Below are 121,896 nucleotides of genomic sequence, written 5' to 3' on the forward strand. Positions count from 1 at the left end.
CTCAAAGCTCCCTAATATCACATCATGATCACGTCAAAAGTCGGCAGTCTGCCAATTACAAGCCAAGCATGTGGAGTTACGATTTTGTGCAGTCCTTGAAGACTAGTCATAAATTCATAATCCCCTACAAGTTTTATCAAGCTGTATTACTTACACTTAATGACTTTTGTTGGATAATGCATACAAGGATGGGTGGAAGTTCTTGGAGGAGAAAGTGAAGCTTATGATTGATTACGATGATGATGATATCAACACGTTGACTATGTTTGAGTTCATTGATGACATCCCACGGTTAAGTTTGGGATATCACTTTGAGGAGCACATAACAAGAGCTCTTTATAAAATATTGAACAACACTGATGGCCAAGGAATAGACCAGAGTCTCCCCTCACTGCTCTCAGACCATCTCCAACTGAAGGGGCTAAAAATAGCCAGAAAACTGTCTTCAATTGAGGGTTAGGTCAAATGGCTCATGGGCCCCACTGGACAAAAAAGGGCCAAAGGGCCAACAGACTGGGCCAAATGAGCCAGCCAGCCAGCCATAAGCTGGCCAGAATTTTCATTATTCCTGTCGGATATAACCGATAGCATTGTACTTATTCCTGTTGATTATATCCGACAAGAATGGTAGGCCTTTTTTTTTTTTTTTTTAAACAAATTTTTTTAATTTTTTTTTTCCTATAACTTCCCAAGCCATTATACAACATTAAATTAAATTAATTAACATTAAACAACATCAAACAATATGAAACAACATTAAATAATATTAAATTTAAATAATAAATTATGTTTGGCCTTTTGGCTCTCGGTTGGAGATGGAGGCAAATATAACCCTGTACAGTTCATTAAAATATTAATATCTTGGAGGGCCAGATGGCTAAAACGAGCCATCTAGCCAGCCTGCGGTTGGAGATGGCATCAGCTTCATGCTCCTTAGACATATGTGTTTGAGATCTCCCAAGGTATATATACGTGAACTTTTTGTTAGTTATGGTTACTAACGATAGATAATTTACACTAAACTCATCTCAATGATGGAATATGATTTTAACCCAAAAAGTACTTGATTTGTGTACTAACACCTACCTTAAATCTACAAAATACACCTATAGTACATTTTATTGTTGCCACTTAATACTACGATCTAGTAGCATTCTCTCCACTTGTAAGTGTGAAAATGGATAGTTTGCAAATTTATTCTCTCACCCCTTAATATAAATATATCGTTATATAAAACATTACATTTTATCGTCTACAGTTGATACCACATATATAGTTTCATTCGGTATAATTGCATAAAAACTACACTTAGTTGGCTTCTAGCTAGTATTGCCATACGTGGGAACTAAGGGGCAAGGCATCTAGAAATAGTGTTGGAGATGTAGGCTTCTCTAACATCAGTGTTTCTTATTAGTACTATACCATGTATGAACTCACTTATGCTATGTTTTAATCAGCGACTTTTAAGTTACAACGAAAGTGGACTTGATGCTATAAAATGCACTTGAAGAGAACACTAGCAATGAACTGCTCAAGCAGTTGAAAAGTGATTTTGAAGCACGACAAAATTACGAATGCGCTACAAATCAAGACATTAAACATAGAAATTTCAAATGTACTTCTAGTCATTTTCAAATTAAGACATTAAAGTTTCTCCGTCTTATTTACTAGATATGCATATAATAACTTATATGAAACTCAAATGAATTTAGTAGATTCGCAGATGGTAATGGAAGTTTCAAGGCATGGCTTTGCAAGGATGTAAAAGGAATGATTAGTCTGTGCGAAGTTTCATATTTTTATTTCGAATACTAACACTGAGGGTGCAGGTTATGAGCTCTCTATGCATCTCAAATCACTACTGAACATAAACATAAATCATAACTCACCTGGCACTTACTTGTGCGTCCACAGCACCAATACATATATATATATATATATATATATATGCAACTAATAATGCGTAAATAGATGGCAACAATAAGCATGGCATATCAACGAATAAATGTTTCATTTCACTTTCTGGGAAAAGTATAAATATATAGGTATATACGGAAAACCAAAAGCCCACTCACTGGTATGTAGAAGAGCCGTAACCCCCCTGCCTCGAGTGACCGCGCTCGTCCTCGGGATAGGCCTCACCTATATGCGAAACAACTATAAAAATGTTAATTTTAAAGCACATAACCAACATCACAAAATAACTTCTCATACAATGCTCAAATGGGGTGTATGAATACACCAACGTGATCTACTCAACCTCAGGAACATCCCTATATTTTTAGAAAAATTTTCCACCGCCGCACGCGCCCTCACGCGCCAGCCAAGGCACGTGCCTGGCACACTGACGGCGTCAGTTAACGCCGTCAGGAATATTCCGTTAACTTTAACAGATTTCGTTAACGCCATTAGAAATATTCCGTCCAAACTGACGGAATATTCCGTCGTCTTATCTGGCGAGGCTCCGGTGCCGTTGCCGGTGCCGGAAAATCAGGTAATTTTCAAAACCTTGTAACTTCTTCGTTTTTCAACCAAATTTCACAAAACTGGTACCAAAATGAAGCTTACAACGAGAGGAACAAATCCATACCACTTTCAAGTGCTAAAACACACGGAATCACGCCGGGAAAACACCACCAACTCCGGCTTACCTTGTAACTCACGATCCCGACATCCAAAACCTTCAAACGAACCACCCCGAGCCTCCTAAGGACCTCACCAAGCTTCCTACAAGCTTGAAATTCCCAAAAACACAAGAATTAACGTGTGCATGAACAGTGACCAAATCGGGGTATCCCGAGTTCAACGTGAAAACGAAGGTATCCTTACCTGAAATGGGTATGGTTGAACTCCTACGAACCTCACGAGCACGAATATGTAATTTGTTTCCTCGATCTGTGAAGGTTTGGTGTGTCTTTGGGTGTGTCCGTACGTGTGGGAATGGAAATGGGAGAGAAAGAGAGGGAAAGGGACAGGGCACGGGACAGGGAAAGGGTGAGGGGGTGTGGGGAAGTGTGTGTGGTCCACAACCAGCCAAACCCAGCTCAAAAACAACCACACAACGAAACAAACATACTAGGGGCAAAACCGTCATTTCACCCCTACGGTTCGAAAATCTGGACCGGGCTGTCACAATTAATACTAGGGACTTTGATCAAAATTTGAAAACTAATAAGGTTTCAGTCAATGAACATTAGTAACTAAGGACTGGATACTAATTTTTTCTTGATGTGTTTGTAATTTCCATTATTGTATACATACGAGCATAAGCATTAATTTGAGTTTAATCAGTTTGTGGTAACTAAGAAAGGGCATGAATGTAAATTGACGTAATAAAAATAATAATGACAGAAATATATTTATCATTCAATTGACACTTACCCTTGCCTCATCCTTTCCATCAATTTTATACCACATATGTCTGCTACTAATAGTACTATATATCAATTCTGATTCATCAGAAACTGTACATACACTATACACTACAATCATTTTATCATATAACAACAATGCAGATATTTTTCGTTGTTTTCTAGGATATCCACACCTTTGGTCGGCTATCATTCAAGCGTGAAGATAATTTACAGTGCAAGAAGTAATGCAAGTAAAAAAGAACTATAGCACAGTACACTGACAACGTCTTATAATAATGAAATAAAGACGTGTGAGTTTAATTATATTCACAGAAATTTCACATAACAGTGTATTCATGCCTTAAAAATTATTCTGCAAATATAGACAAAACATATAATTGGCTTAAACTTTACCAATCTACCTCCGTTGAAAAATATCTAGTATATGTCAATATCCATCCCTTCCTATATATGTGGCTCAACCGCCATCTATTGGTAGCAAATTCACAACCATTAATTGTTCTAGTAGCTTCAGCTTGCTGCAATACCAAATTAAGCATGCAAATGTTGCTCCAACATTGCTTCTTGTTGCCACATTGCTCCTTGCTCCATAATAATGTGGCTCTTCGAATCCCTTGCGCCATCAGATTTGGGCATGCCAAATGCTCAATGACCACAAACAATACGACCCAAAGCTCCCAAATATCGCATCATGATCACCTCACAAGTCGACAGTCTACCAATTACAAGCCAAGCATGTGGAGTTACGATTTTGTTCAGTCCTTGAAGACCGATCATAATCCCCTACAGGTGATTGATCGATTCGAGAGTACAATTTTTAATTAGGACAGCATTTTTTTCTCTCTTATGTGTCCATTTGCACTTTCTGTTTACTATTTAAAAGATCTAAAAAAGTTCATGCCTTTAGAAGGTGTCTTACATCATAAACCTCATGACGTTACATTTTCTTTTATGTTGAATGAGTTTAAAATAATTGAATTGAGGCATTTTGCCAATACATATTGAATTGGACATGCATGTAGTTAAAGGATATAGCATCAACCTAACTAGTCACAGACCGCTAGATCGACTTTGAAAATGTAGTACGTATGACAAAAGTTATATCAAGCCGTATTACTTACACTCAATTACTTTTGTAGGATAAAGCATACAAGGATGGGTGGAAGTTTCTTGAGGAGAAAGTGAAGCATATGATTGATTACAATGATGATGATATCAACATGCTGACTATGCTCTTGAGTTCATTGATGACATCCAACGGTTAGGTTTGGGATATCATTTTAAGGAGGAGATAACAAGAGCCCTTTATAAAATATTGAACAACATTGATGGCCAACGAACATATCAAAGTCTCCATTTCACTGCTCTCAGCTTTAGGCTCCTTAGACAATATGGGTTTGAGATCTCCCAAGCTATATAATACGTCAACTTTTTGTTAGTTACTGTTACTGAGGATAGATAACTTACACATAATTCATGTAAATTATGGAGTAGGGTTTTATCCTGGAGAGTATTTAATTTGTGTACTAAAACGTAACTTCAATAAATGGGGTTTTTGAACTTTAATCCTTGAATAAGATTAAAATTCAATAAAGACCTGGTGTTAGATTGGATAATGATTTTAGTCCTCTAATGTGTATTTAATTCAAATTTATATTATATTTTTTATTTTAATATTTAATAGATATCTTATTTAATGTCATTACATTAAAATTGAAATTATTTATTATTATACACATTTTAATTCATTATATTTATTTTACTTCCTCTAGTTAGTGTACCTAAACGTTCGTATTATAATATATTTTACTAAATTAGTGTACTGAAATGTCTATACCTGAATATGTTGTAGTGAATTAGTAGCACATAAGAAAATATGCAAAAACATAAGTGTATCGAAAAATTCTGTACCTAAATATATGATACTAAACTAGTGTACCGAAATGTCAGTACCTAAATATATTATAATAAACTAGTGTACTGAAATGTTCATACCTAAACATATTATGCTAACCTATTGTACCAAAATGTTCGTGCCTAAATATATTGTAATGAATTAGTCGCACATAAGAAAATATGCAAAAACATGTGTACCGAATTTTTACGAAAATATTTTCTTATATAAGATACTTACCATAATGAGAATTAAAATTTATAATATTTTCATAAAATTTAATTTATGAACAGTATAAAATTATAAATAAAAAAGAGAGACATTTAATATGTTGACATTAAATAGGGTCTAGGGACTGAAATTAATTTTTAATCTTGTATAAGACATTTTTTAAATTTCATTTTATTTAAGGATTAAATTCTAGTTTTCTATAAATATAAACAAAAAACACCTAAAGTACTTTTTATTATTACCACTTAATACTACGATCTAGTAGTATTCCTCTCCACTTGTAATTCGAAAATTGAGGGTCTGCAATCAATTTATTCTCTCACCCCTTTAGTGTCAATATATTGCTATATAAAGCATTACATCTTATCGTTTACAGTTGATACCACATATTTTCATTCGGTATAATTCCATCAAAACTATATTTAGTAGGATTCTAGCTAGTATATACATATGCGAGAATTAAGGAACAAGGCATCTACAAATAGTTTTGGAGATGTAGGTTTCTCTTGGTTATTAGTACTATACCTTGTATGAATCCACTTATGCTATGTTTGAACGAGTGACTTTTAGGTTACAATGCTTTAAAATGAACTTGAAGATAATACTAGCAATGAGCTGCTCAAGCAGTTGAAGGGTGATTCTGAAACACACAAAATTACGAATGCCCTACAAATTAAGACATTAAACATAGAACTTTCAAATGTACTTCTAGGCATTTTCAAATTAGGAAATTAAAGTTTCTCCCTTTTATTTACTAGATATGTATATAATAATTTGTATATATGATACTCAGATGTATTTAGTAGATTCACGGATGGTAATGGAAGTTTCAAGGCATGGCTTTGCGAGGATGTAAAGGGAATGCTTAGTCTATACGAAGCTTCATATTTTTCTTTTGAAGGAGAGAGCCTCTTGGATGAGGGCCTTGCATTCTCAACCATTTATCTCAAGAACCTCAGTGGAGCCAATGTTACAAAAGGACTAGCAGAACAAGTGAGTCATGCACTGGAACTTCCACTGCACCATAGAATGCAAAGATTAGAAGCTAGATGGTACATTGAGGCATACAGTAAAAGGCCAGATGCAAATCACGTACTACTTGAAATTGCGAAGCGAGATTTTAACAAGGTGCAATCTACACTCCAAAGGGATCTTAAAGAAGTATCAAGGTAACTATTTTTTTCCCTTTTATACATGTAATATTTGGGAAGAGAGAATCAAACACAGGATAAGGAGTACAAGGTATAAGTTATACCCATCAACGTATTACATGTAATATTTGGGAAGAGAGAATCAAACACAGGACGAGGAGTACAAGGTACCCTCTTTATTTTTATACATCAGATGAAATTAATTGGACAAAAACAACAAACACAATTAAAATAAGTGTGTAGGAGGACAAAAATGGTGTGTTTATAATTTTTATTATTATATACATACGAGTGTAAGCATTAATATGAACTTAATCAGTTTGTGGTAACTAAGAAATGGAAAAAATGTAGTCATTTAGTACTACGTCTAGTGATATTCCCTTTCAGTTGTGAATGACAAATTCAATACTAATTTAATCTCCCACCTTTTAGTGTAAATATATCATTGCATCAAAAATAAATGGACAGAAATGCATTTATCATTCAACTTCATACCTACCCTTGCCTCATCCTTTCCATCAATTTTATACAACAAATTTCTACTACTACTTGTACTATATCAATTCTGATTCTCATTCAACTATTTTGATATCAGACTTCTACTAATGACATAGTAACTTTGCTTCATTAATTTTGCAATTAGGTGGTGGGTGGATATGGGGTTAGCAAAAAAGTTGAGCTTCATCAGAGACAGATTGATGGAGTGCTTTTTTTGGTCGGTTGGAATCGTCTTTGAACCTCAACACAGTCATGTCAGGAAAGAGTTGACCAAAGTGGCTGCTCTAGTAACCACCATTGATGATGTCTATGATGTTTGTGGTACTTTGGATGAACTAGAGCTTTTTACTTCTGCTGTTGAAAGGTTAGAAATTAAAAAGACATAGTCAATATACAATCACTCTTCAATATTCATTTAATTAAGAGTTACTTATGGCATTCCATTACGTACTTATGCTACTCAGATGGGATATCAAAGCTGTAGAAAATCTCCCAGATTACATGAGGCTTTGTTTTCTAGCTCTTTATAACACAGTGAATGAGATGGTTTACGACACTCTAAAGGAGCAAGGAGAAAACGCCCTCCCTTATGTCACAAAAACTGTACGTACACTACATTCTTATTATCATATATCAATAATGTTTCTTAGGCATATAAAATTAACCACCGTTTTGACGTACAACATAACCATTGTACTAGAGAATGTGTGCAATGTAGTCAATTTTTTGTTTCTACATTAATAATACCATTTTATTCTCCAATTAATTATAACTTCACTTTACACTATTAATTAACTGCAATCTTATGATTCTATATATCACAGTGGGCTGATTTGTGCAAAGCATTTCTTAAGGAGACAACGTGGCTCTATAACAAGCACATACCCACATCTGAAGAATATATCGACACTGCATGGATATCAGCCTCAGGAGTGGTGGTGTTAGTTCATACATATTTTCTCCTCACCCCAAAGATCACAAAGCAAGCACTTGAATGCTTAGAAAATCACCACAATCTCTTGCGTTGGCCATCTCTTATTTTCCGGCTTTGCAATGATTTGAGTACTTTCGAAGTATGCATTTAATTCAAAGTCCTTTTAATGACTATTTTAATTTTTTGTTTTCAAACAAAAGATTGAAAAATTGTACTTTGGTTACTCTTTAGAGCTTTTAGGTTTTTAAATAATAAAAAATTGAAAATTAAAATCAAACCAAATTTTGAAAGGGAAATAAATATCGAAAGACCCCTTAATGTTCTTTTAATTTTTACCTTAATGCATTATGCATGCACAAATTTATCTTCACTTGAATATTCTGTATGTATATCAATTTGTTGTCACATTGCAGGCAGAAGTGCAGAGAGGAGAAACTGCGAACTCAATCTCATGCATGACGCGTGGCGGTATGAATGTTTCTGAGGAATTTGCTCGCGAATATATAAGTAATTTGGTTCAAAACAGTTGGAAGAAGCTGAACAAAGATGGAGCTTCTGGTTCTCCATTTACAGAGCAATTTGTACAAGCAGCAAGAAACCTTGCTCGGATTTCCCAATGCGTATACCAATATGGTGATGGGCATGGAGCTCCGGACACAAGAGCAAAGAATCGAATCCTATCAGTTATTATCGATCCCATTAAAGGACCATAACACGCACATATATATGTTGGATGGTTGTTAGCCACTAACATGGTGGCATTTAATTAGTTTCTTGTTCGATTGTTCAGTATGTACCTAGACTAAAAAGCTTGTATTTAATATAAAAGTCATGTGATATTTGATATTTAATCTCTCAAAGCTCCAAATATTTTTTGGTGTTAAAAACTTAAAAGCCATTAGCTCGTTTTACTAATATGCACAAAAACTGTGATTGGATGATACTGCATATCAATACAAAATTGACAAAAATTTGACGAATCATTGCCAAGTGTCATAGATTAATATTGATTACCCAAATCATACGGCGCCTTAAGGAGACGTTTAGTTTGAGTACTGGATATTTCAAACAGAAAGTTTATTTGAAATTTTTTTCGAAGAGGAATGGTTTTGGTTATAGACAAAGTCAATAACAAGTGAAAACGATAATTAAAAATATCAACAAGCATGCACTAAGACGAATGATTCTGGTTATAGACAAAGTCAAGGAAGGTAAAGTACCATTGTCTATTTAGGAGTTCTAATCTTTTTGTGGCAAGTCTCGGATCATTTTTAGGCGTTGGAAGATAAAGCTAAGGCTAAGTTAACAAGTTGGAAGGGAAAACTTTTAATTCATTCAATCAGTTTTTAAAAGTATGCCGTTACTGTTTAGCGGAATATTCTCTTTTTTTAATAAAAAATTTAATAACAAGTTTACCCTATTTGTGAAATGACATAAAGACCTAAACAAAAAAGAAGCCCCAAATTTTGAAGGCAGCACCGACCAAGAGGAGAAGAAACACACCACCGACGATTATCTGGCAAATATCTTCCTCTTGAAGTCACAACAAAAGTATGTTTTGACTTTGTGTTGGATTCATAGCATTGTGATGGAGCATTCAATAAGACTATTTATATTTAGTACAAAATTACAAATAAAGATAGATAGCTAACTCATTCACTTCTCTTCATAAGATTACAATCTCTCTTTATCAGGGAAAGGGGGCGGCTGAGGGAAGAGGATTTCAGCACGGCAGCATTGGTGAATCAAGGAATTGAGTGCTGGAGCCGTGGAGGTGGACAATGGCAGAGTCAAAAAATCTTCTCAGAGGGGCCTTTAAGACATATAAAAGAAATTAGACCAAATATAGCAAATGAATTAATTGGAGAAAATTCTAAGGTTTTTTTTTTTTTTTTTTTTTTTTTGGGCATGGAAAATTTATGAAACAATAGCGATGGAGCTTCAAAATTTTTACAAAAAGTATTGATGATTATATCATACGGACATAATTTTTTTTTTTTTTTGAGCTTTAAAAAAAAAAAGCAAGATTCAAACAATAATGTAATGTCATAATTTAAAACTTGAATAAATTAGGTTGTCATCCCTCATTTCTCCTTTTCATTAATTGAAACATTATTCATTTTTCATTTTTTATCAAGGTCCCTTGACTTTTCTTGATGTCATTATTTGAATATTAAATTATTTATGTCACATCCCCGCCCGGGCGGACCACTTCCCGGGCCCGACTCCACCACCGTAGCACAATATTGTCCGCTTTGGACTTACCATTCCCTCACGGTTTTGTTTTTGGGAACTCACGAGCAACTTCCCAGTGGGTCACCCATCATGGGATTGCTCTAGCCCCATTCTCGCTTAACTTCAGAGTTCCTATGGAACCCGAAGCCAGTGAGCTCCCAAAAGGCCTCGTGCTAAGTAGAGATGGGAATATACATTTAAGGATCACTCCCTTGGATGATGTGAGATGTTACAATCCACCCCCCTTAGGGGCCCAACGTCCTCGTCGGCACACACGCGACCAGGGTTAGGCTCTGATACCAATTGTCACATCCCGGCCCGAGGCGGACCACTTCCCGGGCCCGACTCTACCACCGTAGCACGATATTGTCCATTTTGGGCTTACCATTCCTTCACAGTTTTGTTTTTGGGAACTCATGAGCAACTTCCCAGTGGGTCACCCATCATGGGATTACTCTAGCCCCCTTCTCACTTAACTTCAGAGTTCCTACGGAACTTGAAGCCAGTGAGCTCTCAAAAGGCCTCGTGCTAAGTAGAGATGGGAATATACATTTAAGGATCACAATCCTGGGCGATGTGGGATGTTACAATTTACAAGTCATTATGTGTCAATTTAAAATTGAAAAATTATTAATCATTTTCAAATATAATATTTTTAGTATTTTTTTTTCATATATTTCTATTTATAATTTGTATCTTTTTTTTTTTTTAATTTATACCAATATTCTTTTAGATCTAGCTTGTACCCATAATTTTGACTTTTAATATGTACCCATATTTTCAATTTAATTTGTACCCATAGTTTTGAATTTTAATATGTACCCTTATTTTAAATATAATTTGTACCAATATTATTTATGAACGTACCCATGCTAATTATATGTTTTTATTTTATATTTTAAAATATATTAATAGTTATTATTTACACTATATTAATAATTTCGTGGGCAAACTTTTTTTTTTTTTTTGAACTATGTGAAGAACAAATTATTCTATTATTGATTTTTAAGTGATTGTAATATTTGTAACAATATTATTTTGATTTGTTTAAATTTTATAATTTGTTGGATATTGAATGCATGAGTTAAATTTCTTAAATGATGCTAGGGACCTTGATCAAACTATTTAAACAAATAAGGTTTCATTCTAACAACTAGATTAATTAGGGACATGAACTAAAATGACCCTTAAAACTATTACCATGAAACAAAAGGTTAATTATAAGGTTAATAATTTAAAAACTGTTGTGAATAATATGTGGATGGCCCACATGAATAATTTGTTACTATTTATGAACAGAATTTTCACTATTCATTTGTGGAAAATTTGTAAAGTGAATAGTGTTCTCTTTGCTTACAAAACGAATGAGGGTATAGAAGCCATAAGGCTCACGGTAAAGGAAGAGAGAAAAAAGAGGAAGAAGATAGGAGATAGTAGAGAGAGTTACTTTTGTACTCCTATTATTTCATATTATATAATGAAAACATCACCGCTGCCCCGAGAACGTACTCCAGTCACATTGACTGTAGAGGAATCTCGGAAATTTTGTGTCTTGTTTTATTTATTCCACTACACACACCATTGATTTTACAACACGTTATCAACAAAATGGTAATTGGTTTCCAAAGATCCAGAAGAATCTCATCAAACTTGAAAACCCAGATCGTGTCGTTCTAGACGGGCCTTGAAGACTCAAGATAATTCTAGTTTTGAGTCTTACGTTGCTCGGCCTGGTGCCCATGGCTGCTGTCTTTTGATGGTGTTGCAATCCTCTGGTAAATGCCAACATTTTCTTCGTCACCAGTTTTGTGACTCCCTGTCTAATATCCAACGCCTGAAGCGTTATCACCATTTTTTGGTGAAGAGATTGACAACGACAAAGGTTTATTGGTTTTGCTCCGCTGGCAAATTCCTATATCCCAGTTGCGAGCTCCAATTGAGATTACCTTTGCTGAACAAAGGGCTTCAAATCCATTACCATAATTAAATAAATAAATAGAATAAAAATAGGAGCCAATGAAAAAGGTGTGGTTCTGGTTGTGCACAGGAAAAAAAAAAAGTGAGTGATCAATCATTCACGTGTAAAAGAATAAAAAAAAGGGGAAATGGGACCATTTTGGAATGGTGTGTAGCACCATGTGAAAAAGAAATAAAAGAAAAAGTTATGGGATGGTGCACGGCACCGTGTGAATGAATAAAATAAAAGGTTCTAATACTCAAAATGGTTTAGCAGAAGTATTTATTTAGTAGATGAAATTGATTACCCACGCTCTGCTCATGAAAACAAAATTGTCAAGTTTTCTACATGGTGCCATGTCATGATGCATTATTAGTTTGGTTGAGACATGTCTCCAACCATCAATATTTCTCAATACAACTCGTGTTTATGAACCAGCCAAACATTACACATTTATGATTTTTTGGTTGTGTTATACATGTGCCTGTTGTACTGCCACAACGTACTAAAATAAGGCATCATACAAACTGGGAATTTATGTTGAATTTGATTCACCAGCTATCATTCAACATTTGGAACCCTTGATTGGGGATCTGTTTACCGCGTGGTTTGCAGACTATCAATTTGATAAGACAATTTTCCTGCCGTTAGGGGGAGAAAATAACTTCGTTCCAGAAGAACGATGAGAAAATATCATTCCAGAAGAATGATGAGAAAAGACCGTTCCAGAAGAATGAAGAGAATTTGTCTTATTTTGATTCATAAAGCAATCAATATAAAAACGAAGTGAGAATAATTGAATAATGCAATGATATGCAAATCAAATGCCAGATGCATTTAATGATGCAACAAAAGTGATGGAATCACATATACTTGTTGCAAATGTGTTTACAAGAATTAATGTCCCTATTGGACAATATAATAAGGCAGTAAATGATTTATCTGTTGCACGCCTGAAGCGTGGCAGACCTTCAGACTCAAAAGGTTTAGTCATTTGAAAGAAGAAGAATATGGCACTACTGAACTATTGCATTCTCGAAGCATAAATGTTGCATGCCAGAAGCATGACAGTCGCTGCATGGATATATGTCCCATAAAGGATAATCCACGGACATGGGAATGTTGATGTCTCATGCATGAAGCATGATAAACGTATAGGTTCCAATGACTCAACTCCCAGAAGTGGAGATTAAAATCCAAGCTTTATAATGCTCAAGAGGAAGTTATGATCCGCATTCTCTAAATTATAACTATCCTGGAAGAGATAGTGTAATGCCCTTGAAGAGGCAATGGATATCCAAAAAGAAATGAAAAGCTTTTATGCATGCACATGCACATGAGAATATGGGATCACAAATTGATGATAACTAATGGTAATTTTGGTTTCTACAAGTAGCTACTAAATTCATCAATGAGCTGTGTTGATATTGAGTCCCGTTCTTTTTCCGTCAACAAAATTATTGGCCAAAAATAGAGAATTATATACGAAGGGTTGTGAGTCGCCCACATTATATCTCCATAAGTAAATCCCTTAAATATACATGGAAGCAAATTGCTTTGTATAAATTCCAAAGGAAAATGTGTCATGAAGTGTAGAAAATTCTTGAAGGATTCAAATTGCTTGAAGTAAGCCCCCAAAGGGTAAAGCATAAAATATGTACTCAATACTAATGGATGGTATAAATTGCATTAGTGAGTACTTTCATTATGATATTGTTGCAACATACTAAAATCTTTTGCAAGAGTCGATGGCATTAGATTAGGACTCTTGAAGAGTCTAAAAAGATTATAAAATGTTGAGAGAAATACTGACTCGAACTGCAGATCAAACAATATGGCAATGTGAATCTTATCCATGATGTTTATGATATTAAAGAATCATATGGATTAAAGATTATGAGTTGAATACTCAAATGATGTAGACATTAAGAATGATCATTTATCTTCATAAGGGTAAAGATAAATTGACATTTGGTCTAGAAGTACCACATCTTAGTGAAGTATATGTTTTATTGTATTTGGCACAATACATTGAATGAAATAAAGCTTATCTATTAATATCTCTGAGAAATTACAGATATGTACATGCACATGAGTTAAAACAAACAAACAGGATGGAACATTCACAAAGGTTGCTTATGTGAAGCCTCAGTACTCAGCAATACCCCAGAAGGGGGAGGCACTGGAAATTGATCATGTGGCACCCCTTTACTTGACAAAACACCAGAAGGGGAAGGCATCAATTAACTTCAGAATCTAGCCACGAATCTTTAGTGATCATTTTGAATCCGACTTTCGGATTCTTGAAGCTGGTCAAGCTTTCTTTTCATGCTCGTCGAGTAATTATTTGCAAGCATGTGTAACACTCTATTCTCGTGCTTGAGCCTTCTGATATCTTGTTTAAGACTTGCCACCTCAGCCATCAATGATTCAACTTGGTGTGTTCAAGCAAGTAGGCGTTGACCCATATTGGATACAAAGCCTGTACATTGAACACTAAGAGCCAAGGAGTCTTGAACGGCCAACTCATCAGACCGTTTTGAAATGATTCTGTTATCTTTTGGAGTGAGAAGATTCCTAACTACCACATTAGCAGTTATTTTATTCTTCATCACAGAGTCCCCAACCATAAGAGGACCATTAGAAGATAAGAAGGACGGGCGCCATATATTATCCTGACGCTGCTCGTCTGTATCATTCCTAAGACTCAAATCTAAACAAATGTTAGATGGGAAAGCCATTTTCAGAAATGATATAGGAAAAAAGAGGTTAAATAGAATCTTAGAAGTACAAGAAGGGGAAAATTTTTACAGGCAACAACTTTATGAGCATACTCTTGAACACAATTGATTTCTCTATAAAAAGAAGAGGCAACAGAGCCACTTCTTCAAAAATCGAAGAGACACCGCTCTTCGAATTTCAAAAGCCAGATTTTCAAGATAAAGTTCGTCAACATTTCTCAGACGCAATCTCAGCTTTTGCAAATCACGTGCAACTTTGTCAAAGATCTCTGATAAAGTTGAAAACATGTAAATCTTATTGTTCTAATTACACCACAGTTGCTGACAAGAGTAAAGGCACATCACCACTACTTGCTATTGAAAAATCTCTATATATGTCGACCTTCGTTCTCCATAACAAGGAAGACTTGCAAGAATACCTAACTCTTCCTCATCTTCGAGAATGCATCTTCAACAAAGCATCTCGAAATACTCAGTTTTCTTCCTTTCCGAGAATACCTCTTTAAAACCAGTCACACCAGAGCAAGATTCTCTCATATCATCAGGGACGAGAGTAAGAGTATGTCATATCATGTAATCTCCCTGTCATTTCCTTTGTCTTTGTTCTTACTTACAAAAACAAGGATAAAGAAAGCAATATGTTGGAACCTCCACTCAAACTTTCGATAAGGAACCAGCTGCTTGGAACCTTTCTTGATTGCTTACATAGAATGACTTTCGAGTATTTATCTTCAACTGTTGATGGAGTTGGGTCTTAAGTCATCAACACCGCAGAATAATTGGCATGTTGTTGGCTTTTTACACTGAAGCTGCCACACATGGATGAGTCACCAAGAAGTTAAGGACCATTCAAATGCAAGGTTTGCATTCCACTCCTGCATTAGTGAGCAAATACTATAAGAGAAGATGTCGAACCTGCATAGGGAAAAACCAGGAAAGATACCATTTCTGCAAGGGGAACAGATAAGGCAAGTGAAAATGATACATTAAAGCATGTGGAGACAAACGCAACAAACACGTGCTAATTCATCCCTGAGAAAACCGAAGATCACTTGCCAAGTGAAGCTCCTCATAATCCAATGTCATTCAAGATCAAGCCTCGAAGATCCTTGAAGAAATCACAAGTTTGATTCAAGATCAAGTGTCCACCACCCTTGAATCAAATTTAGCTCCAAATAAATGAAGTAAATTCAAACTTTTGGAGGAAATCAGAAGACCCCCCAGCCCAGTTCAAGAACAAGCCTATGGAAAGTTAACAACAAGTAAAGCACCTTTTTTTTCGGCAACTCTTCTCGCTAAAAGACTGAAGCATAATGATTAACGATCAGCCTAAATGATTTGAAATCAAGGGGAGATACTTATCAGGGGGAGCATCTAAAATAGATCAAGATTTTAATGAGTCAATCGAATACTTGTGGCCATCCAAGGGGAAGTGTTATGAATAATATGTGGATGGCCCATATGAATAGTTTGTTACTATTTATGAACAGTATTTTCACTATTCATTTGTAGAAAATTTGTAAAGTGAATAATGTTTTCTTTGCTTATAAAATGAACGAGGGTATAGAAGCTATAAGGCTCACGGTAGAAGAAGAGAGAAAAGAGAGGAAATGGAGAGGAGATAGTAGATAGAGTTACTTTTGTACTCCTATTATTTCATATTATATAATGAAAACACCACCACTGCACCGAGGACGTACTCCAATCACACTGACTATAGAGGAACCTCGTAAATTTTGTGTCTTGTTTTATTTATTCCACTGCACACACCATCGATTTTACAACAAAAACAAAACAAAAAGTTGTTGACAACAACTTTAGAACCTATGAGATGGTGGAATTGTCAAACTATTACCCTGAGATATTAATTCATGTTGTAGGCCTATTAACCGAACTGTATTTAGGACAGAGAGGGAGAAAGGCCGGCAACAACAGAGAGAGAAGAGAGAGATGTAATTCTGAGGTGTGTGTTGTATCACCCCATTGTACATTTATTTATAGTAGTAGGGAAGGTTAAATCCTTACCCTAATAGGATTACAACTCTAATAGGAATTAGACTACTAAAGGGAATATACAAAGATACTCCTAGATACACTACACTAGAATTTACACCATCATATTCCTAATCCAATAGGACTGCGACACTCCCCTTTGAGTGTGTAAATACTCAAACAAAGCATCGCATCAGATCTTCAGCAGATAAGGTAGAGTACATTAAGATCAAGTGAGTATGCTTCAAGATACTCCTCCTGAGTTAGACATAACTTCTAAATAAGAGAACTACAAGCAATTCAACTCAGATAATTTAAGCATACCGATTCCTTGGATGAGCTTTTGAAAAGTAAACTTGGGCAATGACTTGGTGAATAAATTGGCCAAGTTGTCTTGGGAACAAATTTGCTTAACTTCAATGTTCTAAGAATGTTGTTGCTGGTGAGAATAAAAGAACTTCGGCATTATGTTTGAGGTGTTGTCTCCCTTGATGTATCACTTCTTAACTTCTCGATACATGTTGCATTGTCTTCAAAGATCATCGTAGGAAAGTCAACAACGGAAGAAAGACCACTAGTGCTTCAAATATGTTTCATGACTACTCTCAACCATAAGCACTCACGCAATGCTTCATGCAGGGTGAGAATCTTAGCATGGTTCGAATAAGTCATAACTAGCGTTTACTTGGTAGACCTCTAAGATATAATGATGTCTCCAATAGTAAAGATATAATCCATTTGAGAACGTGCCCTATGTAGGTCAAACAGACAACCAGCATATGTGTAACCAATGAGGCAGGAATCAGATTGAGGATTGAAGGGGTGGCAGCTCATCACAAGGATTCATGGTTGTAGAACAAGCCTAAATCTGTCGTACCCTTGAGATAGCGGAAAATGTCTTCAACACTATTCCAGTGTCTGCGTGTAGGCATATTGTTGTATCTAGCCAAAAGATTAATAGCGACGAAGATATCAGGTCTAGTGCATTAAGCCAAGTACAATAAAGCACCAATTGCACTGAGGTATGGAACTTTAAGCTCCAAATTCTCTTCCTCAACCTTCTTTGGATGGAAGGAATCTTGTTTAGCATCTAAAGTCCGAACGACCATAAGAGAACTCGAAGGCTTCACTTTATCCTCATTAAAACGTCGCAACATCTTCTTGTGTAGTCCAATTGATGTACTAGGATTCCATCCAAACAATGCTCGATCTCCAGGCCAAGACAACATCGAGTTTTCCTAAGATCTTTCATCTCAAATTCTGATTTCAAGAAAGCAGTAATTTCCTCAAGCTCTGCGGGAGTTCCAATGAGGTTCATGTCGTCAACATAAACTGCAATGATCGTAAATCTAGAATATGACTTCTTGATGAACACGCATAGGCATAGTTTGTATTCACATAACTATGACTTGTCAAATATTCACTCAGATGGTTATACCACATCCGCCAGATTGCTTCAATCTGTAGAGTGATTTCCTCAATCTAATTGAGAGGGTGTTTCGTGGTCTAAAATGATTTGAACCAGTCAATGGAAATCCTTCTGAAACTTTCATGTACATTTTCGTATCTAGATCCCCATAAAGATACGAAGTTACCATGTCCATAAGCTACATATTCAGTTTTTTGGAAATTGCCAAACTGATAAGGTAGCGGAACGTTATGACGTCCATTTCAGGGCAATACATCTCTTCGTAATCAATCCCAGGGTGTTGAAGAAACCTTGCGCTATGATGCGTGCTTTGTATCGCATTATTTCATTCTTCTCATTACGCTTCCTCACAAAAATCCACTTGTAGTCCATGGGCTTCACATGTGGTGGAGCAGGAGCTACAAGCCCAAACACCTTACGTTTCGTGAGTGAATCAAGTTCGACCTGGATTGCTTATATCTATTTTGACCAATCCATTCTACGTCAACATTCATTAACGGAACATGGCTCAATGTCATCGCCAAGCATGATGTCAGAAGCAACGGTATACGTGAATGCATCTTCAACAATCATCTCATTTTGATTCTAAACCTCATCAAATACTGCGTAATGGACCAAAATCTCACAATTCTCAAGAAGCCGGTATGTCTCATCTAAGACATCACAGCAATCTAGAATATGCCGTTTTCCTCTTCTGGGGTTGTAAATCCTTTAAACCAGGGAGCCTGCCACGTTTCAGGGTAAGAGCATGTGATTGGCTAGTCGCCAATGTAACTTGCCGTGTGGAAGATGTGGCCGCCCCACCCTCGAGGATGGTCCGGCCTTCCCAGGTGATGTTACGGCGTATGACCATCCTTGCAAGTGTGTTTGCAGTGGGTATATGAGATATCGTCACTTTTGCTAGATCAGTAAAAGCATCTGGCATGCTTTGAGCGATGTTTTGAAGATCTAGAATATGTTGCATTTCAGTTTCAGACTGAGAGGTGCGGGGATCTAAATAAGACATAGTGGGAGTAATCCACTACAATTAAGGTGGTAAACCTTAAGCTTAATAATTTATGCTCGGAGTTTTACAAATACAGCATTGCGTGTGGACAATAAGCAAACATGTGACCATTGCGTCAATGCATTAAGCAACACCATAAAGTATCTAAATGGCCCGCATGTTGGTTGGATAAGTCCAAAAATATCCTCTTGAATTCTCTAAAGAAACTTAGGGGGGTCATGAATAATCTTTATAAGTGACGGTTGAATGGTCAACTTCCCAAGGGAGCATGCTTTGTAAAGCAAATGGTCGGGATAAGATTTTAAGTGATGCCCATGTGATGTTTTAAGGATACGGTGCATTTATCTCGTCCGGGATGTCCCATTCAATCATGCCAAATCAGCAAAGTGTTCTAGAATTTGTCCATAGGGTCGGTTATGTGATGGGTCTCAACGACGCAAGTAGTTGTTATGTACAACCCACTCAGGAGACATTCTAGCTTCTCGTGAATACGCTTCTAGCAATATTCGTAAGATTTGATATAAAGAAATTCAGAACCATTCTCTTCAGTTGTTTCAACATGATATTGATTATCTCGAATATCTCTAAAACTCAACAACATTCTTTCGGAATGTGGAGAATAGAGTGCCTCTTTAATGGTTAATTCAGTATCATTGGACAAAATAATACGGGCCTTTCCGTATCCTTTTATCAGGTTGGATGGGCCTAAGAAGGTTGTCAGAGAGGTGCTTTTTTAGGTACAAAGTTAGTAAAATAGTGTTTCTCACGCAATAGGGTGTGCATGGTGGCACTATCAGCTAGATAACTAACTTCTCCATTGGTCATACCTAGAAATAAATTAATTGAATCGGTCACATGCATAAATATAATGTCATTCATTCAATTAATCAATTTGAGAAATAATATCCATAATTCAAAGCAAACCAAAACCAAACAAATAATTCCAAATACTTAGAAAAATTGTCCAAAAATTAAACCATAAACCTAAAATTTAAAGGGGGTTCGGCCACTAGGGGTGTAAAAACACCCTAACATGTCTTAGAAAAATAAAACTTTATTCTTTCATAAGAGCAGATGTAACCTGAAAATCTAAAACATCCAGAGTTGTAGTATTATATTCAAGAAGTTCTACAAGCGCAAAGTTAGACTCACAACGGGAATGATACTTGGCAATAGCCTCGGGGGTAGTTCGGCATACGTGTGACCAATGATCCTTTGATCCACATCGATAACACATGTCCAGTTCAGTGGAAGTCGATTGAATAGTAGCTTTTCCTTTGTTCTTGAAGTTTGAGGCCTTAGGGGCAAAGGATTGGGGTTTCTGGGTCAAATTTCCTCTCTTAGGTGGCCTCTATTTTGTTGATCTTGGGCCCGTGGTGGGGCTTGCTGCCCTTTTCCATGGTCGCGACGGGATGTTCATTGGTTGTGGCTACTAGAATTAGTTGCATGCGCTTTAGGCGTAGCATTCAAACCAGTGGGTCGAGCTTGATGAATCTGCATCAAAAGCCAGTTCTACTTTTTAGCGAAAAGGAAAAAAGATATCAAATCCGAAAATTTGGTGAACTTCAATGCCTTATATTGTTGTTACAGGACAATATTTGTGACATTGAAGGTCGAATAGGTCTTTTATAAGAGATCATGTTCCGTTAAGTCTTCGTTACAGAACTTAAGTAGTTGTCGGATTCTACAAATTTCAGAGTTATATTCATTCACAGACTTAAAGTCTTGGAAGCGTAAATGCTGCCAGTCGTGTCTTGCTTCAACCAAGTAAATGTTTTTCTAGTGATCGAAAGGATTGGCCAAAGTGAGCCAGAGGGTACATGGATCCTTCTTTGTAAGGTATTCAATCTACAGTGCATCATGAATGTGTCTGCGGATGAAGATTATAGCAGTAGCTTTTTAAGCTTCGTCAATGGGTGCATCGTCTGTAGATTCCTCGATAGTAGCTCTAAGACTATTTGTAGTAAGATGGAGCTTCACGTCTTGAACCCACTTCAGGTAGTTTCTTCTAGAGACTTCTAGAGTAATGAAATCGAGCTTGTTCAAGTTCAACATGTCCCTAAACAGAGGGTACAACAAAATATGGTTAGTTATATGGAAAGCCATAGACATATATCATAGAACATTCGGGTTCTATAGATATGTATTGGTTTAGTTTAAGCATGAAAGCTACGGGTTTCATGTGTGGTAAGTTTTGAATGAAAACTTCAAAGGCACTAAATTTGAAATTACATGTTCGATTTAGTTATGAACGTTCAGTTCATATATAAAGGTACCTGCAAGAACACATAATACAATATATGATAAAGTGTAGTGGATTTGTGGATTGCTTCAGAAACCCAAGTGTGAGTGCTTCGGAACTACGAAAGATAGTCAACGGTTCAAAGAAACGAAATAATTTGTTGAATCGTTAGTTGCCAAAAGTGAGCTTCAGGCCAATAATTTTGGATTAATTGTCAGATTAATAGACTGTTAGTCACTTTAATTAATCCAATAGATCGGGACTATTCGGGGTTGATTATAGAAATAAAAATAATTGCAACATTCAGGTTAATATTACAGAGAATGCCAAAAAATAGTATTGGATTCGAAAAACCATAACCCAATTACGGTGGACATGGGTGTTATGAGTAGGGCAAAACCGTAAAGGGCATATTGGGCCTCGGGTGGCTATGAAGCAACCCAAACATGGCTGCAAGCCACATGCTATGTGGCTGGGATAAGCCCAGCAACAAAATTGCTGGATTTTGGGCCAAAAATGGCGTGGGTGCAGGGGCCCAGCATGGGGCTGGCCTGAAGCCTAGGCCTAGCCTGAGGTATGGGTGCGCGCAAAACCCAACAAAGCTAGCTTTGGTTTTGGGCTAGTCTAGGCAAGCCCAGCCACATGGGTCGAGTCAATGGAACGCGCCTAGCAGGCTTCAAGCATGTTGGTGTGGGCCAAGTCTTCAAGCCCGTTTATAATTCAACCCAAGCCTAGGCTTGGTTGCAGTTTAATGGCAGTAAACCTAAAAGGTTGCTGCGATCGGTCCAAGGTGTCAAAAACAACACCATTCCAAAGGTTTTCTCCACGTAGCTAGGCTGCAGGCCAGTGCAGTGGTCTGGCGGTGGCGCCACGTGATTCGGTCGTGGTGCCGCATAAATCCCTTCTTTTTTTCTTTTTTTTTTTTCAAATTCTAGGGGTTGAAAACCCTAATTGTTTCTAAATTGATTTCGATGCTTTGACTCACAAATTTCACATAGTATAATTGCGTATTGCATGAACAAGTATATATATTGACAAAATATATGAACATATATACAATATATATAATTGGAAGGAAAATATAAATATAGGGGGTTCATGCATGATGGGGAATGTTTTCATGCTTCAAGGTGTTTCCAAATATCTTAATTTATTGTAGAAGAACCTGATTGGTACAAAATAATTGAAAGTCTTTGATGTTGTAGAAGAAAGCCTCTTCCACGATCCTTCAATTTCTTAGCTTCTGGCAAGAGTGTGCTGATAACATGTTGTAGGCCTATTTGACTTAACTGTATTTAGGACAGAGAAGGAGAGAGGCTGACAGCAACAAAGAGAGAAAAGAGATATGTAATTCCGAGGTGTGTGTTGTATCATCTCATTGTGCCTTTATTTATAGTAGTAGGGAAGGTTAAATCATTAGCCTAATAGGATTACAACTATAATATCAATTAAACTACTAAAGAGAATATACAAAGATACTTCTAGATACACTAGGTTTTACACAATCAGATTTCTAATCCAATAGAACTGCAATAATTCAAACATAATTAATTGAATTCTAATTTAACTTGTATAGAACTTGTCTTATATGATGTGACTAAAAAAGGAATTAGATTTTATATGGTGAAACAAAAGGTTAATAATAAATATAAAGTTTAGTTTTAAAAAACAAAACAAAACAAAAGTTGTTGATAACGACTTTCAAACCCATGGGACAGTGGAACTGTCAAACTGCACAGACCAATGCACTACAAGCTCTTTATTACCAAATTTGGATTGGGATCCTAGCTAGATCCTCTTTGTAAGGATATGAAGGATTAATTTATTGTGTCCGTTTATCGTACATCGTGCGGTAATAAATTATTTTAAATTTTTTATTTAAAATTAAATATAAACAATATCTAATGAAAACTGATCGCACAATGTATGATAAATGAACACGATGAATTAATCCTCCAAATCTCCACAACGAGGATCTAAAGATGATCCTCATCCGCCAAACTTAGTAGGCAATAACCATATATTAGTAAATTTCAAGATAGGCCTAGGCCTCACATGGCCTCTATGTGGCTCCACCTTGGAGGTGGACGGGTGAAGAAGCTGTTATGTTTTAAAAATAGAAATACGATGGATGGTGATATAAAGTGAATAAGAAAATAAAACAAATGGGTGGGTCTAGCCGCTCTCAAAGTATATAAGACTGTAACATAACTAAAACTAAAAATAAAACATAACCACAAAACACGTGAAATTGAAAAATCATTAGCTGAGGACTACTCACATTTTTAATTTTCACCTTTAAAAGCATGCAACCTCTTTTTCTTCGACGACATACGGGCCTAGCCCTTCACGAGGTTAGAAGTCCTAGAAACTGGGACATGTTGGACCACAAAACAAAGCAACAAGGACATGCTGACCAGAAGCATGAGCTTGATCGAAAATAATTTGAAACAAGAGAGCACGAGAAACATGCAGTAACAAAGACATGCTGACGAGAAGCATGAGCTTGATCGAAAATAATATGAACCAAGACAGCACGAGAAACACGCATACCATGCATCACTGCCTATATATATGTACATCTTTTGATATTCACATACATACTCCTAGTAGCTTCAGCTTCTTGCATTCAGCCACATTGCTCCTCGATGCATAATAATACGCCTCTTCGAAGCCATAGAGCTTACAAGCCAAGCATATGGAGTTACGATTTTATTCAGTCCTTGAAGATTGATCATAATACCCTACAGGTGATTGATCGATTTTAATTACGACATTTTTTTTTCTTTCTCTCTTATGTGTCCATTTGCACTTTTTGTTTAGTATTTAAAAGACCCAAAAAAGTTCATGCCATTGGAACGTGACATACATAAAAAACCTGGTGATATTAAATTTTGTTTTGAAGCCCTTTGCTCATACACATTGAATTGTACATGCATGTAGTTAAATTGGATATAGTATCAATGTAATTAGTCGTAATTAGTCGTAGACCATTGGACCGAATTTGAAAATGCAATATATGATACAAGTTTTATCTAGACGTATTACTTACACTTAATTACTATTGTAGGATAAAGTATACAAGGATGGGTGGAAGTTCATTGAAGAGAAAGTTAAGCATATGATTGATTACGATGATGATGATACCAACACGCTGACTGCGCTTGAGCTCATTGATGACATCCAACGGTTAGGTTTGGGATATCACTTTGAAGAGGACATAACGAGAGCCCTTGATAAAATATTGAACAGCATTGATGGCCAGGGAACTGACCAGAGTCTCCACCTTACTGCTCTCAGCTTTAGGCTCCTTAGACAACATGGATTTGAGGTCTCCCAAGGTATGTAATACGCAAATATTTTGTTATTTATTGTTATAAACGATAGATAATCTACATTAAATTTATCTAAATTTTAGAATAGGATTTTAACCCAGAAAGTACGTGCCTTAAATCTAAACAAAGTACACCTAAATTTAACATTTAATCGGTTGCAACTCAACATTACGATTTAGTGATATTCATCTTCACTTGTAAGTGCAAAAATAGAGAGTTTGCAACCAATTTATTCTCTTATCCTTTTAGTGTAAATATATCGATGGATAGAAAAATATATTTATCATTTACAGTTGATACCACATACTTTAATTCGGTATAATTACATCAAAACTATATTTAGTAGGATTCTAGCTCGTATTTATACATATGCGAGACTTAAGGTGCAAGGCTTCTACAAAATAGAAATAGTTTTGGAGATGCGGGCTTCCCTACTATCAGTTTTGGTTATTAGCGCTATACCATGCATGAACTCACTTATACTATGTTTCAATGAGAGAATTGTGAGTTACAAATTATCTTAATGCTTAAAAATGCACTTGAAGAAAACGCTATAACAACGAACTACTCAAGCACTTGAAAGGTGATTTTGAACACGGCAAAATTACAAAATGCCCTACAAATTAAGACATTGAACAAGGAACTTTCAAATTTTCTTCTTGTCATTTTCAAGTCACTCTTTCTAAATGCACCATTAACGTTTTTCCATCTAAAATACTAGATACGTATATAATAAACTTGTATGAAACTCAGATGTATTCAGTAAGTTCACGGACGGTAATGGAAGTTTCAAGGCATGGCTTTGCAAGGATGTAAAAGGAATGTTGAGTCTATACGAAGCTTCATATTTTGCTTTCGAAGGAGAGAGCCTGTTGGATGAGGGCCTTGCATTCTCAACCATTTGTCTCAAGAACCTCAGTGGAGCTAATGTTACCAAGGGACTAGCAGAACAAGTGAGTCATGCACTGGAACTTCCACTGCACCATAGAATGCAAAGATTAGAAGCTAGACGGTATATTGAGGCATACAATGAAAGGCCCGATGCAAATCAGGTGCTACTTGAAATTGCCAAGCGAGATTTTAACTGGGTGCAATGCACACTCCAAAGGGATCTTCAAGAAGTATCGAGGTAACTATATTTGGGAAGAAAGAATCAAACACAGGATTAGGAGCACAACTGTATATATGTTTTAAACCATCAAGGGAATTATATACTTGCGACCATAAGCATTAACCTAATTCAATCAGTGTATTTGCTTCATTGATATTGCATTTAGGTGGTGGGTGGATATAGGCTTGGCAAAAAAGTTGAGCTTCACCAGAGACAGATTGATGGAGTGCTTTTTTTGGTCGGTTGGAATCGTCTTTGAACCTCAACAGAGTCATGCCAGGAAAGGGCTGGCAAAAGTGGCTGCTCTAGTGACCACAATTGATGATGTCTATGATGTTTATGGTACTTTGGATGAACTAGAGCTTTTTACATCTGCAGTTGAAAGGTTAGAAATTTTCTTTTGTGTTTATATATATAAATTTAGATTGCGCGGGATGATTTCTTCTTGGCGTTTCATTAATTAACAACTCTCTTAATTAATCCTTAATTGCGTACTTATGCTACGCAGATGGGATATCAAAGCTATACAAACTCTCCCAAATTACATGAAGCTTTGTTTTCTAGCTCTTTATAACACAGTGAATGAGATGGTTTATGACACTTTAAAGGAGCAAGGAGAAAACATTCTCCCTTATGTCACAAAAGCTGTACGTACACTACATTCATATTATCATATATCAACAATGCTACTTAGACATATAAAATTAACTAGATTAATAATATCATATTATTCTCCAATTAAATTATAACTTCAGTTTCCAATAGTAATTAACTGCAATTTTTTGAATTATATATTTCTCAGTGGGCTGATTTGTGCAAAGCATTTCTAAAGGAGACAACATGGTGCTATAACAAGAACACACCCACATTTGAAGAATATATTGACAATGCATGGATATCAGTCTCTGGGGTGGTGTTCTTGGTTCATACATATTTTCTCCTCAACCCAAAGGTCACAAAGCAAGCACTTGAATGCTTAGAGAATCATCACAGCCTCTTGCGTTGGCCATCTCTTATTTTCCGGCTTTCCAATGATTTGAGTACTTCAACAGTACGTATTTAATTCAAAGTCTGTTCAACAACTATTTTAGTTTTCCATTTTTTAGATCGAAGATTAAAAATTTGTTTAGTAACTTTGTACAGCTCTTAGGTTTTTAAATAAATAAAAAAATCTAACCAAAATCAAACTAAATTTTGAAAGGAAAATGATAAAAACACACTATTTTTCCCTCCTACACGTTTGTTTCACTATTTCATTTAATTTATTCAATCTAATGTTTGAAATAAAAAGAGGCGTGCGAGGCTAAAAACAGTGTAAAAATCAACTCCTATATTGAAAACTATATTGAAAACTCACAACGTTTACAAGTTTTTAATTTAAAAAAAAAACAAAATAATCATCAAACGACCTTTTTATTTCTTTTTAATCAGTACTTTAATGCATCATGCATGCATCAGTTTATCTTCACATTAATATTCTATATATTAATTTGTTTCCACACTGCAGGCAGAAGTGGAGAGAGGAGAAACTGCGAACTCAATCTCATGTATGATGCGTGGCAGTCTAAATGTTTCTGAGGAATCTGCTCGTCAATATATAAGTAATTTGGTTGAAAATAGTTGGAAGAAGCTGAACAAAGATGGAGCTTCTGCATCTCCATTTACAAAGCAATTTGTAAAAGCAGCAATAAACCTTGCTCGGATTTCCCAGTGCGTATACCAGTATGGTGATGGGCACGGAGCTCCAGACACAAGAGCAAAGAATCGAATCATATCAGTGATTGTCGATCCCATTTAAAGACCATAACACATACACTTATATATGTTGGATGGTTTTCCCTTAAAAAAAATAATATGTTGAATGGTTATTAGCCAACGAACATAGTGGCATTTATTTTAGTTTCTTGTTCGATTTTTCAATATGTATTAGAATAAAATGTTTGTATTTAATTTAAATGTCATGTGATATTTGATATTTAATTTCTCAAAGCTCCAAATAGTTTTTGGTGTTTAAAAATTAAAAGCCATTTGACTGGTTAATACTAATATGTATAAAAAAGTGTGATTGGATGGTACTGCATATCAATACAAAATTGACAAAAAATGGACAAATCATTATCAAGTGTTGTGTCCTTGTAGATTAATATCTATTACCAAAACTATATACATCTTCTTATATAAGGAGATGTATAATTTGGATAATAGATAATTATATAATTCCAACAGAAAGTTTATATGAATTTTTTACTTCTCACACACCCCTTGTTAATTTCGATCATTTGATCTTCTTTAATTTATCCGATCCGACAGACGAAAATCAAAATGGTGTTTGAGAAGTAAAAAGGAGTGTATGGATAGCACACCCCTTTCTTTAGTATCACATATGAAATGGATAGAAGAACAACCATTCCATGCAAGGTATGAATCAATACAAAGCCTTTTTCATGAAATCGTTAATGGATATTAAAAAAAGAAAACAAAATTTACCAGATAATCACTTGATTTGATAATCAATTTTTTGTGGGTTTGATTTAGGGGTGGGCAAAAGGGTTTAGGAACCGCAGGTCGGGGCGGGTACGGGCCGGTTCCATTTTTTTCATAAGAGAGACAGGACGAGGTAGGGCAAGTCTTTGAAATTTTAGGGGAGGGCCAGGTCCAAATGTATAGAAAAATGAGGCCACCATGCACAGCAGCCTTGTGGCATCCTTGCCACGTCAGACTTACCTCTTCGGCCCCCGCCGAGCCAATTTTTCAAGTCCTAAGACTCCCAAAAAATTAAGGAGAAGAAAATTCAAAATTTTCTTACCTTGGTGCCGCACGAAGAAGAACAGCGAGAGACAACTCTTTGCAAGGGAAAGAGAAGAAGAAAGGTAGGGGAAGGGAAAAATTTTCCTCTGGCTTCTCTCTTCCTTGTTGGAATGATGATTGTTCTCCAAATTTATTTAATCCCCTGCTTAAGGTAAAATTAAATAGGTATTGGGGGCAATTGGTTTCCTTTTCCTAGAAGAAGTCTATCTCCATATCAAGAGAGGAGTGCAAGTTCAAATTGGGAAATAACCCTACAAACCTATGCAGCTTGGGATTTCTACACCTACTGCCTTTTTTCTATGCGTAGCCCAGCAGGTGCGGGGGCATTTGTAGAGCCTAAAATAATCCCAAAAATTCTAAAGGCGACACGTAGACTTTTGCTCAAGAAATACAAGATTGCCCCCAATAAATGGGCAGGCTCCTTTGATACTCCCATGCACAGTTCATACCCTTGAAGGTCCGAACAGCTGAATACGACTGCCCACAGCTCACCTGCCCTTGGCAAGGAAAAGTCAAAGCATTAAAGATAAGGATTAATTACCCAAATCCTATCTTTAATACATTTCCAATTGAAGATTGACTCCAATCAAGTAAGTAATCCCAATTTAAATCAATTAGGGATAATTACTCCATTATCGCAAGATACTATTTCCTATTTAATATCTTGAGAATATTTCTCCATAAACATAGGCCAATAGGATGCCGCCATGTGTAGGGTAAAACCCTAATACTATGGCCGGCCCTCTCCCCTATATATACCTCATATTCTACCAAATTTTAGAAGTTTTTGCTACCCTAAAAAAGCCCTAAACACTTTACTGTCCTCAGAGAAACTGACTTAGGCATCGGAGATCCATTGGCTTAACCCCCCCCCCCCACCTCGCAAGTGTGTGAGGCTTAGGTCTTTGATCAAAGGTGTTGATTGTTTTGCAGGTGCACTTTCGTCAAGATTGAAGACAGCGGAAATTTGCATCGACACCATTCAATAGTTGCATGGTGGCAATTGATAGTTGCAACCCAAGTCAGTGCCTATTCTTCCTAATTCACACCAATGGGAATGGTGTTCACTAGCTAGAATTGTAGTAGTGTAAATTTTCTCTATCTTAATTACTAGATTAATAATATCATATTTCCTAAAATTTTGGTTATTAATTTCATTTTTTTCACATAAGTTTATTTTGTTTAGAATTTTAGTTTTTCACGACTTTTCCTAGACATTTCGCTTTTTTTTTTTTCTTTTCCTCTTATCCCTATATTTATGCATTTATTATCCATCTCTATGCATTTTTTTATTGTTTGTTATAATTTTACTTCTTTTTTTTTTATGAATATATTAGAATATTTATAAATAAAAAAAATTGTCAGATTTTATTATTTAGAAGACCCAACACATAATAAAGATTTGTTTGATTATATAGCTACATCTAGTTACCTATAATATGGACACATTTAGTTTATAATGGATTTGATTTTTTGTATTTCTTGGTACATTTGGAATGTAAATGTACCAAAAGGGTTATCAGATAGAGACATTTGGTTTTGTGGTACATTTGTGATTTTTTGTTCATTTGGTCTTTTGGTACATTTGGAATCTAAACGTACCAAAAGGGTTACCTGACAATGGGCACATTTGGTTTATCTGTACATTTGAAATCTAAATGTACCAAAAGGGTTACATAACAATGGGTACATTTGGTTTTATGGTACATTTGAATTTTTGGTACATTTGGTTTCTCAGTACATTTGAAATCTAAACATACCAAAAGTCGATACTTTTGTTCTCGAATGTACCATAAGTTTTAAGTATATTTTTTTTATATATCTATACGTGAAAAAATATATATTGAAGACTTTTTATTGAGACATTTTGAATAGAAAGAGAATTATTTTTTTAAAATACTGATAATAAGGTAATGATGAATTAGTTAATTAATTTTTTATTTTATTTTATTAAAAAAATGTCATTTAATGTGTAGAAGGGGATTGATGAAATTAAATTTCTATATTGTAGGTAATTAGTTGCTAAGTTACCTTATGCCTCTATATAAATGCATTTAAATTAATGACATGGAAATTAAATAAATAAAAAATTATTGAGGTGCCAATTGATCAAAGCACCTTAATCAAATCTTTAAAAGGGATAAATGTTTAATCTAACAACTATAAAAAAATGTAGAGCATTCTAATTTTTCCCTGTAAAAAAATGGGCCAAAATAGTATGGCATTAATCTATTCAACAACATGACAGCTTAGTAGCTTGGAAAGCTTGGCATAGGTTATTGTACTGATGATTTATTGCAACGTCAGAGAGTAGCTTTAGCTTCATTTTGCGTTCTTTTTTTTTTTTTTTTTTTTTTTTGCACTTTGCTTGGGAATTTAGTGACCATCTTCTTCTACATTGTACTCGCACTGTTTCCTTATGAAAATGGATTTTCATTCTTTTTGGCAAGCTTTATGCTCCTTGGCAGTCCATTTAAGATGTTTTTATGGTTCTTTGGTCTCATAATTTTCCAAGTCTGTTCGAAAACATTGGTCTTTTGTTCCTCGCCATTTATTTTGGTGGCTTTGGCAAGACAGGGACCTGCAGATCAGGTTTGATAGCAAAAGTTATAGCATTAACTCATCCCAACTTCATCTTTTTAAGGGATTTGAGGGAATCAGTTTCTATTACTTATTCTTCTTTCACTGGTTGTGCATCGTTCCTATATTCTCTTTGTTAGGAATTTCATCTCTTTCTTTGGATGCTCTTAGTTTTGTGCCTGTGTTTTGGCATCTGCCTCCTTTTGCAGTAGCGAAGCCACTTGAGGACTAGAAAAGGTCCGGGACTATTCTGAAGTTTCTTCACTTTGTAGCTTCTGTTTGTGTGCCTTTAGTTGGATATTCTGCATTCTTTGACTTATGTGCTTTTCCTTCCAGTTAGCCTTATTTGAACTAGCCTTCCTTAGTTAGTCATCATTTTGCATGATTTATTTTACAATGAAACTACACATGTATGGAATACACAAATAATTTATTTTGAAAGACAATTTTCATAGCTGCAGTTTTGAACCATGATTATTAATTTTTGTTCAACTTCGATGTAAGAACTTACGATATAATTGTCTCAATCTTGTTTTTTTATTTAATGGCTCCATTACTCTTTTTTTATTAAATTTTATATTCCACTACAAAAAATGAACCTTTTTTTCCCACTAATTATATTATTTTTTATCCAATATTTCTTTTATACGACTTAGAGCCCCTCCTAACTTCTATTTCTAGATCCGCCTCTGTCCTTTTGGATGGATTAAGATTAACACATATGGATCTTGTAAACTGAATAGTCCTGTGGCGGGTAGTGATGGTTTTATTGGTTTTTTTTTTTTTTTTTTTTTTGTTGATTCCAATGGTCTTTTCTTAGGAGCATTTGTTTTATCATTTTCTTATTCAAGTGCAATTGTTGCTCAGATATTTGTGGGATAAACAGTGGCATCAAATTTGGTTAGAGACAAATTCTATGTATTCCCTGAATCCTTTTTATGTCGCCCATCCTTCTTATGAGCTTGCTCTATGAATGTCCCATAGTTTCTCAAAGTTTATTGGGGAAATTGCTTATGGTATACTGCTCGCTTGCGTTTTCGTTTTTCACATTTTTAGGGATGGAAATTGTATTGTGGATTCTTTTGTTAATTGGTGTAATAAATATACGTGGTGGGACTTGGCACTTGATTTCCGAGTTGGTCTTTTTTTTGTTCATTTGAGGTTATCTTTTTTGAATATGGTTTGTAGATTGTCACTTAGTTATATAGAGTGACTTCTAAGTTTTGTTTTAGAGAGGATTTGGTTCTTTGTACCCCCTTTTTCTTGTATTCATCTTCGAGTTTCAGGAGTGGACAAATTTTTTATCCCTCCTAGTTTCTTGTGTTATGAAGGGTAACGTTTTTGTCCCTCTTAATTAAGTGTAACTTTTCTTATAAGATTTTTGTCCCCCTTATTAATTTTGACTTTTGATCTTTTTCAATTCATTCAATCTGACAGGATTTAGGGATTTTTACCCATTACGGTGGTATCCTTTCCATGTACTTCCTAGACCTCCGCCCACAATAGCCATGCCTTTGTTACTAGTGTTTTTCATGACCTTGTGCAAAGTGATGAAATGGTAAGGTTGGGTAGTGGGAATAATGGGCCTTGAACGAAAGAAGAATGGGAGAAGAGAGAAAGATGAATAGGAAGGCACGAAGTTGAAAGAGGAAAATAAAGGTATGGAGGAGAAAAAGGAAGAGGAACGCACAAATTACTTATAAACTAATGACCATGTATTTGCCTGACGAACACATCCATCAGGCATATATAAAGCAAACGTCAATCAAAATATATGGCGGTGGACATTTATTACCCGTCATACTTTTGACCAACGAAAACTCTTCGTTGAGCAACAATTTCCTAAATGACGAATAAGGTATTCATTGGGCAAATGCTTTCCATCTTCGTGCCAAAACTTTACGACGACCTGAATTTTGCCCTACCGATAATTTGCCTTCGCGTAAATTTGTTCAGTCAACCCAATTGTTGAACAATTTCACCCTACCAACTACAATTTCCATCGGGTAAGTATATTTCGCCTAACGAAATTTGATCCATCCCGTGAAATTCTGTAGGACAAGCTGTATTTTCTGTAGTGCAAGTAGCAGCTAGACTCTGATTATACCATTAAACAACATATTCAGATAAACCGTACTTAACATTGTCAGGTGTCATCCAAGAGATGTAATAGACCCTTATAGAACTCATTAGTCACGTGATCAATTGATGGGGGAAACTCATGGGTGAGGATGCTTAATGACAGGTGTATCGATTATTGATATGTTGGTTATATTAATGGGAAATGTTATTAGCATTCCAAACATTTCATTCTACACTCCTCACAAATGTATTTTTCTTTCTAAATATAGAAAGTTTGAAGTGTAGAATGAAGAATTTAGAATGCGAATAACAATTCTTATATTAATTATCAGCACATCAATTAAGTAGTTAGTGATATTTAAAAAAAATTAAGGGGAAAGCAACTGATAACGTCATCTCTCTCCTAGTTCATGCGCAAAATAAGTGAGAAAAGTATGAAATGAAAGATCAAAACAAAGTATGAAATGAAATATTTGACTGAAATAGTATGTTCATACAGAATATATGTTTGTCAGCTTGCATTCTAGAACTATGACAGTGACTGAAAGAAAATGACTTAACCTTGTATTTTTTCCAATCTATCCAGAGCACCAGCTAGAGGAATTAGCACAGGAACATTCATTAAAAAATGTCTCCACAAGTTATCTTTCTGTAACTGTACAACCAAAGACTTTACAATCTCTCTAATAGAAGTGGAATATCACCATACCAGATTACAAAGTATTCAATTTCTTACCATTCATTGTAAATAATATCTTTCTATTAAAAAAAAAGTTTTTTTTTTCTCATCATTTGTTACTTTAAGAGCATTTCTATTCATTTGTAAATGAAAAAGCTAAACTCAACTCTCATGAATGACAAGTTCAACAATACTTAATTATGGCTAACCTATTGTTTGACTTAATCCAAATCCCCTCATGTGAATATTTCTGTGTAAATTAAAAAAGAAAAGTGATATTCGCAATACACATTTAACTTCTTAAAAAAAAACTAAAAGAAAATCACTTAACAAAAAACAAAGAGAATAATGCATAACGAGAAAACAGAAGGTGAAAATTACTACCATGACTAAAATATCAATATGCATACTATAATTATATACACCAAGTTTCTGAAGGAAGATTTGTGAAAAACAAGTTCATTTGAGCAGCATTAACAACATGCAATTAACAATTAAAAGGCGGAATCATGTTTATATGCACTCAAAAACAAAACTTAACCCATGAACTTCAAAGCCTAGTAGATAGGTGAACCAAGACTCAACTCAAAACAAAGTGAGTTGAGAAATCAATACCTTTGTAGATTCCTCTTTGCATAAGCAAAGGCTAATCACCTAAAGAGAGGGCCTTCATTCCTTGCATCTTAGATCCATGGATTTGGATGGATGAAAAGGTTTCTCCAAGTTCCCAAAATTGAGAACCTCTAAGTCTCCACACCAAGGCATATTGTAGAAGAAATGAGTGACCTTGGAGGAGTTTGATTGCTAGATGATCCCTCCAAGGTGGCCGGCCTCTTTGAGAGCAAAGGGAGGTTTGTGTTCTCATCTTTACTCCTAAGAAAACCATTAGGATGAAATGGGTATAAAGATGTCTTTATACCACCTCACAATGGAGTGGCAAACTTGCAATTAAGCCAAGTTCACCACCCTCCTCTAAATGGCCGGCCTAAGGGGATTTATTGGGCTATTTGGGTCTTTGTGAATCATTATTCATTAAGTTGTCATACAACTTAAGTCAATGGACTTGACGTTCGAAGCCCATTGGGCCTTAAGGTCCAAAACTATCCCGAGGTCTTTAACGAACTTAATCGTTTGATTAATTAACATATTAATTAATCATTGCCATAAATAATTAAACCATTTAATTATTCTTACTCATCTCCGTTGAATCTTCAATCTCTACCTTACACGGTGTACGATCCATTAGGTTCCTTTTAGCGAGGCAGTGGGCGATTCAAACTCTTTCAAATCGATTGTGAATTGAAACTTACTTTCAATTCTCCCGTTAGTGATAATACACTTTTAGGGCTTCCACAAACCATGGTTGACGCCTAGCAGCATGTCATGGTTACCCAAGCTAATCAGAAGAGGTGGAGAACCTATTCAGTTTTAGGATTACAAATGCAATACGGTCTTTCTCTAATACAATACTCTTGACCACATTGTTTGGTTTGATAGTTTATTCATGTCTACTATCCAATGTGAGTCTTGTGCTTATATGATTACCTTGAATGTGATTTGGAACATATTCCTAAATCTCATTCATACTTTGGCCAAAGATTCTTAATCATATCATAGAGTATTCTCCCTCAAACAGTTTGAAGGTTAGAGATCCCTTGTTGCGCATTCACTTGCCTCCATGGCTAAGTGGCTTAACCCCAACGATGCCGTGGACACCCTCCTGATGGAGTGACTTTGACATAATCAAAGATTAAGGACCTAACCACAAGACAACTGTGATGCCTCAGGTCAAAAGACTAATTTGCATTATCCCAACCATGAGTTCTCATGTGACATGAATATGAGAACTCTTCGTTGATCGTGTTCAGTGAACTCATTCTCTATTGAGCACCTACGTACTTGTCTTGATGTCACACACACCAATGACTCGAGACTAGTCACTCTCCCTGAGAGAAGACATAGCACGTACTGATCTTAACGGACTGTCAATGCCCAATTGACAATCCTATGATCAGGAACGTTTAGGATGTGTCAACGAAAGAATGGTCTCATGAATCTAACTTCTTTAGATCGCATTCTTCCAATCACATATTCCTTGGACTTATCGTTTAAGCATATAACATTTATATGAGACGGCTCAAACAATAATCTTTGCCCTTTACATTTAAACTACATTAGTTTAACTTTGTGAAATGTCCGTAAAGTATCATCATATGATTGGTTTTAGGGCACATTTCCAACAGTTTCTTGATCTCACATGAAAGGGGCAGAACAACAACAATGTAAGTGGCAAAACAATCACCACACCATTCCTTACAAGCTCTCGATTAATACAGAGACCAAGTTCATATTATTTTTTTCTTTGAGTACTCCTTTCTTTGTTTATAACCTTAATGTTGTTTTTGAGGGAAAAAGGCTTGAGAATGGAAACCTATTGCATTTCCATGTTTGGAAAATAGAGGGAAAAGTGATGCCCTCCATTGGATATCGATCATGTGGATGGAAATTTCTTTCTTCTTGTTCTTAGATGAAAATGCAGTTATAAAAACAATTAACACCTTAGGTCAAGGCCAAAAACCTCAAGCGCCCATGATGAATGGGGGGGCTTTGGCCGAAGAACCTCTGATGCCAAAGTTAGAATTTTGAGAGAAAAGTGTTTAAGGAATTTAGAGAATTTTGCAAGAAGCTTGGAATTCAACTTAGGTTTTTAGAGAAAATTGAGTGGTATTTATAGGGGTGTGGCCGGCCCCCTTTGGAGAGGTGGGAACCAGCCACCTTCGATATTTTTTGGGTGTTAATCACCATCAATTAGCTAATTAATGAATTAATTGAGTAATAAATCAATTAATTAGCTAATTAATATAATTTGAAAGAAATAATTTGGGAGTTACCTTGTGGGGGAGATTTGATGAGGTTTGATGAAATAGGTTTTGAATAAATACCTATTTTGATCACTTTTGACCTTGATTGAGGGATGATTGTCTACTGCTTGTGTGTAGAAATCCCGGTATGCCTTAAGGGTAATCTTGTCTTTTTTGCCCAAAAATCCACGTGTCGCTTCTATATTTTTCTTGATTATTTTAATTTGGCTCCACAAATGTCCCTACACATGTTGGGCTGCGCACAGGAAAGGGCAGTAGGTGTAGAGATCTTCTTGCTTTAGGAAACATAGGATTGTTTCCTATTTGATGTTGATTCCCTCTTTAATTGGAAATTAGATCCTTCTAGGAAAAGGAAATAAATTTCTCCCAAAACTTATTTAAGTCCACCTTAAGTGGATTATTAAATCAACTTTGGAGAGCAATTTATTTTCCCTACAAGAGAGAGAAAGCTTAGAGGATATTTGTTCCCCCTCCCCTAGCAATCTTCTACATCTTGCCGGTGCAAAGAATCATCTTTTGTTGCTTGCTTCATCTTCAAACCGCTTCAAGGTAAGAAAAATTTAATTTTTCTTGTCTTCTTAATTTTTTGGGAGCCTCGGGGCTTGAAATTTGGCTCGACGGGGGTCGAGGATGCATGAAAAGTTGGCTAGGAAGCCACGACAAGGTGGTTGTTGTGTGTGGCTTGGCACGGCTTCGACACGGGCTAGGGTGCATGCCGCTAGTGATGGCCAAGGGAGGCACGGGCCTCCCTTCTTTCTTTTTTTTTTTTTTTTTTTTTTTTTTTTTTTTTTTTTTTTTTTTTTTGTAAGGCTGGTGACGCTTGCCGTTCCAAAGGTGGCTAGTTCGATTGCTGATAGGATTGTTTAGCATAGAAGTTCCTCCATGCCTTCAGTGCCGAAATTTGTGCCAAAACATTTGTCTAGGGCTAAGTCTGGTTCACCTTTGGAGAGGCTTGCTACTATGAAGAGTGACAAGGTGCCTTCGCCTGCTAAAGTGGCGCTAAAACCCGTTCCTTTTGCTGCTGAGATCGACTTGTCTGCTAAGAAGAAGAAGACTACTCATGCGGGCAGCTGTGAGAAATCCACCAAATCTGTTTCCAGGAAAGCTGCTAAAATTTGTATGCTAAAAATAAATAATTAAAGTAGGATTTGAGAATCGTGAAATTGTAAAAAAGAAATTATATTGGCCACAAACCCTTTATTTTCATTTTTAACTCAAACAAAGTGAATCCCAAGGGCCGAGACCCACATAAATATAGGTAAATCTTTAAAAACACGTGGGGGAAAATAAATGATATGACTCGGAATCATAGTCCAACAAGCCCTAATCATATATTCAGGTGTCATTAATTAAAAAGCCTTATCAACATAGGCGTCATCCAAGATGTGTCATCATATTCATATGTCCTTATGGAACTCCTTCGTCACCGGACCAACATTATAAAATAACGTGAGATATTTCTGATGGGGCAACTCGTGGGCAAGGCTGCTTGATGACAAGTGTACCGATTATTTATTACTTCAATTAAGTAGGTATTGATATTTTAAAATATTAAGTGGAAGGCAACTTATAACGTCCTGTGCAAAATATGGTAGCTCAATGAGAAAAGTAAGTGTGAAATGAAAGATCAAAACAAAGTACGAAATATAAATGACTGAATGAAAAAGACTTAACCTTTATTTATTCCTATCTATCTAGAGCACTAGAGGAATTAGCAGAGGACCATCCATTAAAAAATGACTCCACAGAAGTTATCCTTCCGTAACTGTACAACCAAATATTTTACAAAAGAATTGTTATTAACATTTCAAAAATTTCATTTGTTATTTCAAATTTTTTATAATTAAAAGAAAAAATACACTTGTGAGGAGTGTAGAATGAGATTTTTAAGGTGCTAATAATAATTCTCTTTTACAATCTCGATAATAATAAAAAATATAAATAAAACATATTATTAAGTGGCAGTTCTCTTACTTTTTATACTTATGAGCATTTCTATTCATTTGTAAGTAAGAGGACTTAACTCAACCCTCATGAATGACGAGTTCATCAATACTTAATTCTGGCTAGCTCACTTAGTCCAAAATTCCTAATGTAAAGATCGTTCTATAAATTCAAAAAGAAAAGTGATATTCGCATACTCATTTAACCTATTGAATGAACAAAAAGAAAATTAATGAATAAGGAGAAAACGGCGTGAAAAAATCACTACCATGACTAAAATATCAATATGCATACCACAATTATACACCAAGTTTTTTTTTTTTTTTTTTTGGGTGAATAATACACCAAATTTCTTGATCTCACAGCAAGTTTTTTTATTTTTGCTTTCAGTACTCTTTTCTTTGTTTATAACCTTAATGTTGTTTTGATTTATTACTCAATTGTAAAGCTAACAAAAAGAAGGCAAGAGGCAAGAAATAGAATGTGAAAATAATTTGAAATAAAATCCATATATTTCTTGTAAAAATGAACTTGTTTCAATAAAAATGCTTTTCCTTTAGGGGTGTGTTTGTTTTGTGGGAAAATGGGCTTGAGAATGGGAAATTGTTGCATCTCCATATTTGGAAAGTTCATGCTTGCGAAATGACTGCCTTGGCCGTGTGAAAATAGAGGGAAAAGTGATGCCCTCCATCCACCTTGGAAAATCATTTTCTCACTCAAGGGAAACCAATACAAACCATTGATAACTTTTTCATATGACAGACCCACCCTCATTAATAATTGAAAATACCTATTATATCTCAAAAGGTGGTAGTTCCTTGTTTCATTCCCATTACTTCCAAATATAAAAAATAAATAAAAATGATTAAATTACATTTTACCCCCTCAGGTTTGGGATCAATTTCAATTTCTTACAATATTTTTAAAACATTTCAATTTCATACATTTACTTATCATTTTATTTCAATTTCATACATCTGTTAGAAAATCTGTTAAGTACACCGTTAAGTGTGATGATGTGGCAAATATGGGATCCACATTTGTGTTGACGTGACTGCCACATTTGTGCCACATGGCAAAAAAAATAATTTTTTATACATTTAAAATATAATAATATTTACCCTTTAAAAAAAAAATATCAAACTCTGAAACCTAGAAACCCCCCCCAACCCACTTCTCCATCTCCTCCCTCTTCACCTCCCATTCCTTCTCTCTCATCTCTCCCCAGACCCACTCCTCCCTATTCACCCCCGACCCCTTCCCTACTCTCCCTCAAACCCATCTGCAACACTTTCACCATAAATCCCAAACCCTAATCTCTCAAAATCCATCTCATCCCCGATCACCCTTAACCCACCTCCCAACTCGCACCTTCACCACCCTTTTCGTTCTCGAATTTTGAATTTGATTGCAGAGAGAAAATTGATTATATAATAGTTAGAGAATTAGGCTTAATTTTTTATTTTTTATTAAGCTCAAGAGGAAGCTTAACCTTGTGGAAATGGAAGAAATTTGATGAAGCTCACGAACGTGTTGAAAGGCTCGGCAGCAATGGAGAAGCCCAACGGTGGAATCGAAATTGAAGAGCCGCATTTCAACAAAGATAGCGGGGGCGGAAGACTGACCGAGTTCAAGCCGAGCTCCATGTTCTTGATGAAGATGGGTCAGAATTTCATCGAGGAGAGCAACGAGAAGCAAGCTGAAGGTGGGTCGGGGGGTGAAGAGGGAGGAGTGGGTCTTGGGAGATAGAAGAGATAGGAGGTGAAGAGGTAGGAGATAGAGAAGTCGGTCGGGGGTTTCTGGGTTTGTTTGGGTTTTTTCTTTTTTTAATAGGTAAATATTATTATATTTAAAATACATAAAAAATTATTTTTCTTGCCACATGGCACAAATGTGTCAGCCACACCAACATAAATGTGGATCCCATATTTGTCACGTCATCGTTTAACGGTTTACTTAACAGATTTTCTAACGGATGTATGAAATTGAAATAAAATGATAAGTAAATGTATGAAATTGAAATGTTTTAAAGATATTGTAAGAAATTAAAATTGATCCCAAATCTGAGGGGGTAAAATCTAATTTACCCAATAAAAATTCATATCTCGTCCTTATGATAAGGCATGAGAATTTATCTGTCATGAATCTATTTCTACATATCAACTGTAATATTTGAGTAATGTTATATTTGTTAAATTTGTATCATCTCTACAATAAAGGTAAGACTCATCAATAATAAAGAGGTAATTTAAATGTAGTATAAAAATGTGAAGAGTAGATTTCTGTCATTTTATTATATTATTTTTTCTTTGTTCTCTATGTCAATCATGTAATTAGGCTATACTCTACTTTGAAGATATTATTTCTTGTCAATATTTTATCATAATCACATGGATATCAGTATATACTACTAACAAGAAAAACTCCACAATTAGGGTTGGTAAAGTACCTAACCGAGTAGGTTGTTCTAGAGCCTCTGTGGATTAATATATTATCTTTACTATTGTAGAAATATTAAATGTCACGTGGGACAAAGTGAAGATGTATAATACATAAACAATTGAAATATCATATAATCTGACATTAAAAGCTAAACCTTGAGAAGATGCATGGAACCTGCAGTAGCATATATACGCGGTATCACTGCCTATATATAGGTCCACACTTTTGATAGATATCAAATCATTCACAGGCATATACATTCAAGTAGCTTCTGTGATGCATAATAACACGCCTCTTCGATGCCCTGGCACCTACAAGCCAAGCATATGGAGTTACGATTTTGTTCAGTCCTTGAAGATTGATGACAACCCCCTGCATGTGATTGATCGATTAGGGGTTATATATGATTTTAATTCGGACAACATTTGTTTCCCTCTTAGGTGTTCATTTTCGCCTTTTGTTCAGTCCTTGAAGATTAATCACAATCCTCATAACGTAAAATTTTGTTCCATGTTGAATGGCTCTATAATGATTGAAATGAGGCCTTTTGCCTATACATATTGAATTGCACATGCATATAGTTAAATTGAATACAGGATCAAAGTAATTAGTCGTAGGCCATTAGACCGACTCTGGAATTGTAATATACATGATACAAGTTTTATTAAGATGTATTACTTATACTGAACTACTTTTGTAGGACAAACTATACAAAGATGGGTGGAAGCTCCTAGAGGAGCAAGTGAAGCGTACGATTGATTACGATGATGATGATGATAATGATATCAACATGCTGACTGCACTTGAGTTCATTGATGATATCCAACGGTTAGGTTTGGGATATCACTTTGAAAATGACATAAGAAGAGCCCTTACTAAAATATTGAACAATATTGATGGCCAAGGAACATACCAGAGTCTCCACCTCACTGCTCTCAGCTTCAGGCTCCTTAGACAACATGGGTTTCAGGTCTCCCAAGGTATGTAATATGTGAGTTTTTTGTTATTTATTGTTATAAATGATAGACAATCTACAAATAAAGACATTAGACATAAAACTTTCAAATGTACTTCTAGTCATAACTTGAATGTAACTCAGATGTATTCAGGAGATTCACGGATGATAATGGAAGTTTCAAGGCATGGCTTTGCAAGGATGTAAAAGGAATTTTGAGTCTGTATGAAGCTTCATATTTTGCTTTCGAAAGAGAGAGGCTCTTGGATGAGGGCCTTGCATTCTCAACAAATTATCTCAAGAACCTCAGTGGACTTAATGTTAGCAATGGACTAGCAGAACAAGTGAGTCATGCACTGGAACTTCCACTGCACCATAGAATGCAAAGATTAGAAGCTACATGGTATATTGAGGCATACAGTAAAAGGCCAGATGCAAATAAGGTGCTACTTGAAATTGCCAAGCGAGATTTTAACAGGGTGCAATGCACACTCCAGAGGGATCTTCAAGAAGTATCAAGGTGATTATTTTTCCTTTTATACGTGCAATATTTGGGAATAGAGAATCAAACACAGCACTTAGAGGACAACTGTATACATGTTTTAAACCATCAAGGTAATTATATATTTACGAGCATAAGCATTATCCTAATTCAATTAGTGTTTGCTTCATTAATCTTGCATTTAGGTGGTGGGTGGATATGGGCTTAGCCGAAAAGTTGAGCTTCACCAGAGACAGATTGATGGAGTGCTTTTTTTGGTCGGTTGGAATCATCTTTGAACCTCAGCACAGTCATGTCAGGAAAGAGCTGACAAAAGTGGCTGCTCTAGTAACCACCATTGATGATGTCTATGATGTTTATGGTACTCTGGATGAACTAGAGCTTTTTACTTCTGCTGTTGAAAGGTTAGAAATTAAAAAGACAGTCGATACACAATCATTTACTTTTGAATATGCATTTAATTCAGAGTTACTTATGGCATTCCATTGCGTACTTGTGCTACTCAGATGGGATATCAAAGCTGTAGAAAATCTTCCAGATTACATGAAGCTTTGTTTTCTAGCTCTTTATAACACAGTGAATAAGATGGTTTATGACACTCTAAAGAAGCAAGGAGAAAATGTCCTCCCTTATGTCACAAAAGTGGTCTGTACATTACATTCATATATCATATATCAATATATATATATGTGTGTGTGTGTGTGTGTGTAATGCTACTTAGACATATAAAATTAACCACCTTATTGACACACAATCTAACTATTACTGTACTGGAGAATATGTACAAAGTAGTCCATTTTTTTTCTTTCTACATTAGTAATATCATTTTGTTCTCCAATTAAATTATAACTTCAGTTTTCAATATTAATTAAGTGCAATCTTTTGAATTCTATATATCTCAGTGGGCTGATTTGTGCAAAGCATTTCTAAAGGAGACAACGTGATGCTATAACAAGCACACACCCACATTTGAAGAATTTATTGACAATGCATGGATATCAGTCTCAGGGGTGGTATTCTTAGTTCATACATACTTTCTCCTCAACCCAAAGATCACAAAGCAAGCACTTGAATGCTTAGAGAATCACCACAGTCTCTTGCGTTGGCCATCTCTTATTTTCCGGCTTTCCAATGATTTGAGTACTTCGGCAGTATGTACTTTTTTTAAATTTTATTATTATTAAGGGGAGGGTTGAAAACTATTAATATTCTATATATTAATTTGTTTCCACACTGCAGGCAGAAGTGGAGAGAGGAGAAACTGCGAACTCAATCTCATGCATGATGCGTGGCAGTCTGCATATTTCTGAGGAATCTGCTCGTCAATATATAAGTAATTTGGTTGAAAATAGTTGGAAGAAGCTGAACAAAGATGGAGCTTCTGCTACTCCATTTACTAAGCAATTTGTAAAAGCAGCAAGAAACCTTGCTCGGATTTCCCAATGCATATACCAATATGGTGATGGGCATGGAGCTCCAGACACAAGAGCAAAGAATCGAATCCTATCAGTGATTATCGATCCCATTTAAAGACATAACACAGACATCCATACATGCTGGATGTTTATTAGCCACTAACACAGTGGAATTTATAATAGTTTCTTGTTTGATTTTTCAATATGTATTAGAATAAAATGCTTGTTTTTAATCTAAAAGTCATGTGATATTTAATATTTAAGCTTTCACGCTCCAATATTTTTTGGTGTTAAATTCTTAAAAAAGCCATTTGACTGGCTTGACTAATATATACCAAAAAATGTGATTGGACGATGTTAAATACATAAAATCCATTTACTGGTTATACAAATATATACAAAAGATGTGGGATTGGGTGGTACTGCATATCAATAAAAATTTGACAAATCATTAGCAAGATCACTAGATTAATATCCATTACCTAAGTTATAGGTCTCCTTGTATATAAGTAAGGTTAGGTTTATAAGTTAAGAAGTTAAGTGTCCAAAAAAGTTAAAAGAAGTTACGAGTATTCTTTTCTTTTCTTTTTTTTCTTTTCTTTTTAAAAGTTTAGAAGTTAAGTTCCAAAGAAAAATAAATGCATTCAGAAACAAAACTTGAGTGCATACAAAATTACTCATTTTTCATTTGCAAACAAAGGCCCAAGTACTAAATGTTTTTTAGTGATTGGGCTTAGGGCCCGACAAACTAAAGAATAACACTGGTTTTTTATAGTTTAGTAAGGTTATGTTTAGAAGTTAAGTGTGAAGTTAAAAGAAGTTATGAGTGTTCTTTTTTTTTTTCTCTCTCTCTCTTTCTCTCTCTCTCTCTCTCTAGAAGTTTATAAGTTAAGTTCCAAAAAAAAAAAAAAAAAAAAATGTGTTGAGAACCAAAACTTGAGTGCATACACAATTACTCTTTTTTTAGTGATTGGGCTTGGGGTCCGACAAACTAAAGAATATCACTGTGTTTTTTTTTTTCTTTTTAACAAACGATATTGTCTAACACTAATTGGGTAGAAGAATGAGTTAAGCCTTATACTGGGCTAGCCATAACAATGTGATTCAAATTCGCCTTTGGGGAAAACCAAACCTAAAACCTCTCACTTACAAATGAAGAATAACACTGTGTTTTTTTTCTTTTTCTTTTTAACAAAAAATATTGTCTAACACTAATTGGGTAGAAGAGTGGGTTAAGCCTTATACTAGGCTAGCCATAACAATGTGATTCAAATTCGCCTTTGGCGAAAACCGAACCTAAAACCTCTCACTTACAAGTGAAGAGGAATGTCATTAGACTATAGTACTAAATGGCAGAATAACACCATTTTGAGTGGTCAATAATGTCCAACAATTAAAGCTTGTCCTAGAGATGACGTCTGATAAAATTGAAATAATACAGAGAAGATTAGCATGGTTTCTACACAAAGATAACATGCATAAATGGAGAAATGAACCAAATTTATTTTGGTTCCTTCGTTCTTAATTTTGCCGATCTGCCCATTCTTTAAATTTCTTTTTATATGTTCGTTCTCAATTTTCTTGACGCGCCCGTTCTTGATGGTGTCTTGATTATACTCGTACATTAATCTAATAAAGAGGTAACATTAATTAGATGCAACTAATCCAATGTCCTCAAAAGTTTTCATGGATGGTAATGGGATGAGGCCTTGCGTTCTTAAGCATAATCATTAAAAATTATTCCACGATTAATGGATCAGATATTTGCACTACCAAAGGATTATTAGCACAAGAAGTGAGCCATGCAAACTGGGGGTGGAGCTATTACTGCTTCTTCATTCACGAAGGAATAACTGGTATGGGCATGGAGGCCCGGATCTAAGAGTGAATAATCGAACCTCAGCTTCTTTCACAGATTCATAAATATTTTGTGCATTGTATTTAATTATCATGCATCAGCTTTTTGTGTTTGATTATGTTCTCTCCATTACCGCTTGTGTCAAATAATCTTACGAGAAATTTGTTGTCAAAACAATCTTACAATTTATTAAAGGGGTTTTTAAATAGAGCCTTAATAAAGATTCTTCTTAGATTTTAACCTGAATGATTTTCTAAATGTAATTTAAGTTTCTATTTCAAAAACTTACCGTATTTAAGTACCACATGTATTATTTACAAACTTATCATAAATTCTCCACCCATTCGTAATTAAGGTATTTTCATTTTTTTTAGGTCTAATCATATTAATAAATAAAATTGTCTTCAAAATTCAAATTCTTATAATTAAAAAAAAACGAATTCAATATTTATGAGCACCGACAAATTTATATGAGCAAAATCAACATCAATACAAAAGAAAAAAAATAAAATAGGTGCGGAAATATTCGTACGTAAGCATATAAGTACCATAGTATTGCAACGTATCGATACAAATTTGTACATAAGTTTCAGTATGAATGCTCAGTATGTAAATGGAATATTTAAATATATATATATATATATATATAGGTACGTAATATACATATCCATATGTATGGTGAAATTTAAGCACAAGAAAGAATAGATGAAAACATATGACTTTCTTATTATGCTAACTTAATAATAAGTATCAGTAATATATTACATTTTAATTGTTTATAGGAATCAATAAATAACCTACATACAAAAAAAAAAAAAAAAACTCAATAATAAGTACAACCTAATTGATATTTGAAAATTCAATTGAATGTCAAAGACTAGAGTTAATTTCTTTAACTTGACAAGGTTTTAATCTGAAAGTGACCTTTGTTCAAGGATTATAATGAAAATTTTATTTTATTTTATTAAATAGACTGCTTGAAGAAAGTTGAGGTGTCACTATAAGATCAATTGACAATAAAGAGAATAGTCCAACCTCTTATAAGCTTATAAAAATCTCTCTTATTATTAATGCGAAATTTATTGTCAACATTGCTTCACGAAATCTAGTCAAGAAGTGTTGCTTCCATGGAAAGGTATCCATGTACGTGCAATGAAATAATAACACTGAAAAAGTCAGTTTTCTTCATTGAAATTCCCATGTCCGTGTATTATAATTCTGGTTGATTTATAATTAAACCCAAGAAAAGTTGAAGGGATTGGGAAGTAGTAGTAAAGTGGCGTTTAAGTAAAAGGCTTTTGTGGGATTTTGTCTCTTCGTTCACATGATATGTCATCTTGGTTTCATCAAGATTTGAGAGCTTGACCCGGACAACCTACCTATAACACCATTGACCACACAATTCATGTCCAACGTGAATAGTAATCCTGCATATTACGTTATGTAAATCTGATAAACTATTAGTTTTTAGTTTAGTAGTATTTTTTTGCTCGTATTCAAAAGAATGTTACATGTTATGAAAGAAATTAAAGTTCCATCTATATCAATTTCATTATATGTTTGTGCGCAAAATTGTTTAACTTTTTTATACACGCTTCACATGCGGCCACATTCAAGTCAAATAAGAGAACAATATTACTCGGCGTGCATGCAACCATCAAGTTTTACACATGGACTAATTTGCTCTACTACCATAAAGGAAAATTTGAGGTTCCACTCGACAGTCAAATGACAATGGGTGAAGTAGTCTAACTCTTATAAGTCCATATAAATGTTACTTAAACTTTCCGATGAGGGACAACTCTCCGCATTCTCATAAGTTCGAATCACCTCTCTCTCGTTAAACAATAAACCACAAGATATGACTAAGTCAAGTAGCTTATATTAAATCTTAAATTGTAACAATATTATAATTCAAGAGATTATAACTCGTTAAGCATTTACTCATCCACTTTAAGTCTCAAATTGAATCCCTTCTTCTCCTGATAAAATTGTATAGAAAAAAATGCCCGATATCAAAACTTCATAAAATATAATGTACCAAAATTTTATCCTTTATCAAATTTGATGTGCATTCTATCCTTCATCAAATATGATGTGCCCCTTTATTAGTTCATAAAAAGCACAGAAATGCATGGTTTTGAACCATACTTCTGACTGCTGGGGATCATCAACCCAAAAGAATTATAGAAGTGAGCAGCTGGTCAAGTTGTTACCAAGGCATCATTTTCCTCACAGATCACGTTAATAAATATATATTGTATTTTGTAAAATACTGAACTACATTGTAGTTATAATTTCTTAATCAAAATCTCATGGAATTGAGGGTTTGGCAATTGGTTAATTAGGTGAAGACTGTTGAGGAATCTAAGGGGAACATAATTGTTCATGTCAACAGCCAACAGGTGTCTTTCTTGGCATATACAAGACTTGCGGATATAAGTGGACCACGTGGTAAAATTTGTATACTTAATACTTCCATCGTTTTTAGGGCAAGTCAATAGCAACTACACTCGACTTTTGATATATCTTACTCTTGATTAACTTTTGTTGTTTGTTTTATTAGTTGACATATAATTGAAGCCATATGACAAAGAAAATTAGTCTTCTAGAATCTTTAGAACACATTAACGATGATGATGATAAACGACGGTAGTAGTAATGGTGGTGACATCGATGCGTTAATTAGGCAAAGAGGGGCTATTTCACTAACAGAAACTTTCAGATGTTGTCATCTCTCTGAGTCCATGGCCCTAGGGAACTCATCGCTCACGTGATGATATAATATATTTCTGGTGAAAAAAATTTAAGTCAGGCTGCCTGATCACGTGGCATGTCCAACCACTTAATATCGACATGTTATCGATTATTGAGATGTTCATATTGTCGACATCTCGATTACATAGTATGTCATGTCTATATATTTTTCTGTAAAAAAAAACTATTGGAAAGTAACTAATAATGTGTCATTATCTCTCCTCTCCCAGGTGGTATGAACAAACTGCCCTAGTTCATCTGCAAAATCCGGTAACTCAAAACAGAAAAGTATGTCATAAAAGATGATCAGCTTTCACTTACCCTCATATGTTCATGCAGAATATATGGTTGCCAGCTTGCATTCCAGAAGCGTGGGAGTGACTGGAAGAAAATGACTTAACCTTGCATTTAGTCCCATCTACCCAGAGCACTATAGGAAAGTAGCAGAGGGACCATCAATAAAAAAGAAATGAATCAACAGAAGTTCTCTTTATGTAACTGTACAACCAAAGATTTTACAATCTCTCTAACTGAAACAACTTTAGTTATGCAGCAAAGGAAGAAAAATCTGCTAAAAACATGTAAAAATAAGAAGAAAAACAATTTCCTTGGGCTATATACAAATATGGGATAATGCTTAAAACTAATGGAATGAAATGCAAAACTGGTATCATGAACAAAGTTTGGGCAATGATCTTGTATGGCTGTGGCTTGATGCTTTCAATTTTGTAAACTTTGCCATTTGAGATTGCATTTTCTTGCAAACTTTCTCCAATTCCATGACCCTGCATTGCATGCCTTGCAAATGTGCTCTGAGCTTCTCGTTGTCAGTTGAGAGATCGAGTTTTCCGGCGTAAAGCACATTTTGTTCGTTGGCATCATCTTTCCTTAGTCCCCAATTTTTTGCCTCAGTGGTGGCGCTATAAGGGGAGGTGGCATAGGAATTAAAGTTGTTGGTTGTTTGGAGTAACTTTTTGAGCTTGGATTGCTGAGAGACAAGAGCTTGGACTGCAGATTTTGATGGAAATTTTGTGTTCTTTGAAAGGTGTATACAAGTCTCTGCCGAGAGCTTCTCATAGTTCAGCACACAACATATTTTCATCTTTTTGTCTTCGGACAATCCTGCGTGCACCTATGACAAAGCAGATAAAAAACAAGTTCAAAATATGCTCAATGATGTTAGTTTTCTCCAAATGTGCTATGTGAATTATTGGATCATAAGTAATCGAAACAAAAGTTACAAGAACAAAGATTTCCTTGAGACGAATCCAATACCTGTATATACATGTCTATGGCATGGTAGAGCTCATCATAGGAGTCTCTTGCCGAATCCGGCAGGGCGATAGCTAAAGCCAGAAACTTTGAATGCTTCAAACAAGGATCTGGGGCTACTTCTGCTATATACAAATCAACCAAGCCAGAAACTTTCCTTAATCGGATTGGAGACGCTTGACATGTTCCTCCATCACGCAGAAATGATTTCAAGAACCTTAGAACAAGATTGACATCATACAAGTAATTGATTCCTTGTGGGGATGGAACAAGCAAATTGTCCAATGTTGCTTTATCTAGTTGTGAACCAATCATATTCTCCAACTTATTCCTGATACTTCTGTTTAAGTTAAAATTCAGCGAAACATGTAGAATCCCGAATAAGCTCTTGCAAGAAACACAGCTCTGATCAAGCATATACAGCATCTCAATGACCGTTTCAGCAATGGTGCGCTTGGTTTCAGATTTGACCGTGTAAAACTTCGATTTCTGGTAATAAAAGAGGAACCTACTAATGATAACATGATCGAGTTTTCGCGAAACCATGGCCTTGACAAGCATTTCAAGCAAATTTGGACCTAAAACTAGAAGATCCTCGAACCACCAGGGTGCGCAAGAGAAGCTAGCTTTCAAACTCTCAGTGCTTCTAGTATCACATGAAAACCGAATACCAGAGCTATCGGGGGATGAAGTCGAAGGACAAGGACTTGCTTCGCTTGTCAAAGGCAATCTCGCAATGAGGGTATCCAAGCATTTCTCAACTAGACTCAAAGAATTCGCAACCGGAAGCAAATCCTGGCACTGCTTCAAAGCCGTCAAAAGCTCAGACCATGACCAATACCTGATATCTTGAAATGATTTCTCTGCTTTTTCTAACAAATTATGTTTTCTGGCGACAGAATTGTTCATTTCCATGAACTGCGCAGCGCAGTAAAGGAGGGAAATGTTGGAAGGAGTTATGTAAATGCTGCCATTGTTGTAACAGAACCTCGAAATCAGCTCGAAACTCTCCGCTCCTCCCGGAAAGTCATGGAATACCACTTTAAGATTTCCTGAGGAGGCTTTTGATTTTCCAAGTAATTTGCTCAATTTGCCAGAGTAGGAGGCAAGAATTCTCTGCAAAAATGGTCAGAAAAACCAGAATTAACACCATTTGCTGAAAGCCATTAAAAAGTAAGTAAAAACAAGAACAGTAAATTACTGAGAAAAATGTTACGCAAGATCTTCGGCTTCTTAACAAGCAAGTAAACAAGAAACTCAATAAACACAAGAACGCAGAAAACCCACCAAAAGAATGAAGACATTGAATTGGAAAAGAAACAAAATACAATAAAATTTGGGAATCTACATTCTACACCAGAAGGTACCAAAGAAAGCAAAGAGGTCGTTATATGCAATAAATTGTGGTGACGTTGAGGGCTATGTCTGTCAATCACCCCCCATCTCAACAGAAGTGAACATTTGAGCCCCCCATAACAGCAGCAATAAATGAGAGAGAATGAAGAAAATGAAAAAGGCATGCAACTTGTTTAATAAAAAGACAGAACCAGAAGAAGAAAAAGCCAAGGCAGCCATGAGTTCATGACCCACATCAATGCAATATAGGTGTTTGAATTAAATGGTGGGGGGAAAAGGATGAATCTTTGCAATCCATCAGCCATGGTGGATAAATGGAAAGTAACCCAGGTAAAGTTCATCAGCAAAACTTCACAATTCAAGCACAAAATGTTATCAAATAATTACATTTGGACAAAAGAAAAAGATGGGATTTTGCCATTAAAAAGGGAATATTCATGCAATTCAGCAGGCATGATGGATAAAATGGAGAGTAATCCAGATAAAAAAAATATGGAACTTTTCTGTAAAAAAATGGAGTTGAAACAATTTGCCAAGCACAGAATTATAACCTTGTCCACCATGAAAGACTCTTCCCCATTGACTTCAACTTCAAGTTCACAATGAACTTCCATAACAAACTGAATAAAAAGGTTAAAAACAAAAACCCACTTCAAATCAAGAGTTATTTTTTGGGACTTGCAATCAGAAGAGCAAAAGAAGTAATCTTTTTAAGGGTGCAGCATAGACAGAGGGAGAGAGGTGAGGAGGCCAAATGGGGAGGAGGGAGGAGGAGGAGGACGAAGGGGACACAAATCCATATTCTCAATGGGGAAGAAGACAAAGGGAACGAGTCTGGGACTTTAGTGACGGCAAAAAAAAAAAAATTGGATGCTATTGGTTCAGGCAGAAGCAATGTGGTGGTTCTCAACTGGGATTTTTAGAGAAGAGAGAGCGGTTGAAGCGTGTGTTACTATCAGTATACCACTAGCCTAATTCTGACATTTCCAGAGAAAGTGCATCTATAAGCTTAGGAAATTTATTTATTTATTTATTAGGTGAAAGTATATGCTATTGGTGGATAATTATTAATGCCGGAATTGGGATTATTCCTTTGGGGTTTGGGGGGAGGACCAGACCATTAGGTTTTGGAAGTGAAGCTTTGTGTTGCTGGCTGCTGCTTTCCCTCCCTCCCTTTGGTTTTTATTCCACGTTGATAGCTGCAAGTCTCTCTGTAGATGTGCAGTGCAATGCACCTATTAGTTCTCTCCCCTATCCACTACTTTATTAATTGGTTTAAACTTCCCTTTCTAGCAAGGATTTGTTATTTGTACATGGGGACCATGTCAGATTTCCTTTCTAATTATTTATTTTGTTTTGGTGGGATGCTATTTGGACATTTGTTAGTAGGGGTGGGTTCGGAGGACTCCACTTATATGTAGTGGGTCTTGTCGAATAAAACTCGTATATCTAAATGCTCAAACTCGGCTCAAATGAATTTTTAAGCTCGGCCTGATTCGTTTGTGAACGAAGCTTGAGCTTCTCGGGTGGCTTTGTTAAGTTCAATTGTGAAACAAATTCGAGTTTTAGTTTGAGTCGTCGTACATTTTTTAGATTTTAACTACACTAATATAAGTTTTATGACTCTAAGCTCGATATAGGTTCAATTTTTTGAACCAAATTAGGAATAGTCCAATTTATTAAAATAAGTCCAATTCCTTAAATCTTATTATTTTATTATCAATAATTATCTCTTCAATGATAAGATTTATTATAAAAATCAAATTTCTTCCTAATTATCTCTTTGATCATTTATTTTTTTTGTTCTTTCTTGTTCTTTATCCCGTTTTAAACCCCATTTATAGATTTTATTTTTATAATCAACCTATATCATAGGTTAATTATATTTATCTACCTATATGACAGATTCTTTTTTATAATCAAGTAAGATTCATGTGTCTTGCTTGTAGATATATGATGTTTTTTTCTACCTTTTAGTTAGGTTTCATATCTTACTTATAGGTATGATATACATTCGTATATTTGTTACTTGAGTTAGGGTAGAATGATTTGCATATAGATTTATGTCAATATATATATATATATATATATATATATATATTTTGTTATATGATATTAATTATATTTTTTGGGGTTGAAAATGCATAATATTTGAAGATTTTAATTGATTTTTAATATTTTAGAAAATATAAAATGAGCATTAAAAAAATAAATACATATAATTAGGTAATTGGAATCACTCCTAAAAATCATCTATGTTTTTTAACCTGGATCTAAAACCCCCTTATTTTAAATATAAGATCCAAAAGTTTAATTTTTATAAACCAAACTTTAACGAACAAGCTGAGCCTGAACCAAACTCAAGCTGACTCATAAAATTATATGAGTTACTCACAAGCTTTATGAGTCAAATGAGATAAACTACACAAACTCTTTGCCATACAACCTTTTAGTTTCCTAATTCTCATAAGGGAGATGCTAAATTGTGTATCCAAAATGTCCACATCTCAAAAAATTTCTTCCAATATGTTCTCCCACTTTATTTGACACATTTGTATGCACACTATGTCACCGTATCAAAATCACCAAGGAAAAAACACAAAGGAAAAATCACACCAATATGGAAACTTCAATTTCATCTCATTACATTACGAAAATTACCAACTTTTTTTGCAGTAATCTTTCACCAACATACAATTTAATAGGGCCCACCATTGTAGGATTCGTAAGGGCCCAAAAACCTATTGTATATATCGATATAAATACCTGGTACTGCTTTTACCACCAATCCGACCTTAGCTCAGTTGGTAGAGCGGAGGACTGTAGTGGGTAAATATGCTCTCAGCCATCCTTAGGTCGCTGGTTCGAATCCGGCAGGTCGGATTTCTTTTTCTTAATTATTATTTATATTCTTGGAGAATCAAATTCCAACTCCTGATCATGTAACCAATTTATTTTTAGTAATTCAAACCCCATATTTTAGTTTGAACAATATTCCAGTGATGTAAATGTGTTTTAGGCGTGTTAGGCGAATTGATCAGACATTTGATGATAAAGTGTGGGAAGATTTGTCTTGGGCTTTCTTGGTAAGATTTTATTGGATGGGTTATATTCTTAATTATGATTTATTTTCCTTAAACTGTAGTTATATTTTTCTATCAAACTAAAGAGTAGAAATAAATGCAGCAAATATTATACAAGAGAGGACCCGGAGAATCAAATTCTTTTTCGGTCAATGACAATGAGAGAATCAAATTCCAACTCCTGACCATGTAACCAATTTATTTTTAGTAATTCAAACCCCATATTTTAGTTTGAACAGTATTCCAATGTTGTAAATGTGTGTTAGGCAAATTGATCAGACATTTGATGACAAAGTGTGGAAAGATTTGTCTTGGGCTTTCTTGGTAAGATTTTATTGGATGGGTTTTCTTTTTAATAGCGTGGAAATTATCCCTCTACCTTGGTCCTTGCAAATCAATTTACTTCTAATAATGCAATTCAATTTACTTCTAATAATTATTAGAAGTAAATTGAATTGCATGGACCAAAAGCCTTGATAACTTGCATATTTTTATGGAGTGAATGTCTCTTCTTGAAGCTTGCGTGCTGTTCTTCTGAGGGATTTTACTCAGCTCGTGTTGTAGCTGTCCGCAGTTCCTTTTAAACTGCTAGTATTTTAGTTCTTTTTTTTCCTTTCTTCTATTTTTTTTTTTCTCTCCTAATAAATTCTGAATTTACAAAAGAAAAAAAAATTGATCGTGGCGTTTGATTTCAAATCTATTTCCCTAGAATAGAATAGTCTTAGAAGATTTATTTAAAAAAAGAATACTTAGATGTTGACACAAAAGTTTTGTAAACCATACTTGAAGCTCCATCAGAAATGAAAAGCAGACCTTCTATCCAGTTTGAACTAAAAGAAAGTAGTTGCAAACACTACGCGAGAACGATAAGGGGCGCACAATGTTGTTGTGCGGGAATGCGATTTGCAACATCATGTTTCCCATTGTCACTAACTCATACATTCTAGATTTTTAGTTGCAAGACCCTTTTAGTGAATATAGTGATTTTGAAACTCAACAATTTACTAAAACTCCTCTTTTCGGATGGTAAATATTTCTCAGAACATGAAGTGTGAATCAAATCCATGTTTGAATTGAAATTGTTCATGTAATCAGGATTCAAGGAGCATGAGTCTAACTAGTTGAGACACGAAATAGGTACTAACGATAACAAATTAATATGAGGTATTTGGATTGCGGTCATTTTGATTCTAGGATCAAGAACAAAGATGTTTACTCATGAAATAAAAAGGTGTGGTGGTCCTTGTTTGATTTCTCTTTTTACACTTGTACACTTTCGTTCATATGCGCATGCCTATATTCTTATATTACTCATTAATTGTTCAAACCATAAGAGCTTACAACTGTTTGTCCACGTTCATCGACTACTGATAGTTACCCGCACGTGCGTGAATGATTGTCTCACTTGGGCCGCAAACCAGTAACTGGATGCACGACCAATACTAGGTATGGCTGGTTCGGTATGGGATATCGAACCAAAACCATCATCCCGATTTCCAAACCGAAATATTTCGGAATGGGATTTCAAATCTCAAAACCGAACCGAATTTCTAAGATTCCTGAACTTCGGGATGCCCAAAATTTTTTTCGGGATATCGGGACAGATCTGGATTGATCCTTCATGCCCAAATCCAATTCATACGAAGCCAAATTGCACCATCACTCTGCAATTCAAAACAAAATTAAAAATAAAAATTCTGTAAAAAGCTCAAAATAATCAAACAAACAGATCCCAAAACAAAATTCAAATCAAATAAAGAATCAGATTACAACCCATTATTATTATTATTATTATTATTATTATTTTGAGAAAAGACTACAACCCAAAAAAACCACATATTTAATCATGAAGACCTGAAATGATGGTTTTTTCTCCGATGCGGAGATGGCAGGTGGGCGAAGCTTGTGGTGAAGAACGGAGGATTTGTGTTGAGCAGAGACGACGCATATGAAAGAAGAGCTATTTTGGGGTTTTGGGAATCGAAAAGATACAAAGGAGGAAGAAGAGAGGGAAAAAAGGGCAACAGCGGCATGACATGAAGAGGCAACTGTTATGGCAGTAGTCGTATCCACTGACCTCAGAAATGTAGAGGCAGAGGAGAGAACAGAGTCAAAGAAGTGAGAACTCGAGAGAGATGAGAGGGTTGAGGGTTGAGGGTTGAGGCTTTGGTGAGAAATGTGAGAGTGTGAAACCCTATAACTTGGATTGGATGGTTGAGATTAAATCTCAACCAATCCAACGGTCCAGATAGTTTATAATTTTTAATTTAAATTAAATACATATTATATATTAATATAGTTGTTCGGTTCGGGATTACCGAACTAAAGGTCTATCAAAACCGAATACCGTACCAAAAGTTTCGGACTATTTCAGTTCGGGTTACCGAAGTTTTGGGATTTTCGGGTTTGGTTTTTTTTCAGGTCGAGTTCAAGGAATTTCGGATCGGGTTCGGGAAATTCGGTTTTTTTTTTCCAGCCCTACTTCTAGGTTACATGATGTTTTCATTTAACACAAGTTGATCTTACTGAAACATGCAAACCTAATTTAATAAGAAGTACCATTTATTAAAAAAAAATGTAATAAGAAGTACTTAGTTACTAATTTGAGTAAGAAAAAGAACTAGCCACCAAGCCATTCCTTTCACTTTTCCACTTCTAGTGTGAAATAGTACCAGAAATAGCAATTCTTGAGGGGACAATTACATTATTAATTATCAAATAAAAGGCTAAAAAAGTTAATTTCACAGTACGTAGCCCTATGGAACAAAAGCCTGCATAAAGTGCTAGATTTTGTCTTAATACAATACAACAGACAAGAACATGTCTCTCTTTCGCCTTTCATGTGACAGATCATAGCTAGCTAAAGCTTCAAAACAAAGTGCTCGTGAAATTTATTTTTCCACAAAATGCCTGCCGTTTTCCTTTTTGTCTTGTGCTCATTTCCAGCTTTTTGACGAAGAGAAAAAAGTAACCACGCAGAGCTTTGTCATTTCATTACCTCTCCTTTAATCTCCTGGACCACTGCAGTAACTTCACTTGCATGGTAACATGTTTTATAGAGGAAATGGTTTTCACACTCCTCGTTTCTTTTTCTGCACTCATAAGAGAATCAAGGGACAAAACCAAAGAGAAAGTAGAATGAGTAAACGAGAGTAAGGAAATCACTTCAGGCCACACAAACACCGAGTTAATCCTCAATTAGCAACCCATTTGGATTTGGGACCCAAGCTGTGGCAAAAACTGAGTTGTGTCCCTTCCATGTGAGCACCAACATATCTTCTTCACGTTTCATGCCCCAACCACTTGCATGTTCATCTAGCAAGGCCTTGACTTCCCTAGCAGTCTCTTCACAAAATATGATACTTGAAAAACCAATGTTTCTCAATCTTTGTGACATTGTGACACCTGACTCCAACCTCTCTATTCTTTGGTGCCCTTCAAAACCAATAATGTTTTCAATTTTGTGACCAACATCAGATTCATAATCCATCCTTTGGGTACTATCTTTGGGCAAGAATGTTTCCAAGGAATCAAAGGGTATCCAAAGATAATTAAAACAAGTTGTTATTCTTGAGCTAAGACTTGGTGCACTAAGATCAGAATCTTCATCTACCACAACTATGATTCTAGGGTTAAGGGATCTAATCGTGTTAAGGAAAGTGTTGCGCATCGAACCATCTTGATGGCCAGGGATACCACCACGTGGCTCATCGGAAAGATAGCGTAACCAATTTTGACAATTCACAACCAAAACCTCATCTTCCCGGAGGTCTAGTGAGGAAGGGTTTAATTCAGTGGTAACTAGCAATTCCAAAGAGGATGAGTTTTCAATCACATTGAACTCAAAAGGGACATCTCTAAACCTAGAGAAATTCCCCAAACGAAGACCAACTTCTTCGCTTGAAACATTGAGCAAAGGAGGGACTTGTGGCCTCCAATTAGGCACAGTGACTCTAAGCAAAGGAGGACCCTCAGGCCTTTTGGCCAATGCATCTATTAAAGTAGGCCATTGCATACAATGAGTGATGCTAAAATCTAAGATATGAACTTTTGGGCACCCTTGAATTGCCTTAAAAATTGCACTATTCGATGCACAATATCCGAATCGGTGCCATGGGATTAGATCAACATACCCGGCTAGCTCGGTCACCGACATCAACCTACTCGGAATGGTACTAGTGCTACTGCTTCCATTAAAATTCATAGGTGTAGGGCAAACCTTTGAGGCTCTTGAAATTAGTGCCCTCAAGATCCATGAGGTGAGCCTTTGGTTAGGGTCACCAACAGAAGAGGCAACATTGTTGAGCACCCACATCACTTGTTGAGCCAAGGTCACATCATTGCTCTCTAGGGCACTTGCACAGTGAAGTAGTAGCTTCTCAATACATGCCCCGTCGAGGCTTCCGAGACACCCGGTAAGCGCACCGGTGAGAGACGTGCCCTGAGAGGTGGTGAGGAGAGCAGTACTTGGATTTTGGAGAGAAATGGAGGTAACGCTTCCTCGAACTTCAGTTTTCATTGCTGTTGATTATTGGAGGTATGTGACAAATTAGGAATTTCAGGAGGGAGGAAGACGGGAAAGAGATATTTGGGGCGTCAGACACGCGTCCGGCGAAGATTGGTGGATGGGATTGAAGAGCTAGGGTTTTATCTTGTTGGTATATGCGAGTTTCTAGGTTGAGAAATATGGGAGGTATTTGGCTAATGGAAAGCTGTCCATGGCTTTTGTGTATTAGGTGTGTTTCTGTCTCTGAGACATGCACAGACGCAGAGAGTTGAGAGCTATAGCTCATCTGCTACTTTAAACCATATATATACTAAGAGACTAGAGAGAGAAGATATATCCCTAATTATCCATATATAAATACAGTGTATATGCAAAAGGACTTTCAGATTCATAATAAAATGACAAGAGTACATTGATAATTAGCTGCACGTATGATTGTAGATTAACATTTCTCTTGAATTCTCCGTACAAATTAAATAAGTTGCATACGTGTGAATTTAGTGGTATGTTAAATGATATAGAGTGAGCTAGCTAAAGGATCGGAAAAGTCTATAAGAACAAGAAAGATTATGTGAGAGATGAATTACATGAGTTTGTAACGATCTCTGATCTACTGGCTACAAGTTTTTCTCTCCCCTTTAATGAATGAGATCTCAATTTCGAGGCATACTCAGATTAAAAAAAAAAAAAACATGGTAGTGTCTGATGAATTAGTGAAATTTATCAAGATAGAGCATACAAGATGAAGTAGTGTGATACGCACACATCGCAAATTATTGATATCGTCAAGCACGTAGTATTAGGAACTGAGTCAATTCATATAATCCAAATTATATCTTATGTTGGTATTGCTAACTTACGACTACTCACACTATAATTAAAAGAATCTAATGAATTTGCATAGATGGAGCTCTGCTAGGGCTAACTCTCCAACCAAATTTGGCATATTGCTAATTATTACTTCGCACCCTTTCATTTTCTTAAGAGACTAGTTATTGTGGCCACTTCTGTTGAAGAGAGTAAAGAGTAGGTTAAAGAAGCTGTCTTCGCCGGCCAGTCTTTTGTCGAATTAGTGTTCATGCAGTATGATTTAAGACAAACCACAACAATAATTTAACATTAAAATTGAATTAGTATGGATTTGCCATTGAGTTTTGTGATGCTTACCCATTCCTTCCACTTGTATACACGATGCATATGAGAGTTCAACTTGGTTTCTTGCGCCATGTGAAGCCAGGGGAAAAAACAAATTAGACCTCTACCCACAAGGACAAAATTTGATTATCTCACATAGATGTCACTCCCATAAGGGTTAAAGACAATGGAATATTTGCATAAACCTTTGAAAAATGTTAGTCTTTATTTAAAAACGGCAAGGAAAAAAAAAAAAGGAGTTGTTGCTAAATGATTGATTGAGAGTAAAGGGATTGAATTCCACGAGGGGGAAGGTGCAAAAAACTAAACAAGCTTATTTAGGCTGAAATGGGTTTGTCCTTTGCAGTGTTTGAACAGAGGGAAACCCTAAAAAATACTAAAATGCATGGATTGTATATATATAATGGCTCACTAGGGTTGACCGTAACCAAGAAGAATAACTATGTACAATACCCTACTCGGGTCGTTCTTCATCTTTAATTACGTGTAGTATAATACTTAACTATACATTAAATTTTCAAACAGAGAATAATTTATTTTGTTATATTGTCAAACTATGAATTATATAAGATCATTTAGGTTTAATATATACATACACAACGTATGTCAAACTAATTGTCTCGTTCTATTTGTTATTTGGTGACCGAAAAATACATTGTCACTCGCCATTAAATTTGATATCAAATGTTGAATTCGGTAGTAGTGTACAAGTCTCTCTACATATAGTTGTTTAATTTTATGTTCTTGCTAGGACTTAATTTGTTGTGGTATGGATCATAGCACATGTGCGATTGTGTAATAATTCCTAGTAGATTGTATTTAGGATTACTATATGTAGTTTGGAAAATCTTAGGTTTTCTTACTTGTAAGTAAACCCATTATGTTTAATTACTAAAAATAAATGCAAGTTAAGAGGAAAAGACACATACAAAATTTCCCCTACACCTCTCTTTTTGTTCTCTATGCTGATGCACTCTCTCTCTTCTTCAATTAAATTTAGGCCACAACATAGTTGACTTATTTGCACATTTATTTGAGGGTAGTGCTATCCACACATCTATTTTTACTTATCACACATCCCTCTCAATTTTCGGTCGTCGGATCGAATGAATTAGAGAAAATCAATGACAAAAAATTAATAAGAATGCAGGAGAAATAAAAATAAGTGTGTGAACAAAACTATCCTAATTGACATCCACAACTCAGTTGCATGCTTCTGATCGTGCATGCTAAGGACAACCAAAGAAATTCAGTCATTATAAATTCATACCAATAATTATGATAGAGGACGTACGTATTAGTGCGGAGACCATTATATATGTATTCTTCATGCATTTAGACGGTAAGAAAACTACAAAAAGAAAACAATGGAGTTATTTCGATTCTGGTTTGAACCATCGATGATGATTCATGAAAATCAGTTTCATATTTTTCTCCGGAATAATTTGTTGCTGGAAAAGCTGTACTGGGGCTTTGGCTAAACTGCCGGCTGCTGTACATATATAAGAGACATGTCACTCTCACTTTACTTTGACAATCTGACGAAAATCTTGTGATTTAGATTTCACATGGTTCCTGGCTAGGGTAAAGGGAATTGTATTATGTGCAAGTGTAACGTACGTCTTGTCTCCATCGACTCTAAAACTTTTTTTTACTTTGTTTGGTCTATAGTATGCAGAAACTAATTAAAATTTTAAATTAATTAAAGGATTAATGACAGTTATATTGTCACGTGGTACGTTATCGATTCATTTATGTTATAACATGTGTATTTTATTAGTACGTTATAGATTACCTGTGGAGAACATGTGCTTAGTGATCACAATATGCGATGTGCAGATTATTCCCACCCCAATCCAGACATATGATGAGAACCATGAAGAGAAACAATACCCAGAACTCTCGAACTCTATTCTGTTTGTAGTGGAACGATTGAAGAAGATGGTAATGTATGTACCTTGAAAAGATAATTCAGTAGGGTAAGACGACATTTATGCCACGTCAAAACAATTAGGCAATTCTGCTTGCTTAATTTATGTGAAATATAACTCATCTACGCATAGTGATTTTCACCCTACCCATCAATCTAATATATATATATATATATATATATATATATATATATATATGTATGTATATATATATATGTATGTATATATATATATATATATAATTACCTTAATTATTTTACGTGAGATTCACATCCTCAACAAGAAAACCTAATAATCTCTCAATTATATAGTCTCTCAATTATTAGGTTTTCTTGGACTATCTCATATATTGCCAATTTATGAAGAAAACAATTATTACTAATTAATTTTATGGCGAAGCCTCAACTTTTTTCATGATATTAGAGCAAAACCCGACCCGGATTTAGCGTTTAACTATCAAAATGAGTCAAGTACTGATAAATTGGACCTTCTAATGCACAAATATGTGATTCAAATTTAAGAATAAGAGAGCATGCATACTACGTACCTTTGTCAATTGATTAACTCACATTTGTTGCGTTAATGAATGAAGTCCTTCGACAGACAGACGACACATTTAAACATGCATGCATTCGTCCTCATATTTAAGCTCGATCAATTAAGCCAACAAGACTTGGAGGTTGGGAGGGACAATCTTTCATATTCGTTTTTCCTTGAGGCTCTCATTGTTGTTAGGAATAAAATCTTTGATAAAAAAATGCATAAACTGCCATTGTTGTTGTGTAGGATGCGATGATCAGTGCAACACGATAGACCTTCACTCTAATTCTTTTTCTAGCAACATTTTGTGGTGGAGATGTGTCGGTGGTTCCCTCCATAGAGTGGCATTTTATTCATTTACTTTTGATAGATATTAATTTTTATTTTTCTGTCGACATAGATAATTTTTTCTTCTTCAACCACTATGTTCGGCCTTAAATCTATAAGGCCCATGCCAACCAATTGGTAGACCAACAAGATTTCAATGTGCAGATAGGGGCCCAACAACAATTTGGGTGGGTGGTCACCAAATTTTGTAGCAATGTGCAAATTCTGTTAATTTTTGATATAATTCTAAATTAGTTTCAACATTTTTAAACATTTCAAAAAAATAGCTAACATATAGGACATATTACTTTCATTTAGTCCCAAGTTAAGGGAACCGTTAAGTGCTTATGTGGCATTCTTGGTCATATTTTTTTATGGTCTGGACAAATCTCAAATTAATGACGTCAATTCATGGTCAAATTAGTCTCAACATTCTAAAATTCTCTATCTCCTTCTCACATACCCTTATCCTTCCCTCTCCATAATTAGCACCAACAAACAGATTGAAACAAAACGCATTGACCGTCTTTTATTTATTAAAAATTGACAACCACATTCTCTTGGGACTTAAGGGAAGTGATATTTCCTATACTCTTTTGAAATGTTTGAAAAGGTTGGGACTAGTTTGGAATCACACCAAAATGTTAGGGAGTTTTAGGTACTTAATCTTAAAAATTAAATACTTTATATTCCAACAATACGGTATTTGTACTGAAATTTCCTTTAAATGAGTAGGGTTAAAACCCAAACAAATAGAGACTAACCGATTGCAAGACTAAAACAATTCAGAAAAGTTATTAAAAGTTGAAAGAATTTGGAGTTTCATTATAAAATTAATTGACAATAAAAAAATGTAACGGTCCCTCAAAGACAAAAGATAATGTGATCGAGTGATTCAAATGAGCAATTATCAACTAGATGAGTGTTCTCTTTGTATACTTGATGGGGAGGAATCTAGAAAGGGACAATAATCCTTGTAATGGAGGAAATTTTTAATCATGAAATTTTCCGATAAAAACTCCTTAATTTTCTCTCGAATTAATTATTTTTCTTTACAACAATTTTAAAGATATTAAGAAGCAAAATAAAAATAATAATCAAGTTAATCTTTAACTTAATGTTGTGGAATCTTCTTGTTAAGATATTATTTAAGGACCACAAGATAAAAAAGAAAAGATTACAAAAAAGAATAAAAGTCCCATAAATTTTGTCCAAAACTGAAATTCAAATATAGACGGGCTCCATCCAATACCTAACATAGTAATTATCCTAATTAATTACCATGGCTAATATAGTACGTAACGATAATCAAGGAATAACTATTACGTGAACGGATTTCCAAATTAGCTTCATTGTTCATTGTAATAAGTAGCAATTAAGAGGTGCACAGTACCTGTGGAAGGTGTAATTAACAATTGGATTAGGCAAACCAAACGTATTAGGACCCCTTCAGATTACGTAGATAAGATGACAACTCAACACATTAACATAAAATCCATTAAGATTTCAGAAAATAGACACTGCACGTCAGCGTCACAAATCCTAACCTTATCTCTCTCCCTATAAATACAAGCTAAAAAAACCGATTAAATGTCATACCTTGACAAAATCACAGGGCATATATACTTGAGTTTTCTCCCGAGCCAAACCTAACCAGAATAATGAAGTTCCTCTTGGAGTTGGGATCGTGTTACCGCTCTTCGTCGTCGCGAACCCGAGATCGGATGACGAGATCAACCCATGGGAGAAGCTCCAAATCTGGGAGTGGTCATCAATGGAAGCCAGCTCTTGTTACAATCTCAGAGGATGGGGTTGTTTCAGGTTATGAGGGTAACCTTCAGTCTGAGAAGATGGCATCGGCCAAAGCTCCTCGTCCAAAGGCCAAAGCTCCGAGTTTCAGTTATACTTCTAGTGATGATTTTCAGTACTACTCCAGGTAAATATGTTATTACAGTATGTTTGATTTTTCTTCAGGTTACACACACACACACACACACACACACACACACACACATATATATATATATGTATATATATTTAACATATCGATATACATTTTTAATTTATGGAAGTTTAATTTGTGCATTTGTACGCAATATTTTCATCAGGAGAAACATCGCGCCTATGATAATACCTGCAGATTTTTCAGCAACGCCGTTCATGTTCTGATGAGTAATGATCAGTACTGTTTTTAAATGCTTTTTCTTGATAAATATATATTATCGAAGTTATTTATAAATTTACTGTATTGCTAGATGATCGATGGATTTAATTTCTTTAGAATTAGAACCACTGTATTTTCATTGCTTGCACAGACTAAAAACAGTATCCAAAGATTGTATATTATTCTCTTAATTATGTAAAACAGTATTTTTTTTTTAAAATTGATTGCTTTAAGCTTTTACACTTTATATTACATGGCAATAAGATGCGACAAAGATATAAGGCATCTAGGGTTTGGTTTTCCCTTGTTTTTGATGGAGGAAGAGGTGGGTTGTATGTTTAGTTTTGTTTTTGTTGGGTACATTGGATGCCTTGTAATCAGAGACAGATCACTTAAGAAATATTATACCAATGGTTCACTTTTTGAATTGGAGAAAAGTATATTGTACCTGTAGTATGTTTTTTGAACATGTAGTCAGTGTTTAATAAAAGAATTGACATCATTAAGATTATGCATGGTTGCAAGAGAGAATCTCTTGCTTTTGAAGCCTTCTTCTCCAACTTTTACCATAGTGCAGTAAAATTCAGCTCAATTATGCACAGCATATGGATCATGGAGTAACTGTATGGTGCGTTAAGTAATGTTTTGAATACAAAGTATTAATTGTCATCATCATTAGCATGGCTCAAGGTGCTGATCATCTCAGCTTGCCAAACCCTATATATATATATATATATGTATGTATGTATGTATGTGTATATGTATGTACGTATGTTTATGTATGTATGTATGTAGATGAAAAGATGGCGCCACTCGATCAATTGCCACATTAAAAGTTGGTTGACTACTACATGCCAACCCACGTGAAAAATGAGGCCACTGAATGCCACATGATTTTTATTTTTTATTTTTTATTTTTTTTGTTCTTTTATCGTTTTTCTGTATATTGGGTGCAGCACGAATGTGTGGTATTAATTGAAATCTAAAACAAATGGCTCTCATATATTGAGGGAAGAGCAATGCAGGTTGGAATTGAGACGAATGAATCACCCTTCTAATTTTTCTTCAACCATTGTCAAAAACAAAATTGGCAAATTGTTGTTTGATTCATGTTAAGTCTACTGTTAATGTTTTTGTTATTTGTTTTGCTTCGTTATCATGCCATATTTTTTTTTTGTTAAATTTCATTCTTGATGAAAATAACATGAAATTCCGTTTACTATGTGTGGAGATTTAGAGCAGATATTTTATTTTTATTCCATTTCTCCGTAGTATAATTGGACCGCAGATGCATTGTGCAGCATATGCATGTATTAACAACTAGAATTGAGTTCTGATGAGCGCGCTTGGATTATGGGATAGATGTATTCTTCACGTGAGCAATCCATTGTGTTAAACGAAACTCCAGTTTAGTTAGTTGATTGCTGGAAGTTTGAAATTTTAAGGTTCTCTTATTTGTGATGTTAAAGACCATGATCTTCATATATGTCAACTTGTAGAAGAGACTTATCTACACTCCTGAGAATAGCACTGTGACATATGAGACCAATAACAAAATGTCATGTATAGTAATCGAAACACAAGTTATTTTTCATTGGCATGCAATAGGGCTAGGCTCGAAAAATCGAAAACTGAAAAGAAAAAAAAAAGGTCCAAGTATCAAACTGAAGTAAAAAAAAATAATTAAAAAAAAACAAACAAACCAAATGGATTGAAAATCCGGCCGAAACAAAAAAAAAAATTGTCAATTTCGATTTTTGTGGTACAAAAACCAAACTGGATTTCTTTACCAATTCTAAGCCAACGAATAGTCTAATTTCAATCCAAGGTTAGAAAAACCCAGCTTTTGGCCCAAACTTGTGAAAATCTTATTACCTAGATTGTTTTTTCTTTACTTTCTCTCCAATTTTTAGGTTAAAAAGAGTTTTTATTTTTGTTTCGAAAAAAAACCCGAAATTGAACTGAATTGAAAAAAAAAAATTTGAAAATCAAACCAAACCGAAATATAATTTACGTAAACCGAATCGAATTGAGCTGAATAGTAATTTCGCTTTGATTTTCATTTTGACAAAAACCGATTCTAAGAAACCGAACTCACCCCTAGCCCTAACAAGAAGCAATATCCAAGTTTATCTAACTGAACTGCAGTGTTCTCAATCAGTTTGAAACAGCCACTTTTCTGTTTTCTCCATGAAGACCAGATTGTTGGAGAGGCTTTGGGCTTTGAGCTCCAATTATTTGGGCTTCAGAGTTCAGTTTTGGGTCCATGATACTTACTGGCAGAATCTTGCACAAGTCTGTGGGCCTCGTGAGTACCTAATAAAGAATCTAATCAAATATTCACCACAAGAAGCAACAAAATTGTAAAGATTCAAGCAACCAATGATTTGTTGTCTTTTAACTATTTTACCGGTAACCGATCTACAGTCTTAGAGGGAGATCAATCCAATGCAGATTTTTATTTTTTATTATAAGGAGAACGACTGGTGACAAGTTACGGTTATTCACTCGTTTCGGAGGACGGTAGATTCACAAAGGCATTTCTACCTCACTCTCGCCATAAGTCCGACTTCCACACCAGTAGCGAGTTACAAACTCAAAACCTCCAATTGTAAAGATTTTTTTAGTGTGCCTGAAATATGGTCACATACATTAATTATTATACAAATAGAAATACTTAAAAAATAAAACTTTTACCCACTTATATAAAACATATAACATACTGTTCCGCATTTCGGGGCATAAATTACTTTAACACTTTACAAATTCCATAGATTTTGGAAACGAGCCCTTTTAATTAGCCCTATTCTCCCTCCACGTTTTGCAATCTGCCTCCTAAAATTATTTTTTGCTCAAGTTCAGTTGAGCGCCAAAACCACGTTTACCAAAATAACCTTGCCCTATTTTCCACGAGTCCCTATCCCAACATGGACCCCACCATTCACCCACAATGACAACCACACCCTTCACATATCATTGTCGTTCTTAATGCATATTCTTAGTCATGTAATTTAATTTTGGACCGTCTTGATTAATCTTGTGTAGGAGGAGGGTGTTTCGTAACAAATCTATGAGATACGAACTAATACAACTGACTTGTTGGAAACCAATTTTCTGCGCGTGGAAATATTGTTAATTCCTTGAGTTATAATATTATTTTTATATAAAAATATAGTAACGTTATACAATAATGATCTTACTTGAGTTACTTTTGTTACATTATTCAGTTGTATGCTTGAGTGTCAAAGGTACAAGAATGCATTAATTTGATTTTTTTTTTTGTCTTATTTTTTATATATGTTTTATTAACATACCAAATCATCGGTTTATGATCCGTTTTTGAAATCCTATCACAAAAAAAATCGGTTCAAAATCCAGGATTCTATTTTTAGTTCAGAATCTCAATCCAAACCAGCCCTAAAGACAAGTCACAATTCAAGCGGACCTCTTTGTGCTACTGGAACTACGAACTCGAGTCCATTTCTACGTGGACCAAACGCCCCAAGGCCATTATTGTAATTTCAATACTTCTCTCGCAATCGAAGCACAAGCCCAAAGGGAAAAATGAATAAAACGAAAAGAAAAAAATAAATAAATAATACCACGAAGGTTTCGTCTTTCAGACCAAGAACAGCAACAACAAGAGAGAGAGGAACGAACAGAGAGAGACACAGACTCAGAGATACAGAGAGAGAGAAAGAGAGAGAGAGAGATATTTTCTCAGAGAGAGATTGGCCTTCGAGCTCTCAATTTCTTGCACTTTGTCGATCTGTCTTCGTCAAGTCTCTTTCATTTCGCACGCTTCTTCGCTTCGTCAAGCTAAGATTTTCTCGCCGATCTATTCATTCACCTCGTCAATTTTCTCGGTAATTTCCCCCTTTCGATTTCGTTTGTTTTGTAAACTTCCTGGGTTAGGGTTTTGATTTGCGGAGCTGTTGGAATTCTGGGGTTTTCTTCGATTTTTTGTTTGTTTATGTACGCGTTGTGTTTGATATTGAAACCCTACATTGGGTTTGTATTGATTCGTTTGTTGAATTTTTGGAAATTGGGTTTTCAGTTGGAGCGCTGATTGAGGAGAGGAAGACCCAGTTGAAGCGAATTGCAGCATGAGCATCCATAGCCCCGGAGAAGGGGACATTTAGGGCTTTGGGATTGGGCGCAGACGGTTGGGATTTCCATGGGCGATGGAGGCGTCGCATGCATGCCTTTGCAGCATAATATCATGGACAGGTTTCCAATTCAGGAGAAGACTACTGTTTGCGGAGGCAAGAACGGTAACAATGGTAACAATGGATTCAATTCCAAGACGGTTAAGAAGAAGAAGATAGTGAAGGTAATGAAGCCCAAGAAGAAAGTTGTCAAGAACCCTGTGTCTTCAAAGAACGTGGAGTCCGAAAAAAGTGAACTGGGATTGGATAAAGGTGCTAGCAGTGCTACTAAGGAAGCTGAGAATGGTGAAATTGCTGAGGAGAAGGAGGAAGTGGAAGAGGGTGAATTGGGGACTTTGAAGTGGCCCAAAGTTGAAGAAGAGAATGGTGAATTTGTGCCAGAGAAGTCGAGAAGAAGTGAGATTGAGAAGGGAGAGATTGTTGGTGAGAAGTGCAGGAGAAGTGAGGTGGAGAAAGCAGAGTCCTTTTCAGGGAAATGGCGAAGAGGGGACGTAGAGAAAGGAGAGGTTGTTCCAGAGAGGAGCAGAAAAGTCGAAGCTGAATTCGGGTCCTGGAGACCTCCCAAGGATGATATTGAGAAAGGTGAGTTCATTCCAGATAGATGGCAGAAAGGGGAAGGGGCCAGAGATGACTACACTCCCAGTAAATTCCGCAGGTATGATAATGGTAAGGACAGGAGCTGGAAATTTGATCGTGAGCGTACGCCACCTTCGGGGAAGTATTCAAATGATGACCCCTTTAGAAGGAAAGACTTTAATAGAAGTGGAAGCCAGCAGATCAAGAGTATTGCCAGGTGGGAGAGTGGCCCTGACAGGAATACGAGGATCAGTTCCAAAATTGTTGATGAGGACAGTGCGTACAGAAATGAGTACAGCAATGGTAAGTGCCACCCCAGAGAGTACCCTTCTATTAATCGGTTAAAAAGGTTTGGTGCTGATACAAGTATCGGTGAGCGAAAGAACTATGGAGACTATGGGGATTATCCAGGTGCAAAATTTCGTAGGGTTTCTGATGACACCAATCGCTCTGCCCACCCTGAGCATTATTCACGCAGTTCTGTGGAGAGGTCTTATCGGAATCCTTCATCATCAAGAGTTGCAGCAGACAAGTACTCCTCCAGGCCTTATGAATCTACTTTGTCTTCCAGAGTAGTTTATGACAGGCATGGGAGAAGTCCAGGACTTCCAGGTCATTCTGAGCGATCCCCACATGATCGGGCCCGTTATTTTGATCACCGGGACAGAAGCCCATTGCGCCGTGAAAGATCTCCATATGTCCATGAGAGGTTTCCATATGGTCGGGAGAAATCACCGTATGGCCGTGAGAAATCACCGCATGGCCGTGAGAAATCACCGCATGGCCGTGAGAAATCACCGCATGGCCGTGAGAAATCACCGCATGGCCGCGAGAAATCACCACATGGCCGCGAGAAATCACCATTCAGGCGCGAGAGATCACCATATGGACGAGAGAGATCTCCTCATGGTCGCGAGAGATCTCCATATGACAGGAGCCATCAATATGATCACAGGAACCGGAGTCTGTCTCCACACGATCGACCTCGATACCATGACCGCAGGAATCGCACTCCAAATTATTTGGAACGGTCCCCTCATGATCGGAGTAGACCTAATAATCATCGAGACACAAGTCGAAAAAGTGGAGCAAGTGAAAGGCGCAACTCCCATCACGGTAATAGGGGGCAAGAAGATAAACCGGTGCAGAAGGATCCCTGTGGAAAAGACTCACATTCGACTGCTAAAGAATCTCTAGATAGAAGCACTGTGCCTGATATTAATGTATCTGTGGAGACAAATTCCAACTGTGAGTCTCACAAAGAAGAACCGTCTCAAATTCCAAGTATAAATTGCACCGAAAATTCTCATATCAGTGTAGCCCCTCCTGAAGAGCTGCTTTCGATGGAAGAAGATATGGATATATGTGATACACCACCACATGTCCCAGTAATTGCTGATTCATCCACCGGAAAATGGTTTTACCTCGATTATTATGGTGTGGAACGTGGACCTTCAAAATTGTGCGAGCTTAAAGTACTTGTTGAAGAAGGGGCTCTTGTGTCTGACCACATGGTCAAGCACTCGGATAGTGATAGGTGGGTAACTGTTGAAAATGCGGTTTCACCACTGGTGACCATACATTTCCCATCCATTGTATCAGACTCTATAACTCGACTAGTAAGCCCTCCAGAAGCTCCTGGTAATCTATTGGCAGATACCGGGGATACTTCGCAATATGATGCTCAGAGTGGGAAGGAGGCAATCACTTTGCTGCCGCCAGGATTTGGCGCAGATGTTGGTGGAGCTGCTTCTGAGCCTTTAGAAGATCTCCATATTGAAGAAAGGGTTGGAGCTCTGATGGAGGGTTTTGCGGTTATTCCTGGCAGGGAGCTTGAAGCTGTGGGAGGTATGTTTCATCTGATTTGTATTATTATTTTTTGGCTTTTTAGCCAAAATGGTCCCTGAGATTTACATCATGAGATTTGAAATCGATAGAATTGGCCCATGAGTTTATCCACAATCAATCATTTTGGTCATTCCGTGAAAAATCTTAATAAAATAAGGGTAAAATGACAAAAATACTCTCAATTTCTGTCAAATCATTTTGATCTTTTGTTTATTAAATTGATGTCTTTTTTATCATTATTTAATATAATTTTTCATCCAAAACTAAAATGATTGATGATGGTTAATTTTAGGGACCACTTATATTGATTTCAAATCTCAGGACTAAAGTGAAGAATTATGCTAATCTCATGGACTATTTTGGCTAAAAGACCTTTTTTTTTTTTTTTTTTTTTTTTATTGAGATTTGATTTTTTTGCTGTTGTGCAGTAACAAATGAAATTACACCTTCATTTTATTTTTTTGTGTGGTGATATCTTACTTTTTGCCCTCTTTTATTTTTGTCATTATGCAGAAGTTCTGCAAATGTCATTTGAATATGCACAACGAGATGGATGGGAAAACACTGCAGGTACATATTGGTTTCTTAGTTTTTTGAAGAGTTAAATAGGATGTCAAGTTGATGTTCAGACAATATAGAATATGAAATTTAAATAGTATGTGAAATTGATGTTAAAAATTGTATTTCTATTTACGAGAAGTATTTTACTTGTGCATCTATTGGCATGTACAGGTTTCAGTCAAGGCCACGATGCTGAACAGTATGATCAGAAAACCGAGGAACCCGGCTATTCTGACATTAAAATAAAGGAAGCTGCAGAAATCAGGCTGACTGCACCTTCTGACAAGGATGCTGGTTTTGCTTGTGGTGATTCTGATGACTGGTTTTCTGATCGGTGGTCATGCAAGGGTGGTGATTGGAAGAGGAATGAAGAAGCTTCACAGGAGAGGTCTTCTAGGAAGAAATTTGTTGTCAATGATGGTTTCCCATTATGCCAGATGCCAAAGTCTGGTTATGAAGACCCTCGATGGCATAGAAAAGATGAATTGTATTATCCTTCGCAAAGCAGAAGACTTGATCTACCTACTTGGGGTTTTTCATGTCCAGGTGAGATAAATGATTGTAGTGGCGTGAGCAGAACAACTCAAATTAAGCCTACTGTCATAAAAGGAACTATGCTTCCGGTAGTAAGGATAAATGCATGTGTGGTTAAAGACCATGGTTCATTTGTTTCTGAGCCTCGCATAAAAGCCCGTGGTATGGAGAGGTACACGTCAAGGTCTTCTCGGTCATATTCTTCAGGTAGTGATGGGAAGAGATCATCGGGAGAAGGTGACACCCAGTTGAAACCAGTTGGTGAACGATGCTCACAGGGCTCTTCAAAATGCATTACGTCTATTAACACCAACAGAGACCGTATTTGCACAGTCGATGAATTGAAATTGCACTTGGGTGACTGGTACTACCTGGATGGTGCTGGGCACGAACAAGGACCTTCATCATTTTCTGAGCTACAGGTCTTGGTTGATCAAGGAGTGATCTTAAAACATAGCAGTGTTTTCCGGAAATTTGATAAAGTCTGGGTTCCAGTGACATCTGCTGCAGAGACTTCTGAAGCTACGAATATGAATCAGCAGGAGAAGAACGCAAGATCTAGTGATACTTCAGGACTTCCTCCTTCACAATCTAAAAATGCTTTATTTGAAGAATCGAGCTCAAAGTCGAGTTGGTTGCACAACCTGCATCCTCAATTCATTGGTTATACATGCGGAAAGCTTCATGAACTGGTGATGAAATCTTACAAAAGCAGGGAGTTTGCTGCGGCCATAAATGATGTTCTAGATCCATGGATTAGTGCAAAGCAGCCAAAGAAAGAGGTGGAGAAGCATATGTACTGGAAAACAGGTATGATCTATTTAATTTAAAGTCCATTCGCCCTCTTTCTTCTCTTTTCCTTGACCTCAATCTTTTTTATTTGTATTTTTTGGTTTGATTTCCCTTCAACTTGAACTTTGGTGTTCGTCATGAACTTTGGTGTTTGCAGATGGTGATGCACGTATTGCCAAAAGAGCCCGGTTGCTGATTGATGAAAGTGAAGAAGACTATGACATGGGAGATGATTTGCTAACAGTTGAAAAGGATGAGTCTACATTTGAGGATCTATCTGGTGATGCTTCTTTCTACAGAGAAAATAGTGGGAGTTATGGCTCAGAGATGGGAAGTTGGGGTTTATTAGACGGGCAAGTGCTGGCACGAGTCTTTCATTTTCTGAGATTAGACATGAAATCCCTTTCCTTTGCTGCTTTGACCTGTAAGCACTGGAGAGCTGCTGTCAGGTTTTACAAGGATATTTCAAGACAGGTTGATTTTTCATCCTTGGGTCCTAACTGCACTGATTCAGCGATTATGAACATTATGGTAGGTTTTGCTATTTTTTTGGCATCACAGAACGGTAGGAATCTATGTACATCCTCTTAAATCTAATGTAATTCTTTACTTGCAGAGTGGTTACGGTAAAGAAAAGATTAACTCTATGGTTCTGATTGGTTGCACCAACATCACCCCTCACACTCTTGAAGAGATCCTTAGTTCACTTCCTTGTTTATCTACCATAGATATCAGAGGCTGCAACCAGTTTGGCGAGTTGGTCATCAAGTTTCAGAATCTGAACTGGATTAAGAGCCGAAGTTCATCTGGTACGAAGATATTTGAGGAATCCTACTCGAAAATTAGGAGTCTAAAACAGATCAGTGAGAAATCTTCATCTGTTTCTAGAAGCAAGGTTCTAGGCAATGATATGGATGATTTTAGTGAACTGAAAGTGTACTTTGATAGTGTGGATAAGAGAGAAACTGCAAATCTATCATTCCGGGGAAGTTTGTACAAACGTTCAAAACTATTTGATGCTAGACGGTCCTCATCCATTCTATCTAGGGATGCTCGCATGAGGCGGTTGTCCATTAAGAAATCTGAACACGGTTACAAGAAGATTGAGGAATTTGTTGCTTCAAGTCTGAAGGATATCATGAAAGAGAATCCCTATGATTTCTTTGTGCCCAAGGTACTGGGAGTCATATAGCCGACCCCACTTAGTGGGAAAAGGCTTTGTTGTTGTTGTTGTTTAATCTTTGTCTTGCATTTAGATTTGATTCCCTTGTTTTCCTTTGTGTTTACATTCAATTTTGTACAAATATGTTCTGAAACTTTTTTACCTCCTTTTCTTATCCAGGTTGCTGAAATTCAGGATAAAATGAGAAATGGTCATTACATACGCCGAGGATTGAGTTCTGTCAAGGAGGATATCAGTCGAATGTGCAGGGATGCAATAAAGTAAGTTCTACCTTATTTTTCTGGTTCAGTCGAATTTCCATATCATAAAAGTTTCTCCCTCATATTATTTTCTGTGTGCAGAGCAAAGAATCGGGGGGATGCTGGAGACATGAATCACATTATAACATTGTTTATTCAACTTGCTACAAGTTTAGAATTGGCTACTAAGTCTTCTAATGAAAGAGATGAGCTGATTAAGTCATGGGAGGATGATACATTTGCAGGGTTCTCTTCATCCTCGAAGTGTAGAAAGAAGCTCAATAAAGTAGCACCTGAAAGGAAGTACTCGAATAGGAGTAATGGCACTGTGAATGGTAGTTTGGATTATGGAGAGTGTGCATCTGATCGAGAAATCAGAAGGCGTTTATCCAGATTGAATAAAAAATCTATGGATTCAGAAAGTGAAACCTCTGATGATATGGACAAGTCTTCTGAATATAGCAAGAGCAATAGTGATAGTACTTCTTCAGATACAGAAAGTGACTCCGAAGTGAGGTCACAAAGTCAAACTGGGCAGTCAAGAGCAGATGGAAGCTATACACCTGATGAGGGTTTTGATTCTATGACTGATGATCGGGAGTGGGGTGCTCGCATGACAAAATCAAGCTTGGTTCCTCCTGTTACGAGGAAATATGAAGTTATTGAGGAATATGTTATTGTATCCAATGAGGAGGATGTGAAACGGAAAATGCAGGTATCTTTACCAGATGATTATGTTGAGAAACTTAGTTCTCAGAAGAATGGAACCGAAGAGTCGGATATGGAGCTTCCTGAAGTAAAGGATTACAAGCCAAGGAAAATGCTTGGAGATGAAGTTATAGAGCAAGAAGTTTATGGAATTGATCCCTATAGCCACAATCTTTTACTTGACTCCATGCCCGAGGAGTTCGACTGGCCTCTTGCGGAGAAGCATATGTTTATTGAAGATGTGCTCCTTCGCACATTGAATAAGCAAGTCAGGCAGTACACTGGGAGTGGAAATACTCCCATGATGTTTCCCTTGCATCCTGTTGTTGAAGAAATCCTAAACGGTGCTGAGGAGGATGGTGATGTGCGAACTGTTAGGATGTGTCAGGCTATTTTGAAGGCCATAGAGAGCCGACGTGATGATAAGTATGTGGCCTATAGAAAGGTAAACTTTTTGGCCCACGCCCTATTGACACGTTACTTCCTGGATTTATGACAAGCCATTAGGAGGATGACTATTCAATCTTGTGTAATTGTTAATTTGTTATGATGACCAGGGGCTTGGTGTCGTTTGCAACAAAGAAGGCGGCTTTGGAGAAGAAGATTTTGTTGTGGAATTTTTGGGGGAGGTATGGCTCCATGTTGTTTGTGGAGTTGTTTTCTCAGTCATTTAATCATCCCATATTTTATACAATGCTGGCTTATCTTATACCGTCGTGCAATTTTTTATCTTAAACGTCATGTAAAAGTAACTGTTTTTTGATCTTGTGATTGGCTAATTTCTACACTCAATGTAAAATAGGTTTATCCTGTTTGGAAATGGTTCGAGAAGCAAGACGGGATTCGATCTTTGCAGAAGAATAATAAAGATCCAGCTCCAGAGTTTTACAACATTTATCTTGAAAGGCCCAAGGTGCTTTTCGCTTGCACAAGTTCAGACATAGTTATATGCATGCTTTATGGATTAGCATCTGATCATTCATTGTTATTTGGCAGGGTGATGCCGATGGGTATGATTTAGTCGTTGTGGATGCCATGCATAAGGCAAACTATGCAAGTAGAATTTGTCACTCATGCCGACCTAATTGCGAAGCAAAGTAAGTTCAGTTGTTTTAGTTATGTTAGGCAGTACTTTCAATTCAACTTACCAGTGTACATAACAGTCACCTTGCTAGTTATAAATTCACATATTTTACATTTAAGCTATTATATCTCTGTAAACATTGTGCTTCATATAGTTGTTTTTTTTTGTTTTTTTGTTTTTTTTTTTGGTGGTTTGTTGCTAATGGTGTGCTACTGTTACTTTGTTGCTAATGGTGTACTATTGTTACCTTTGTGTCTTGGTTTGTAATTATGATTTGAGGAGCATTTAATGTTTGGTTGTCAGAACATGCCTTTTCAGATCTTTATTGCTGGAATTTGAATTGCTGTACCCGCACTTGATAAACAATAATTCTTTTTTGCTTAGCTCTGGAGACCAATATATGAGAAGTTGGGATAAAATTTTGATGTTTATAATCAGGATATGGGTATGGCTTCATTCTGTGTGTTGAAGGCTTATATGTTGATAACAAGAAGGCTTTGACTTATATTGGACAGAAGTACCTGTAGTAATCTAGTGTTGCTTTGTTACTGCAAAATTTAATTGAATTTTTCCTGCTAGTTCTATAACATATAGTGTTTGTTGAATACAGAGTTACTGCTGTAGATGGTCGTTACCAAATTGGAATCTACACTGTACGAAAAATTCAATATGGTGAGGAGGTGACATTCGATTACAATTCCGTTACAGAGGTGCGACTCTTTTTCCTATTGCCCTTGTGTATACTAAATTACAATTTACATGACGACACATGTAAACAGTTGTGTTCATCTGTTTTGTGACAGAGTAAGGAAGAATACGAAGCATCAGTTTGTTTGTGTGGCAGCCAAGTTTGCCGGGGAAGCTACTTAAATTTGACGGGCGAAGGTGCTTTTCAAAAGGTTAGAGAAAAATAATGGATGCACTTAATTCTTAGAGGCTCAGATTCCTCTTGAGGGGAACTAAGTTATTTATTTTTCAACGTCGCAATCTTGGTGCCCAAAGACAGGAAGTCCTATGGATATTCTTCTACTTTATTTTTAAAGTCATTTTTGTTTTATTAACTGGATTATTGTCCATTCATCAGGTGTTGAAAGAGTGGCATGGAACTCTTGATCGTCATCAGTTAATGCTGGAGGCTTGTGAGTTAAATTCAGTATCTGAGGAGGACTATCTTGAATTGGGAAGGGCTGGTTTAGGCAGTTGCTTGCTGGGTGGGTTACCAGATTGGGTGATTGCATATTCAGCTCGCTTGGTATGTTGTTTTTCTGCTGCGTCAGTGTTTCCTTTTTAGTAATTATTGAAATCAACTATCATTTATTTTCATTCCCTTTCATTTTGGTCGAAGGTGAGCTTTATAAATTTTGAAAGAACAAAGCTTCCTGAGGAGATTTTAAAGCACAATTTGGAAGAAAAGAGGAAGTACTTTTCAGATATTTTCCTTGAGGTTGAGAAAAGTGATGCTGAGGTTCAGGTAAACTTTTTTGACTAATCTATATGTGTGTTTAATATCATGTGATTCATGTCTTTTGTGGCTAATCCTGGCTTACCATTTCTTTTTGCATGATAGGCTGAGGGTGTGTACAACCAAAGGCTTCAGAATTTGGCTGTAACTCTTGACAAGGTGAATTTCTCTGCTATAACTAAGTGGTCGTTTTGTTATATACTATTGCACTGTATGAAGATATGTTCAATGATATCTACAGGTGAGGTATGTTATGAAATGCGCTTTTGGCAACCCCAAGGATGCTCCACCTCCGCTGGAAAGGTTAAGTCCTGAGGAGGCTGTTTCCTTTCTATGGAAGGGAGAAGGATCACTTGTACATGAGCTTCTTCAGAGCATGGCTCCTCATGTGGAGGAAAACTTGCTAAATGATCTGCAGACGAAGATCTTTGCTCGTGATCCATCAGGTTCGGATGACATATGGAAAGAACTTAAGAGATCTTTATTATGGTGAGTAACATACACTTGAGTTAATTTTCTTATGCTAGGTTTTGACTCTGTAAATTATTCCAACTTTATGGGATTCTTTTTGTTTTCGAAGGTTGAGAGATGAAGTCCGGAATCTTCCTTGTACATACAAGTCTAGAAACGATGCTGCTGCTGACTTGATCCATATTTATGCTTACACACGGTGTTTTATTAGAATACGGGTATGTCTTTCAAATGAAAACCTCTAAAAAGTTTTCCAATTGATTTGTAATTCTGCTATTTGAATCTGAAACGTGCTTCATTTTACTCTCTTTCAGGAATACAAAACTGTAACTTCGCCGCCAGTATTCATTAGTCCACTTGACCTAGGCCCCAAGTACACTGAGACGCTGGGATCAGGTTTTCAGGAGTATTGCAAGACGTATGGGGAGAATTATTGTTTAGGGCAGCTGATTTTTTGGTATAGCCAGGCTAGTGCAGAGCCAGATTGTAGCCTGGCAAGAGCAAGTAGGGGTTGCTTGTCGTTACCAGACTTCAGTTCTTTCTATGCCAAGGTTCAGAAACCTTCACGGCAGCGTGTTTATGGCCCAAGAACAGTGAAGTTTATGCTAGCGAGGATGGTGAGTTTCGGTTTTTCATATATTTATGCCTTTAGGTTCTTTTTATGGCGTTGCTCATATATTCCAATACTTTTTCAGGAGAAGCAGCCGCAGAGACCTTGGCCCAAGGATCGAATATGGTCGTTCAGTAACTCTCGAAAAGTTATCGCCAGTCCTATGCTAGACGCTGTTGTGAATAAATCTCATTTGGACAGGGAGATGGTGCATTGGTTAAAGCACAGACCCGCGATATTTCAGGCTATGTGGGATCGATGAAGTTTTGTAAGTGTCGGGAACTGGCAGCGGGATTACTGAACCTAACCCTCTCTTTTTTTTTGTTTTTCAGTTGTTTCGGAATGATTTCTCGATTTTAAATTTACGGCTGCCCCGTTCAATGTGGGGAGTTGGTAATCATTCCAAAACAGCGTTTCGTCGTGCTGCTTCCCCCATTCTTGTGTACAGGTTTTTCATCTTTGTAATTTGTAATCCATTATGTAGCAGTAGAACATTTGTTGTCGTCCACTTGTAATTTTAGAGAGAAATGAAAGTAGAGAAGTAGCCAAATGCATATGCTCGTTTTTTTTTTTTTCACTTTTCTTCTGTCCCAAGTTACTTGCAGCAATTTTATACTCTAACGACGGGCCCTATGCTCACAATCCAATCGCCACGCGTTTTATCAAGGAAATTTGATAAAACGATTTTTTTTCACTTACGTTCTGAAAAATGATTTTCGCACTCCTGTAATTCATTTCTCTTTTACAATCGTTTGCTGGTTTCTATCTCTTAATTTATTGTTGATTTACTCACGATTAGAGAGTTTTTATTTTTTTATTTTTTTTTAGTGGACTGGAATTATTCATAACTAGGGCAAATTGCCAAACATACAAAAAAAGGTCCATAGAGATGCAAGCAATAGATAAAACGAGAAGCATAAATAAGGCAGTGTAAAGGGGTAGAAGGGAATAGGACGCTGCATCAAATGCTAAGATGTGGTTCCCTACACTACCATTACAAGAAATTAAGAAAGGCAAGATAATCTGTTATTGTTAAGAATATGAACCAATGAAGATAAATGTCAGTTAATTCACGTATAATTACACAACTCGGTATTTTTAAACGATGCCAAACAATCTGTTGCCATGCGACGAGCTAAACAAGGATCCCCTTTCGGCCTGATTTTCACCAGGGTGGATTACTTACCCTTGAGTATTCGATAATTGATGTCCCTATTTGCTTTTTACTTTTTTTTTATTGGTAAGTTGGACAATGACGTCATTGTTGTTAGGTTGTCTAAGGTGCAGGCTTACTAGTACTTTTTATAGTCTTTTAATTATTCCTGCTCAATAAACTTCTGCTCGCCACGTCACGAGTTCTTTTAATTAACCTGTCGGGACTACCACGGGCAATGTTCAAGCCTCCTCGGGAAATGCTCAAAACCTGCTGCGCGATTGACTTTCGAGCAAACATTTTAGTAAAAATTAACCGATGTTTTTTTAGCGTAGTTGATAGTTTAATTTATATTTTGCTAATTATTTTTTACGGTGAATTAATTCAACTTTGAATCGTCCGTAATTATGATTTTGATGTGAGAAATTGAAAATGAAGGGTTCGAGTGCCCTTAACTTCAAAACAAGACATATTAATTGTTGACTGTGTTTGAAAAAAACAAATTAATAAAACCCACGCCCAACATCATCCCGTACGCTAATCAGGTATTGTCTCCGTAAAATCCCCAAACTACCCCTGTCCTTTTCGCTCCCAAAGGCAAAACAAATGCCCCTCGCGCCCTCTCGTTTCCCTCGCTGGCAAAATGTCCGTACTCTCCCACGAAGAAATGGAAACGAAACGCGAATGATGAGAGAGAGACAGCAGACGCAGCATGCTCTGTGTGCTCTGTGTACGGACCCTGACCTCACCAGCCGCCTTACTGCATAATCGCCACTCCCCGGGAGCCACGTGTCCATCCCCACCGCCTTCCTCGTAACGTCCCTCTGATCATATATACATTCTCCCTCATATTCTCACAATCGCACAGGAACACTGTTGAGAGGAGAGAGAGAAATGGATGAGACTGAGAGAGAGCTGCGTAGGGCAATTCTGTCATTGTCGGGCAGAGCTGATGGAGGTGGAGAGAAGGACACTGCTTGTGTCACTACTGGTTGGGATGAGGAGGAGGCCACCTTCAACGCCATCATGTCCTCCGGTATCACCTTCCAGCCCTTCCTCCCCATCACCGTCTCCGAGTCCGCCGCTCACCACCACCAAAACCCAATGCTGCCGTCATCCCCGTCTCTAAAACCCCTACCCTACTCCAATTTCGCTCAAGACACCCTCACCAATGTTAGCCCCGCCACCGCCGCCGCCTCGGACTACTCCCATATCCCGAGGTTGGCTAAACACGAACCCATTTCCAGCTACCAGGACTACTTCCCAACCCCAACATTTTACGATTACCCACCTGATCTCAACTTGCTGCCCAACACCCATTTCTCTCCTCCTCCGCCGCGTCATCTCCAGCACCACGACTGTGAATCTAACGACTACTCCTCCATCTTCCAGCACTTGCCAGATCTCCTTCCTCTCGGCCCATCTAACTATTTCCCATGTTCTTCATCTTCCTCATCATCCTACAAACGCCCCCGATTCGTCGACTCTCATCACTTCTGCTACCCGTCAGCTTCTTTCGCCGCCGCCGTCGCCGCCCAACATTTCCATCCTTATCCTCCTCTACCCCATTTCAACAACACCACTCTGTTCCCACCTCTTAACAACAACTATGGCTTCCGACCCTCCTCTTCTTCTCAATCTTCATCACACGCCAACGCTCCTACTCCCCCTCCCCCTCCTCCTCCGGCTCCGCAGGTTAAAACTAAGAGAAGGATTACAACCCCATCCCCGTCCCTACCCGGCAGTGCTCTCGCTCGCGAGCGGAGGCAGAGGCTGAGCGACAAGACTCGCTGCCTGCAGAAGCTCCTCCCCTGGGACAAGAAAATGGATTCCGCCACCACTTACGGAGAGGCCTACAAGTACATCCAGTTCCTCCAGGCTCAGCTCTCCGCCCTCCAAACCATGCCCGTCCTCACTCCGCCCACCACTTCCATTGCTACCAGTAGCGGCCGCGTCGGCGGCGAGCTGGAGAGGCTGAGCCGCAACCAGCTTCTGCAGGTTCTGCTCAACTCCCCTTCTGCTCAGACCGTCATGTACTCCCGCGGCTGCTGTGTGTTTTCGGTGGAGCAGTTGGATCAAATCAGCCGCCGATTCAGCCGCAAAATGGGGTCCTCCACCGCCTCCAAATCATCTCCACCGTCCTCATAGTTCCATTGATTATCATTCTCTGCTACTAAGTAAAACCATCTCCACTAATCATGGTTACTGCTGCTTAATATTGGGTTATCTGCGTCTAATCACCTTGATTTCTAAAGTTGGTTTTTTTTTTTTTAATTTAGTCTGATTTGTCTCTTTCATTTTTTGATGAAATTAGTCAGAGTAATGGTCAGTGGGTCACTGCTTTTGGAACAGATTGCTGGTTGGAATTAAGGCCATTATAATACAAATTGGGTTCTCTCCTTCTTCTTCTTTCTTTTTTTTTTTTTTTTTTTTTTTTTCTCTCTTCTTCCGTTTTTTCCTATTTGAACATTTAAGTTACGTCAATATTTTATATTAATTTTTTTATAAAAAAAGAAAAATAAAATAGAAAATATGAGAGGAAATAACGGAAAAATGAGGAAAGAGAATTCTAGTTCATTATAATACTAGGAGAGAAAGTGACAGTTAACCATAGCTATAGCCTATATCTAGAGACGGGAAACAGAGAACACCAATGAAAAAAGTACTTTAATATTGTAATTTGGGAAATTTACAGTTTGGAAGAAGAACCAGGTGCTTTATTTTCTTGCTATTAAGTGGTCGCACAAATCCAATCACGTGACGCTGTTAGCGAAGATTTTCTTATCTAATAATCACGTCATAGTCACTTAGTACTATGGTTTAATAATATTCTTTTTTATTTGTAAGTGAAAGGAATTATGATCGATTATTTACAAATGTGAATTTGAACCACATTATTACTAGCTTATTATGAGATTTAACTTACTCCTCTAACCCTTTAATACAATGGTGGAGCCAAGAATTTACAACAATGGGGGTAAAAAAATAGCTTTCAAAATTGATCATACTTCCATTTATAATTGTCCACGACGTGTTTCATATTTTGAAAACGTTGTATCACACCATCATTATCAATAGAATCAACATCATTCTCAATATATACAACCAAACTATCACTCAACCATTCATCACCCATCCTATTGCATTGTGGATTCTTCACAATATTCATCACCAAAAAACTCTTTCAACGGAAGTGTCGCAACGGGTAAAATTATTGCTAATTTCACTAGCAAGTACACCAAGGGGTACATACTGTCTAGACTTGGCATTTGTGTCGTATTTTTCGTGTTCTTGTCGTTTTCGTGACATAGCTGATATTTTAACGAGTCGTGTCGTGTGACATCAGTTAAAGTAAGCACCCGAAATTGACCTGTTAAATAAATATTTTAAATCAATAAATAATGAAAATGAAAAACATAATTTGACAAACAAAAAAATAGAAAACATAATACTAAATTAGTATATGCATATTATATTGTCACATATATATTACTTCAAAACATAAAAATAAATAAAAAAAATAAAAAAAACATTTGTCTTTCAAGGATATGCAAAAATAGAGCCTAATGAAACAAACATTAGTACATTACTGCAAAATATCAAATGTTCAAGGATATGCAAAATAAAGGGACTTGTGTTTCAAGGTTGAGGAACCTTACATGTTTATATATGCTTTCATATTTTTCAGACTTGTACATTAATGATCATGAATTTATTTATTTTGAACTCCCTTAAAAATACTATTCATGAGGGTTTGTATGGTTTTAAAAATTCAAACGACAATATACCGAGGCTCAAAGCCAAAGGATACGATCACAAGCTTTTGCATATTTTTTCACATTTTTTGCACTTGTAAATTAATTATTATAAGTTTGTAATGTGTTTGGTATTTTTTAATTACTTGCTATTTTTACTTTTAATGCGTTTTATAATTTTTTTTAATCTCACTCTTTGCCTGTAGTATAAAATAAAAATAAATAAAACTTAAATTTTTTAATTTTTAATTTTATATAGAATAATAATAGAATAATACATATTTAATATATAATATATACATATACACTATGGCTATTGTATTTTATAGTAATTTTTGTAGTTTAGAAACATGAAATCATCAAAATAACTTTTTCTTAACCAGTCGAATCGGGTTACCCGTGTGTCATCTTCGTGTAAACCTGTTAAGGACCCATTATTAACGAGTTCTTCTCGTGCGACCAGATGACGACCCAATTAGTCATCGTGTTGACCTGAAACCTGTTATTTTCATGTCGTGTTAACTGGTTGTGTAAGAAATTGCTAGGTCTATGTCTATCCCTCTTTGTCTTCACCAACTTTTGTCTCTTTGTCTTCACCAACTTTTGTGAAAGACTATTAATTCCTTTTAACACAGAAAATTCATTGCGCAAACACATTTCAAAAATATTAGTTTTAAGTTCATCTTCAAGAAGTATGAGCTCGATGTCTGGATAAAATTGAGCAAGATGAACTAACTCAACCACATAATATAAGTTTAATCAGATTAACAGCCACTGACTCAACCAAAACTATAAGCCAAAAATTTAAAAATAAATAAAAACCTAATTCGGCTCTTTTAGTGTTCAGTGTTCGAGGCTTGACTAATGGAACTAAGTTAATGAACTAATGGAAAATTACGTCCAATGTCCAATGGAATTTGGAATTAACTAATAGAAAATTATGGATATTCTATAATATTTCATCCGTTACTACTTATATACAATATTCGATGCCCAATATTTCATCTGATGTTGCTTGCAGCTATATGGGTAAGAAAAATTTTCAAATGGATAAATTTAAACCTACCGGGGTCAAGGGATGCCAATGCCCCTGCATTGGCTTTGATAGTGCTTTAATATAAATAATATCATTTGTTCAAAAAAAAAAATTAAAATTCACGTCCTATGAATACCCACAAAAAATTGGAGAGACCATTGAAGTGTAAGGTCCATCAGGTCTGGGTCCAGATGAATATGAAAGTAGGCCCAAGAAGACCCAAAGAGTCTCTATCCTGTAGGTCATGAATTTGCAGAATTGAGTGGATCGTAAAGACCCATATACACACACCAGCAGAGCCCAACTATTCCTGATTCAAATTCAATTGCTTCTTCCTATCCTAAAATGGAATAATCCCCTACCGACCTAAAATGAAAGGGAATACCCCCCAAATTCAGAAAAGTTAAAGAGTCACTATAGAGGATAGAAACATGAATGTCCTAAAATTTAGGATTTGTGTCAAAATACTTGGAGTATTTTTACTGCCTTTCTATAGAGAATATGAATATGAATGTCCTAATTCGACAGAAAAGAAAAAAAAAAAAAAAGAATATGGTGAATGTCCTAAAATTATTAATGGAAAATAATTTTTGCACTCAGACGTCTCATTTCATTTCTAATTTTTATTAAGCTATTGGATTGAATCAATTCAATGAAGATTAATGAAAAGAGAAATGATAAACGCGTCAGTTTTCCTCTCTCACACACCCTTGTTTAATTTTGTCTTTTATTTGTGTTTGTTTTATTCAATCCACTGAATAGAAATAAAGAGGGGCTTGTGAGAGGCTAAAAAGGGTAATGCTAGAGAGATCAAAATTTTAAACTAAGTTTGTAAACTAAATGATTTGTCACTAATAGAAAATAAGCACGTTAATCAACGCTTAAATAATAATACAATCATCAACATCCACATCATTTGGTTTATAAAATTTGGTTTAGAAATTTAGTCTCCCTAGCATTATTATCCTGCTAAAAAAAGTGTGTGAGAATTAGCTCCCTAATAGATACAAAAATAAAAAGAAAAGTGTAGACTGAAAAAACGAAAAAGTGAAAATCACTATCTGATAATATATTGGATGACCAAGCAATTATTGGTATATAGGAGGGCATATTAATTATTGGTGACTAGCCAAATTTTCAATGGTTCCAAAATCTCCTTTGTTGTTAAAACTTAAAAGTCAAAAAGGTTCCGAAATTACACAGAGATTCACCTTGTGGCATATGTGGGGGTGGTGAAAGATGCTGAGGCACGCCCCTCTATGAGCTGGTTTATGCCCTACTTTTCTTGCTCCCCCATCAAAGGTATCCACGACCCAAGAAAAAAGAAGAGAAGCAAGTCCCTAAAGCAAATTAAAGCTCTCACTGTGTAAACAAAGGAAGCTTTTTAGCCACTTATCCCACCTCATTTGAAATCCTTGCTTCCACACATACTTTCCTCTCTAGTCTATCCCCTTTCATACTTATTCCCCTTGCTCTTTCTTCCCATTAATATTTCTCCCACACATCTCATCCTTCTAAAATCTCAGCACAGCAGAGAGAGAGAGAGAGAGAGAGAGAGAGAGAGAGAGAGAGAGAATGGTTAAGATAGGAGGGTTTTTGGTCTGCCTCTTGATCGTGGCGATGGACATTGTAGCCGGGATTCTTGGCATCGAAGCGGAACTCGAACAAAACAAGGTACACATAGCCTCCAATTTTTTTATACAAGCAATAATGAGAAAGGAGAGTAGTAAAAAACAAGATCTCGGTTGCGCATGAGTGAATGCTTTCAATTAGTTGAACTATAAACCTCTTACCATATAGCATCGCTTTTAAAGTTCGTTTTGAGCACTACACTCACAATTTTAGGGAATGTTTAATTTCAAATATTTTGTTCATATATAATATTGTTGCTTGCAACAGGTGAAACACTTGAGACTCTGGATTTTTGAGTGCAGAGAACCAAGCCATGAAGCATTCAAGCTAGGGTTAGCTGCAGCCGGACTTTTGGTTCTTGCACATGTAGTTGCCAACTTACTTGGTGGATGCAATTGCATTTGTTCTCAGGATGAACTCCAAAAGGCTCCTCCTAACAAGCAACTCTCAATGGCATGCCTCGTCTTCACTTGGTACATGTCTATAATCAATGATTAGGTTAATCGCTTAAGAGTTACTTGATAATCATTTCGTTTTCAGTAATTTCAATTTGTTTAGATACCAAAAACTAAAATTAAAATTAATTGTTAATTTTTGTGTTCTTAATATATATATGATCAGGATTATTTTGGCCGTTGGATTGTCCATGCTGGTGATAGGGACTTGGTCAAACCACAAGTCAAGAGCTTCATGTGGCTTCACACACCACCATTTTCTGTCGATTGGAGGCATCTTGTGTTTTGTTCATGGGCTGTTTTGTGTAGCTTATTACATATCTACCACCGCCTCGACTTTCTATTTAATTAGTTTCACTCAGCCATGATACAAGGATTCTTGCCTTGTTCCTTTGCTAAATTCATCCCTTTCATGCTACGTCATGTCTCCTGACTCGGAAACCCTTTACTCCTCTTTCGATACGAGACAATAGTAGTGCTAATCTTTCTTTTACTCCCTTGATTAATTTAATACAATGTGCTAATCTTTCTTTTTTATTGATTAATTTAATACAAGGAATGAATCATTTAATAATCGTTTTGTGTCTTATGTTGACTTGGTCTTTGGATTGAAGACCTTTTAATTTTGGGTATATTATCAATTTCCCCCCTGAACTTGTGACCATTAGTCAATTTCCCCCCTCAACTTTAATTTTGGCCAATTTCCCCCCTGAACTCTCATGATTAGTCAATTTCCCCCCTCAACTTTAATTTAGCCAATTTCCCCCCTCAACTCTTATAATTAGTCAATTTGCACCCTACTGTTAAATTTTTAATTTGATCATAATTAAACAAGTGTGTGTAAGAAACTAAATAAGATGTATGTTAATCATGTTCCTATATCTTTATCCTATTACAAATAGATTAAAATTTAGAATTTTACAATTTATCATAGATAGTATTATTAGTCATAATAAATCAGTATAGAGTAATTTTATTTGATTTTTGACTATACAAAATTGATAACAAAAAGGATTGATGTGTAAATTTTTGTATGTGAATACAATTTTCTTTATAAAAGTGAAAGCTAAGTTCAAGTAAATTGCGGAGAATCGAGCTTTAGTAAAAAAATGGCTAGTCTATTCATAATTTTCGACTCCTTATTAAGAATAGCCCATTTTATTGAAATAGCTTTGATCCATGAGTTTAGGATTATTATTTCTTTTTGTTATTATTTCTTCTTCTACATGCTTTAAACCCGATTCATAACTTTTTCTTATAATCAACCCATGTCACATACTAACTGTATTATGTTTTTGTACATTTTACCCTATATTATGCAGGTGAGTTTATGTTAATTTTAGTACTTTGTTGGAAGCTATTAGAAAGATTGAAAATTAAGAAAAGAATAGATGGAAAATTAAAATAAAAAAAAATTAACAGTAGGGTGCAAATTGACTAATTTTGAGAGTTGAGGGGGGAAATTGGCCGAATTAAAGTTCAGGGGGGAATTGACTAATTATGAGAGTTGAGGGGGGAAATTGGCCAATGGTCACAAGTTCAGGGGGGAAATTGATAATATACCCTTTAATTTTTACCAAAATGTTCTCTTTGATGTTATATCAGTTTTTGTAATAAAACGATTATCGTTTTGCTTTTAAAAAAATTAAAGTGGAGATTGCACGTTTGATATCACTACACAGAATGGTAATGAGAACTTAGAACCATAAGATTAGCTCAACATCAATACACAAAACACGTGAACTTACCAAATAATTATTTATATTGCATCATTTAATCTTTGTCACTTAATTGTGAGTGATGATAGGGATAGGATTAGAAATTAAAGAGATTAAACGATCTTTGGTGACCCCAATTGAAGTTCCAATACCGTCTCCATGTTGGAAAATAGAGTGAGCAGTCCGAGCCATATTCAGTGACAGTTTTACAATTGATTTTGGTATAGCAGTTTTTGAACTCTCCTCATTAATCTTCTTCCACGAATAGCAGATCAATTCGTTTATGTAGTCCTGCGCTTCTTCTTCAGATGCGCCTCTTTCTTCATGCAGCACTCAACAGATTTTGCTACATCACCTCTCTCACTCTCAGCCTTAGTTAATTCCAAGAAAAAAATAAAAATAAAAATCTAATTATCATATTTTCCATTTGATAACCATTTTAATTTTAATTTTTATTAAAAAATGGGTTGTGATTTTCACAGAACTACTTTTCCCACACTTCTCCCTATTTTTTAATACTTAATTGGCATGCTACTATTTAATCTTTCATATATACCCTTCATACTTTTTTATGGTAATTAATGAAAGATTAAATAGCAAGGGAGGGGTATATATGGAAGATTAAATAGTAGGATACCAATTAAGTATTAAAAAATATGAAGGGGTATGAGAAAAGTAGTTAAGGGTGTGTGAAAATCACAAACCTAAAAAATATGGAACTATCAAACAACTCATGTACATATAGATGATATAACACGTATATATTTACCTTGGAAGTGCCCAAATCATCGCTAAGCCGAGTCATTAGAGATGACCAATATATTATTTGAGAGCCATGCTTAAAGGAGTCAAGTGAGGTTTTTGTTATGTTGCGTCCTTGCAACAACAAATAAGCATGGAGAATTGCTTCAGGACCACGCACTGAAGTCCATGCATTCTTTAAGTACTCTTCTAGGGTTGGTGTGTATCCACAGTAAAACCATCGTGCCTCTACCAGATATGAATTACAAAGATTTACCCACTGCAAGCGCAACCGCACACACAAAATAGTAAATAAATCATAAATTAAGAAAATAGGAAAAATAGAATAACAGAGCCAATATCTTTATGTTGTAATTTGCAAGCTGCTAATTTATTATTGCCAAACGTACCCTAGTTATCCTACACGCTCTAGTCAAGTGTTTTTGTTTAGTTAGCAACAAAGACCTACAAGTCTAACATTGTTAGAGACGACCTCCAGTACAAAAAGGATGTTGTTAACCAATTAACTCAGCTACATTTTCTGTTGTTAGTTACCTCTTTCTTAATATAGGGGAGGACGCTTAAACCATTGTTTTTAAATACGTTATCAGTTACTTCATTCCCAAAGTTGAGCAAGGCTGTATAAATTGGCTTCATGTACTCGGGAAGCTCCTCCTTGTCCTCCATATTCCACCTGTATTAAACAAGAAAAAATAAATCAGAGGAACAAAAAACCAAATCACACATTATACATATATAATTGCATCTATTAAGTACTTTTTTTACCAAGATAAATTACATCTTAGTGCTTAATTAATGACTTACCTATGTACTGCATCTGTAAACAGCTCAAGTTCATCCAAAAATCCATAAACATCGTACATGTCATCAATTACTGTTAATATGCAAACGAATTTGGTGAGGCCAATCCTGCAATTCGAGAATTGGGGCTCATAATTGATTCCCATTGCCCACAAATAGTTCTCCATCAATCTGTCTCTCGAAAAATTTGCCTTATGTTCAAAATCCAAATCCGTCCACCACCTGCATTTGTTGGATATATAGTCTTAATTAGTCTAATTTAACTAAACACCTGCATCAATGTAAAAACTGAGCATTGTAACGTAAGATTGTAATTAAGCAGAACATTGAAAAAAAATGGCAGGGGCAAACCTACGTTAAGTGTGCTATATATGTGGTCGTTTATTTTACCAATATGTGTGGATATGAGGTCGCGGTATATATAAGCGCTATTTATGTAGTCGTTATCTTGCCAACATGTTTGGATGAGGTTGCATTATATATATTATATAAGCATGCAGGACCCAACCTAAAAGTAAGTAGGACAAACCCTGTCCTCCACCATGTGTGAAAATAAAATCAAATTGCAAAAAAATAGAAAACAAAGTTCACATTTCTTGCCTTGATAGCTCCTTTATCTCCCTCTGATATACTGATTGGACAAGATTATAATCCAATTTGGCTAATTCAAGCAAATCGATGTTCCTAGAATCATCCTTTTGGTATATATCAATGAAACTTCGAGCTTCTATCCTCGGCATCCTCCAATGTAAGGGGGTTTCCATTGATTGCTGAACTAGTTGCTTCAATAAACCATCTTCACCCTCCAATGTTCCCAATAATTGTCTCAACCTTTTGGCACTAAAGCTTTTGGCTTCCTCCAAAACATGCTCTTCCCCAAGCATACCAAGGTGTGAGGCTTCATACAAGCTCAAAAGTCCTTCAATGTCCTTGCTTAAGCTATCCTCAAATCTTCCGTTTCCAGCTCTAAACTTGTTAAACACATCTGCTCAATCATTTTGTCACCATAACTCACAATTAATTAAGTGCCGCTTCGAAAACATTTAATACTAAATGTGAGCAACAAAATAATTTATGTGCTTTACCTGGGCTAATAGGGATGCCATGTTCTCGTAATATCCGAAACTGCAAGGCAACGGTGTGAAGATCACTTGATGTACTGGCAGTACTGGAAGAACCAAGGCTAGTTAGAACTGCTTCGATTTCTTTTTCGAAATGATAGGCCACTCCCAATCGCTGCATTGAGTCGATAAGCTTTAACATTGATAAAGTGCTAGTAGTGCCTTGAGTACTACTAGTTGATGCTGCCAGCAACGTTTCAGTAACGTTCTGCTTTAGACGCTCCAATCGCGTCCCATGCAATTCATACTGCGCAAGGAAGAAAACAAATAAGCCAACAAAATAAATGATCAAGATGTGTTCATGTATGAATGAGTCATGACAACTTGAAAACGATCGAAGTATACGTACCATGTAATGAGTGGTGAATGAGTCGATGAGTTTGGAATCCCAAACGGTAGGATGGTATTGAGCGAATCGCCGTTGCACTGCCGGAGGATTACTGATAACCTTCGATGACGGTGATGAGTTTATTGATAAATAAAGGAAGGAGGGTTGTTTTCCTACTGTTCTTTGAAGCAGAACTTTTGGAAGATGGATTAATCTTTGATACCTACTGTTAGTTGAGACCAAAGAGGGAGAGAGCGTGGAGAATGTTGTAAGTGCCATATTTGTTATAATTTAAGATTGATTGTTCGTACTCACTAGTGCTCAATGCTTGTATATATAAGCAAGTTTTACTTTTTTTTTTTTGCGAGTTCCGTTCTTTGGGAAAAAAGAAGATGAATCTTTTTTCCTTTTTTATTTTTTTTAAGTTTTTAATTATATAAAAACAAAAATTGTGTTTTAGTATTTAAATATTTTTAATTCATTATGACAATAGTTAATTAGACTTGTGGAAACTAGTTATGTGACACATCAACACATAACATAATTTTTGATAGAATTATGACAGAATAACCACATTGATTTGTGACCCTCATTAACTTTCAACCACTATATTAATCAATTTTCAATTTTAGAGACCATATTGATGGTGTGGGTCAGTTTCAAGGACAACTTGTGATAAAAAAAAAACCTTATTTAGAAGTTTGATTTGTCGTTTGTCATTTTAAACAATTAAAAGAAAATAAATAAAGATGACAGCAAGTCATCTTGCATATTTCAACTTGAGAATTTTTAATTTAAACATTTTGATTCCAAATTTAAGATGCTTTGTTGCACGGTTTTTGACTTGTTTAAAATTCTTGCAATAATACAAACACGGTGGCAGAGCAATCCCAATAATACTTAAACATACTCTTGCATTATTTACATGTGCGGCATTCGAGAGACATCCCAATAATACTTAAAGGTACTCTTACTTGCATTATTTACATGTGCGGCAATCGAGAGAGAGAGAGAGGATAAGAAGATAAAAGCAATGTTATTTCCTTCTTTTCTTCATTTTTTTAAAAGTAAACGTGCACTATTTGGGGAGAGAAACGTGCACTATTAGGGGAGAGGTTCTGTTCGGAATCTTGGACAAGCCTCTATTAGATGGGGTTGAGACCAAAATTTGAGAAATGATGAGTCTGGCAAATCACTGTCGGAGCCAAGTGGTTCGGTCTATTGATCTCTCTTTATACGTATATTCTCTTTGATGCATCCATTCTAACTTGATTTCTCTTTATACATATATTCTTCTTATATTCGAGTATTTCAGTTTAGTAAGTGATTTTAAATTTCGTGGACGAAATTCTTTTAAGGGGGGTAGATTATTACACCCCACCCCCAATTTTAAAGGTAGTTTTGGGTTTTTATTTAAAAATTGTTTTTAGGGCCTTAATAGGTGTGCCCAGGGGGCCCACTTTGCTTTTGTGTCCCCGGTCTCTCTCCTCTCTGTTCTCCCCCGAGTCAACCTCTTCTCTCTCTCTCTCTCTCTCTCTCTCTCTCTCTCTCTCTCTCTCTCTTTCTCACTTTCAATTCTCAACTCCCTCTCACTCTCTCTCCCTCTCACCCGTGTTCTCCCTCCCTGCACTCCCTCATCTCCCTCATCATCAATCACCATAACAACAACAAATCATCATCACCATCACCCTTGTGTTCTAAAAAATGAAGAAAGAACACCCCAAACCCCTCTCTTCCATTCGGCCAGTATTGTGGATCGTCTTTCTCGATGAGTTTCGTGATTTCCCAACATTGGTAAGCTTTTAAAAACCCTTGGGATGTGTTTTAGGGTTATATCGAAGCTTGTTTTAAGTTGTGTACACGTTTGAATCGTAGAAAATAGCTCGGAGTAGCTTTTCCAAATTTTCCAACGAGCACCGCCCCTTTCAAGTAAATTTTTGGCCAAACCACGGTGATTTGGCCGGCGTGCAAGGTATCAATATCTTGGTCTCACTGAGTACTACAACTTTCATTTTTGTTTCACTCGATTTCGTTGAGTAACGATTAAGTTATGAGCCTTGGAAAATCAACCCAGAAACCAGCCAAAGGGTGGCCTGAAAACCACCCTCAACCCAGGCCTTTAGGCCGGGTTACCCAGCCCATACCAAACCTGGAGCCCAAATGTCTAGAGCCCCAAGCCTCGGGAAGCCCAACCCAAATCCCTTTTTATTTAAACCCTAACCCTTTTACAGTGGGCCGGGCTTAAAGCCCAAACCTTTTAAACCCTTGGACCCAAACCCTTCAGGCCCAACCCAGTCCAACCCAAAACCCTTGACCGGATCCATTGAATTTGACCTAGTCTGACTGTTGACCCGGTCAACGGTCATCGTTGACTTTGATTTTGACCGCTCGGTCAACGTTGACTTTCGGGTTTTCGTCCAGGACCCATCCTAGGGTAATTTCGACATCCTGACCCCGTTTCTGATGTCTGTTTTTCCCAAATTCAATTGTTATATTAAAGTTTTATTAATTGCACCCTTTATGTGCTTAGGGGCGATTATTTGTGGCGTTTCTATCTTCGCTAGTTGCGTGGCTCTTCGGCAGCTAAGTACTGTGAGTGAACCCCTTCTAAATATGCATGTTTTGATAGTAGAAATGCATACATGAGAAGCATAATTTAATGATTATGTTCTATGAAACGCTTTGAGATAACATGCTTACTGAGGTTATTTTGAATTATTACTATTTTTCCTATAACCCGTGTTCTTATAGAATATTTAATGGATGATATTTTTCCTATAAAGAGGTGTTCTAAACATGTTCTAAACATGATATTTAGAACATGTTTAGAACACCTCTTTATAGTATAGATGATGGATGACTTTATACTATGAAGTTGCTTTTCAATATATATATGTTCAATGGTTTTGTACTTACCTAGTGGTCCCAATTTCGCTACGGGACGAAGGGATAGATTCTGGTTCGTCCTGGGCGACGGTTATGGTGTTGGCATAGGGCCTGAAGTGGTTTTTCTCTGGTTATTAGCACATGGACGGGGAGCTGGCACAGGGCCTGAAGGGATATTTTCCTCTGATTGTTCGCTCAGAGACGAGGATTTGGCATGGGGCCTGGATGGATATTGGACATTCATTAGTGATTATGATATATATGAGTTACGATTTGAGACATTGCATGACATGCTAGGTTATAATATATGTGTTTTCATAAAACCTGAGGGTTAGTATGTTGATTACTGTTTTATTATATATATATATATATATATATATATATATCAACTTGGTCCACTCATGTTTGTTTTACGCCCCCTTCAGGATTTAGAATCAAGGCATACAATCCAGGCATCCAGGCACTTCCGCATCAGCATCTTCGAGTCCTCTTGGTGTAGGATCCATTCTTTTATTCATTCAATTTTATACTATCTCTTTTAGTGTTCTAGATCAGATGTGTGCTCTGAACACGTACCTTAATTGCATATTCATTATTCTTTTATATTTATGAGTCTTATCTATCCCTTGTTTTCAGCATTTGCACTCAATAAATGGCTTTCGTCACCCTCGGGTGTCGGCCATCACGTGCCTATCCTGGTATTCGGGGAATATCGGGATCGGGGCATGTCAATAATCATAATTATCTTTGATGAGTTTATATATTTTGAAACCGTTGAATGATAACCTTGTAATCTATACGATTAAGTTTAACAAAGAGAATCAATTTTTTTTTTTAAACTCTAATACTTAAATATATAAGAGGTAAGGTAGAGGATAAGCAACAAAATTTTACATAGAATAAGATAGAGTTTACAAATCCTATTGCTGAATTAATTTGAATTTTGATATGACAATATATATGAAATTTCAAAAAATGGGAAGAAGAATATCTTTGTAGACTTGGAGTCTTGCTTCCGAGTTGGACATTGAAAGAAGCAAGTGGTCATTTATTACAGTGGTGGAAAGGTATTGAGCCTTTGCATGACGACATGGATTCAAACCTCATCAGTGGCTAATCTAGCATCTAATCTAACAAAATCTATCGTTTGACCAAAAAAAAAAAAAAAAGAGTTGGACATTGAAAGAGAGAGAATTAAAAAAAAAAAAAAAGAGGGAAAACTGTTGATTTTATGTCATATAAATGAGAGATTATATTCACACACCTCAAATTACTTCTTCCCACAACATTTTAATTTTTTAATATTTTTCTATCAAGTGTTAGTGGTGTGTAGAATATTAAAAAAAATAAAAGGGTGTATGGAAAGTAATTTTGGGTGTGTGGATATAATCTCTCATGATATTAGAGTTAGTGGTGGGATGTAAATCAATAGATCTGAAAGTTGGAAGTTAGTCTGAAATAGAAAAGAATAGGTTTGAATTTATTGTATTGCAGACCGATAAGAGGAAGAGGAGGGTTGTGAATGAAAGAGATGTAAATAATAGGAGGAGGATTGTCTTCTAGAATTTTTCTCGTGAAATAAATTACACAAACTCGTTTTCTCTTTTGTACAATTATATATTTTTGGCTTTTGATTTTCCTTTGAGCCAATTAATTGAAGAGTCAGAAATAAATAAGAATGTACAAGCGAAAAAATATAAGTTTAAAAAACTGATTTCCTGTTCATAAAATTTGAGAGTGAAGGGATGCTTTAAAAAATCACCTCAACCTCAATGTAAGAAACATAAGCAAATCTTCATTTGCTGGTATCCAGGCCTTAACGAAAACTGCTTACTTGACTTTTTCATGCTAGGAGTTACCTGTAATTACAAGTTGAAATATACCAAACTGACTTATTAAAAAAAGGTTTTAGCAAAAATAATTCTTGAGATTGACATGATTTTTTACTTTGGTTTTTGAGATTTAAATCAATAGAACTGGTCCTTTAGTTTGTCCATCATCAATCATTTTAGTCTTTCCATGAAAAATCTTCATTCAATGAGAAAAAAAATAACAAAAACCCCTTTGGATACCATTGACAAACATCCTCCAAATAGACCGGCGGGACAAGCACTGCCACTTAGAAAGTTCATCATTTTGGATCTAGGCACAAGTGGACACCAATCAAAACTTTCGTATCAATGCAGATGCAGAAGCCAAAATGTATGAAACCATAACTAAAACAAATTCTTATCCAGATGCATAAAGTTCTACTTGACGTATGTAACGCACACATACGACTTAAACATCATAATCAATAGCCAGCTTCCACCATTTGGCACACTATCCAATTAAAAAAATCCTAAGATATGAGTTCTGTCGTGTTAATCATTAACTCTAATTTCCCTTAAGAATGTAAAGAAATTAAAAACAATCGGATTTAGACAAGTCTCTGGTGTCCATAAAGAAACTTACTGCAGTTTGATTGGTTAAATTATCAGTTACCAGATTCTTCAGACAATAAGGTATTGTAAACACGAAAAGTTCCTGAAACAAGAAACAAGAAACCGTGTACAAAATATATTTTTGTATTAATGATTTTGGGGTTACAATCTCTTTCTCAAATTTGATCCTCTGATTCTATCTTCGTAGGGTGTAGGTTTGTGGATGAGCTGTTGATCCAAAGGGCCGTCGGGGCTTGATCTAGGGATGAACAGTTGATGAACGGATCTTCGAGGGCTTTTGGGCTTGATCTTGAAGACTGAGTGTATGGATTTCTTCAAGGGCTTTTGGGCTTGATCTTGAAGGTTGATGGATGAGCGGATCTTCAAGGGCTTTTGGACTTAATCTTGAAGAAATGATTGGATGTGTGGATTTGTTGAGGTTGTTGATCCAAATGGCCGTTGGGGCTTGATCTTAGGATGAACGGATGATGAACACTTTCTTCAAGGGGCCGTCGGGGCTTGATCTTGAGTTGGTGGAAGTTCTTCAAGGGCCGTTGGGGCTTGACCTTTGAAGGAGGATTTGACGAAGAACGAAGAGTGTTTTCTTGATCCTTCGAGATTTGCTTGAGAGCTTTAGAGTTTCAAGGCTTCAAGGTTTTGGTGTGATGTAAATTCTCTTCTTTCTTTCTTTTTTTTTTTTTTTCAAAATGAATGCCTTAACTTCCTATTTATAGAATTCCAAAACTTGATTTTTGGATTTAAATAATCAGATGAAATAAATCATTTCTGCCAGGTATTGACACGTGTCCTATTTGATGATTTTTCCAATTTATTTCGATTTTTCGTTGAGTCACACGCTACATGTAAAATTTATGTGACACGTGAGCGTTGAAATTTTAATTATTGGTCAACATTCATTTCACCGAAAATTTCGATGTCCACAAATGCCCCCACTTCAAGGCGCGTCGTAGATATGTGCTTGTCACGTGTAGATGATGCGTTTTGAAGTCCCTTAATGTAGATGTCAACCCAAGGGCCGTCGGGGCTTGATCTTGAATTGTGCTGAAAATTTCTTCAAGGGCCATCGAGGCTTGATCTTGAGTTCGACTGGAAGATTTTCTGGTTTCCTCCAATCGTTGATTTTCCTTTGTGCTACTCTTGAACTGGGCAGCAGGATTCTTTTGGTCTCCCCCGAAGGTCTGAGCTTACTCCTTTTATCTGTTTCTTTGTTCAATCTCTCCAATTCGTATTGAAGAGGGTTAGAGGATAGCTCAGCATATGCAGTTGTTGCTTGTCTCCACATGCTTCAATGTATCATTTTCACTTGCCTTACTTGCTCCCCTTTGCAGAAGTGGTCCCTTCTCTGGAAGTGTATCAACTGTTGAAGATGACTACTCGAGAGCAACGCGAGGTAAGCAACCAGGGAATAGATTTCAGGCAGTCGGTTCCAGATCAGAAGACTGACTCCAAGTGCCGGCTGATTGCTTCTTTCACTTTGCCATGCGAGTAAGAATAAGGACAAAGAAAAAGACAGGGAAAAAGCATGATATGAGATACCTTTGCTTTCAAAGAAGCAGCGAATGAATCAGCACATATATTTGTTGTGCTTGCCTCCACATGCTTCAATGTATCATTTTCACTTGCCTTACTTGCTCCCTTTGCAGAAGTGGTATTTCCTTATGCAGGTTTGGCATCTTCTCTTGTAGTATTTGTCCTCTGATGCAAGAGTTGAATGCAAACCTTGCATTTGAATGGACCATCACTTCTTGGTGGCAGCTCAAGTTTGAGTGGAGGTTCCGACATATTGCTTTCTCTGTCCTTGTCCTGGCAGGTGAGAACAAGGGCAAAGGAAAAGACAGGGAAAAAGCATGATATGAGATACCTTTGCTTTCGCCCTTGATGATATGAGATACTTTTGCTTTTGAAGAAGCAGCGAATGAATCAGCACATATATTTGTTGTGCTTGTCTCCACATGCTTCTATCTACCATCTCCTCCTGCCTAATCTGTACTCCAGGCATCTGATATCTTCTTTGGGGAAGAAGAAAAAATTGAGTATTTCGAAAGGCTTTGCTGGGAGTGCGCCCTCAGAGATGAGGAAGAGTTGGGCATTTTCTTCAGGTCTGCCTTGCCATAAAAGATGAAGGTCGACATATATAGGGATTTCCCAATAGCAAGTGGTGGTACTGTTCTTTTACCCTTGTCGACAAATGTCTCTTCGATTTTTGAACAAGCGTCTCTTCGAAAAAGTAGTCACGGGTGCGGCTCTGTCACCACGCTTGTTGGCAAAGGCGCGTAGTTGGGATGATAACCTTCACGTGTTTTCAACTTTGTCAGAGATCTTTTGACAAAGTTGAACGCGTTATCTGAAAAGCCGCGAAAGCGTCGCCGAACTTCACGCAGGAAAATCCGGTTTTTTTTTAATCGGTGGTCGTGTCGCCTTGGCTTTTTATAGAGGTATCGATCACCACCAACATGCACACTTTGAAAATTTCTCATTTGTGAAAATCGTCTCCGGCCCTTTAAGAATTAACTCCATCCACCCTTCTCTTTGAACACCTTTGAAAAATGACTAACCCATCGAACCTTTGCTTAGATTTGAGTCTCAGCAGTGATCCGGTTACGCCGCGTCAGGCTAAGGTATGGTGCCCGTCTTTCTTATCTTCTAATGGTCCTCTTACAGGTGAAGACTCCATAATGACGGATGCAACAACAGTTACGATAGTAGCTAGGAACCTCCTCACTCCTAAAGATAGTAGGCTGCTTTCAGGACGGTCCGATGAGTTGGCTGTTCAAGAGTCCCTGGCTCTCAGTGTTCAGTGTGCGGGCTCTGTGTCCAACATGGGCCAACGCCTACTTGCTCGCTCCCGTCAGGTTGAATCGTTGATTGCAGAGGTGGAAAATCTTAAGCAAGAGATCAAACAGCTTACTCCTAAAGATAATAGGCTGCTTTCAGGACGGTCCGATGAGTTGGCCGTTCAAGAGTCCTTGGCTCTCAGTGTTCAGTGTGCGGGCTCTGTGTCCAACATGGGCCAACGCCTACTTGCTCGCTCCCGTCAGGTTGAATCGTTGATTGCAGAGGTGGAAAATCTTAAGTAAGAGATCAAACAGCTTAAGTACGAGAATAGAAGTTTTTACGTGCTTGCCAACAACTATTCGACGGGCATGAAGATGAAGCTTGATGAGCTGCAAGAATCTGAAGGTCGGATTCAAAGTGACCGTCAAAGGCTTGCTACTTATCTCCAGAGGCACCTTTTTCCTGGGTCATCCAGCGTTCCACCAAGTATTGTGGCCTCGAATGATCTAGCTCCGATGCCTCCCGCTTCGATGCCTTCCGCTCCGAGAGTTTTGCCAAATAATGGGGCTTCACGTGAACATCCTTTGTGAAAGCTACATCTTTTTTTTTTTTTTTTTTTTTTTTTACGCACTTGTAATTTCCCGGAGATCAATGGACATTCTTTATTTTATTCAGTGTATTATGCTAAATACAGATAAAACATATATATCACCAAGATTTTTTTTTTCTTCTTCTTCGGTGGCGCTGATCCATCAAAGATTTTTTTTTTTTTTTTTTTTGCTTTCAGTGGCGCTGAGCCACCAAAGATGTTTTTTTTTTTTTATTCTTTACTTTCATCATTACTTCTCAACATCATCATTTACTTTTACTTTATTTTATTTTTTTTATTTTTTTTTTATTTTTTTATTTTTGCTTTCGGTGGCACTAATCCACCAAACATGTTTTTTTTTTTTTTTTTTTTATTCTTTACTTTCATCATTACTTCTCAACATCATCATTTCCTTTTATTTTATTTTATTTTATTATTTTTATTATTTTATTTTATTTTATTTTTTTTGCTTTCGGTGGCACTGATCCACCAAAAATGTTTTTTTTTTATTTTTATTTATTTTTATTTATTCTTTACTTTCATCATTACTTCCCAACATCATCATTTCCTTTTACTTTATTTTATTTTTTTTATTTTTTTTTTTATTTTTATTTTTTTTTTGCTTTTGGTGGCACTGATCCACCAAAGATGTTTTTTTTTTTTTTTTTTTTTTTTTTTTTTTTTTTATTTTTTATTTTTTATTTTTTTATTCTTTACTTTCATCATTACTTCATAACATCATCATTTCCTTTTACTTTATTTTATTATTTTTATTATTTTATTTTATTTTATTTTTTTAGCTTTCGGTAGTACTGATCCACCAAAGATGTTTTTATTTTTTTTTTTTATTTTTTTTTTTACTATTTACTTTCATCATTACTTCCCAACATCATCATTTCCTTTTACTTTATTTTATTATTTTTTATTCTACATCGTCATTTTTTTTTCTTTATAAGAAGGTTGAGGCTCAACCTATTTTACATCGTCATTTTTTTTTTTTCTTTATAAGAAGGTTGAGGCTGCAAGGTTGAGGCTGTCAAACCGACGAAGAACCCAGGAACGCATAAATTGGTGGTGTAGAAAGAGTGGTGTTGTGCAAAGATTGCAAAGGGATTTTGCTGTGTAATGCCTTTTGGTCACAGTCTTCCTCTGGTAGTGACGTTGCCGTGCCTCTTGCCGCTGCTTGGAGCTTGTTGCAGTGTGTCACTTTTACCGTGTGAGGTTATGCAAAAGACTGCAGCGAGTTTATGCTGTGTAGTGCCTTTTGATCATAATTTTCCTCGGTGGTGACGTTGTTGTGCCTCTTGCTGCTGCTTGCTGCACCGTTATCGCTGCACTGTTCGCTGCACACCATTGCACTGTCTGTTGTCCTGCTGTTCAAGTTTTGTGGCTGTTTTTTTTTTTTTTTTTTTTTTTTTTTTTTTTTTTTTTTTTTTTGCTTTGTTGCGGTCATGGTATTTTTCAAATGTTTTAAGAGCAACACCATCACCATTCTCGCGAAGGAAAATGATTCGCAAGATAGGGGAACAACGCTGAAGATTTACACCCCACTGACTGGCCTTAAGGCGCTTGCTCTTCCTACAAAAGACAACTTCATGCATATTAAGTCGTGGTCTTCTGAAGTATCTTGGAAGGTGGCAGACTTTGTTCGATCAAATACGGAGAAGGAGGCGTGCACACCGGGGATTCTTATCTTGAACCCTTCGCACCATGCTCGTGACAATCATCCGGCTTCGTTTAAGCTTCTCGGAGATCACATCCGCAGCGGAGCTATGGCTTGGAATGATGCCTTGTCGACTACCGGAGAAGCTGTTTTTGATGAGTCTTATTGGGAGTGGCTTGAAGATGTCTTGGGCCGATCTAAACATGTGCTTACTAGCATGGGCCTTTACCATGCCGTGTACGCGTCTTTGTTTAGTTATGATCTCCATCATTCTGTCCTTCATGCGTTCTTCGAGCATTGGTGTTCAGCGACTAACACGCTTCATACAGCTCAAGGAGAGATGTCAATTTCACTTTGGGATCTCCACAAGATAGGGGGATTGTCAATCCAAGGTAAGTTTTATGACGAGGTCGTTCCTAGTGCGGAGGAACTTTCTCTCTGCAATAACCGAGGATTGCCTGCGAGTTGTCGCTGTTTATTTTGGGCATATCACAAGCTTTCCCAAGATGCTCGAAGTAAATCAGGCGTGAAGATTTCTTCATGGATCCGCTTCTGGTATTGGGAGGACACAAGGTACAAGAAGTCCTCGAAGAGAAGAAGTTGCAACAAAACCGCTAAGCCAAAAGGAGACTCATATCCATCTGGTGCCATTGGTTCAGCTAGGCGCCGTTCCCCTGCCGAGTTGAGAGCGTTTGAGTACCTTGGCATAGCATCAGAGCATGTGGAAGAATCTTACCTAACTGCTTTCTTAGCTTGTTGGCTTTGTAAGTTTGTTTTTCCAATCGGCGACGTCAACTTTGTTCGTCCTGGGGTTTTCAAAGTTGCTAGCAAGATGGCTGCAGGTGAATCTTTCAGTCTTGCTATCTCGATTTTGGCCAATATTTATAATGGCTTGAGTGTTGTTTCGAACTCAGCAAACACTGAAGATCGTGCCGCGGTTCTTCCCTACCACTATGTGTATGGTTGGTTGGGTGAGTACTTCGGTACTCATTTTTTTTCTTCAACTCTAAACAAGTCAGGGCCTTTGATGACGAAGTATTCTGGCGTGCTTTCTTCGAAGAGCCTCGATGATTCCCAGGCGCAAGCACTGTTTAGAAGCTGCGAAGGCTTGAAGATGGACTATCTGGCGAGAGTTGGCTCGGTGCGGCGAGGCATCATGGACGATTCGCATCTTCACTTCTCAGACTTATCTTACCTTATAAGTCTTCGCTCAGGGTATGTTTCTTTGCGGCAAGAAGATCGATGCATTGTTCAGCCGTATAGTCCCCACCGTTTCAGCAGGCAATTTGGTTTTGTCCAACATGTGCCAGGCAAGCTGAAGGAAAAAAATGATTAGACGCCTTGCAAGCCGTGTATATGCATTGGGAGTCTTGTACCCGTGCATATACAAATGCTTTTGTCACCCTGCCGGCCAAAGACGAGTTCAAGAGTAGTCCAGTAACCCGTGCTTACGTAAGTTGGTGGTCAAAGGTATATTATGAGAATTTGGGGATGGCAAGTGGTACCAATTCTTCTCATTCACACCTTAATGTATTGAAGGAGGGGTGTTCTGTGGTTCCTACACAACTGATATCTTTTGATTGCGCGAGTGCTGCTACTTTGCAAAATAGACCAGTGGTGTTAGTCCCTCAATGCCCACGCTTGTCTTCTCAACATCTGGATGTATCTGAAGAGGCTGGTGATTAAGTTGATTCGCACGAAGATGGACTTGTTTTGCGGCAGGGTCAACAAGTTTTAAACAAGTGACGTCTTGAAGGCGCTCAGGCCGATAGCGATGTCAATTTTCGTCATAAGAAGAAAGAAGTGTTTAGGCTCCCTCAACTTGATGGCAGTGTGTCGTTTGAGAAAGACGTATGCATCTTCTTCTCTCTTATGACTTCTTCTGCTTTTATTGTTCTAGCTTTTGCTTCTAACAGCTTTCTTTGTTTTCTTTAGGTTGGGCCTTCTTGTTCTTTTGACTTGGCGACCACAGGTATTTATTCTTATACGGAGATGCTATTTGGAGGCGACCTACTTACAGGCGAGGAGATTGGGGATCCACCTGGTACAGAGCTTATCCCAAGTTCGTCAAGTTTCGCAAGTTTACCGTGTGTAGGTGGAGGCATGCAAGATCCCGTCATGCGTTCTATACCTTTGCCAGCTAGCTCTGAGATCTCTCTGAGAGGGCCAAACCTTAGTGGTACTGAGCAGCTTATTCATCGCATCAATCTTCGTGCGGCAATGGATATCAAGAGCCATATTGAGGGGAGGATTTCGAAATGCCCGTCGGAGGACCTTGCGTTGCTTAAGGAGGACTTGTCGAAACTTATTTCTGCAATTGACAATCTTAACATTGATTATTCATCCTTAAAGATCAAAATTGCTGAAATTATGGCCGCCTCAACTGAGTATTCTTCCTTGCGTGTTATTTCCTTGAAGAAGTTGAGTCCAGATGTTAGAGCTCACCAACTTGCTGCAATAGACTTGTCACTAACCCAGGCCCGGTCTTCTCAGCAAGCTGCTTCGGAAGATTATCAATCTACAGAGACTTCTTTAGCTTCCGTCCGGGTACGTCTAGATATGTTGATGCGAGAACAAGAACAGCTGGGCAGCGAGGCATCAAAACTTGAAAGTGTTCTCGGGGAGCAGGGAGCTACACTTTCTCAATGCCAAGAGGAGATTTCACGCCTAGAACAAGAGAAAGACATGGCTATGGAGTTGCCTATCCTGTCTCTCACCGAGGTAGAGACTTTGAAGGCTTTGGAAGGCTTGCTTGAATACCGCCTCCTTAGTGTTAGGGACATAGTTTTCGAGTAGTGTCTTCTGCCCTTTTTTCTTTTGTAATCAGACTTTTTCCTTTAAAGAAATAAAATGTTTGCATTCTTGAATTTGCTCTTTATTCTTCAAAGTGTTTTTATTTATTTATTTTGATGTGACTGTACTTGAAGTTTTGAAGTTTCAAGTTGCCTACGTACTCTTCCAAAGAAGAGATCAAGTCATAACGTAGTTCAAATGAGTGATGGTTTTGATAATGATTTTGCCGTACACAGTTTATGCTCTTACGGGCCAGGAGCGTTTGTTGTCACCTTTTAGGCTCGTGCGGACGAGGAGCTTTTGGTGCCGTTTGCAGTTTCAACTCGTGCAGACAAGGAGCTTTTGGTGCCGTTGCAGTTTCAGCTCATGCAGACAAGGAGCTTTTGGTGCCGTTGCCGTTGCAGTTTCAGCTCATGCAGACAAGGAGCTTTTGGTTGTCACCTTTTAGGCTCGTGCGAACGAGGAGCTTTTTGAATTTGTCAAACGATCTTAGAGAGGCATTCCTTGCAATCTTCATAGCAAGGAGTCTTTACTGAGTGATTGAAGAAGTCTTTGGGGAAGAAATCGCGCATCGTGATGGCAACGGGCGATCTTTGTGTCATAATTTCATCATCCTCAACATTTTCATGTAGCTTTGAAGGTTGACGGTAGCTGCTTTGCCCCCTTTCCGATTGGTGAACTTGTGGAGGAGACCTATGTTTCTTGTGCATTTTCTTTGGAGTGACATAAGTCCATCCTTCAACTTCACTTGACTTGACTGACATGGTTTTGGAGCATGCCCCTAGCGGTTGAGGTGAAGATTTTGAGTTCAAAGAGCCAGAAGTGGCGGTGGTATAGTTTGACTTCACCACATCATTAAGATCTAGCTCGATGATCCCTTTCTGAGCCAACTTCATGATGAGATCTTTTAGCACAAAGCACTTTTCCGTCGGATGACCAATGAAGCGGTGGAATTTACAGTACCTTGGACTGTCAGTACGGTTCATCTCTTCCGGCCGTTTACACTCAGGTAGGTCGATCACCTTTTTTTCCAGCAAGTCATCTAACATGGCAACCACGTCAGAGTCGGGGAATGGATAAGTCTTCTCCTCAAGCTCCTTCAAAGTGCGTCTACGTATCTCTTGATCACGAAAAGCTTCGGTTTGAATCGCCTTGCCTCGTGTATGGATTTTGACTAAAGTTGTGTCGACCGTCATTGCTTCCTTGGTGGGTTTCCACGCAGCCTTATCCACCTTTGGCCCCAAAACTTTGTCATTCTTGTAGTCGGCAATCTGTTCTTTCTTCCCATGACGGGTGATGCTTAACTTCATATTATGGGCGCAGGTGGCTAACTCCTCAAATGTTCGTGGTTTGATGCCTTGAAGGATGTAGTGTAGTCCCCACTGCATGCCTTGAACGCATATCTCAATGGCGGAGGTTTCAGAAATCCGATCTTTGCAATCCAGACTTAAGGAGCGCCATCTATTTATGTAGTCGACGACAGGTTCATCTCTCCACTGTTTCGTACTGGTCAGCTCTAGCATGCTTACAGTACGACGAGTGCTGTAGAAACGGTTGAGGAATTCCCTTTCTAGCTGGTCCCAACTGTTGATAAACTCAGGCTCGAGGTCAGTGTACCAGTCAAAAGCGTTACTTTTCAGCGAACGCACGAACTGTTTGACGAGGTAGTCTCCCTCTGTCCCAGCATTGTTGCAAGTTTCAATGAAATGGGCGACATGTTGCTTCGGGTTGCCTTTTCCATCGAACTGCATGAATTTTGGGGGCTGATAACCCCTTGGCATCTTTAAAGCATCAATCTTCTTGGAGTAAGGCTTTGAGTACAGTACGGAGTCATGCGAGCTTCCTTCGTACTGTGTCTTGACAGTGCTTGCGATCATCTCCTGTAGCTGCTGGATAGAGAAAGATCCCATGAATGCCGTTGCTTGGTCTAGCTTCGGCTTCTCTTCAACTTTCTCCGCTGATGGCTCCTCTTCTTTGTCGTTTTCTTTCTTTAATAGGCCAATATTTGGGTCGACTTTCACGTGGGGCAGCGCATCTAGTTGGTTGACAAGTGCGGCAATCTGCAAGTCCTTCTCTTCCACAGTCCGTGTGAGCTTTGCAATTGCTTCATTCATCTGAGCTAGCTGCTCCTCGATTGAAGTTACTCCAGTGGTCATGACTTGCATGGTTGTACTGCCGCTTGGATCAGGGTCGGAGAGTAGGGACTCTGAGTATTTCCTCGGGCTTTCGTCTTCTTTACCTTCTTGAACCGTGATGTAGAAAACATCTTGGATCTCCTCTTCAGTGCCGTTCTCTTGGGTTTGTTGGCATGAAGATTTGCCAGTGTGGACGATGATGCGCCTCCTTACCTTCAGTGGTCCTTTTGTGTCGACCTCTAGGATTGCTTGGCGCTCCATCCTTGAAGGAATCAAGCTTCGAGCGTCGTCTTTTTCTCCTAACCCATCGAGCTTTTCTTCCTTTGGTGTTGTCTTCCTCTTTCCAAAAGGCTTACCATTATCTTCAAATCTTTCTGAAGCTGATCGTCGCAGAGGAGAGATAGCTGTGTTGCTTTGTTTCTTAGGCTTTAACAACCTTTCAAAAACAGAGCTTTGGGATGTCGGCGCGTTAAGCCTCTTGAAGACAGAGGTTCGGTCTTGACCACCAATGCGATTAAGCACTGAAGTTCTGGAGCTTGAATGGCTCATCCTATCGAAGACCGACGTCCGAGGGGAGGGTTTAGGCTCTTCTTGGTCTTGTTCAATGCTCACGCTAATGTGTTGAGCGCTAGCTTTCTTCACTTTGCTTGAAATCTTCACGGGTGCATTTGGTGTGAAGCCAAGTCCAGCTTTGTTGTTGTCAACTCCATAATCATGCTCCTTCAACTTCTTTTAAGTCTCGGTGAGGTCGCGATCTTTGTCGTTGACGGTGTTTGAAACCTTCTTTCCAAGATTTGAAGAGGAAGCAAAGTCATGCCTAGCCTTTGACATGAGTTCGTAGGCATTTGGGTTGAAGCCTTCTTCGGTTCTCTTAGTTGGAAGAGAGCTTGGTTTCACTATGACACCATGTTGCGCCTCCAGACGGTTGATGAGTCCGGCGGTTTGCAAGTTTTTCTCCTCTGCAGTCTTTATCAGCCTTGCAATTGTTTCCTTCATCTGAACCAGCTGTTTTTCAATGGAGGTAGTGTCGATAGTCATGACTTGTTCTTTGTTTGAAGCCATGGACTGTGCTTGAATATCTTGAACGGAGACAGAGATGAGAGGTAGAGATTGTCCCACTGGGCGTGCCAAGTTTGTAAACACGAAAAGTTCCTGAAACAAGAAACAAGAAACCGTGTACAAAATATATTTTTGTATTAATGATTTTGGGGTTACAATCTCTTTCTCAAATTTGATCCTCTGATTTTATCTTCGTAGAGTGTAGGTTTGTGGATGAGCTGTTGATCCAAAGGGCCGTCGGGGCTTGATCTAGGGATGAACAGTTGATGAACGGATCTTCGAGGGCTTTTGGGCTTGATCTTGAAGACTGGGTGTATGGATTTCTTCAAGGGCTTTTGGGCTTGATCTTGAAGGTTGATGGATGAGCGGATCTTCAAGGGCTTTTGGGCTTAATCTTGAAGAAACGATTGGATGTGTGGATTTGTTGAGGTTGTTGATCCAAAGGGCCATTGGGGCTTGATCTTAGGATGAACGGATGATGAACACTTTCTTCAAGGGGTCGTCGGGGCTTGATCTTGAGTTGGTGGAAGTTCTTCAAGGGCCGTTGGGGCTTGACCTTTGAAGGAGGATTTGACGAAGAACGAAGAGTGTTTTCTTGATCCTTCGGGATTTGCTTGAGAGCTTTAGAGTTTCAAGGCTTCAAGGTTTTGGTGTGATGTAAATTCCCTTCTTTCTTTCTTCTTTTTTTTTTTTTCAAAATGAATGCCTTGGCTTCCTATTTATAGAATTCCAAAACTTGATTTTTGGATTTAAATAATCAGATGAAATAAATCATTTCTGCCAGGTATTGACACGTGTCCTATTTGATGATTTTTCCAATTTATTTCGAATTTTCGTTGAGTCACACGCTACATGTAAAATTTATGTGACACATGAGCGTTGAAATTTTAATTATTGGTCAACATTCATTTCACCGAAATTTCGATGTCCACAGGTATCTCTTCAAGATGGATAACTCCGTAGCAAGAAAATTTTCCAGGGACGAGTTCATATCATCTGGTATATATCATAGCATCCACACGCAGGGTATGGGCGACAACTCCATGGTAGAGTTACCTTAGGGAGGGCTGATAAGGATCCCCGAACTAACCCAACTTGGAAGGATGGGCCTCCCGGGGACAACAAATGTTGAACGTGATTGAATGTTATGTGCCTCTTATGATCTACATCTAAGATTGGGAGTAGATCACTAAAATGCACAAGCGAAATACTCGACCGCATTCCCTTTTTACAGGGACAAATTCTTCCCCTGAGTTCATATCAACTTGTAAATTGCCAACCTTATTCTTCAGACTACAGATACGTAGAACCTTATCAACATCTCCACTACCAATATAGTAAATTGAATACCGCGCAAGTTTTTTTTTCCAGTTACATGGAGGCAAAGCCGACGAACTAAACAACAATCAACCTAGACCGGGACTTGCCAGTCTTATCAGTTACCGTGCAAGTTTGTAATCTTACGTTTCCCAGTCAACCAGACTATTCATCAAACGTCAGGCATCACCATCATTTGAAGGTGATAAGCAAAATATTCCAAAGATTAACTGATTTCAATGTAAATAATTATTTGGTAAGTTCACGTTTTTAGCAATCCACTAGAAAATGTGCCCGCGCCTTGCTACGGGACTTGAATGCATCACCTTGAACTGCATGAATAAGATACATTTTACCTAAATGAAGAGAGGGATAGATGAGTGAAACAGTTGATACGTACTTATTACATCAATTACTATGACTAAATGACGCGTCAATTCCATCATTATGCAATAAAAAAACACAGGGCTAACGAATATGATCAATCATTCTAACATTCTTCCTAGCTTATCCAATCTAAATGACAGAAATGGCTAATTTCGTTGACCAATTAACCGGATTAGCTAACACTTCCTGAAGAGAGATTCTTCATGCTTCACATCTCTTAACTGGAGCTGTAATAGAATTCTAGCATAGTATCCGAAATGCTATTGAATTGGATGACGAAAATGCCGAATTTCTAAATAGCTCATCATATACTTGTGATTTGTGAATGAAGATTTTGTATTCATGAATAACGATCAAATGCTTGACAATTATCGTGCTAAGTAATTATCAATCACATTTAAAATCCAGGCAGAAAAGCTTTAGAAAGATAAATAAAAAACCCATATAACTAAATAGGCTTTGAATATGCTATTAGGGCACATAATTATATACCTAAAAATGGCAACAAACCAGCTTCTTCCTCCCACGACCCGACTTTCTGAAATTTCCCAAGAAGATAAATCCATTAGCAATTGAGAGAAATTCGAGATATATATATATATATATATATAAATCAAGAAGCAGAGGAGCAGAATGTTCAAACCTAATTACACCAGAATCTCAAAACGACCGATGCCCCAGAAATAGCCATGCCCTATTGCTTCTCCTCGTTCCCAGTTTGCTCTGAAATGGGGGTGTGACTCATAGTTTGATCTGGAATGGGAGTTTGACTTATAGGTTGATCTGCAATGGGAGTTTGAGTTATAGTTTGCTCTACAATGGGAGTTTGAATCTTGACCAAATAAAATTATTGATCAAATTCGTTCTATTTATTAATGCTTGTTCAGAGATATAATCATACCAAAGAGAAAGACTCAATCCATTGCTAACATCAGCAACCCTAGTTTCCCACCAAAAGAACTTAGCTCAATAGATTTCTTACGAAACAATTCTTAGTCGTTGCGAACCACGAACTATGCAACCGAAACAGAACCAGATTAAATAAAAGCACTTTGAGTAAAGAAAACAAAGTGAAATCTGTTTTCCATGCAAAGAATCTTTTAGCTCTCCTTTCAACACTTTTGATACGTTTTATTTAAAATGGTTTCTGGAATCGGTCATCTCACAGGGTATTCTAACTCTCTTTTTCATTCATTTCACGCAAACCAATCATACATTTAAAATAGGGCTTGAATAGCCTAATATAAACTACATAAAAAAAGATTTCGAACTTGGTTTAGCGGCTGAAAAGAATTTGTGCCTCCAAATACTAATGCTTACCCATAACCTAGAATTTAAAATTAGCATTTTGTGGCATTTGGATGTGAAAACTGAAGCGGCAGGTGGCAGCAGTGGTACCAAATTACAATTCTAAATCTAGTAACAGTATCCGGTTGATAATTAACCCAGAATATAAAATCTAAATAAGTTAGAGCAAAAATCACCTCTAATCTTTGCTTCTCTTGTACTTTGGTATTATGGGGTTGACTTGTAAACGGTAGATAAAGTCCTGAAAACCGAGAATGAAAAGCATTCTTTTAGTTAACCAAAAACCATTCATAAACGGAGTAAGACATGTAAACAAAAAATAAATCTTGGAAAGCAAACATAAACAAACTTCAATCACAATTACTTTAATACATATTTGGATACAAAGGAAAATTGAATTTATTAAATTTTGATATAAAGAACATTAACTAATGCAGGAAGAACATTTGTGCCTCAATGGTGTGAGAAGTACTCAAAACAAACTTTGTGATGTGCAAACAGAAAATGATCATGCTCTCCAACCTAATGCAGGAAAAACATTTGAATTCTTCCATGATATCCATGTTTTGCACATTTAAATATTTATATACCAATTGAGAATAACAATTTAAAGCCCCCACCCACGCCTTCTCCCCCACCAGAAAAATTCACCTAAAAATCACATTAACCGCCACAATTTAAGAATCCAGATTACATTTTTCAACAAAAAAGAATCAGCCTTCAATTATTAGCCTAAATATTGATTTGCAAACACAATGTAGCAAAAGAGTTGTTCAATAGCTCATTTTGGATTATAGGAAGTCGATTCAAAGAACTGAAAAAGCATAAATGAAAATATTCAAGAACCAACCTTTTTTGGAAACCATTGGTTCTAGTCTTATGATCTTTGATTCATTTAGCGAGAACCAAATTAATCTGAAATAAAAAGAAGCCTGTTAGTTAAATCAACTCAGAATTCAAAACTAATATAGATTGACAGTGAAAAAAGGTATTTGCACACACATAATGCAAAACACACGTGTAATATACAATTGAGTAAGATACTTTGATGCCATGTGGATCATTAACTGTTCCCTTGAGCCACAATTTTATTTGAATTAATGTACTAAAGATTAATGCTATGTACATTGAAAATGTCGAGTAGATTGTTATATCAAAAGATTTGACCACACAGGTAGGCCATGCGGCTTTGGATCGATATTAGTACACTTACATGCAAAAAATTATGAAATATTGATTGGTTTATTAATAACGTTAATGAAGATTCTTGTTTTTGGCGTGCGTCAATGAATATTGTTTTGTTACGTCATTTTATTACTTAACATTATTAGTTAAATTTAAATACATAATGTTATGATGTGAGGATTATTTTGAATTTAAATCATGGATCTCTGCTCTAATCTGTGCAAACACAGCATACACATTTTAAAACAAACAATAACAATCACAAAAGAACAAACAGAGTGATGGCATAAAAATGTGGCATCATCTGCCAATGAACAAAAATCAGATGTATCATGTATTGTAGAGGAATAGATAACTGAGAATTCCATTCACAGAGTGACCACCACGACAACAAAGAATAGAAGCATGAACAAAAACATGCAAAACACATACAATTTGTTTTTTGCATAGAGGTTGTAACACTGAAAAAGTAGCAAAGCAGGAGGAAAAAGAGAAATGGAGAGCAAGGAGGTAGCCAAAAGAGAAAATCAGAGTTATTAATATCTTCTTAGCTCTCCTAATTTAATAATTTAGACTCAAAATAAATTCTGTCAGATGTCTTTCTGAATCCATGTTTTGAGAAAGATGGTATTGTCCAAGAAGAGCGGGACTTTTCCTTTCTAAAAAAAGGAAGCCAACAGCAATCATGAATAAAAGTGGGTAGAGAATATAAAATTCTACTCGTCTTTTCTTGTGGCTTTGGTGGGTTTGGCAAATGGCAGCAGAAAAGCAAGAAATAATCAAATTGCACTCGAACTTACCAATTTTTTATTCAAATAAACAAAAAAAAAGGAGTTGGAATCAAACTAACCTCCGTTTTCTATATGCAGCAAACTGCATCTTGTTTTTGCCTTCGTTAGCAACATACCGTTGGCTCTGTACACACCAAAAAACACATTAAACACCTCATTCATTACTAATAACCATTTCAATTAATTAATTATTTAGACAAATTTTTCAACGATTCCAAAGCTCAGATAAAATCTGCGGGAGAAAATTGAGATTATATGCAATTGTATGTCAAATAACTGAAAAATACCATATATCCAATATTAAGTGCATACACCTATAAACTAATCTTTATATATACTTTAAAATAATACAGATCAATGTAATCTAAAACATTGAAAACATTATCATACAATTAAAGAATAACGACGCAGAAAATTTTCTTTGCATTATTTTCAGATAACTTTTCAGGCAACAACCATTTCTTTTATCCCATTTATCCAACACCACCCGCATTTCAAACAAAAAGGAAGAGTTTAATAACTAATAATTTCAGGCACTTTCCAATTCTCAGCTATGATAAAGACCATGGATAATTTATTGTGTCCATTTTCCTGCCAACTTAAGTGGCCAGAAACTGAAAATTTCTTATCAAATGTGTTAATGCTGCAATATATAGGATGACGGAGAAAATTCCAGTGAAGATTGGTTGAGGAAATTGACAATGTCACTACTCACCTTTGGAAACATGTCTTTTCTGGAAAACATTTCAAAGTGTTTAGGATCCGAAAACTCGTAATCGATTATAGTGTGCCTAAAATCAAAAAATGACCTTCACAAAAACTAACTCAAAAACCCTAAATCCCTAAACCAGAAATTCACATAATAATAAAAAAAAAACCCTAATTCACAAATTACCTAGTGTTTTTTACACCGGTGATGTGGCGGCGGTGGTCGCGACGGCAGTGATGGGGTTACAATAGTGAATCGTGATGGTCTGAGCTGCATAACGGCGATTGCACGAAACCACAACCACCTTCTCAAATTCTGAAATATCCATCAAAACAGAATGAGAGGAAATCAAATTTGAAAAACAAAAATATAAACTCCACTGATACAAATAAGAAATACAGAGAGTTACGAAACACGTAGCACGGTTTAGACAACCAATCTGATTTAACCACAAAATGTAATAGCAACCTATTACAATAACATTTATGGCCATTCTATATTGTAAGCACCCCCTTCCTAAACTATGTATATAGACATTTTTAGCTTGAACGATAACAATAATGTAAAAAAAAAAAAAAAACCAATCCTCGGTTTTAACCAAATTTTTTAACCACATACATCGAGTAGGACACAATAGTGGTTCATAATTATAGACTGAAATGCACAATTACTGAGTTGAAACACAACAATATTGATTAGTTATTGGTAGTGGAGTAAACTCACTGTTCTCTGTCCGGGGATAATTCGAGAGACAGAAGCTAATTTCGGAGTTCGTTCTTCTCCATGTGAATACCGGATTAGTGTGGTTTCATCCTGTTAAAGATACGAAATATGAAGCCATTCAAGCGGTTAAGATATCTAGTAATGATCGAGGAGATGCATAGCAGGAAGAAGATGTAAGATAAAAAACTTATTAGTATGAAATGAATCCAATATCCTAATGTAAAGGAAATTACTCACGGTAGAAATTCTGAATGGACAAAGTTTTGGCTTCCCTTTCCAGCTATACTTGATTAACTGGGAACCTTTTTTTAATGCAATCAGTGACTTCATGAGAGAGAGAGAGAGAGGAATATTAGGTGAAAAGTATTGCCAAATCACACAGAGATCAAAATCTTGAATATATATGTTTAACCATATCAAACATCATTTGGTGGATTCTACTCACATAAAATCACTTCAAAAAGTGGTGGCCATTCTAACAAAACGAACTCAATTAACCCAACATCTTAGTAAGTTATTAATCAGAAATATTAAAGGATACAGAGCAGATTAATGCATAGCAGTTATGTATGCAAGGAATACATAATGGTTTTTTCTTACACTCTTTGCATCGAACTTGAGCCATTTTGTTACCTAATGACATAAACATAAATTTTTATACCACATTCACAACAAATGACAACATAAACATAGAACACCAGTTCTGTATGCATACCAAATCAATTATGTTATAAATCACAACATTGACAACAAATGACATAAACATAGAATTTACAAATTACTTACCTTTCAACTCCAGGAAACTGATTTTTGGCTTAATTTTGTCAGTGTCGAATACTTACAATGGGCTTTCCAGTGACAACAACTGATGAGTGACCATTAAATTTGGAGTACTCATCCAACATCCATGCCATGGTCTGAACATTGGTGCCCATATCGGGTGCGGGAACATCAGTATGAGTTCCAATGGGGTCATGGATTTTCTGAGTGAAGACGCGATCAGACGCTCCAACTTGCTCAAACTTAAGTCCCTGGGGGTGCATCCGATTCCACCCTCGGCTCCACCATATGGAATGTCGGCCACAGCAGTCTTCCAGGTCATGAGTTGAGCCAGGGCATTCACTTCATCCAGATCAACCTTTAAGAAAACAAACCAACAACAAATTTGATACAGAATCCATCAACATAAGACATACACTTCGCTAAGCCCCTTGGGATTTTATCCCCTGTGATATGGTCCATATTAGCCTGCTTCTTCGTCGAAACCGACTTCACAAACACCTTCTTCTTCTGTTTTCAAATTTTCAGAAACACCTGCTTCTCTCTCTCTCTCTCTCTCTCTCTCTTCCGCTCTCTGTCAGAGTCCATCCCCCCGAAACCCTCCTTGAAGGACAGCAAACGAAACTGCACACAACAACCCTCGAATTCACTCAAAACCGAGAAGAAAAAACCCACTTTCCCACCTCTGAAATCCATCAGCCATACCTCTCCCTGCGCTGTCTTCCCCTCGGCATCTCTCTCTCTGTCTCTCTCTGTCTCTCTCTCTTTCTCTCTCTGTCTGTCTCTCCGTTTCTTCCGCTCTCTGTGAGAGCTTAATTTCCCCGAAACCATAAATGAAGGACAGCAAGTGGAACCCTTACACGGCAACCCTTTAATTCACTCAAAACCGAGAGGACAAAATTGCCCTTCCAACCTAGTCCACATATAATGGGTTTCTTGCAAATAAGGTGAAATGAAGGGGTAATTCGTCCTAAACCGTCCGGACAAAATCACCCTTATCAGTTCAAATAATATCCTTCAAACCCAGCCCAATTCTCATGGTTTTTTTGTAAATAGCGTGAAATCGAGGGGCAAACAATTGACTGTAGCCCAATGAACAGTCAATTGCTCCCTAGTTTTAGAATAGATAATGTGCCATCATATAATGCATACCAAGTGAGGGGAATTATATTTTGATCTTGCTAATAAATATTAACCTAATTATTTCTCTTATGAGATTTAGCAATCCATGCGCCATCATATAATGCATACCAAGTGAGGGAAATTCTATATGTCACACGATTGCAATCAATTCAGCTCTCTATGATTATATGATTGCACCATCGTATAGAATTTTTTCAGAATCAGAATTTGCATCCTTGGAATTGCGTACATGATATATATATATATATATATATATATATATATATGAGGGTGATAAGCAAAATATTCCCAAGATTAAATGATTTCAATGTAAATAATTATTTGGTAAGTTCACGTTTTTATATATTGATATTGAGCTAATCTTATGGTTTTAAAGTTCTCACTAATTCAGTGTGGTGACATATACACAATCTCCACTTTGAGGCTTTTAAAGGTGAAATGATAGCCATTTTATTACAAGTGATACGAACATCAAAGAGGAAATTTTGGATATTAAAGAGGTCTTCATTCCAAACACTTCAAGATAACATAAGGAATACCACCCTCCAGTACTCATCACCCTATTTATTTTTGTTGAATGGGTTCAAATTTTACGATGTGTAGTGGATAGATACAAATCTCAAAATGTAAGCAAGAATGCACCCTTTAAGTAGGGTGGTGTGCATTACCACCAATTTGAGGGTGGTGAGCAAGAATGCACCCTTTAATCTTTGCCACTTAATTGTGAGTGATGATTGGGATAGGATTAGCAATCAAAGATATTAAACGATCTTTGGTGACCCCAATTGAAGTTCCAATACCGTCTCCATGTTGGAAAATAGAGTGAGCAGTCCGAGCCATATTCAGTGACATTTTTACAATTGATTTTGGCATGGCAGTTTTTGAACTCTCCTCATTAATCTTCTTCCACGAATAGCAGATCAATTCGTTTATGCAGTCCTGAGCTTCTTCTTCAGATATGCCTCTTTCTTCCATGCAGCACTCGATAGATTTTGCCACATCACCTCTCTCACTCTCAGCCTTAGTTAATTCCAGAAAAAAAAAAAAAAAATTAGAATCTACTGTTAGTTGATAACTATTTCATTTTTTTTTTTGTTTTTATTAAAAAAATTAAAAATAAAATGATTATCAAACCACCCTTGTATAGCTGATGTAAATAACACGTATATATATTTTACCTTGGAAGTGGCCAAATCATCGCTAAGTCTAGTGATTAGAGATGACCAATATATTATTTGAGAGCCATGCTTAATCGAGTCATCAAGTGAGCTTTTTGTTGTGATGTTGCATCCTGGCAACAATAAATAAGCATGGAGGGCTGCTCCAGGACCACCCACCGAAGTCCATGCATTCTTTAAGTACTCTTCTAGGGTCGGTGTGTATCCATAGTAAAACCATCGTGCTTCTACCAGATATGATTTACAAAGATTTACCCACTGCAAGCGCAAGCGCGCACACACAATAGTAAATAAATCATAAAATAAAAAATAAAAAAGGGAGAAATAGAATAACAGACCATTTTTGTAATTTGCATACTAATTTATTATGGCCTTTGACAAAAAAAAAAAAACTAATTTATTATGGTCCATTATAACCCTAGTTATCCTACACGCTCTACTCATGTATTTTTGTCTAGTTAACAACAAAGATCTACAAGTCTAACATTGTTAGTGACGACCTCGATCGAGTACAAATAGAATGTTCTTAAGCAACTTAGCTGTCATCTCTGTTACTAGTTACCTCTTTCTTAATGTAAGGAAGAACACTTAAACCATTGTTTTTAAATACGTTATCAGTTACTTCATTCCCAAAGTTGAGCATGGCTGTGTAAATTGGCTTCGTGTACTCCGGAAGCTTCTCCATGGCCTCCATATTCCACCTGCATTAAACAAGCAAAAACGAAATCAGAAAGCAACCAAAAAAACAAAATCACACTTTATATATATATATATATATATAATTGCATCTATTAAGTACTTTTGTTACCAAGATAAATTACATTTTAGTACTTGAATTAACTACTTACCTATATACTGCACGTGTATAGAGCTCGAGTTCATCCAAAAATCCATAAACATCGTACATGTCATCAATTACTGTTAGTATGCAAACGAATTTGGTGAGGCTGTGCGTAGGGCAAATCCTATCCTCCACTGTATGTGTCAGCAGAAAATCAAATCAAATTGCAAATAAAATACAAAAGAAAATTTATATTTCTTGCCTTGACAGCTCCTTTATCTCTCCCTGATATACTGATTGGACAATATTATAATCCAATTGGGCTAATTCAAGCAAATCCATGTTCATAGAATCGTCCTTTTGGTAGATATCGATGAAGCTTCGAGCTTCTATCCTCTGCATCCTCCAATGTAAGGGGGTTTCCAGTGATTGCTGAACTAGTTGCTTTAACAAACCGTCTTCACCCTCCAGTGTTCCCACTAATTGTCTCAACTTTTTGGCACTAAAACTTTTGGCTTCCTCCAAAACATGATCTTCCCCAAGCATACCAAGGTGTGAGGCTTCATACAAGCTCAAAAGTCCCTCCATGTCCTTGCTTAAGCTATACTTGAATCTTCCGTCTCTGGTTGTAAACTTGTTAAACACATCTGCTCAATCATTTTGTCACCATAACTCACAATTAATTAAGCGTTGCTTCGAAAACATTTAATACTAATTGTGATCAACAAAATAATTCATGTGCTTTACCTGGGCTAATAGGGATACGATGTTCTCGTAGTATCTGAAACTGCAAGGCAACCGCATGAAGATCACTTGATGTACTGGCAGTACTGGAAGAACCAAGGCTAGTTAGAACTGCTTGGATCTCTTTTTCAAAATGATAGGCCACTCCCAATCGCTGCATTGAGTCGATAAACTTTAACATCGAGAAAGTGCTAGTAGTGTCTTTAGTACTACTAGTTGATGCTGCCAGTAACGTTATAGAAACGTTTTGCTTTAGACGCTCCAATCGCGCCCCATGTAATTCATAGTGCAAGAATTAAAAAAAAAATAAGCCAAAAAATTATCAAGATGTGTTCATGTATGCATGAGTCATGACAACTTGCAGAAGATTAAATTATACGTACGGTGTATTGAGTGGTGAAGGCGTCGATGAGTTTGGAATCCCAAACGGTAGGATGGTATCGAGCGAGTCGCCGTTGAGCTGCCGGAGGATTACTGATAACCTCCGATGATGGTGATAAGTTTATTGAGACATAAACGAAGGAGGATTGTTTTCTTACTGTCATTTGAAGCAGAACTTTTGGAAGATGGATTAATCTTTGATAGCTAGTACTAGTTGAGACCAAAGAGGGAGAGAGCGAGGAGAAGGTGATAAGTGCCATTGTTATAACTTAGAGTTGAATGTTCTTAGCAAGCTATAGTGCTTGTTTATATATAAGCAAGCTAAGTGCCATTGTTATAATTTTAGAAGCAACCTTTGGTTATTATGCAAATGAGTCATGGAAAAGAACTTGAAATGCTTTCTGCAAGAAGTACATAATTAGTGTTTTTTTCAAAATGCACTTCAAGTGTTTTTAAAACCCAAAAACAACCAAAAGTGATTTTAGTCATTTTAAAAATATTTTTAAACATGCACAATATTATCTATTAACAATACCCATACTTATCTCATATGAGTTTTTATGTTTTGAAACCATTGCATGATAACCTTGTAATCTGTACTATTAAGTTTAATAGATAAAAATTTCTAAACACTTAAACACTTAACTAAGAGGTACGATGGAGGATAAACAACAAAATTTTACAGAGAACAAAATAGATTTTACCAATCCTATTGTTGTTGAATTAATTTGAATTGTATATGACAATATATATGAAATTTCATAAAGTGGGAAGAAGAATATCTTTGTAGACTGGAGTCTTGCTTCTAAGTTCCACCGTGAAAGAGAAAGATCAAAGTTTTTTTTTTTTTTTAATTTAAAAGTGAACACTATTGTTTTTATGACGTATAGATATAATAAAATATTAGAATTAGTGGTGGGATGTAAATTAATGGACCTGGAAGTTGGAAGTTGGAAGTTGGTCTGAAATAGGAAAGAATAGGTTTGAATTTATTGTATTGTTGACATAAGAGGAAGATGAGGGTTGTGAATGAAAGAGATAGAACTAATTAATAGGAGGATTGTCTTTTAGAATTTTTCCTGTGAAACAGTGGCATAGAGTCCACGTTCAGAATATGATTTGTGCTGGAAACACTTTATTGCAGAAGGTTGCACATTTTTTCCCATAATTGTTTAAAACCGTACATAATACTTAAAATGGCAGCAGCTGTCATCTCAATAATACTTAAACGGATCGCTAACAGTTATCCTTAAAGAATTCTTAAACTCCAGATATTTGAAAGAAATTCTTGATTTTCAATTGAATAATATGATGAAATTGATTACTGTTGAAAACCAAATTTTGTATCTCTGGGTTATGTGTAAAGCAACTGATTATGTTGCAGAAATGCAGAAATGACTATGAAGGTTTTAGAGAGATAAGGAAAGAAATGTAGAGAGAAAGAGAAATGAATTGTTGTAATATTTTTCTATATGTTTCAATTACATTCATTACAATTGTTATATATTCACACCACAAGCTTGTTCACTAAGACTCCTTATAACTGCCTTAACCTCCTTATAACAAACCTACTAATCCATTGACACATGGCACACTATCTAACCATTCATTATATACTGTTAACATCCTCCCTCAAGCTCAGGAGGAGGATCACAAAGGCTGAGATTGCAACAATGAGCACGAAACAATGGTGCAGAAAGCCCCTTAGTCAGGATATCAGCGAATTGCTCAGTAGAAGAAACAAACTGCATATGAAGT

General features: G+C 36.6%; 9 protein-coding genes, 2 long non-coding RNA genes, 2 other non-coding genes and 2 pseudogenes across 24 annotated transcripts; 9 read left to right on the forward strand and 6 right to left on the reverse strand.

Moving 5' to 3' along the window:
• Positions 1-3,524: 3,524 nt before the first annotated feature.
• Positions 3,525-8,933, forward strand: LOC137709492 (tricyclene synthase EBOS, chloroplastic-like; annotated as a pseudogene). The gene is made up of 7 exons (XR_015958753.1): positions 3,525-4,163; positions 4,514-4,778; positions 6,285-6,668; positions 7,294-7,512; positions 7,613-7,751; positions 7,973-8,221; positions 8,496-8,933. The product of XR_015958753.1 is annotated as a tricyclene synthase EBOS, chloroplastic-like (transcript).
• Positions 8,934-24,179: 15,246 nt separating this feature from the next.
• LOC137709184 (tricyclene synthase EBOS, chloroplastic) lies at positions 24,180-28,086 on the forward strand. The gene is made up of 7 exons (XM_088688554.1): positions 24,180-24,434; positions 24,755-25,025; positions 25,773-26,148; positions 26,297-26,515; positions 26,639-26,777; positions 26,933-27,181; positions 27,638-28,086. Exons 1-7 carry the CDS (start codon positions 24,333-24,335, stop codon positions 27,926-27,928), a joined length of 1,647 nt encoding a protein of 548 aa, XP_088544680.1. The 5' UTR covers positions 24,180-24,332; the 3' UTR covers positions 27,929-28,086.
• A 13,714-nt stretch (positions 28,087-41,800) lies between these two features.
• On the forward strand, positions 41,801-44,659 carry LOC137709183 (tricyclene synthase EBOS, chloroplastic-like). Of its 2 annotated transcripts, XR_015958225.1 has the most exons (7): positions 41,801-41,925; positions 42,248-42,527; positions 42,647-43,022; positions 43,190-43,408; positions 43,511-43,649; positions 43,907-44,155; positions 44,244-44,385. XR_015958225.1 is itself a non-coding variant. In XM_088688685.1 (6 exons), exons 1-6 carry the CDS (start codon positions 41,824-41,826, stop codon positions 44,532-44,534), a joined length of 1,407 nt encoding a protein of 468 aa, XP_088544811.1. In that variant the 5' UTR covers positions 41,801-41,823; the 3' UTR covers positions 44,535-44,659. The 2 variants fall into 2 exon arrangements, 1 of the variants encoding a protein (XP_088544811.1); XM_088688685.1 differs by lacking the exon at positions 43,907-44,155 and having other exon boundaries at positions 44,244-44,659.
• A 1,162-nt stretch (positions 44,660-45,821) lies between these two features.
• Positions 45,822-45,924, forward strand: LOC137709589 (U6 spliceosomal RNA). The gene has a single exon (XR_011064881.2). It is a non-coding gene; the product is annotated as a U6 spliceosomal RNA (small nuclear RNA).
• Positions 45,925-49,504: 3,580 nt separating this feature from the next.
• On the reverse strand, positions 49,505-52,934 carry LOC137749220 (BTB/POZ domain-containing protein At3g22104). The gene is made up of 3 exons (XM_068489331.2): positions 52,214-52,934; positions 50,310-51,422; positions 49,505-50,166 (listed from the first exon to the last, which is right to left on the reverse strand). Exons 1-3 carry the CDS (start codon positions 52,274-52,276, stop codon positions 49,705-49,707), a joined length of 1,638 nt encoding a protein of 545 aa, XP_068345432.2. The 5' UTR covers positions 52,277-52,934; the 3' UTR covers positions 49,505-49,704.
• Positions 52,935-54,451: 1,517 nt separating this feature from the next.
• TRNAY-GUA (transfer RNA tyrosine (anticodon GUA)) lies at positions 54,452-54,545 on the forward strand. Its single transcript has 2 exons — positions 54,452-54,488; positions 54,510-54,545. It is a non-coding gene; the product is annotated as a tRNA-Tyr (tRNA).
• A 1,396-nt stretch (positions 54,546-55,941) lies between these two features.
• Positions 55,942-56,896, reverse strand: LOC137749194 (uncharacterized). Its single transcript, XR_011070188.2, has 2 exons — positions 56,600-56,896; positions 55,942-56,409 (listed from the first exon to the last, which is right to left on the reverse strand). It is a non-coding gene; the product is annotated as an uncharacterized LOC137749194 (long non-coding RNA).
• A 393-nt stretch (positions 56,897-57,289) lies between these two features.
• LOC137749278 (scarecrow-like protein 32 pseudogene) lies at positions 57,290-59,611 on the reverse strand (annotated as a pseudogene). Its single transcript, XR_015958272.1, has 2 exons — positions 57,391-59,611; positions 57,290-57,343 (listed from the first exon to the last, which is right to left on the reverse strand). The product of XR_015958272.1 is annotated as a scarecrow-like protein 32 pseudogene (transcript).
• A 5,189-nt stretch (positions 59,612-64,800) lies between these two features.
• On the forward strand, positions 64,801-65,616 carry LOC148689324 (uncharacterized). The gene is made up of 2 exons (XR_015958808.1): positions 64,801-65,141; positions 65,314-65,616. It is a non-coding gene; the product is annotated as an uncharacterized LOC148689324 (long non-coding RNA).
• Positions 65,617-68,990: 3,374 nt separating this feature from the next.
• Positions 68,991-80,156, forward strand: LOC137749291 (histone-lysine N-methyltransferase ATXR3). The gene is made up of 20 exons (XM_068489391.2): positions 68,991-69,235; positions 69,427-71,962; positions 72,476-72,532; positions 72,695-73,867; positions 74,007-74,380; positions 74,466-75,023; positions 75,192-75,292; positions 75,374-76,424; positions 76,537-76,608; positions 76,782-76,892; positions 76,976-77,076; positions 77,674-77,773; positions 77,867-77,962; positions 78,148-78,315; positions 78,409-78,534; positions 78,631-78,684; positions 78,767-79,014; positions 79,106-79,214; positions 79,311-79,613; positions 79,692-80,156. Exons 2-20 carry the CDS (start codon positions 69,547-69,549, stop codon positions 79,866-79,868), a joined length of 7,395 nt encoding a protein of 2,464 aa, XP_068345492.2. The 5' UTR covers positions 68,991-69,235; positions 69,427-69,546; the 3' UTR covers positions 79,869-80,156.
• Positions 80,157-81,343: 1,187 nt separating this feature from the next.
• LOC148689325 (basic helix-loop-helix (bHLH) DNA-binding superfamily protein) lies at positions 81,344-83,093 on the forward strand. The gene has a single exon (XM_088689750.1). It carries the CDS (start codon positions 81,654-81,656, stop codon positions 82,905-82,907), a length of 1,254 nt encoding a protein of 417 aa, XP_088545876.1. The 5' UTR covers positions 81,344-81,653; the 3' UTR covers positions 82,908-83,093.
• A 3,887-nt stretch (positions 83,094-86,980) lies between these two features.
• Positions 86,981-88,211, forward strand: LOC137749275 (protein VASCULATURE COMPLEXITY AND CONNECTIVITY). Its single transcript, XM_068489378.2, has 3 exons — positions 86,981-87,224; positions 87,450-87,655; positions 87,804-88,211. Exons 1-3 carry the CDS (start codon positions 87,126-87,128, stop codon positions 88,003-88,005), a joined length of 507 nt encoding a protein of 168 aa, XP_068345479.2. The 5' UTR covers positions 86,981-87,125; the 3' UTR covers positions 88,006-88,211.
• Positions 88,212-89,381: 1,170 nt separating this feature from the next.
• LOC137709450 (putative terpene synthase 9) lies at positions 89,382-92,676 on the reverse strand. Its single transcript, XM_068448539.2, is given in 8 exon segments — positions 89,382-89,666; positions 89,669-89,726; positions 90,125-90,376; positions 90,652-90,790; positions 90,922-91,140; positions 91,519-91,903; positions 92,004-92,286; positions 92,389-92,676. Coding segments are annotated over 8 exon segments (1,836 nt in total). The 5' UTR covers positions 92,647-92,676; the 3' UTR covers positions 89,382-89,424.
• Positions 92,677-110,365: 17,689 nt separating this feature from the next.
• On the reverse strand, positions 110,366-116,972 carry LOC137707978 (uncharacterized). 9 transcript variants are annotated; one of them, XM_088688634.1, is made up of 10 exons: positions 115,974-116,972; positions 115,369-115,455; positions 115,132-115,221; positions 114,595-114,723; positions 113,759-113,823; positions 112,574-112,638; positions 111,900-111,964; positions 111,059-111,198; positions 110,908-110,953; positions 110,366-110,384 (listed from the first exon to the last, which is right to left on the reverse strand). In XM_088688634.1, exons 1-4 carry the CDS (start codon positions 116,172-116,174, stop codon positions 114,595-114,597), a joined length of 507 nt encoding a protein of 168 aa, XP_088544760.1. In that variant the 5' UTR covers positions 116,175-116,972; the 3' UTR covers positions 110,366-110,384; positions 110,908-110,953; positions 111,059-111,198; positions 111,900-111,964; positions 112,574-112,638; positions 113,759-113,823. The 9 variants fall into 9 exon arrangements, 5 of the variants coding, with proteins under 5 accessions (XP_088544760.1, XP_088544759.1, XP_088544761.1 ...); XM_088688633.1 differs by lacking the exon at positions 110,366-110,384 and adding an exon at positions 110,391-110,642; XM_088688635.1 differs by lacking the exon at positions 110,366-110,384 and adding an exon at positions 111,317-111,428 and having other exon boundaries at positions 110,705-110,953.
• A 537-nt stretch (positions 116,973-117,509) lies between these two features.
• LOC137709321 (putative terpene synthase 9) lies at positions 117,510-121,250 on the reverse strand. Its single transcript, XM_088688736.1, is given in 8 exon segments — positions 117,510-118,074; positions 118,233-118,490; positions 118,795-118,933; positions 119,081-119,181; positions 119,234-119,316; positions 119,319-119,660; positions 119,761-120,044; positions 120,142-121,250. Coding segments are annotated over 8 exon segments (1,767 nt in total). The 5' UTR covers positions 120,399-121,250; the 3' UTR covers positions 117,510-117,771.
• Between the last annotated feature and the right edge of the window lie 646 nt (positions 121,251-121,896).

Source organism: Pyrus communis, chromosome 17, assembly GCF_041283825.1.
Source record: "Pyrus communis isolate YQ-2024b chromosome 17, ASM4128382v1, whole genome shotgun sequence".
Classification (NCBI taxonomy): domain Eukaryota; kingdom Viridiplantae; phylum Streptophyta; class Magnoliopsida; order Rosales; family Rosaceae; genus Pyrus; species Pyrus communis.

Coding starts and splice junctions, on each gene's coding strand:
- LOC137749275 (XM_068489378.2), top strand. CDS start 87,126: ATGGTTAAGATAGGAGGGTTTTTGGTCTGCCTCTTGATCGTGGCGATG. Junction 87,225..87,449: donor CGGAACTCGAACAAAACAAG/GTACACATAGCC, acceptor TGCTTGCAACAG/GTGAAACACTTGAGACTCTG. Junction 87,656..87,803: donor GCATGCCTCGTCTTCACTTG/GTACATGTCTAT, acceptor ATATATGATCAG/GATTATTTTGGCCGTTGGAT.
- LOC137749220 (XM_068489331.2), bottom strand. CDS start 52,276: ATGGAAGTTCATTGTGAACTTGAAGTTGAAGTCAATGGGGAAGAGTCT. Junction 51,423..52,213: donor AGTCTTTCATGGTGGACAAG/GTTATAATTCTG, acceptor CCATTTTTGCAG/AGAATTCTTGCCTCCTACTC. Junction 50,167..50,309: donor CCATAGACATGTATATACAG/GTATTGGATTCG, acceptor GCTTTGTCATAG/GTGCACGCAGGATTGTCCGA.
- LOC137709184 (XM_088688554.1), top strand. CDS start 24,333: ATGCATAATAATACGCCTCTTCGAAGCCATAGAGCTTACAAGCCAAGC. Junction 26,149..26,296: donor GATCTTCAAGAAGTATCGAG/GTAACTATATTT, acceptor TATTGCATTTAG/GTGGTGGGTGGATATAGGCT. Junction 27,182..27,637: donor ATGATTTGAGTACTTCAACA/GTACGTATTTAA, acceptor TCCACACTGCAG/GCAGAAGTGGAGAGAGGAGA.
- LOC137709183 (XM_088688685.1), top strand. CDS start 41,824: ATGCATAATAACACGCCTCTTCGATGCCCTGGCACCTACAAGCCAAGC. Junction 41,926..42,247: donor TTGATGACAACCCCCTGCAT/GTGATTGATCGA, acceptor CTACTTTTGTAG/GACAAACTATACAAAGATGG. Junction 42,528..42,646: donor TGGGTTTCAGGTCTCCCAAG/GTATGTAATATG, acceptor AATGTAACTCAG/ATGTATTCAGGAGATTCACG.
- LOC137707978 (XM_088688634.1), bottom strand. CDS start 116,174: ATGCACCCCCAGGGACTTAAGTTTGAGCAAGTTGGAGCGTCTGATCGC. Junction 115,456..115,973: donor TTGTCACTGGAAAGCCCATT/GTAAGTATTCGA, acceptor TCTCTCATGAAG/TCACTGATTGCATTAAAAAA. Junction 114,724..115,131: donor TTATCCCCGGACAGAGAACA/GTGAGTTTACTC, acceptor TGGATATTTCAG/AATTTGAGAAGGTGGTTGTG.
- LOC137749291 (XM_068489391.2), top strand. CDS start 69,547: ATGGGCGATGGAGGCGTCGCATGCATGCCTTTGCAGCATAATATCATG. Junction 73,868..74,006: donor GCATATGTACTGGAAAACAG/GTATGATCTATT, acceptor TGGTGTTTGCAG/ATGGTGATGCACGTATTGCC. Junction 78,316..78,408: donor TTGCATATTCAGCTCGCTTG/GTATGTTGTTTT, acceptor TTTTGGTCGAAG/GTGAGCTTTATAAATTTTGA.
- LOC148689325 (XM_088689750.1), top strand. CDS start 81,654: ATGGATGAGACTGAGAGAGAGCTGCGTAGGGCAATTCTGTCATTGTCG.